Genomic DNA, 124,178 nt, shown 5'->3' on the forward strand with positions numbered 1-124,178 from the left:
CTTATATACCTTCACAGTATCTAAGCAATGGGCATATGATTCCTTTGATTAAGGTTTCCCAGGACTCAAGAAGAGGGGAGGGGAAGTTTCGGTGGAGTTAGTGTGGGGGAAGAGGTTTCCAGATCACTGGTCATAGCTACATACAGATCTTGCTTTTCTTGCTTTGTGTTGCAAGCGGCTCTAAGCTACCACTTAGAGAACTATGGGATGTAGTTAATGTATAATTGGCTGACTCAGTTATCCATGCTGGCTCCTTTCCCTTGTGTTCTGGTTTTTCCCCTCTCAAAGGAGAAGGGAGGCTTGCTCCCTCATCATCCCCCTCCCTTTGAGACTCTAGAAATTCCTTTTATGCTAGAATCTCACATTCTTAGTACATATATACTTTTTATCTATCCTGTAGCTTCTCTCTTAGTCAAGGAACCTGGACTTCCTTTCTGTATGACTCATAGCAGCACATGTATTAACCCTTAGGGTGATTTGTTCTGGGCTTCCTTTGATCCTAGTTTGAGCTAGCTATGGTTGGTTTGTCTTTCTAACCCTAGACTACTCCCTTTTCTATTTTTTACCTCAAACACTACTTCAGAAATAAGGTCTGTGGGGTCATAACAAATATAAGGTTGGTTATTTCTGGGGTCAGATACTGAATATTAAGTCTGATTATAGGTGCAGGTCCCTTTCTGAGTTCTCTTACACTTATAGATGCTATAGAAAAGGAAGGTGATGGAGACCTTTTGACCTTCCTTGGTGATATAGATACATAGTTCACAGTCCTCTGCCCTAGTTCACCTCCCTCCCCAGAGTCCAATGATAAGGAGCCCATGGCAAGGTTTCTCAGGCTTCATGAGTGTGTGGACCAGCCAGCCTCTGGTTTGTGGCTGGAGCAGGGCATATTGTCTTTCTCAGGGTCAACTTACAGGGGTTGGTGGGTTCTGTCTCTGCTGTCCATGAGGGCATCTCTGCAGGGGCTGTGGGCTTCAGCTGGCTGTGGTGAATCCAGGTAGGTATGCCTTCTACCTTGGCAGCAGTAGGAGTGGTCAGGATCACAGTGTAGGGTCCTTTTCACCTGGGTCAGAAGGGAGCTGGATTCCAACCCTTGACCCATACCTGGTCTCCTGGGGAAAAAGAAGGGACAGGGGCAAACTGATCAGAGCCCTATCTAGCACCCACTTGGATATAGTACAGGCTACTTTGCCTAAAGCTTCTAATTGCCTGCATAGTTCTGTTTCTCCTCGTTCTTGGGGATCTCTGGAAGACTAGATAATATTGGGGGAGGCCTATTGTATAATATCTCATAAAGTGAGTACCCAGAGTTGTTGGATGGAATATTCCAAATTTTGAACAGAATTAAAGGTAAAGCTTGCACCTATTTAAGACCTGTTTCCTGACATAACTTGCTAAGCCCTAACTTTAAAGTTCTATTTATGCATTCCATCTTTCCCAAACTTTGAGGTCTGTATGCTGTGTAAGGTTTCCATGTGATGTTAAGGGCTTGAGCAGTCTCTTGCACTACTTTAGCCACAAATGCAGAACTGTTGTCAGAGCCTATCTGAAGTCGCAATCCAAATCTTGGAATAACTTCTGTGAGCAATGTCCTAGTTACTTCCCTAGCCTTTTTGGTCCAAGTGGGATAGGTTTCTACTCATACTGAGTAGGTGCATACTAACACCAGCAGGTACTGGTAGCCTTGGCTTTTGGGCATCTCGGTGAAGTCTACTTGTACATCCTCAAAGGGGGCTGCCCTGTATGACTGGATTCTGGGGGGGGGGGGCACTGAAGGTCATTGTTTTATGTTGTTCTGATGGCAGGTTGGGCAGTGCAGGCTGACTTTGGCTAAGGTTGCTAGGAGAGGAATGTAGAAATACCTCCCTAGAAATTTTTCTGTCTTTCTTGTCCCAGATAGGTGGCAATATGTAAAGCCTGGACTACTGCCCATTTCAATAGGTGGGGATGACAACTCTACCATCTGGCAGCTGCATCCAGCTGTCCTTCACTTCTTTTGTCCCTTCCTTTTCCATCATCTGTTTTCTCCCTCAGAATATTTGGGTGCAAGATCCAGGGCCCATGGATGAGAGGAATTATAAAAGCAAGGTGGTAGGGCAGAGTAGAAGTCCTCTTTGCCTCTGCATCTGCTCTGGCATTTCCCTGGGCTTCTACTGTTCCTCCCTTCTGGTGTCCTCAGCAGTGGATCACTGCTACTTGTTTTGGCTTCTAGACTGCTTCTAGAAGCTGCAGAATTTCTCCTGGCTATTTAAGATCTTTGCTCCCAGCAATTAAGAGTCCTCTCTCTTTTCAAATTGCCCCCATGTACTTGGAGAGTGAGAAAAGCAAAACAGGAATTGTAAAGATATTTACTCTTTTTCTTTTACTGAGCTCCAAGGTTCAAGTCAAGGCAATCAACTCTGCCCGCTGAGCAGAGAGAGGTGCCTTGGGGTAGAGGCCGCACCTCTACAGTCTCTGTCAGAGTCACTACTGCGTTCCCTGCCTGCCTTTCTCCCCTTTGGTTGTGGGAGCTGCTTCTGTTTACATACAGCTCCCAGTTAGGCTCTCTTAGGGGTTGATCTAAGTGCAGCCGACTGGAGTACACTGAATCAGGCACTTCTAAGCAATTATGCTGCGGCTTTCCCTCCTTCACTGGGAGCAGTGTGCTGGATTTAGAGTGGAACACACCTCTATTACCAGTCTTGGGTTTTCACATAATAAACTCTGGTACTTAGTAAGGTGGGAATTAGTGAGCCAGTGATGTCCTTCAGCATTTATCAGGTTGCTACAACATGTGGCACCCACATCTTTAGGTCTTGTCCCAAAGTTAATTTTTCTGCCTCTTGGACCAGCACGGCAGTGGCTTCTAGGGCTCTCAAGCATGGTGCCCAGCCCTTTGCAACCCTGTCTAGTTGTTTGGAGAAGTAGGCTACTGGTCTAGGCTATGACCCCAAGTTCTGGCTTAATACACCCACAGCTGTCTTGCTCCTCTCTGAGATGTACAGCTCAAAAGGTTTTGCTAGGTTAGGAAGACCTAGTGCTGGGAAACTTGTAATTCCCTTTTAAGAGTCTGAAAGGCACAGTCTTTTTCCAGCTCCCACTCCATGGGCTCTTTTTCTCCCCACTTTGTAACTTCATAGAGGGGTTTGGCCAGTACTGAAAAGTTGGGGATCCATAAATGGCAGAATCCTGCTGCACCCAGGAACTCTCTAACTTGTCACCTCATGGTGGGGGTTGGGATGTTCTGAATAACCTGTTTCCATTCCACTCCTAGCCTCCTCTCCCCCTGCTGTAGAATGAATCTCAAGCATTTTACTTGCCTTTAGCAGATCTGGGCCTTCTTTTTCGAGATCTTGCATCCATTCTTCTCTAGATGTCATAGAAGCTCGTCTGTTCCTTGAGCACATCCTTGGAGAGTCTCATGACTCAGCAACAGATACTGAAGGAGGACACATCCAATGTCCTGTGCAGAAAATCGCTAGAGGTCCTGAGCGAGGGCCTCCCCAAAGATGGTGGGAGAGTTCTTGAACACTTGTGGGAGCCTAGTCTAGGTGTACTGTTCCTTTGCCCCTGTAGCCAAGTCCTCTCATTGGAAGGCAAACAGCTCCCAACTCTCAGGAGCTAGTCTAATACTAAAGAAGGCATCTTTCAAGTCCAAGCAAGTGAACCAGGAGACTCAGGCAGGGAGGAGGCTTAGGAGAGTGTAGGGGTTTGGTACTGTCGGGTGCAGTAACTGCTGCTTCATTAATGACTCTCAAGTCCTGTACTAGCCGATAATCATTGGTTCCTGGTTTTCTGACAGGGAGCAAAGGCGTATTCCAGGGTGACTGGCATGGAATAATAATGCCATGCTTCATGAGCCTCTGTAAATCACCTGGGTTCCTTCCAAGACTTCCCTAGGAATCTGGTATTGTTTCTGGCTAACAGGCAGTACCCCAGGTTTTAACTCTATCTGCACTGGCAGTTGGTTTATTGTCTGCCCAGTGGGGGTTTCTTCAGCCCTGACTCCGGGCCATTTCTGAGTCAGTCTCTGGCTGGGCGGCTTCCCAGACTTGGTAGCAAAAAAGTAAAAATCCTCTACTCCTCCTCTCTGGAGACAGTTAAAGTTAGAATAAGCCTAGGCTTAGGCACCTGCAAGTCTAGCCAGCCATTGTCAACAAAAGATATAGTAGCTTTTAATTTGCTTAGCAGATTGCATCTTAACAAGGGCACTGGACAGCCAGGCATGTACAAAAACTGATTCATAACTTCAGGACCTCCTAGAGCAAGGGTCGGGAACCTATGGCTCATGAGCCAGATGTGGCCTTTTGATGGCTGCATCTGGCTCACAGACAAATCTTTAATTAAAAAAATAATAACGTTAAAAATATAAAACATTCTCATGTATTACAATCCATTCATTTCCTACCGCTCATGTTCATGGTTGCGGGTGGCTGGAGCCAATCACAGCTGTCCTCCAGGACAACACCAAATTTTTATTGGATAACGCGTAATGTACACAGGTCATTGTATGGCTCTCATGGAATTACATTTTAAAATATGTGGTGTTCATGGCTCTCTCAGCCAAAAGGGTTCCTGACCCCTGTCCTGTAGTATATTTACGGGGCAGGCAGAATGGCTGTTCTGCCTGTTTTCCTGTGGCTCCTACAATGTCCACCCTGCAGGTGGAGAGAGGCACTACTGGCTGGGTCACCACTGAGTCTTCAGCCCCTGTCTCAATAAGGAAGTCCATCTGTTGGCCCCCTACAATTATATAGACCATAGACTCATCAGGGGCCCCTGAATCCGGTCACCCTCAGTCCAAGAGGGATTCCCTAGCTATGTTGAACAGTGTGTTTTCCCCTTGGGAGGCAGATGGCAAGCACACCTCCCCTTTGTCCCAGTTGGGACATTCATTTTTCCAATGACCGGTTCCCTGGCAGATGGCACACTGATCACACCACAAAAGGGTCCTGCCTGCCTGTCTTTTCTTTGCCTTGCCTGCCTTATTTCCATTTTCAAACAGGGGAGGCTTTCCTTTGCTCTTGTGCTGAAGGGCAGCAGCTATGAGCTCAGCCTTCTTCTTTATTTGGCGCTCATCCTCCCACCTGCTTGCAACCTCTATGTTGACACAGACGTTATTGGCTACTTCCAGGAGTTGGGAAATGTTCATCCTGGCAAAGAGTTCTAATTTCTGGAGCTTCCTTTTTGTATCTCCTGCACTCTGGCTGACAAAGGCCATATTGACCATTCTCTGGTTTCCTGGACTTTCTGGATCAAAGGGAGTATAGATCCTATGGGCCTCACATATCCTCTCATAAAAGTCACCTGGACTTTCATCCTTCCTTTGCAAAGTCTCTGGCACTTTAGTGGCCTTCTGGATTCCCTTTCAGAGGCCTTAGAGGAGGGCCTCTCTGTATCTCCTGAACCATCTCAGGCCCTCCTCTACATTCAGGGCCCACATAGGATACTCTCCTGGTATCTGGACCCTTACATATTCTTGGGGATTCTGGCATTCCTCAAGAGTATTCTTCTCTAGCCATTTAGTTACCACATTATTCGGCATCTTTCCTCCGTGTTGAACAGAGAGAGGAGTAGTTGATGGCAATCTGCTCACATGGGATTGTGGGTCTAGAATATGAATTGCATGAGATCTATTAAGGCCTGAGGCTTTTCTGTATACGAGGGAGTGTGGTGCTTCCAATTGAGGGGTCAGTGGTGGTGAAAGGTTGGTACACCAGCACCTGCCATTCCACCATGTGCCCCTGTTCATTCATCACTGTTCCTCACTTCTCTCAGAGGCATCTGCACTCTGGGCACTGCCTTTGAGTGCAACCTCCCATCTAGGGAAGGAGAGCCTGGACCTGGTTCCAGCGGGGCAGTGGGAGGCACCTCTGGCTCGGGTGAGCTTATGCTGGGACTTAATAGATCTGGCGATGATGGGCCTGAGTCAGTAGCAGTCTCTGGGGTAGACAGGCAGCCAGGTGTGGAGGGGTAAAGCCTTGCCAGTATGTAAGGTGGGGAGCCAAAGTTTTTGCTTCTTCTAGTTCACTAGGGGTTAAGATTTCTGGCACTGGTAGTGGCAGTGGCTCTCCAGGTTTGGTGAAATGCTTCCCTGCCTTTGTTACCAACACAGTGTAAACCTGACCTCTAAGCTAAGGGAGAGAGTGCAATACCAGTGCGAGCCAGCTGTCTATGTAGGGAAACTGGTTGGAGTGGCCTGGATTTCAGTAACTACCTGCCACACCTTCTGCACAAGGGACCTATCCAGGTTTCCTTATGCTGGCCACCCACCCCAAAAGTGGGCCATTCTATTTCACACAACATCCTCTATTTCCCTGAGGACATAGTAACTCTGTAATCCCCTGAGAACCCTTTCTTAAAATTTTTAATCATTGTCACCAGGGGAATAGGTTTTCCCTGTGAACCTCCCATGTGGCAGACAAACACCAGTCATGCCACAAGAAGGGATTAGGGGTAAGGTAGGGGAAACTTGGAGGGGATGCCACTCACCTTGTCCGTCACTGGCTGCTCCCCTCATGGAGATAGCAGACCCTCTTGGCTTATGGCAGGCTGATATAAACCCTCAGCACACAATTCTGCCTCTTAGCCATACAAGATACCCTATAAAACAGTGGTTCAGGACTCAACACTCACTTCAGCCCTGTGGGAGAGAGTCAGAACCCTCTCCCAATGTGCATCTTGTTCACTCCTCACTCACTCTCTTTCATTCAACCTCCCAGAAACGTGGAGAGTGACGAGTCACCACTCCTAACCTGTGGAGGGTGACGAGTCACCACTCCTAATCTGTCCTGTGGAGAGTGATTAGTCACCACTCCTAACCTGTGGAGGGCTGTCATGAACCAGTGCGACTCATAATTTTGTAGGTCTTGGGTGGGAACAGTAGAGGATTAGAAAATAAACACAGAGAGAAAAACGATGGGATTGGGAAGACCCATTGCCAAGCTGATGGCTTGCAAAAGTGAGTCTCCACTCCCAAAACATTTTATTTATAGGGCAGAGCAAATCCATTAGCAAAACAAAGAGAGCTCAGATACAAAGTCATATTTCTGAGGCAAACCAAGAATTCTCCCAAGTGCCCAAAAAACCCTTCACCAAGCATAACATCTTAACTTCACAAAACAAAGGGTAAAAAGAAAACTGCCTCCAGTCTCTTTGAGGGACATGAAGGATGGGAGGAGTAGAAACCATCAACATTATAGCTAACACAGAGGTGTGGGGAAGGGCATGTAAATTGCCTTTACCAACTTAATTAATCAGAGGTTTTGGGGAAGAGCTTAGCCTTTAGCAACTTAATCAGGTAAGTGAGGTGGGGGGATGTGCTAGCCCCCCACACCTCTGTCCCCTACAAATCTAAAATGCAAGGACCCTGTCAGCTTGCAGTCTCCCACAGAGGGCAATCAGTCACTACTCCAGAGGGTGATCAGACCTCCCTTCTGCCCAGTGGGGCAGGACCTTAGCTAGCTACCCTGTGCCCAGTATGCCTTACCGTGGCTCTAACGTGCCCTCATTTTCTCATTCCTCCATTGTCTGATCCTTGCTGGGACTGGCAGATGGGGTTTTTCCTTCCATATTGTGACGCATCCACATGGGGAAATCTCTAGTGTGCACTCAGTGGGCATGTCTACAGAGCAGTTTGGGGGTCCCCCCAGTGGGGTACCCAAAGTCTGCCAAATGCAGGTGTCATTCTTCCTTACTTCCTGACCAATGCACCAGAAATCTGTTGCAGGAAAAGGAACTCAATGGAGGAGTCACTCAAACAACTTAATTAATGAAGGAAGGAGAATTTATTAGTAGCCAGTAGAGCACGTGAGGATAGTAGCACCAAAGTATAAGCTCCCCAAATTAGATTTTTTTTTACAGGTTATATACCTTTATAGTATCTAAGCCAGAGGTCCCCAAACTTTTTACACAGGGGGCCAGTTCACTGTTCCTCAGACCATTGGAGGGCCGGACTATAAAAGAAAAACTATGAATGACGGAAGACAATTGGACTTTGGGTGATGAGAATGCAGCATAAACAAATGTCAAAATAACTTAGAGATGTTTTTTCTGAACATATGTACCCTGATTTATCAATGTCACCCCATTAAAATTAATTTTTAAAAAAGTAAAAAAAATAAATAAATAAAATTAATTAATTTAAAAAAAACTATGAACAAATCCCTATGCACACTGCACATATCTTATTTTAAAGTAAAAAAACAAAACAGGAACAAATACAATGTTTAAAATAAAGAACAAGTAAATTTAAATCAACAAACTGACCAGTATTTCAATGGGAACTATGGGCCTGCTTTTGGCTAGTGAGATGGTCAATGTCCGGTTCCATATTTGTCACTGCTAGCCATAACAAGCTAGCCATAACAAGTGATATGAGGCACTTCCCGAGCCCTGATGCGTGCGTCCCGCGTCACCGGAAGTAGTACTGTACGTGAGCGCTTTGTGCCGCCATATACAGTACTCTAGAAAGAGGTGCCCCTTCCGGAAGTGCGGCAGGGGCCAGATAAATGGCCTCAGAGGGCCGCATGCGGCCTGTGGGTCGTAGTTTGGGGACCCCTGATCTAAGCAATAGCCATGTGACTCCTTTGTTTAAGGTTTCCCAGAATTCAAGGAGAGAAGAAGGGGAGTTGTGGTGGGGGTAGTATGGGGGAAGGGTTTTCCAGATGACTGGTCATAGCTACATACAGATCCTGCTTTTCTTGCTTTGTGTTGAAAGTTGCTCTAAGCAACCATTTAGAGAACTATGGGATGTAGTTAATTTATAATTGGCTGACTCAGTTATCTCTGCTGGCTCCTTTCCCTTGTATTCTTCTGGTTTCTTTCCTCTCAAGGGAGAAGGGAGGCTTGCTCTTTCCTCAAGTTATTTACTTCCTATACCTGAGGTGTGCCACCAGTGTCCTCATTCATATTCACCATTCTCTTTAGAAAGAAGCTCACATACAGATTGACTTCCAGATGCAATCACTGTTAATTTGGTGACTACCCTTCCATGTCTCAAAATTTTGAGAGTGACTGCTATCTTTTTACAGTATTTTCTAGCCTACTTATTACATGTTTTTTCCCATTATTCTACCCCCCCCCAAAAAAAAACTTTCTTGAAGTATCATTGACAAGATTGGATAGAATAGTTAAGGTATACAACATGATGGTTTGATTTATTTACACATTGTGAAATGATTACCACAATTAAGCTAATTAATTTGTCCATCACCTCATATAGTTACCATTGTAGAGTGTGTGTATGTGGTGAGAACACTGCAGATTTTAAGTATATAATACATTATTACTAACTATAGTTAGCATGCTGTACCATACATGTTCAGAACTTACTCATATCTGAAAGTTTGTACCCTTTGATCAGTATCTCCCCTTTATCCACCCCCAGCCTGTTGGAAACTACCCTTCTCTACTTTCTGCTACTGAGTTCAACTGTTTTGTATGTGAAGATTACACATGTGAGATTATGTGACATTTGTATTTGTGTGTCTGGCTTATTTCACTTAACATAATGTCCTCTGGACTCATCCATTTGTTGAAAATTGCAGCATTTCCTCTTTTTTAAGGCTGAATAATATTCCACTGTTGTGTGTGCAATTTTCTTAATCCACCTGTTTATAAACAGGTTGTTTTATTTCCTTCGGATATATGCTCAGAAGTGGGATTGCTGGGTTATGTGCCAGTTCTGTTTTTAACTTTTTAAGGAGCCTGTCTCTATACTATTTTTCATAGTGGATCTACCAATTTACATGTGCACAAACAGTGTACAAAGGTTTCCTTTTCTTCACATCCTCTTTGTTGCTTGTTATCTTTTGACTTAAAAAAAAAAAAAAAAAGCAACAACCATCGTAAAAGGTGTGAGGTAATACCTTTTATCGCTCTCTGTGGTTTTGATTTGCATTTTCCTGATAATTAATGATGTGGAGCATCTTTCCACATGCTTGTCAGCCATTTGCGTATCTTTTGTAAAATGTCTATTCAGGTCCTTTGCCCATTTTAAATTAGGGTGGTTTTTTTTTTGTTTGTTATTGAGTTGTATTAGTTTCTTACATATTTTGAATAGAAGGCCCTCGTTAGATGTATGACTTTCAAATATTTTCTCCCACTTTTATCAGTTGCTGTTTTATTTTGTTATTTTAATTTCTTTGCTGTACAGCAGCTTTTTAGTTTAACGTAGTCCTAATTGTTTATTTTTGCTTTTGATGCATTTTTGGTGTCAAATTCAAATAATTATTATTAATATCAATGTCAGGTAACAGCTTCTCCATGGTTTCTCATAGGGGTTTCATGGTTTCAGGACTTACCTTTAAGTATTTAATACACTTTTCATTATTTTCCATGTAAGATAAGGGACTAATTTTATTCTTTTGCATGTGGATATCCAGTTTTTCCAGCACCATTTATTGAAAAGACTTTCCTTTCACCATTATCCATTCTTGACACTTTTGTCAAAAATAAGTTGACTGAATATGTGGAAATTGATCCATCATCATTTACTCTTAACATTTACAAGACACCGTTTTTTATGCACTATGATTTATCAATTTCCTGTTGTTTCTAACCTAAATGTCTAGAGTTCTTATGGAGCAATTACTAGCCTTTAAGAAGTAGGTTTTCTTAGATGTTAAAGGGAGATAATTCTACTTTGTCATAAAACTGTTACATGAATATATCATAACACATGTGAAATGCCTAGCAGTCTTAATGGTTGCTATTGTTATTTTATAAAATGTATGGAATAAGGGAAAGGAAATGAGAAGGCAAGTAATATAAGGCCATTACAATATAAATGAGGTATAGACTGAAATTTACTTAAGATAGGTATGTAGCATATAGGAGCAAAGATACACTATAACTCTAGGTTTAAAACTATATGCCTATATCAACTTAGTCATTATTGTTATAATCAATATCAAGCACAATTTTTATTTTTGAGTGTGTTTAATAGTAGTTTCAGTGCCTTATAATATTTAAGTAAATAAACACTGATTTTTAAATACTTTAGTCATAGGTCCCTGGAATCTGGAATAACCACTGTAACTAAAATTTTATGCTCATAAATAGTTTTGAAGTAGGCTTTATTCATGAGGCTGCCAGGTGTTAAATGAAATATACTGCATAGATTTTAGACTGACAAGTGGATACAAAAGAGAGATTTTATAAATGTAAACTTGTCAGTACCTAAGGCAATTCTCTCTTCAGGTACCTGTATTCCTACTGAATAAAAAATATATTAAATCACAAATTATCAGAGATAAGTTAAATTAACTCTAAGATCTTGCCTTTTTTTTTGTCTGGAGACTTTGCAATTTTTGATGGTTTTTTCAGCTGTAGTGAATTAACTACAGTGTGTCCATAAAGTCATGGTGCACTTTTGACCGGTCACAGGAAAGCAACAAAAGACGATAGAAATGTGAAATCTGCACCAAATAAAAGGAAAACCCTCCCAGTTTCTGTAGGATGATGTGGCAGCATGTGCGCATGCGCAGATGATAATATAACACCGTGTATACAGCGGAGCAGCCCACGGCCATGCCAGTCGAGATGTGGATGGTACAGAGGAAAGTTCAGTGTGTTCTGTGGCTCGCTAAATTTGAATCTGTGACAAAAGTGCAACGTGAATATCGGCGCATTTATAACGAAGTGCCACCACATAGGAATAACATTACTCGGAGGGATAAGCAGTTGAAGGAAACCGGCAGTTTGGTGGAGAAACCCCGTTCTGGTAGGCCATCAGTCAGTGATGAGTCTGTAGAGGCTATACGGGATAGCTACCTAAGGAGCCCTAAAAAATCTGTGCGTGAGCCTACATCAAACTGCACTGAATAGGTATGAAACTGGGAGAGTTTTCCTTTTATTTGGTGCAGATTTCACATTTCTATCGTCTTTTGTTGCTTTCCTGTGACTGGTCAAAAGTGCACCATGACTTTATGGACACACTGTATATAAGCACTGACTAATAGAAGTGTGATGAGCCACATAGGTAACTAAGGATTTTATAGTTGAAATAGTAAAAAAGTAAAAATAAATAAACTTAATTTTTAATTATTTAGCTATACCTAAAATATTTCAACATGTGGTCAATATAAAAACACTAAAACATTTTACATTCCTTAATTCAGACTAGCCATTTTTCACATGTTGCCAATATTTACCATGTTGAACATCTAGAGCTAGACCTTACTAAAAATAACAATTTTTTTCTAAAAATTGTGTAAGACAAGAGGACCAGCTGGAACAAATAGTACCCAATAAAGTGGAATTTTTCAAAAGCTTCAATTATATTCTTTTTTCTATTAATGATTTTTTATTAATTTTAATTTATTGTGTGAACATGGATTCAAGTGTCCCACTGAATATAACACTTTCACCCCCCAACCATGTGTCCCCCAATAAAGCCTCATTTTCCCCTCCCATAACTCCCTTCCCCCTTCTCTCTTGGATATGCTGTCCTGTTATCTGTATCTAAGTGTTATGTATATATAATTTCACTAATCCTTCACCTTCTCTGAACCCATCTCCTCATCCCTCTTACTTCTGACAGCTGTCCCTCTGCTCCCTGTGACCCAGCCTCTGCCTCTATTCCGTTCCTCAATTCACTTTCTTCATTAGATTCCCTATATAAGTGAAATCATCTGATATTTGTCTTACTCTGCCTGGCTTACTTCACTTAGCATAATAAGCTCCAGGCCCATCCATGCCATGACAAAAGGTAAGATTTCCTTCTTTTTCACAGTCATGTAGTATTCCATTATGTATCTGTATCATAGCTTTTTAATCCACTTGTCCACTGACAGACTCTTGGGTTGTGTCCAGATTTGGCTATTGTAAACAATGCTGCAATCAACATGGGGGTGCATATCTTCTTTTGGATCAGTGATCTGGTATTCTTAGGACATATTCCTAATAGTGGGATAGCTGGGTCTAAAGGCAGTTTTATTTTTAATTTTTTGAGGAAATGCCATACTCTTTTCCACAGTGACTGCATAAGTCTGCATTCCCACCAGCAGTGAAGGAGGGTTCCCTTTTCTCCACACACTCAACAACACTTGTGTGTTGTTTTGTTAATGAGAGCCATTCTGACAGGTGTGAGGTGGTAGCTCATTGTGGTTTTAATTTGCATTTCCCTGATGATTGGAGACATTCAACATTTTTTCATATGCCTATTGGCCATCTGTATGTCCTCTTTGGAGAAGTGTCTATTTAGTTCCTTTGCCCATTTTAAAATTAGGTTGATTACCTTCCTGGTGTTGAGTTTTAGAAGTTCTTTATAACTTTTGGTTATTAACCCCTTATCAGACAGACGTATTGGTGAATATGTTTTTTCATTGTGTGGATTGTCTTTTTATTTTGTTAATGGTGTCTTTTGCTATACAAAAGCTATTTAGTTTAATATAGTCCCATTTGTTTATTTTGTCCTTTATTTTACCTCCCGAGTGGAGATAAATCAGAAAAAAAATATTGCTGCAAGACATATAGGAGAGTTTACTGCCTATGTTTTCTTCCAAGATGTTTATGGTTTTGCAACTTACATTTAAGTCTTTAATCCATTTTAAGTTTATTTTTGTAAATGGTGTAAATTGGTGGTCTAATTTCATTTTTTTTACATGTACCTCTCCAACTTTCCCAACACCACTTATTAAAGAGACTATCTTTAATCTGTATGCTCTTACCTTCTTTGTCAAATATTAATTGACCATAAAGGCATAGGTTTATTTCTGAGTTCTCTCTTCTGTTCCATTGATCAGTATCAAGCTGTAATGATTACAATGGCCTTGTAGTATAACTTGATATCAGGAAGTGTGATACTTCCCATTTTATTCTTCATTTTCAAGATAGCTGCAGTTATTTATGTTCTTTTTTGATTCCATATAAATTTTTGGAATATTTGTTCTATATCTTTGAAGTATGCCATTGGTATTTTAATAGGAATTGCATTAAATTTATAGATTGCTTTGAGTAGTATAGACATTTTAATAATGTTTATTCTTCCTATCTATGAATACAGTATATGCTTCCACTTGTCTGTATCTTCCTTAGTTTCTTTTTTTCAATGTCTTATAATTTTCTGAGCACAAGTCTTTTACCTCCTTGGTTAAATTTATCCCTAGGTACTTTTTGTTGTTGTTGTTGCAATAGTGAAGGGGATCATTTTCTTAATTTCCCTTTCTGACCATTCATTGTTGGTGTATAAAAATGCCTCTGATTTCTGAGTATTAATTTTATATCCTGCCACCATGCTGAATTCATTTATCAGGTCCAGTAGTTTTTTGACTGAGACTTTAGGGTTTTCTATATACAATATTATATCATCTGCACATAATGATAGTTTTACTTCTTCTTTTCCAATATGGTTGCCTTTTATTTTTCTTCTTGTCTGATTGCTGCAGCTAGGACTTCCAGAACTATGTTAATAAGAGTGGTGAAAGGGGGCACCCCCACCTTGTTCTTGATCTTAAGGGGATTGCTTTTCATTTTTGCCCATTGAGTATTATGTTGGCTGTGAGTTTGTCATTGATGGCCTTTATCATGTTGAGGTATGTTCCCTGTATTCCCACTTTGCTGAGAGTTTTGATCATGAACAGGTGCTGGATTTTATCAAATGCCTTTTATGCATCTATTGAAATTATCATGTGATTTTTCTCCTTCCTTTTGTTTATGTGATGAATCACATTGATTTATTTACAATTATTGTACTAGCCTTGCCTCCCCAGAATAAATCTCACTTGATCATAGTGTATGATTTTTTTCATATATTGCTAAATCTGGTTGGCTAATATTTTGTTGAGGATTTTAGCATCTAGATTCATCAGGGATATTGGCCTATAATTTTCTTTTTTGGTGTTGTCTTTGCCTGATTTTGGAATCAGAATTATGCTCGCCTCATAAAAGGAGCTTGGAAGTCTTCCTTCCTCTTGAATTTTTTGAATAGTTTGAGAAGGATAGGAGTTAGTTCTTCTTAGAATATTTGGTAGAATTCACTTGTGAAGACATCAGGCCCCAGGCTTTTGTTTTTTGGGAGTTGTTTGATAACTGTTTTAATCTCATTTGTTGTATTCGGTCTGTTTAGGTTTTCTGATTCTTCCAGATTGATTTTTAAACTATTATATGTTTCAAGGAATTTGTCCATTTCATCTGGGTTGTCTAATATTTTGGCATACAGTTCTTCATAGTATTTTCTTACAATCCTTTGTATTTCTGTTGTGTCAGTTGTTATTTCTTCACTCTCATTTCTAATTTTATTTATTTGATTCCTCTCTCTTTTTTTTTTCTTGGTGAGTTTGGTTAGAGGTTCATCGATCTTGCTTACCTTTTCAAAGAACCAGCTCCTAGTTTCATTGATCCTCTGTATTGTTTCTTTAGCCTCTATGTCATTTATTTCCACTCCGATCTTTATTATTTCCTTCCTTCTACTAGCTCTGGGCTTTACTTGCTGTTCTTTTTCTAGTTCTCTTATATGCATGGTCAAGTTGTTTATTTGAGCTTTTTCTATCTTCTGAAGGTATGCCTGTAATGCTATGAACTTCCCTCTCAGAACTGCTTTTGCTGTGTCCCATAAATTTTGAGTTGATGTATGCTCATTATCATTTGTTTCTCAAAATTTTTTATTTCTTCTTTGATCTCATTGTTAACCCACTCATTATTTAATAACATGCTATTTAGTTTTCAAGTATTTGAGTATTTTTCAGTTTTTCTGTTGTGGTTGATTTCTAGTTTCATGCCATTGTGATCAGAGAAAATGCTTGATATGATTTCAATCTTCTTAAATTTGTTGAGACCACTTTTGTGCCCTAACATGTGGTCTATCCTAGAGAAAGTACCATGAGCACTTGAAAAGAATGTATATTCTGCTGCTTTAGGGTGAAAGGTTCTGAAGATGTCTATTAAATCGAGTTGATCTAGTGTGTCCTTTAAGACTGCTGTTCCTTTGTTAATTTTCTTTCTTGAGGATCTATCTAGTGATATTAGTGGGTATTGAAATCCCCTACTATTATAGTATTGCTGTTGATCTCGCCCTTTAAATCCATCAAAGTCTGCTTTATATATTTAGGGGCTCCTATATTAGGTGCACAGATATTTATATATAACGGTTATATCTTCCTGTTGGATTGCTCCTTTTATCATTATGTAGTGACCTTCTTTATCTCTTACTATAGCTTTTGTTTTAAAGTCCATTTTGTCTGATATAAGTATTGCTACCCCAGCTTTTTTTCATTTCCATTTGCATGAAATATTATTTTCTATTCTTTTACCTTCAGTCTGTGTGCATCTTTTGTTTTAAGGTGTGTCTCCTGTAGACAGCATATGTATGGGTCCTGTTTTCTTATCCAGGCAGCTACCTATGTCTTTTGATTGGATCACTTAATCCATTTACATTTAAGGTTATTATTTATATGTAGTTGTTTATTGCCATTTTATTCTTTAAAGCTGTATTCCTCTTTTGCTATATCTTTTTCCCCTTTGATCTGTTTACAACAGGCCCCTTAACATTTCTTGCAGCATTGGTTTGGTTTTAGTGAATTCCTTGTGTGTTTTGTTTTTTGTGTTTTTTTTTGTTGTTGTTGTTGTTGTTTTTGGTCTGGGAAGCTTTTTATTTCTCCTTCAATTTTAAATGATAGCCTTGCTAGATAAAGTAGTCTTGGTTGTAGGTTCTTGTTCTGCATTACTTTGAATATTTCTTGCCATTCCCTTCCAGCCTCAAGTGTTTCTGTTGAGAAGTCAGATGTCATCCTTATGGGGGCTCCTTTGTAGGTGATAGTCTATTTTTCTCTAACAACTTTTAATATTTTCTCTTTATCACTTAGCTTTGGTATTTTAATTATGATGTGTCTTGGTGTAAGTTCTTTGGGTTTCTCTTTAATACAGTTCTCTGTACTTCTTAAACTTGTGAGATTTTTTCCTGCATCAATTTAGGGAAGTTTTCAGTTATGATTTAATTGAACAAAGTCTCTATGCCTTGTCCTTTTTCTTCTTCTTCAGGAACCGCTATGATGTGGATGCTATTTCTCTTCATGTTGTCACAGAGCTCTCTTACAGTTTTCTCAGACTTTTTGAGTCTATTTTTTCTGCTCTGCTTCCATGCCTTCCTTTATCTTGTCCTCTAACTCACTGATTCAATCCTCAGCTTCATCCATCCTGCTTTTAATTCCTTCCATTTAATTCCTTCATTTCTGATATTATATTTGTCATTTCTGATTTTTTTATTATTTCAATGTTCATTTTTATATTTGCTATCTCTTAATTTAGGTGTTTGTAATGACCATCTATTGTTGCTCTAAGCTCTTTGAGCATCCTTACAATTATTATTTTAAACTCTGCATCCAGTAATTTTGTTATATTTGACTCATTCAGGTCCTTTTCTGGGGATTTAACTTGTTTCATTTGGGTTGCATTTCTCTCCCTTCCCATTATGTCTGTGTATAAGGTTTTGGCCACTGGAGTCCAATGGGTGTGGCCTCTGTGTTCCCTAGGTGTGTTCTGTCTGCAGGCCCACAACCCTTTGCTGCTGCCTAGGACACTTGGGTATGAGCATTGCCTGCACTGGCTGGCTGTGGCTGTCGCTGCGGTTTCTGCTTCTCCTCCACAGGAGAAGCTGTGTTCACGTGCTTGGGTCTACAAGCCTCAGCTGGCCTCGGCCCTCACCCCGCCCCCGCTGTTGAGGTTATGCATTGCGCCCGGGCCTGCAAGTCTAGGCTCTGCGGGCCAGGCGGGGCTGTCACCTGCTCTCAGTTGCGAGTCTCAGCCTGTTTCCGAGCTTCCGCCCCGCCCCTGTTGGAGGAGTCAGCTTGCACTTTGGGCCACAAGCTTCAGCTCCACTGGCTGGGCGAGGCTGCGCACCAGTGCACCCTTGCTCAGCAGCGGGTCTCCACCCATTCCCAGGCTCCCGCCCTTACCCCGCAGGCGTGATTGCAGGCGGGCCCACAACTTCTGGACCACTATTGTGCATTCCCTCCGCCACCACCCGGCAAGGCTAAGCTCAAACCTGGGCCTGTCTTGGTCGGCCAGCTTCCACATCTCGCCACAGCCCGCCCTCCAGCAATCCCTCAGCCATGTGGGTGGGGGTGCTGCAGCTCAGACCCTAACACTTAATACTGTAGTCCTGAAATCTCCCTCCTTCTAAGCAACTCTGCTTTGAGTGCCAGGTGAGAGCTTGTTTGGCTGGTGTCCTGTTTCCCTTTGCTGGTATTGCTGGTTCCAGGGGAAATATTCACTTCAGATTTGGGGAGTGACTCAGCCCCGGGGTTAGGATGGCTGTCCCTCAAAGTGTTTCTCCCTGTGCATCTTAGATTATACTGTCTTCCTGCTGCTCCGGTCCTCTCCTCTCTACCCGTCCCCCATAGCCACAGGTGAGTGGTTGTGAAAGAGGTCTTCTGTGCAGTCCCTTTAAGAAGAATCCTGGGTCTGAGAAATTTGTCTCTTTCTCACAAACAGTATTCTGACTTGTTTTGCAGCAAAGACTGTTTATACGCTTCTAGGCTCTGGTGCTGCAGGTTGGGGCTTTGTTCTTGGGGCTCAGGACCCTCCCCTCTCCACTAAACTCACTTCCTACTATGCAAGTCTCTCCAGGCTGCTGTTTGCTTTGGGGAGCTGGGCAGCCCTCTCCATGTTTCTGCTTTTCCTACCAGTCTCAGTGTGGCTTCTTCAGTGTTCCTTGGTTGAAGAGTCCTCTTAGTTTAGTCCAGAGTTGGTTTTTCCAGATGATATTTCTTAAAATTAAGTTGTAACCCACTTTGGTTCTGGGAGGTGGAAGATGGTACATCTGCCTACTCCATTGCCATCTTGCCATCTAAGCATTTTCTTCTTTACAGTGAATATGATGCTAATTTTTTCAATAGGTTTTTCTTACTGGCCCTGGTGTGGTGTTTTGCATTTTCTTCTTCCTCCTTGTCTAGTGGTGTGGGTATTTAACAATATTCAGTGGTACTCTGTGCCAACCATGTATCTCGGCAACTATGCAGCCCAGCCCAACTATCTTTCAACATAGACAATGTGAACTGCAGTACTTGGGCTATAGTGGCCTCTGACTCCTTCTAGGAACCTACCCACCAGCTGTGGCTTACCTGTGCCCTGGTGGTTTCCCATGACCTTGTCAATGCAGATACTGTGTTCTTCAAGCCTTGCACCTGCACTTCAACTGTACCAGATGCAACTAAATTGTCTCCCAAAGGTTTGTTTTCTGCTTGCTAAATGACTGTAGACTGGCTCTGGCCCAGGCAACACACCAAAATTCTTCATCATTTGTGGGGTTGAAATTACATCTATGAAGCCTGACTGAGTTAGAGATGGGCCCACCTTAAAAATGTATCCTTCCTTGGATACTCTCCCTTAGCTTTTGGGTACTCCTCAGTGTTCTTTTATATCTTATAGTTACTCTTCTAATAGCAACTTAAATATTTACATTAATTCTATACTCTTACAGAAATTAGTTTTTTAGCAAATGAAAGAAATTGTGTATCACTTCTGATGTTTTACTTAGTCACAGGATCAGTGAACATTTGGTCCTGTCCATGCTTAGGAAACATCCCATTAACATTTATTAATACTTTTGGTTTACAGAATACATAAAAATATTATTTTTATTGGTCCAATAATTTAATTGTGGCTGTATTGCTAAAATATGACCAAATATCAAGGACCTTTTTGCATGTATCAAATGTCCAGCAAGGAGTCACAGACCCACACCTGGCAAAGGAGAATAAAAAATTTGCTACCCAGCTGGGTAGTCAGGTGTTCAGAGAAAAATGAGAATTCTGGAAGACAAAATTATAGTATATAAAGAAAAATATTATATATTTATAGGAATAATATACCACCATAAGACTAAGGAAACTTTATGTATGAGTTTCTCTGGGACAGAATGTATTTTCAAAAAAATACCCCAAATACATCCCATCTCACATACTCTACTTATAATGTAAAACTCTCCCAAGATGCTACCTGCCTAAACCAATAAGGCAGGACTGAGGTCGTGTGACTTCAAGGCTAAATATGAAAGCATCTTTATGGCACACTGTATTTTACAAAGATAGCCATAATATATCCCACCCTACAAGCTCTTCTTAAAAAGTGGACACTTCTTTCATCGAGCTGTGACTGCCTTAACCAATGAAGTGCAACACAAGTGATAAGTGATTTCTGAGATTAAATCATAAAAAGGACCTGCACTCTCACCTTGTTCTTTGAGACACACTAGAGCCACATGAAAATATCACATGTAGATATTTTGTTTAATGGTCCTGTATGAGATTCAGTTGACAGCCAGATTCAATTGCCAGACAAGCGAGTCTTCAGATTATTCCAGTCTTTAGCTATCAAGTAACCATTAGCTTCCAAATCACTCCATCTGATGCTGTATGAATCAGGGATGAGATACTGCTGCCAAGCCCTGTCAATATTTTTGTAGATACATGAGCTAAATATGTCACTGAATCTTTAGTCAAGTTTGTTATGTAGTAATAGAAACTGGACATACTTCCAAAATATGTTAATGAAAAAGCAAGGCATACTTTAAAAAAAACAACAGAATATACAATTTATATATGTGTGTATTTTTTTAATGGAAAGACATTCTAAATATGTATATATACTTTTTTTTCTTTTAGTGATAGGAGACAGAGAGACTCCTGCATGCATCCCTACCGGGATCCACCCAGCAAGCCCACTAGGGGGCAATAATCTGACCATCTGGGGCATTGTTCCATTGTTCAGCAAACAAGCTCTTCTTAGCACCTAAGGTGAAGGCCATGGAGCCCAGGCTTCAATGCCCAGGGCCAACTCATTCCAATTGAGCCATGCAGGAGGGGAGGAGAAGAGAAAGAGAGAGGGAGAGAAAAAGAAGAGGGGTAGGGAAGGAAAAGCAAATGGGCACATCTCCTGTGTGCCCTGACTGGGAATTGAATCTGGGACATCCACATGCCCAACCAATGCTCTACCAATGAACCAACCAGCCAGGGCCTAGTTATACCTTTATAACATATATTGTTCCATATATATATTGGGGGAAATAACATAAATAGGGTCATTTCCTGATGAATTTGTACCACAGCATGAGAACTGTTTGGGGAACTTGAGTCATATAGGCTGCTGCAGGGTGTCATTAGTAGTACATTTCCCTGAAAAAATCAAAAGGCTGTCCAACTATTTGCTGTTAAATTACAATGCCAAAGACATTTTATAAATATAGTCTTAAGCCTGATTCATTCCTTTTGATTACCTAGCACCATTGCTTTTATTTCTGTAGCCCTGTTTCCAGGCAGTCATACTGTGCATCCCTAGATGATTACCTTGTTCACTTTAATGACCATTTCATCTTTTCTTTTAATCCCCAAACCTCTCAACTCCATAATTTTCATCTCTCTTTGCTTACTGAAAGGTCGGGGACTTGGCAGAAGTTGCATCAACCACAGAGGCCAAAGTGTGGAAAATAGGATTTATTGCAAACATCTGGGCACAAGTGGACTGAGTCTGATAACGGAATCAGTGCTGGGCAGGGTTGAGAGGGTTAGTTTTATACTCTACTGCCTCCTTCTGGCAGTTTCTGTTGATGCTGGTTACCAGACCTCTGACCTGGGCCTGTGGTATTCTTCCGTTTCAGTTCTTGCCTCCATTGGTAACAGGTTCCTTCTGCAGTTTCACCTCCTGCCTCCATTGGTAACGGGCTCCTGTTTGGTCAACTTAAAGGATAAGTACAGTTCATCATGTACTGACTGAGGAAAGGTTGAGAGGGGGCAGTTTTGAGCCCTGAGGACACATTTTACCCTAACACTTACCACTTCATGAAAGCACTGAAGAAATCAGAGGAACACTTAAGATATTTTCCACCTCATGTACCACTTCCCAGCATCTGCACTCCGTGTCATCCTATTACCAGGAATAAACTTTCCATATCATTTAAAGCTAATTCTTCGTCCAGAAAATCTTGCCTATAAAAGCTTACACTGTTCCAGTGATTCTTCCTTGTCTGGAATCATTCCCCCCCCACACACACACATTGGATTATTTCAATCAGCATGCAGAATTGCTATTACTTCTCCTATCCTTAAAACACTCCTATTCCTATTGCCCTTAATTATTAAACTATTTCTCTGCTTCCTTTAGCAGCATGCCTATCAGTTTTTGTCTTTATTTTAATGGTCCCGTTTTCAGCCTCTTACCTGGCTTTACTTCTACCAGTCCAAAACAAACAAACAAATGCACAAAAACCTTTGCTCTTCTCAAGGTCAACAGCATCAATTATTGCTAAATCCAATAACCAGTTCACAAGCCTCCTACTACATAATCTACCATGGTATATCTGATACCATTGATCATCCTTCCTTTGATTCACTTTCATTTTGGTTTCTGTGATACTACACTGTTGGTTTTTCTTCCATCTCATTGATCCTCCTCTGTTGATCTTTCACCCTGGAACTCTTAAGGTGGACCAGGACTTGTTCTCCTTTCTCAGGTCCTTAGTGATCTTATTCTGCCTCATGATTTTAAATAAGTACAATATGGTAGTGACTACCAAATTAATAATCTCTAAAATACTACAAGCTAGAACACCCAAGGGCTTACTCAATATTGTCATTTTGTATCTAAAAGATATGTCAAACAATATGTTCAGAATTGAACTTCCCATCTTCCACCACAAACCAGATGGAACTGCACATTTTCGAATCTCGGCTAGTGAGAACATCTTTCCAGATAGTTGAGACCAAAACTTTTGGGTCAGAGTCACCCTGGACATTTTTCTCTCACACCTGACATCTAATCCCTAAGAAAATCTCACTTGCTCCATTATATCAATATTTACCATATATTTTGACTCCGACTACTTCTCATCATTGCTACCACTCAAATAATGAGGCACTACCATTATTTATCTGGATTAATGCCATAGCCTTTTACTCAGAGCCACATAGGTTTTTGTTTTTAAATGCAATGGCAACATGTCAGATCATGTCCTCTGCTCAAAACTCTCCGGTAGCTGCAAATTTACCTCAATAAAATCCAAAATACTTACGACTTATAAGGTCTTACAAGATACAGCCATTACCTCTCTGACCTGCTTTATCAATCACCAACTAGTAAAAACCTTTACAACAGCTTCACTGACATTCCTCAAATTCTGTTATAAAGCCATTGCTCTTTTTCCTCTGCTTGGAATGCCCTTCCCTTAGGTAACCACTCTTGACTCAAATTGTACCAGAAAAACAACCTACAGACCCAACTGCCTGTCACCATGAAAACCAATTACATGACAGGTGCTGATGAGAAGGAAAATTTATTCAGGTGCCGGTTACCTGAGAAAATGGGGCAAGTCCTGTTCTCAAAAACCATCTTACTCTTTTGGTGCAAGCAAGGGTTTTTGTAAAGAGGGAGAAAGAGAGGGGAATTAACAAAAAATATAACAAAGGAATAAAAAAGAAGGGTTGAGAGTTCTTTGCAAGCCAGCCAGTTTGTTCAGGTAACAGATTAAAGGCCAGTACACCTTCCAGAGCTGGCATATCTGAAAGTCGGGGTCTGTTCACTTAGTTGTTACAGAAATAGAAGCTAGTAAATAACTTGTAAATTAGGGTTTTTGTTCTATGTAACAGCTTTCTACATATTCCCACAATTAGGCTACCCTCTTGGCCTTCAGCAAGAATCAGAATTGCAAGCCTCAGCATGGTGGGAGTGGGTGGAGGGTGAGGTGTAGTTTTCACTTAAGTTTCTTCTTCTTGCTCAGATGTTAACCCTGATGCACATCAACTGGAAGGGAATAGGCTTTTTTAACTGTAGCAAGAACTTGGCCAGAGATAAAAGCACAGGATAGTGTGTGTATACACACACACACATTGACTTGTTTCAGAATACATAACTTTGATCACTAAATTGCTGATACTGAATCATATTTATAAGAGCAATACACTGGATATAACATTTTACAGGAATTCTTTTATAAGTTTACTTTGTAGTACATTCTTATTTACCTATTTTATGATCAGTAATAGCATATTTATTCCTGGTTACAAAATATTTTCTCCTCCATGGTCTACCCTGATGATTCTATTTCATATAGCAACCTAAACTGTCATATCCTCTTCAACTCCTTTTGAACCTCTCCCATAACATGTATGTTCTAATATACTCTACAATGTATTATCTCCTCTTACTAGAATTGCTCATTCATATATCCCAAATACCTAAGAGAATGGCTGAAATATAGTAAGCACTTAATACATAAAAACAATAGTTTTCTGGAAAGCATTTTAAACTTTTTCTTTTTTTTTTTTTTCTAATAAGACTCACTGCCTTTCCAAGGATGAGCAATGTATCACTTCTTGTTTAGGCTGCCACTTTATATCACTGCAAGTGGGTTCATTTAAAGATAGTTTGGTCCAAAGAGGACATACATATGGCCAATAGGCATATGAAAAAATGCTCAACATCACTAATCCTTAGAGAAATACAAATTAAAACCACAATGAGATATCACCTCACACAGTCAGAATGGTTTTCATCAACAAAACAACACAGAATAAGTGCTGGCGAGGATGTGGAGAAAAGGGAACCCTCCTGCACTGTTGGTGGGAATGCAGACTGGTGCAGCCACTGTGGAAAACAGTATGGAAATTCCTCAAAAAATTAAAAATAGAACTGCCTTTTGACCCAGCTATCCCACTTTTAGGAATATACCCCAAGAACACTACAGCACTGTTTGAAAAGGAGAAATGCACACCCATGTTTATGGCAGCATTGTTCACAATAGCGAAGATCTGGAAACAGCCCAAGTGTCTGTCAGAGGACGAGTGGATTAAAAAGCTGTGGTACAGGCCCTGGCCGGTTGGCTCAGTGGTAGAGCGTCGGCCTGGAGTGCAGAAGTCCCGGGTTCGATTCCTGGCCAGGGCACATAGGAGAAGCGCCCATTTGCTTCTCCACCCCCACCCCCTCCTTCCTCTCTGTCTCTCTCTTCCCCTCCCACAGCCAAGGCTCCATTGGAGCAAAAATGGCCCGGGCGCTGGGGATGGCTCCTTGGCCTCTGCCCCAGGCGCTAGAGTGGCTCTGGTCGCGGCAGAGCGACGCCCCGGAGGGGCAGAGCATCGCCCCCTGGTGGGCAGAGCATCGCCCCTGGTGGGCGTGCCGGGTGGATCCTGGTCGGGCGCATGCGGGAGTCTGTCTGTCTCTCCCCGTTTCCAGCTTCAGAAAAAATACAAAAAAATAAAAATAAAAAAAACTGTGGTACATATACACAATGGAATACTATCGGGCCATGAAAAAGAAGGAAATCTTACCTTTTGCAACAACATGGATGGACATGGAAACTATTATGTTAAGTGAAATAAGCCAGGCAGAAAAAGAAAAATATCATATGACCTCACTCATTTGAGGAATCCAATGAACAATGTGAACTGAAGAACAAAATTGAGACAGAGGAGGGATCAAAGGGATCAGAGGAAAAGAGGACAGAGGGAAAGGGGATGATAGGATGGGATAAACCTGAAGGGAAGGGGGAGGGCGCTATGGGGAGGGGGACAAGGGAGATGTTGAGGGGAATACAGGGGAGGGGGATGCATTCGTGGCAACACTAGAATCTATGTAAACACAATAAATTAAAATCAATTAAAAAAGAACGTTTGGCATTTTGAATGCCACAAGAATTGAAGTTCTGAATTTTATCACCAACTTGGATTGAGCACCTGTATTTCTCAACAAACAATATTGCTTTCAATCTCTGCTAGCAACCTCTGTAGCTACTGCTACAATAAATTTCTTTCAGAGTATACATTACCACACATTACCAAATGCAGCAGAAGCATCCAATATATACATTATAAACCACTCCTATCATGTCCCCTAACATCACAGTCTTGATTGGCACAAGATATGCCTTGTGAAATAAAGTGAGAGTCTGACCAGATGTCTTGTGTATTAAAACAACCTTCAGTTTTCTAGTCTAAGATGGGTACATCCTCATTCTCCATAGCCTGAAGGCAATGCCACATTTGAGATTTCATTACCCACAGCACTCCACATCCAGATGGAACATTTTATATCCTTAATACTTTTGTCAATAAGAAAATGACAACAGCATCAACAAATAAGTTTATTTTCATTTTTCGATAAAAAAAATACAGAAAGCAGGAAGACCAGAATCGTATGGCTGTCCCATAAAATTAGCATAGGTGTGTATTCTGTATTTTTGCTCCACCATCCTAAATACCCATTCTCAAAGTTTGCATAAAACTGCCAGAGCTACAGATTAAATGCCCAGGTTGTAGGCAGAGGGAAAAAATGGAGAAAAAATATTTTTTTAGGTGAGAGGAGAGATAGTGAGGCAGACTCCTACATACACCCCAACTGGAATCCACCCAGAAACCCCATCTGGGGAGAATGCTCAAGTACCAAGCTACTTTTAGTGCCTGAGGCTAATGTGCTCTAATGAAGCTATCCTCCGTGACTGGGGCCACACTTGAACCAATGGAGCCACTGGATGTGGGAGGGGAAAAGGGACAGAAAGGGGAGAGGGAAAGGGGGAGAAGTAGATGGTCACTTCTCCTGTGTGCCCTGACTGGGCATCGAACTCGGGACATCCATATACTAGGCTGACACTATCCACTGAGTCACTGGCCAGGGTTAAAAAAAAAATCTTAAATGTTGTACTCATACAAATACCACCTCTACCTTGTTGATCTGCAAGGGAAGCTGACATAGGTTTTCAACCAAAAATTCTGTTATTAAAGAAGGGAAGTGAATATTGGGCAGTCTTTGACACAGACTCTCATTTTTCCATTGCAAATGTTCTGTAGTGTCAGTTTTCACTTTTAGTTTAATCAAAAGCTGTAAACTCTTAAAAGTTCCTAGTAGAAAGATTTATTTTGGCTATTTTTTTTTTCATTTCTAAATAATATTCTTGAATTGTGGTCAGAGATAGAAGAAAACTGAATTTTGGACTTTGTTACAATTCACTTAACACCTCTTCAACTGGTTAACTCTACAGTGGGTTTTTTTTCTTTTTGGTAGAATATGAATTATCTCTTATAGCATCTAGGATGAAATCTGAATGAAAGCTTTCTCACATTTATTATATAGTATATGGTACTCCCACACAAATAATTGGGGTTAAATGTTAAATGAAATATTTCTCAGTATTTGTTATACTCATAAGTGTCCTCCTCTCATGCAAATTACCTAACACTATAATGACAGCTAATATTTGTGACATGCTATGTTCAAGGCACTGTTCTAAAAGCTTCATATGTAATAACTCACATAATACTTTCAAAAATCTGATAAGAAAGGTATTATTAGGCTTTCTTACAAATGATTAAAAGTAGAGGTTATCATGACAAATGTCACAAAGGAAAGCAACTTATAGAGTTAAGATAATGTTGAAAAAGACATGCTATGGCTAAAGGCCTTCGTATATTTACTACATTCACAAATTACCATCTATTAAAATTTGCTAAAGTTTAATCAGTTTCTGGTAATGATAGGTTTTTTTCTACATGGGTTACATTATTGTTATCTTTTCCCCACATAAATTCACTAATGCTGAGCTTTATGAGGCAAGTGTGCTCCCATATTCGTATTTTAAGAATTCTTTGTTGATAATGGATTAATGACCACAGAAGGCTCTCTATATTGACTACAAAGAATCAAATAATTCATACATAAACTTGTGACCCATGAGTAAAGTCTATCCCACATTCCTTATATTTAAAAGATTTCTCACTGATATGAATTCTCTGATGTTGAGTTAACTGTGACCCACGAGTAAAGGTCTTCCCACATTCCTTACAATGATATGGTTTCTCACCAGTATGAATTCTCTGATGTCGAGAAAGGTGTGAGCTCTGAGTAAAGGCTTTTCTACATTCTTTGCATTCATAGGGCTTCTCACCAGTATGGATTCTTTGATGAAGGGTAAGTTGAGAACCATGACTAAAGGCTTTCCCACATTCCTTGCATTCATAGGGTTTTTCTCCAGTGTGAATTCGTTGATGTTGAGTAAGTTGTGAACCACGAATAAAGGCCTTCCCACATTCCTTACACTGATAAGGTTTCTCACCTGTATGAATTCGCTGATGTTGTATAAGGAGTAAGCCACGAGCAAAGGCCTTCCCACATTCACTACATACATAGGGTTTCTCACCTGTATGAAGTCTCTGATGTTGAGAAAGATGTGAACTCTGAGTAAAGGCCATTCTACATTCTTTACATTCATAAGGTTTCTCACCAGTATGAATTCTCTGATGTTGAGTAAGCTGTGAGCCACGAATAAAAGTCTTTCCACATTCTTTACATTCATAGGGTTTCTCACCAGTGTGAATTCTCTCATGTTGAGTAAGTTCTGAGCCACGACTAAAGGTCTTTCCACATTCTTTGCATTCATAGGGTTTCTCACCAGTATGAATCCTCTGATGCCGAGTAAGGAGTGAGCCTCTATTAAAGGCTTTTCCACATTCCTTACATTGATAGGGTTTCTCACCAGTATGAATTCTCTGATGTTGAGTAAGTTGTGAACCATGACCAAAAGTCTTTCCACATTCCTTACACTCATAAGGCTTCTCATTGGTATGAATTCTCTGGTGTTGAGTAAGTTGTGAGCCACGGATAAAGGCCTTCCCACACTGTTCACATTTATAGGGTTTTTCACCAGTATGAATCCTCTGATGTTGCATAAGCAATGAGCCACGAATAAAGGCCTTCCCACATTCTTTACATTCATATGGCTTTTCCCCATTATGAATTTTCTGATGCTGAGAAAGCTGTGAGCCACAAATAAAAGCTTTCCCACATTCTTTACATTCATAGGGTTTTTCACCAGTATGAATTCTCTTATGCAGAATAAGTTGTGAAAGCTGAGTAAAGACCTTTCTACATTCTTTACATTCATAGAGTTTTTCACCAGTATGAAGTCTCTGATGCAGAGTAAGTTGTGAGTTCTGAGTGAAGGCCTTCCCACATTCTTTACATTCATAAGGTTTCTCTCCAGTATGGACTTTTTGATGTCGAGTTAGTTGTGAACTACGAATAAAGGCTTTCCCACATTGTTCACACTTATATGGTTTTTCACCAGTATGAATTCTATAATGTAAAATAAGTTGCGAACTCTGAGTAAAAGCCTTCCCACATTCCTTGCATGCATAGGGTTTCTCACCAGTATGAAGTCTCTGATGAAGACTGAGCTGTGAATCACGACTAAAGGCCTTCCCACACTGCTTACATTCATAGGGTTTTTCACCAGTATGAATACTTTGATGTTGAGTTAGGTGGGAGGCCCGTCTAAAAGCCTTGCCACATTCCTTACATTTATAGGGTTTCTCAAAATGACATGTGGGATATTGAGTTAAATACGTACGCTCATTGAAAATGGACATTTTTTCATATATAATCATTCCTTGCCTGAAATATTCCTTCTGATCTTCCAATGTGCCTCTGACTTCCAAATAATCTCTAGAACTGGACTCCTTAAGATCAAAGTTTTCAAGCTTGTCACCCATTTCCCATTGAGATAATTCTGTTTTATAAGTGTCCTTTTTTGGAGGTAAGTACTTATTTGCACACCTTGAAGGCAATTCTGAAAGATAAAAAAAAAAACAATCAAAAATTTCAGTTGTCATTTCAGAAGCAGAACTTCCATTGTAAAAAAGACTATATAGGAAATTATATAGAGAGAAATTATACCCACAAGAAATAACTAGCTTATATCAGTGTTTTTTAAATGTTTACTATGGTATGGCCTATAGTAATACCTACTTACCTTTCATGTCAAAATCTGCTACAATTATAGTTTCGTAAAACAATTATCTACCCTGTTTTCTATTCTAGTTTTCTCTCTTTCTCTCACACACAGATACATACTCAATACCCACTAATTTCATGTTGTAGTAATGCACTGCTACCTAGAATTTGAAAAAATATTAGCTCAGAATGACCTCATATACTAATATGTAAAAAGGGCACATAAGAGATCAAAGAATAATGAAGAATGTACTGAGAAGATAAGGAAAGAGGTTAAGAAAACTTTTTAAGTCAGTGAGAAATTGGTTAAAGATGCCCAGAGAACATGACATCAGAGTAATGTCAGTGTGAGAGATACCCTTGACTTCTCACCTTGAAATTTCAACAAACTGAACAGTTATAACTCAGTGAAGAAACCCCAACTCAGCTTGCAGGCATACCTGAAAGATATGCACACCCAACTAACTAAAGAAAACAAAATACCATGACTACCCAAGAGACAGATAGGGTTCAGGGGAAAAAATGAAAACTCTCCAGAAAGCAATCTCCATCACATGGAAACCTTGGAGTTAAATAACAGAGAATTCAAAACTGAATTTCTGAGAATACTCAATGAAATATGAGAAAACACTGACAGGCAACTTAATGAGCTCAGAAAACAAAATTAATGCCTCACCAAGGAAACTGAAACTTTAAAAACAAAGATGAAGAACTCAGTACATGAACTGAAAACTGAGTTAGCAAGTTTAGTGAATAGAACAGGCTAGATATCGGAGAGAATCAGTGACAACAAGGACAGGCAACTAGAGATGATAAAAAGGGAAGAAACAAGAGACTCAAGAATAAAAAAAAATAGAGAGCTCTACGAGAATTGTTTGACTTCATCAGAAAGAGTAATATAAGAATAATGGGTATTTCAAAAGAAGAACAGAGGGAGAAGGGAATGGAGAGTCTATTCAAACAAATAATTGATGAGAACTTTCTAAACCTAAGAGATACCTCAACCCAAACAGACCATCTCAAAGGAACATAGTAATAAAAATGTCAATAAATCAATGACAAGAAAGAATCCTCATGGTAACTGGGTAAAAGAAAAACTTAACACATAAAGAAAGGCTGCTCAGGTTATCATCAGACTTCTCAGCAGAAACTCTACAAGACAGAAGAAAGTGGACCTAAACTTTCAAAATACTGGAAGAGGAATTACCAGCAAATAATACTATATCCAGCAAAGTTGTCCTTCACATATGAAGGAGAAATAAACATTTCTAGACATACAGAAGCCGAGGGAATTTATCACCAAAAAACACCCACTGCAAGAAATATTCAAGGAGGTTATCCTCTGAGATACAAAGAAAAAAAACCATAAAAGCTTCAACAAGGTTACAATATAAATAAGAATAATCTGTGAAAAAGAAAACATAATAGGGGAGAGGATGAAGGTCTAAAGTAGCAAAAGAGGATGGAGTGCAGAGGGACTTATAGGACAATGAACTCTCATATATATGAAATTTTTCTCAATAACCAAACAGTAACCACACATGAAAAACCTGAGACTGAAATACAGTTGTCCCTAACCATATCACGGTTCACTTTTCGCAGCCTCACTGTAACACAAATTTTTAAATTGTATATATCTAATTTTTTATTGCAGACTTTTTTGCTATATCATGGGATTCTGCAGTATATAGGTATTTTTATATATTTATTATTTTAATTATTTTTGTGGTAAAATAAGCATTTTATAGCCTAAAAAATTAAAAACAATAAAAAAAGTATGGGAAAGGTTAATAAGAGTGTGGGGAGGGTTTATAAAGCCTTAAAATATATATAAATAATAAAGTAAAGATAAGATTGCTATTTCACCGATTTTCGCCTATTGTGGAGGGTGCTGGAACCTAACCCCCATGACAGATGAGGGACCACTGTATACAGTTTTAAAAAAAGAAATAGATGAAAGAGGTATGGAATACCACCAAACAAAAACTGACAAAAACACAATCAGAGACACAGACCAACCAGAAAAAAAAAAAAGGCTACAGAAAATCCTCATATGTCAATAATTACTCTAACTATAAATGGACTAAACTCATTAATAAAGAGTCACAGAGTAGCAGACTGGATCAAAAAGCAAAACTCAACCATATGCTGCCTTCAGGAGACACATTTAAGCTACAGGGACAAAAGTAACTCAAGTGAAAGGTGGAAAAATGATTCTCCAAGTAAATAATACCCCCAATAAAGCCGGTGTAGCCATACTTATATCTGATAATACATACTTTAAAACAACAAAGGTAACAAGAGACAAAGATTTACATTTCATAATAATAAAGGGGACACTATATCAAAAAGATGTTAACACTTCTTAATATATATGAACTAAATCAGGAAGCACCAAAATATATATGGCACCTTCTAATAGATCTAAAAACAGAAACAGACAAAAATGCAATCATACTTGGAGATCTTAACACATCACTGATGGCTTTAGACAGATCATTCAAATAGAAATTATAAAAGAAAATCAGCCTTAAATGACACACTAGACCAAATGGACATTAAATAAACATTTACAGGACATTTCATCCCAAAACATCAGATTATATATTCTTTCCCAGTGTGTATAAAACATTCTCAAGGATAGACCATATGTGGGGCCACAAAACTAGGCTCAACAAATTTAAAAAGATTGAAATGATACAGGCATATATCTGATAATAAGGCTTTAAAATCAGAATTTAACTATAAAAAAGAAGTATAAAACCCCACAGAAATGTGGAAATTAAACAACATACTTCTGAAAAATGGCTGGGTCAAAGAAATAAAAGCAGAAACCAAAAGATATATATAAACAAATGAGAATGAAAACACAACATATCAAAATTTCTGGGATACAGCAAAAGCCATACTAAGAGGGAAGTTTAAATCACTACAGGCTTATATCAAGAAACAAGGGAGATTTTAAGTAAACAATCTAACATCACATCTGAAAGAACTAGAAAAGGAAAAAGGCAATCCAAAGTCAGTAGAAAAAAAGAAATAGTAAAAATTAGAGCAGAACTAAATGAAATAGAAAGCAAAAAAACTATAGAAAAAATTAATCCAACAAAGAGCTGGTTCTTTGAATAGATCAATAAAATTTAAAAACCCCTGGCTAGACTCACCAAGGAAAAAAAATAGATGACTCATATAAACAAAATCCAAAATAAAAGAGGAGAAATTACCACAGATATCATAGATATACAAAGGATCATAGTAGAATACTATAAAAGATTATATGCCACAAAATTCAACAACCTAGAGAAAATAAATTCCTAGAACTATACAATTTTCTTAGACTGAGTCATGAATAAGTGGAAAACCTAAATAGACATATATACAAGGAGGAAATAAAAATAACAGTAAAAATAACTATCAAAAACCTTCCCAAAAACAAAAGTCCAGGACCAGATGGCTACACTAGTGAGTTCTACCAAACATTAAAAAAAATATGGTACCTATCTTTCTCAAAGTCTTCCAAACAATAATAATAATAAAAAGCAGTACTCCCTAACATATTTTGAGGGCAACATAACCCTCTTACCAAAACCTGGCAAGGACAACACAAAAAAACTACAGATCAATAACTCTAATGAATACAGATGCAAAAATCCTAAACAAAATACTAGCAAATTAAATACAACAATGCATTTTAAAAGATAATACATCATGATCAAATGAGATTCATTTCAGAAGCACAAGGATGGTTCAACATACAAAAATCAATTAACGTATATACCACATCAACAAAACAAAGAAAAACCATATGATCTTATCAATAGATGCAGAAAAGGCATCTCTTCGATAAGATTTAATATCCCTTTATGTTTAAAACACTCAATAAAATAAAATCGGAATAGAAGGAAAATACCTCAACATAATAAAGGCCATATATGACAAACCAGCAGCTAATATCATACTAAATAATGAAAAAATGAAAGCTTTTCCTGTAACATCAGGAACAAGACAAGACAGCCCCCTCTCTCTAGTCTTATTCAACATAGTTCTGGAAGTTTTAGCCAGAGCAATCAGGCAAGAGAAAGAAATAAAAGGCATCCATATTTGGAAAGAAGAAGTAAAGGTATCACTTTTTACAGATAACAGAATCCTGTATATCAGCGGTTCTCAACCTGTGGGTCGCGACCCTACATATTTTATTTTATTTTATTTAAATAAAATACATATTTTATTTTATTTAAAAATGTATTGTATAATAAATATGTATTTTCCGATGGCTTTAGGCGACCCCTGTGTTTTGGTCGTTTGACCCCCGCCGGGGTCACGACCCACAGGTTGAGAACCGCTGCTGTATATAGAAAACCCCAAAGACTCCACCAAAAAACTATTAGAAACAATAAACAGTAAAGTCACAGGATACAAAACCAATATCCAAAAGTCTTGCTTCCCTATATGCCAACGATGAAACTTCAAAAAATGAACTAAAAGACGACCAATTCCTTTTACAATTGCAACAACAACAAAATGAAATACCTAGGAATAAACAAAGAATGTGAAGGACCTATATACTGAAAACTAAAAAAAAATTATTGAATGAAAATGAAAAAACACAATGAAATGAAAGAATATTCCATGTTCATGGATTGAGAGAATAAACATAGTTAAAATGGCCACATTATCCAAAGCAATATACAAGTTTAATGCAATCCCTATCAAATCCTAATGTCATTTTTTAAAGAAACAGAACAAAAAAAAATTACCACGTTTGCAGAAAATCATAAAAAAACCCTGAATAGCCCTAGCCGGTTGGCTCAGCGGTAGAGCGTCGGCCTGGCATGCGGGGGACCCAGGTTTGATTCCCGGCCAGGGCACATAAGAGAAGCGCCCATTTGCTTCTCCACCCCCCCTCCTTCCTCTCTGTCTCTTTCTTCCCCTCCCGCAGCCAAGGCTCCATTGGAGCAAAGATGGCCCGGGCGCTGGGGATGGCTCCTTGGCCTCTGCCCCAGGCGCTAGAGTGGCTCTGGTCGCAGCAGAGCGACGCCCCGGAGGGGCAGAGCATCGCCCTGGGTGGGCGTGCCGGGTGGATCCCAGTCGGGCGCATGCGGGAGTCTGTCTGTCTCTCCTCGTTTCCAGCTTCAGAAAAATACAAAAAAAAACAAAAAACAAACCCTGAATAGCCAAAGTAATCCTGAGGAAAAAGAATAAAGCCAGAAGTATCACACTACCTGACTTCAAATTATACTATAGAACCATGATAATCAAAACAGCATGGTATTGGCAGAAAAAGACATGCAGAGCAATGCAACAGAATTGAGAGCCCAGAAATAAACACACACACACACACACACACACACAACACACACACACACATGTGTGTGTGTGTGTATGTGTATATATATATATATATATATATATATATATATATATATATATAGACAAATAATCTTTGATAAAGGAACCAAAAACACAGAATGGAGAAAAGAAAGTCCCTTCAATAAATGGTGCTGGGAAATTTGGAAAGCCACATGCAAATGAATGTAACTTGACTACACCTTGTCCCCCTGCATACTAATTAATTCAAAATAGATCAAAGACCTAAATCTAAGAGCTGAAGAAAACATTAGGTACTAAACTGATGGGCCCTTGGTTGCAGAGAACAATTTATGAATCTGACTCCAAAGGCAAGGGAAGTAAAGGCAAAAATAAATGGGATTATATAAAACTAAAAAGCTTTTGCACAGCCAAAGAAACTGATAACAAAACAAATAGGCAGCCAACTAAATAGGGAGATGATATTTGCAAATAACAGCTCCAATAAGGGGTCAATATCTAAAATATTTATATATAAAGAACTCACAAAACCCAGCAACAAACAAGCAGACAATCACATTAAAAAATGGGGAGAGGACCTGAACAGACACTTCTCCTATGAAGACATACAAATGGCTAACAGATATATGAAAAGATGCTCATCCTCACTAGCTATTCGAGAAATGTAAATCAAAACTACAATTAGATACCAGTTAGACTGGCTATGAACAACAAAACAGGTAATAAGTGTTGGAGAGGCTGTGGAAAAAAAGGAACCCTCAATCACTACTGGGGGGGGATGCAAACTAGTACAACTATTATGGAAGAAAATATGGTGGTTTATCGAGAAATTAAGAATAGAATTACCATATGACCCAGCAATCCCTCTACTGGGTATCTACCCCGCAAATGCAACAACATTGGTACGTAAGGACACATGCACCCCCAGGTTCATCACAGCATTATTCACGGTAGCCAAGACATGGAAACAACCACAGTGTCCCTTGATAGAGGACTGGATAAAGAAGATGTGGTACATATATACAATGGAATACTACTCAGCCATAAGAAATGATGAGATATTGCCATTTATGACAACATGGATGAACCTTGAGAACATTATACTGAGTGAAATAAGTAAATAAGAAAAATCTAGGCCCTGGCCGGTTGGCTCAAGTGGTAGAGCATCAGCCTGGCATGCAGGAGTCCCGGGTTCGATTCCCAGCCAGGGCACACAGGAGAAGCGCCCATCTGCTTCTCCATCCCTCCCCCTCTCCTTCCTCTCTGTCTCTCTCTTCCCCTCCTGCAGCCAAGGCTCCATTGGAGCAAAGTTGGCCCGGACACTGAGGATGGCTCTATGGCCTCTGCCTCAGGCACTAGAATGGCTCTGGTTGCAACAGAGCAATGTCCCAGATGGGAAGAGCATCGCCCTCTGGTGGGCATGCCGGGTGGATCCTGGTCAGGCGCATGCGGGAGTCTGTCTGACTGCCTCCCTGTTTCCAACTTCAGAAAAATACAAAAAAAAAAAAGCTAAAGAACTGTATGATTTCACACATAGTTGGGATATAAAACTGAGACTCATGAACATAGATAAAAGTGAAGTGGTTACCAGGGGAGGGAGATTTAGGGAAAAGGGATGGGGGAAGGAGGTAGGGGGAATGGTGTATGGAGGGACAAATCTAGGTGACGGAAAATAATCTAACTTTGGGTGATGGGTATGCAACATAATCAACAGTTCAAATGCTATAGAAATATTTACCTGAAACCTATGTACTCTTAATGATCAATGTCACCCTGTTAAATATAATTTTCTATATAAAATTTTATAAAAATGAAAAAAAAAATTAAAACATCACTATAAAGAAAAAAAAAGAAATCCAAGAGACATGGCTTAGATCAACAATAAATCAGGGATTAGAACAAACTTCACAAAATTGGATCCATCCAACAAGGCCTACAGTTCACATGAATGAAAAAAAAAATTATCTGACCTCAAAGGAAAATGATAAAAGTCACAGTCTTGGCCATTTTAAGAAATTTGACTTTTACTCTGAGAGGCCATAGGAAGGCTGTAAGAAGCAGCATGAGAAAATCTGACTTTTGTTCAAAAACGAATTATTCTAGTTTTCTTTAAAATTAAAAAATAATAGTTAGAGGGGAAAGTAGAAAAGCTGAGTGGATAGAAGTTAGGAGGCTATCACAATAACCCACATGGCTCAGACAAGATGATTATGGAGAAAGGGTGGAGAAAGTGAGATACCACTGCATTCTGATATACTTTGGAGGTATAATGAAGAGAATTTTATGATGAACTGAACATGTAATATGACAAAGAGAAGTCAAGGAAAATAAGTATTTTACCTGAGCATCTGGAGCAATGAAAGTGCCATTTACTGAGAACTTCTTATTGTAGTAGGAGCAGGTTTGTGAGAGAATATCAAGAGTTTGGTTTTGAACTATCTGATATCATAAAGATGTTGAATAGACAGGTATATGCGCAAATATAATATATAGTTCTGAGAAGATATTTGGATTAGATATAGAATTTTGGAGTCATCGACAAATAGATGATATTTAAAGCTATGGTACTTGATGAGGTTAAGGGAGAATCTTTGGATACAGAATAAAAAGAAGAGAAGGGAAGAAAAGGGGAGTTTGAGGATCGAGTCCTGAGGCATTTCATCATTTAAGGTCAGGTTGATGAGAAAAAAAAATAGCAAAGAAGGACCAGACAATGAGGAAGAAATCCCAGAAGCCAAGTAAAGAATATTTTGGTTTTGAGGAATAATCAAATAGTGAGAGAGGAAGTAAAATGTGATTTCTAATTTAACAAAGGTTCTAACAAGATGGAGGTTACTAGTGATCTTCATAAGATAGTTTTGGTGGAGTAATGGGGTCAAGTTCTGATTTAAGCAGACTTAAGAGGGCATGGAAAATGCTTTTGAGAAGTTCTGTTGTAAAAAGTAGCAAAAAGGAGTGATATTAGCATCATGGCTGAGTGAGCAGACTCCTAGTTACTCCCCTTAAATTTACAAGTCGGACAACTGTAATTTAACAAAGGGTCCCCTTCTCAGCAAAAAAGCACGCTTGAAAGATCCACAAATCTGTACCTTTGAAGGTGGGTGTATTAGAATGAGCAGTGGAGGTGGAATGGGAGGAAGAACAGGGACAGTGACCACAGATGCACTTTGGCACCCACCACAGCTCCAGTGAATATGGAAGAAGCGGAGAAGTTGGATTGCAGTCCCCATGCTATGGCCTGTAACATAAGAGAGACAAAAGCAGTGTCCCTCAGGAGAAAGACATCCGTCCCCCCATCACTGCAGAGCCCAGTAGAGGTGGCTTAGAATTTTAAACAGCACAGTGGTGCCAACAGCCATTACTGACAAAGCGGTGGAGCCAGAAAATCATGAATATGCCTTCTTTGCCCCACCCATCATGGCTGAACCTGGTAGAGAAAGCTGATACATCCCAAAGAATACAGTTGGCACCACTGGTAGGGGGAAGAGCCCTGATTCGTAAACTTGCCTCCCTTGTTCAACCCATCCTGGCAGAGCCCAGTACAGACAGGGGAGATGCATCCAAAAACACAGCAGGAGCAGTGGCCATTATTAAAAATGAGGTAGTGCTTTGCGCTCATAAAACTAGTTCTCTACCTTCTCTACTATCCACCATATTCCTCTACCACAGTGGTGCCCTGTAACTGAGATGAGCCAATCAAAGAGGGGACACCCACCATCCTAGTGGGTATGTGGTATTTTCCTTAACTAAAGAAATGTCACTCCACCATAATCCCAGAGATGCATATATTGCAGGTGATAGAAAATAAAAAGTCTGTGCTTATGATACCACCTTATGATATATCCTACGTATCAACCTGCTTAAATGTACAAAGTAAAAGAATATCTGAACAACAAAAGAGTTCACTTCCTCAAATGTGCAGGCAGAGAATCCACTAAGTATCATGAACAATCAAGGTAACATGAGAGCACTGAAAATAAAATGAAAAGTCTTCACAAATCAAACTCAAAGTCATGGAATACTGTGATTTAAGTGACAGAATTCAAGACTGCAGCTATGGAGAAACTTGATGAGATACCAGAAAATTCAGAAAGTAAGTTCAATAAGCTCAATAAAATTAATGAACAAAAAAAGTATCAATACTTTATCAAAGACACTGAAACTATAAAAAAGAACCAAACAGAAGTTCTGGAGCTGAGGAATAAATAAGAAGAATGTATTAGCACTAGAAATAGAACAAAGAAGACAGAAGTGAGAATTAGTGAGCTCAAAGATAGAAACCTAGAGTCTGACCTATGGTGGTGCAGTGGATCAAGTGTTGACCTGGAATGCTGAGGTCGCCAGTTTAAAACCCCAGGCTTGCCCAGTCAAGGCACATACAAGAAGCAACAACTATGAGTTGATGTCTCCTGCTCCTCCCCACCCTTTCTTTCTCTCTACTCTCTAAAATCAATAAATAAAATCTTAAAAAAAAAGAGACAGAAACCTAGAAATGGCCAAGAGAGAGATAGGAGTAAAAAAAGGGGGGTGGGGAAAGAGGGAGAAAGGAAGAGAGAGAAAGAAAAGAAAAACTCTAAGAGAACTATCTGACTACATTAAAAAGATCAATAGAAGGATAATGGGTATAATAAAAAAGAGAGGAAAAAAGAAACAGCCTACTCAAAGAAAGGACTGATGAGAAATTCTCAATCTATGGACAGAACTGGATTTAGACTAGAGGGACATTTTATTCAAACTGTCAAAAATTAAAGACAAAAAATCCTCCAAGTATCCAGGGTAAAAGGACTGTAACCTACAAGAGAAAGTCCATTACAGGATCATCAGATTTTTCAGTACTAACATTGAAAGCCAGGAGAGAATGAAAGGAAATATTCAAAAAAAGAAACTATCAGCCAAGGATATCCAACAGCTATCCTGTAGATATGAAAGAAAAATAAAGGCTTTCCCAGACAAACAAAAGCTGAGAGAATTTACCAATACAAAACCTGCACTACAGGACAAGTTAAAAGGATCTCTTCTACAAAAAGACAAAATGTTAAATAAGACAACTAACACAGAGAAGCAGGAAATTGCAACTCTACTTCAGAATAGAATATTGAACATTTAATTATAGTATAAAGGTTAAAGGGGAAAGGGGGCATTAAACATAACTATAATTACAGTTTGGTAGTGAACGCACAACATAAAAATGGATAATTTGACAAAATCATAAAATAAGGAATGTGTACAGGTCAATGCAGATAATTGCATAATACAATTTACACAAACCTAATGGTAAACACAAAATAACCTAAAGCTGAGACCAGAAACACAAAAAAAGAGAAAACAGAAAAATATCATAAAAAGCAGCCCTGGCCGGTTTGCTCAGTGGTAGAGCGTCAGCCTGGAGTGCAGAAGTCCCGGGTTCGATTCCGGCCAGGGCACACAGGAGAAGCGCCCATCTGCTTCTCCACCCCTCCCCCTCTCCTTCCTCTCTGTCTCTCTCTTCCCCTCCTGCAGCCGAGGCTCCATTGGAGCAAAGATAGCCCGGGCACTGGGGATGGCTCCTTGGCCTCTGCCCCAGGCGCTAGAGTGGCTCTGGTTGCAACAGAGCGACGCCCCGGAGGGGCAGAGCATCGCCCCCTGGTGGGCAGAGCCTAGCCCCTGGTGGGTGTGCCGGGCGGATCCCTGTCGGGCGCATGCGGGAGTCTGTCTGACTGTCTCTCCCCGTTTCCAGCTTCGGGAAAAAAAAAAAAAAAAAAAAGCTACAAACTAAAATAGCAGACATAATCATAAGCGAAAAGGAAGGATATACAGACAAACAAGAAATAAAAAGATAAAATGGCTAGAGTAAGTCCTCATATATCAATAGTCACCCTAACTGTAGATACTGTAGATGGACTCGAGTCACCATTAAAAATAATAATAATAGTAACAACAGAGTACTGGTATTACTGTAAACAGTCAGGGAGTTTCCCCCATTGACCAAGATGGCTTCAGGTTCTTATACCTTGCATGCCAAAAGCTAGAAACATAAATGGACAGGGTCTCAGCTTGCCAAAAGCTAGAAACATGAATGGACAAAGCGAGAGAGGGACAAAAGCTAGAAATGTATGTACGGATAAGTCCCAAGCATGACAAAAAATGGAAACATGAATGGACAGGGCCTGAGTGCACTGAATGCCAGCAAGATGATTGGGTAGGAAAAAATCTCTCCCTCTATATCCCCGTAAGAATCATGGGTTTGAGCAAGGAAGAGGACAGGATCTTAAAGACAGGAGTCCACCCTTCTCCCAGGTTGTGGCACCTGAATAAGCAAGCCTCTTTCCTTTTGCACCAGCACCTGTCACAATGTTGTTGTTGCAGCAAGCAGCTGAAGCTGCATTTCTGTTTTTCAGTTATAGTTTCTGGTGACTCCATCAGGACAGCATGGACCTTGGAAATTCTGGGAGGGCCCAGGATAGGGACCCAACTGCTTGTTGCATGCCAACCCCAGGAATGGAACAGTGGGACTTCCCAGCAGCTGCCAAGAGCTTTTCTTGGGGAATTGCCCTGCACTCCTTCTCAAGCAGTCAGCTGCCTGGGACACTTGGCTGGTTAAAGAAACCAGGTTTCTGGGGAGCAGATGAACTTCAAGACTGGATAAGTTGAACTGGTGTACACACCAAAGGTCCTCTATCCCTGCTTTGTGCCACTTGGACTTTACACCACTAGAGCTTTGTGCCATGTAGGTCCAGTTAGGACCATTTGTGGGGCTGGTTGGCAGGCTATCTCTGCTGTTTCAGCTCTCCAGGCCATTTGGGTCCAGCTAGGACTGCTTGAGGTATAGTTGACAGGAGGTAAGATGCTAGGACTTGTTCGTTCGTGAGCATGCATTTGGAATAATGGAATTATAGATCCAAGTATTGTTCATGTTTCCACTTCGTCTCTCTATGGTTATGGTTTGGGGTTTGTACTTTTGTGCCATCAAGGGTTGTTCAGTTTTGACTCCTGAACAGAGCTCACTAGATCAAATTTTAAAGATTGGTCCATGTACAGCTATAATCAAAGGAATCAGTTTTATATTATAACATTGATTGGCCTAGATCAGGGGTCTCAAACTCGCGGCCCGTGGGCCGCCGAACAATTTTGTGCGGCCCACAGACTAATCCACAAAGTTCAAAATATTTTGGATAAAATTAAGTAAGCCTAGGGGCCTACTTGTATTTTTCATTTCTCTAGCATCCTAGCTAGATATTAGCTTAGTTAACAGCAGTTGTGATGCGAACTACAGTTTCTGGTCGTTTTGTGACACTGAGTAAACTGCATGTACGATTGTGCTTGTTGTACTGATTTTTTTTTGTTTTCAACTGCAGTGAGAAAAGTGTTGCGTAACAGTTGCCTTTTGTAGACCTAGTGCGGCCCACCGAATGGCTGTGATCTTGCTCTGCGGCCCACATGCTGAGTTGAGTTTGAGACCCCTGGCCTAGATGGACCTTGATAACATTATACTGAGTGAAATAAATAAATCAGAAAAAAACTAAGAATTGTATAATTCCATACACAGATGGGACACAAAATTGATACTCATGGACATGGACAAGAGTGTGGTGGTTACCAGTGGAAGGGGAAGGGAGGAGAAGGAGGGGTGGGGAGGAGAGGGGCACAATGAAAACCAAATAGAAGGTGATGGAAGACAATTTGACTTTGAGTGATGGGTATACAACATAATTAAATGTCAGAATGATCTGGAGATGTTTTCTCAGAATCTATGTACTCTAATTGATCAATGTCACTTCGTTAAAAGTATCTAAATAAAATTTGTAAAAAAGAATTCAACTGCAAAGGCAAAGTGAAGAAACCCACAAAAATGTGGAAATTATACAACATGGTACCTTGAGATACAAACAGACCAACATACAAATTTTTTTAAGATACGAGCTACGACTCGGTCCATATTTTTGTTCGAGATCCGAGCAAAATTTCAAGATACAAGTTGTAATTCAGGAAGCTGCTGCTAGTTGGCACGTTGGCGCATGGGTCCAGTATCAGCAGTGTGATATACGAGTTGACTGACTTACAAGCTCAGTTATAGAACGAATTAAATTTGTACCACTGTAACTGTGGTACAAATTAAATCAAGGTACCACTGTACTAAAAAATTACTGGGTCAAATAAGAAATAAAAGCAGAGATCAAAAGATATATACAGATATACAAACGAGAATGACAACACAACATATCAAAACTTCTAGGATGCAGCAAAAGCAGTAAAAAGAGGGAATTTTATATCATCACAGACGTATATTAAGAAACAAGGGAGAGATGACGTCAGAATAATGGCAGCATGTGAGATCTATCTCCTTAAAATTTCAACAAATTGGACTACTATAACACAGTGTAGGAACCCCAGCTGGGCTCACAGGCGTGCCTGAAAGATCCGCACACCCAATCTACTAAAGAGGGGAAGGGTTTGAAAAGGGGGTAGAAGATAAAATGTACTTGCAGTCGGCTCCTGAGAAGCCTGGAGTGACTGTTGTTTGTTTGTTTTTTCTCTGCTGGACTACAGGGATGAGCGAAGCTTGGACTGTCTCAGTATTGTCTACTGGGATGCAAAAGGGAAGCTCAGAGTGACAGGGTGTCCTTCAGCCAGGAGAAATGAAGACATCGAGGGACAGAGAGGGTGATACCAAACCAAAGTGGTGGCAGAATGGGGGGTCATGACCAGTGCTCCTGCAGTCTGCCCACAGCCCACACTCAGCGCAAAGACAGAGAAAACCGAAGTGTAGCCTCCCAGATCCCGCCTCCCTCATCTTGCAGGTACAGAGATCAGCAAAGACAGACCCCACAGCTAACACTCCAGTACCACTCTCTCCCTTGAAGAACAGTGCCCCACATCTGGCCCCTGATCTGTTGAGACATGGGGAGGAGCATCCAGAAGTCTAAGATCACCATTGCTAAAGCCATAAAGCCTTCACAACATGCCCCACCGCCCAACACAACTGCAGCCCCACCTACATCATTGCAACAGCAACATCTCAGTGGAGAACAGCCCAGGAATTTCACAGAGCTAAAACCTGTAATACAGTGACACCTACTGGAAGAAAACAGTAACCTCTCAAAATCTTAAATTTTTTTCCTTTTCTTTTTTTCTCTTTTGAATTTCATTTTATTTAATTTTTATTTTTATGTATTTGTGGTGTTTTGTTAGTGTTTGATAGGCAGAACATCAGCCCCAGAGAGGGGTTGTAGGGTGGATCCCAGTCAGGATTCATGAGTCTGTCTATCTACCCTCCTCTCACTTGGGAAAGAAGAAATAAAAAAGATAATCACTGAAAGTACATAAATAGTGTATGTCTTTCAAACTAACCGAGGAAAAAATGGAATAAAAAGAACAAGAATAAAAGGACTGTGTTCATCTTAAGAGATTTTAAAAGCAAATAGGAATATTAAAAGAGTAATCAAAAAGTGTAACAGAGGAGACATAAATCCAATCATACTGGCATTAACAATTAAATGAAGTGAACCTACAAATTAAAAAAAAATTATTCTCAGCCTGACCAGGCAGCACAATAAATCGTCAGACTGGGATGCAGAGGACCCAGGTTCAAAACCCCAAGGTTGCCAACTTGAGCACTGACTCATCCAGTTTAAGTGCAGGCTCACCAGCTTGAGTGAGGGGTCTCTGGCTTGAACGTGGGATCACAGACATGACCCCAAGGTCTCTGGCTTGAGCCCAAGGTCACTGGCTTGAGCAAGGGTCATTCGCTCTGCTGTAGTGGCCCCCCACCTGGCCCTGGTCGAGGCACATATGAGAAAGCAATCAATGAACAACTAAGGAGCCGCAACAAAGAATTGATGCTTATCTCTCTCCCTTCCTGTCTGTCTGTTCCTATCTGTCCCTCTCTCTCTGTCACTAAATAAATAAAAATAAATAAATAAATAAATAAACTCAAATAAGGCCCTGGCTAGTTGGCTCAGTGGTAGAGCGTCGGCTTGGCGTGCAGGAGTCTCGGGTTCAATTCCTGGTCAGGGCACACAGGAGAAGTGCCCATCTGCTTCTCCACCCCACCCTCTCTCCTTCCTCTCTGTCTCTCTCTTCCCCTCCCGCAGCCGAGGCTCCATTGGAGCAAAGTTGGCCCGGGCGCTGAGGATGGCTCTGTGGCCTCTGCCTCAGGTGCTAGAATGGCTCTGGTTGCAACAGAGCAACACCCCAGATGGACAGAGCATTGCCCCCTGGTGGGCATGCCGGGTGGATCCCAGTCGGGTGCATGCAGGAGTCTGACTGCCTCCCCGTTTCCAACTTCAGAAAAATACAAAAAAAAAATCTCAAATAATATTATTGCAATGATTACCAAATATGTCTGAACATACGAACAACATAAGGACCTTCAAAAAACAATTTCTGTGTCCCATGCCCAGAGAGATTGTGTTTTAACTGGTCCAGGGTATGGCCTGTGATCTGGAATTTTTAGAAGAACCTCAGCTACTTCCAAATTGCATAGAAATTTGGAAATCATTTTCATACCTTTTTTCCAAAGTGATTATGACAAATGACACTGCCATCAGTATGGTAAAGAACAGTTAAAATATACTGTATATATATAATTCACACACCTACAGTTCATTCATTTAAGGTGTACATTCAATGATTTTTAGTACAGTCAGAGTCATGCAACAATCACCACAATCTAATTTTATAACACGTTCATCACCTCAGAAAGAAACCCCTGCCTATGAGCAGTCATTTTCTTTTTTTTTTTTAATTGAGAGGAAGAAAAGCAGAGAGACAGACTCCCCCATGTGCCCCATCGGGGATCCACCCAGCAAGCACCCTACCAGGGGGAAGCGCTGCCCATCTGGGGTCGCTGTTCTGTTGCTGAGCAACCAAGCTATTTTAGCGCCTGAGGCAAGGCCATCCTCAGCGCCCAGGGCCAACCTGCTCAAACCATTTGAACCATTAGAACCATGGCTGAGAGAGGGAAAAAGAGAGAAAAGGGGGAAGGAGAGGGGTGGAGAAGCAGATGGTCACTTCTCCTGGGTGCTCTGACTAGGAATCAAACCTAGGACTTCCACATGCTAGTACAACGCTCTACTAACTGAGCCAACTGGCCAGGACCAGCAGTCATTTTTGATGTCCCCACTCTTATTCTCTAATTCACCCCACCTCTCAGTGCTGGACAACTACTAATCTATTTTCTTTTTTTTTTTTTTTTTTTGTATTTTTCTGAAGCTGGAAACGGGGAGAGACAGTCAGACAGACTCCCGCATGCGCCCAATCGGGATCCACCCGGCACGCCCACCAGGGGCAACGCTCTGCCCACCAGGGGGCGATGCTCTGCCCCTCCGGGGTGTCGCTCTGCCGCAACCAGAGCCACTCTAGCGCCTGGGGCAGAGGCCAAGGAGCCATCCCCAGCGCCCGGGCCATCTTTGCTCCAATGGAGCCTTGGCTGTGGGAGGGGAAGAGAGAGACAGAGAGGAAGGAGGGGGTGGGGGTGGAGAAGCAAATGGGCGCTTCTCCTATGTGCCCTGGCCGGGAATCGAACCTGGGTCCCCCACACGCCAGGCCGACGCTCTACCGCTGAGCCAACCGGCCAGGGCCTAATCTATTTTCTGTCTCTATAGGTTTGCCTGTTGAGGACATTTCATATAAATGGAATCATACAGTATGTAGTCTTTGTGTCTGGCCTCTTTCCCAGAGCATGTTCTCAAGGTTTCTCCATACTGTGTCATGTATCAGAACTTCATTCCTTTTTGTTGATGTATAATATTCTATTGTAACGATATACCAAATTTTTTTTTTTCATTTTTCTGAAGCTGGAAACGGGGAGGCAGTCAGACAGACTCCCGCATGTGCCGGACCGGATCCGCCCAACCGGGATCCACCCGGCATGCCCACCAGGGGGCGATGTTCTGCCCCTCCGGGGCGTCGCTCTGTTGCATCCAGAGCCATTCTAGCGCCTGAGGCAGAGGCCACAGAGCCATCCCCAGCGCCCGGGCCATCTTTGCTCCAATGGAGCCTTGGCTGGCTGCGGGAGGGGAAGAGAGAGACAGAGAGGAAGGAGAGGGGGAGGGGTGGAGAAGCAGATGGGCGCTTCTCCTGTGTGCCCTGGCCGGGAATCGAACCTGGGACTCCTGCACGCCAGGCCGACACTCTACCGCTGAGCCAACTGGCTAGGGCCGATATACCAAACTTTATTCATTCATTCATTCATTTGCTGATGGACATTTGAGTGGTTTCCACTTTTGGCTATTGTGAATAATGAAGTATACAACACTTCTGCCTCCCAAAGTTGTGAAGACTAAGTACTGTCAGACTTCTTTATAATTTTGCCAATCTAGGGTATGTGAAATAATTATCTCACTATGGTTTTAATTTGCATTTTCTGATTGCTAATGAGATAGAAAACTTTTTCATGTTTATTGACTATTTGTATTCCCTTTTCCTTGAACTGTCTATAAATGTCTTTTACCCAATTTTTCAAAAAGGTTACTTAATTTTCCTAATCAATTATAGAAGCTTTTTATATTCTAGATATTAATTTCATTGTTGTCAGTATGCATGGCAAATATCTTCACCCAATTCCTGGCCTATCTTTTATTTTCTTTCTGTCTTTTAATAAAGAGAATAACTTCATGCAGTCACAATTATCAATCTTTTAATGATTATTTTTAAAGAGAACTAAACAGAATCTTTAGAAATGTTCTATCTGGTTCTCTTTCAAATCTGTTCCTTTATGAAATCTCTATTGCTTGTCGTTTTGTGATTTAATTTCTTCAAACATTTCACCAATAGTTTATGTTTATAGCTAATAATTCTAACGCGAAATCTTTTGCCATGTATCTGTTGTTTCTATAGATTATCTATCATTCACCTACAACCCACTTCCGTGTGGGTATAATGATCATTGTAAGCTCATTTTCTGTTCATCTTAATTTGTGCGAATTCTAAAACCCTCTTATTTTCCCCCAGAGAGAAATGCATTTGTTTGGGCCAGGAGTCAGAGGCACCACCTTAGAGAATAAAATTTCAACTCCTTTTTTTTTTGATTGCCCATCTTATTACTTTACCATTCACTCCTTTTCAGATATTATGTTTTTATGTTACTCCTATAAAGTTAATGCCCATCCTAACCCCTTTACACTTACCACTTTGTCTGCCTGGAATACTATTCTTCCACATACTGGTCTGACTCTTTGTTCAAATATTACCTCATTAGAGAGGCTTTTCTAAAACCTACTTATCTAAAATAGCCCACTCCTACTCCTCATTTAGTTCTTTATCTGCCTACGCTATCATTCTTTAGTTTATCACTACCTGTGATTGTTATATTTATTAAATGAATAAATGTACATAGGTACATATATATGGACACTTGTACATATATATATTTGCTTCCTAATTATTTTGTATTTCTCCTAAAAAAATGTAAGTTTCAGCAGAACAAAAACCTTGTCTAGATCATTACTTCTACAATGTCAACTACAGTCCTTGGCACAGAATAGGCTGTCAATATATACATTTTGAGTGAACGAACACATTTTAAAGAATGGAGATAACAAATAAGTCTAAATACCAAATATATCTGAAAAGGAATTGACCATCAAGTTTATATCAAAGGGTTGTCACTGGGGAAAAGGAAGTGTCCCTCCATGCTTTTCTTCTAAAGTTGGAGGCATTTTTTTTCACAAGACTTGGGCCCTGCAGGAGGATATATCAACCAGTAACTTAATAATGCCTTTAGAGGAAAGAGGACTGAGGGGGCAAGAGACAGTTTATTCCAGTGACTTGAAGAGTCTAAAGAATAGAATTATCATTTAGGTGGGAAAATCACTTATTAAAGTTTTAATTTATATAGACTCTTTTAATAAACTTTATCTTAGACAATCACAGGTACTTCTTGAGTTACTTTCTAATAAAATGTGGTTGTGGCATATTCATTCAGTGTAAAACAAAGTTTGTAAAATGTAATATTCACCTACAAAACACAAATAAGAGAATGTATTTTTGGCATTGGACTCTGTTCACTTGAATTGTTATGAAAGATGATGTTTCATCCTATTACTATATAAATAGCTCTTCTGTTGTTACAAAAACCATACATTTCTGCATCTATTTAAAAATATATATATTTAAGCTCCTTTAGCAGATTTAAATTGTAACAATGCACAACCTGTCCGTTGATCATCGAGGAAGATAGGAAGGAAGGCAAAAGGAAGATAGGTAATTATATTTAAAGGATCTACAAGATAACGTGTCCTATGAACTATGTCTACTTCCAGTAATTTAAAACTGTTCACTTGAGAAGAAGAAATTCAGGTAATTACTTAAAATCAATCTTGAAACAATATCAGAGAAGGCAGCCATTCCAAAGGTAGATCCTAAAATACTACAGGTACATATCCTTACCTAGTGACACCAAGTTACTATAGTTCTCCAACATCACATCTCTGTATAAATCTCTCTGAGCAAAGTCCAGGCATTCCCACTCTTCTTGAGAGAAGTCAATGGCAACATCCCTGAACATCACCAATCTCTGAAACAACAAACATAATACTAGTAGTGGAAATAAAGAAATGTACTTTCAATAGAGCGGGAGATGATGGGAAGCTCTTTACCATGGAGGTAACAGAGCAAACATGCTAAGAAGCCTCTCATATGGATAAAGCACTACAAAAATTGGTGCTTCTGAAGTGACAACACATTCCTTTTCATTCCTGTTGCTGTGGACATTTCCTGAATATAGAACGTCTCATTAAACACAATCTTAGTTCAAACAAAGTTAATTAAGTAAAATTTATTTAAAAATGCAATGTCCCAAATAAAAGAAATAGCATATAGAAGCACTCTGTAAAAGATGTATCTTGTACATCATATTCTCAATAAATGAAAGTTTTAGCCTTGGCTGGTGGCTCAGTGGATAGAGCATTAGCCCGGCATATGGACATCCTGGGTTTGATTTCCAGTCAGGGCACACAAGAGAAGCAACCATCTGCTCCTCTCCCCTTCCCCCTCCCCAACTCTCAATCTTCCCCTCCCACAGCCAGTGGCTTGATTGGTTCAAGCCCGGACACTGAGGATAGCTTGGTTGGGCCAAGCACGTCTGCCTCAGGCGCTACAAATAGCTGGGTTGATTTGAGCATAAGTCCTAGATGGAGGCTGTCAGGTTATCCTAGTCAGGACACATGTGGGAGTCTGTCTCACTATCTCTCATCCTCTCACTTAAAAAAATAAATAAAAGTAAATTAAAGTTTCCCTTTCTTATTCTTTAAGAAATAAGAGTACCTGAGACTCTGCCCCACCCAACCTGCAGGGCCACCCAAATCACTTCCAGGTTTTTCCAAACAATCGATGTCTTGGCTCATGTTGTGGTCTTTCTTAAATTCTCTCAAAGGTTCACAACTCCAAACAAGCAGCATTTGGCCTCGGCATGCCATGTACCCCTTGATAAGTGGTCCCAGACCAGGCACTAGCAGCAGCTGGCCTCAGTTCACACCTTGGTTTCTCCCGGGCACCTCCAAGCCCAGCACAAGCAGCAGCCATCTGCAGATCACTTTATAGCTCAAGATGGGTGGCCCCAGGTAAGGCACAAGTAGCAGCTGACCTTGGGAGCCCCAGAGCCAGCACACCCAGTGGCCAGCTTCAGACTACACTGGAATACCACTCAAACACCTCCATAAGTGACAAACTAAAAGAGAAGAATTGAGTGGGCAGCAGAGCCCTGCTGAAGCAAGTTCTACTCCACAGGGTCAGCCTCTGCATTGCAGTTCCTTTGCTGTAACTGGGGCTAGTCAATCCCTCCCATGGATGTATCAACAGCAACCAAGGCTCAACTAGAACAAGAGGGTGCCACACACAGGGCGTGCATGGAGTACCCAGCTCAGGTGACAAGAAAAGCTACCCCATTGAGCCCTACAGAACACCTATTACATAAAGCCATCATACCAAGACTGGGAGACACAGCAAACACAGAGAGGCAGCCAAAATGGGGAGATAAGAAACATGTCCCCATTGAAAGAACAGGAGACAGCTCAAGAAAAAGAACTAAATGAAATAAAGAAAATCAAATTACCAGATATGGAATTCAAAACAATGGTTATAAAATGCTCAAGAAACTTAGTGAGAACTTTAAGAACATAAAAAAGGGCATAGAAACCATAAAAAAAGAGCCAGTGAGAAAAGAGTAACATAATAACTGACATGAGAAATACACTAGAAGAAATCAAAGATTAGATGAAGCAGAGGATTAAATCAGTGATTTGGAAGACAAGGTAGAGAAAATACCCAATTAGAGTAGAAAAAAAAAGAATACAAAAAAATGAGGATAGTTTAAGGGACCTCTGGGACAAGATCAAGCATACCAACATGCATATCATAGAAGTATCAGAAGGTGAAGAGGGAGAGCAAGGGATTAAAAACCTCCTTGAAGAAATAATGACTGAAAACTTCCCTAACCCGATGAAGGAAAAAGACACACAAGTCCGGGAAGCACAGAATCCCAAACCCTTGTTCGGATTCCAAGAGGCCCACATCACGACACTTCATAATTAAAATTCCAATGTTAAAAACAAAGAGAGAATCTCTTTTTCTTTTTTTTTAGAGAATTTTATATGAGTTTATATGAGCCAAACTGATGACAATTGCTGAGAAGCAGGATCTCAAATGTTCTCCAAAGAGAGAAACTTAAAAGCAGCAAGAGAAAAGCAGTTAGTTACCTAAAAGGGAGCTCCAGTAAGACTGTCAGCTGATCTCTCAACAGAAACTGTGCAGGCCAGAAGAATGGCATAAAATAGTTAAAGTGATGAAAAGCAAGAACCTATAACCAAGATTACTCTACCCAGCAAAGACATCATTTAGAATTGGAGGATAAAGAACTTCCCAGACAGGCCCTGGCCCGTTGGCTCAGCGGTAGAGCATCGGCCTGGCGTGCGGGTGACCCGGGTTTGATTCCCGGCCAGGGCACATAGGAGAAGCGCCCATTTGCTTCTCCACCCCCCCCTCCTTCCTCTCTGTCTCTCTCTTCCCCTCCCACAGCCAAGGCTCCATTGGAGTAAAGACGGCCCGGGCGCTGGGGATGGCTCCTTGGCCTCTACCCCAGGTGCTAGAGTGGCTCTGGTCGCAGCAGAGCGACGCCCCAGAGGGGCAGAGCATCGCCCCCTGGTGGGCAGAGCGTCGCCCCTGGTGGGCGTGCCGGGTGGATCCCGGTTGGGCGCATGCGGGAGTCTGTCTGACTGTCTCTCCCCATTTCCAGCTTCAGAAAAATACAAAAAAAAAAAAAAAAAAAAAGAACTTCCCAGACAAGAAAATGCTAGAGTTCATCACTACCAAACCAGTATTACAAGAAATATTAAAGGGTTTTTTTAAGAAGAAGAAAAAAAGACAAAATATATAAATAATAAAATACCAATAAGTATATATCTATTAACAATTACTTTAAATGCAAATTGATTAAATGCTCCAATCAAAAGACATAGGATGGCTAAATGTATAATAAACAAGACCCTTGCATATGCTGTCCACAAAAGACTCAGGTCAGATTGAAAGACACACACAGACTAAAAGTAAAGGGCTGGAAGATATTTCATGAAAATGGAAACAACAAAAAAGCTGGGGTAGCAATACTTATAGCAGACTAAACAGACTTTCAAACAAAGGCTATAATAAGAGACAAAGAAGCACCCAGCAATTCCACTTCTGGGTATTTATCCACAGAAACCCGAAACACATACATCTATATGCTCAATGCAGCATTATTTACAACAGCCAGGATATGGAAGCAGCCTAAGTGTCCATCAATAGGTGAACTGATAAAGAAGAAATGGTGCATCTACACAATGGAATATGACTCAGCCATAAAAAAGAATGAAATTTTGCAACCTGCGACAACATGGATGAATCAAAGGGTACTGTGCTGAGTGAAATAAGTCAGACAGAGAAGAAAATGTCATAAGATTTCTAAAAAACAAAATACATGAACAAGCAGAATAGAAACAGACTCATTGATATAGAGGACATTTTGATGGTTGCCAAATAGGAGGGGCTTAAGATGCTGGGTGAAAAAGGTAAAAGAATAGAGAAGTACAAATTGACAGTTATAGAATAGTCATGGGGATGTAAAGTACAGCATAGGAAGTATTGTAATAACTATGTATGATATCAACTAGTTTTATTGGGGTGATCGCTTCATACAAATGTCTAAAAAAGTATGTTGTACACCTGAAACAAACATAATATTACCTATCAACTATAATTGAAAAATGAAAAAATTATTTAAAAAATAAGAAAAATTGGGTAAATATTTCTGTAAAATCTTATAAAATCTCTATCATATAAATTGAAGAATTTATTGAAACTTCAGGTTTGTTACATCAAAATATTATATTATAAGCATTTTCCTTGTTACCAATAATTTAGTGAATATTTTTAATAGGCTGCAGAATTGCTCCATATAATGAATATATCTTGACTTAATAAGTGTGCATATTTGAACATTTTAGGCTATATAAAAATCTTATAAGCATTTCTTGCTTTGGGGAGTATATAATTCTCAACAGCTACTGTATGTAAATGATATTTCTTGTTATTATTACCCATTTAGTAATATAACTGTTTCTTGTTTTAAGCAACAGAAAGGTAGAAAAACTAATCCAACTTACACATTCATGATTAGCACATAATATTGAATCTCAAAATCATCCAAATTATTGACATCAATTATGGATTCCCAGGGAATATCCCCGAATCCCTCTGTATTTATTTACTCCTTAGTCATATTTCTAATCTTAAACTCACAAAGCATGGGCTTTGCCATTTATGGAGACTGAGCACAGTCAAGACCAATTCCTTTCTTGTCTAACTAGGAAATTTGGTCTGAAGAGAAGATCAAAGTTTTCTTATGTGTGGTGCCACTTAATATCCTTCTCTATCTTACAAAATCAGGAAATTTGCTTTTATCAGTCAGTGCTCCTAGTCAAGATGCTCAATGGATTTTTGAATAAGTTTGTGAATATAAGTTAAATTGGAAAGACAAACTTAGAGAAGGCGCTATCACTATAAGAATGGAATAAACTTGGGAGCACATTTCTGAGTACGGTCAGTTAGGAAGAAAGTTTCCGGAATAAGGAATAAGACATGTGCATAGTCTGTAAAAAAGTGACTAAAGAGAACAGGAGAAAATACCAATTTACCTGAGCCATGTTTTTATAGCTGTTACAAACAATTAATCCTCTACTGGGTTCCTATTTTGGAGAAGTACAGTGTCTGGAAAAGGCAGTGCTAGAGAGGAGAGAACAGAACCATGAGACCATGCTTTTCATACAGCTTCTACTGAGTTGTCAGAATTAATTCTGTTGCTTCCCTCTTCCTGTCTGTTGCTACTATTCCCAAAATAGACACTAAGCAGATTTCTTACTCCTGTTAAACTCAAGTGCTCTCTATAGTCAAAATATATATATTTATAAAAACTTCTCTATTTCTGAAATGAAATTTATAGATGATACATTTACACATTATGCCAAAAATAGAGAAAATGACTGTTTTATTTCAATACATTAATGATCATACATAACCACAGTTGAAGGCACAAATAATTAAATGTTCATAACTATGTACTTATCTAAAATGAACAAATTTAGATTTATAAGATGATAATATTCAACCAAGTATTGCTGACATATTTTTATTCATATTTGACATTTTGCAATAAAGGCTGTATATGTATATGTACATATGTGTGTATATAAATACAGTACACTGCTCCAAAAATTAGGAGATATTCCAAAATAAATATGAAGCGTTAAAATATCCCCTAATTTTTGTGAGCAGAATTAGGGGATATTTCAAAATTAATATGAAGCAATAAAATATCCTCTAATTTTTATGAGCAGTTTATGTGTGCACAATAAATGAAATTCATTATCTATAAATGGAGGCTTCTACAAGTATGTGATATTCAAACGTCAAATGTCACAAGCAGTGTGTCCATTTGTGTCAAGACTTTTTAAAGTTGTTTTAAAAGACATCTCAGGCCTGACCTGTGGTGGCGCAGTGGATAAAGTGTCGACCTGGAAATGCTGAGGTTGCCGGTTCGAAACCCTGGGCTTGCCTGGTCAAGGCACATATGGGAGTTGATGCTTCCTGCTCCTCCCCCCTTCTCTCTCTCTGTCTCTCTCTCCTCTCTCTCCCTCTCTGTCTCTCTCCTCTCTAAAAATGAATAAATAAAATTTAAAAAAAATTAAAAAAAAAAAAAAAGACATCTCAGTAAATTTCTGAATAAAGCGAAGTCCAGTATTTCTCGAGCAAACTAGCATTCCTGGAAGATTTAGCTAGTAATAAAACCATGCAATACTGATATAGATAAATTCAGCAATTTGAAAAAGTCCTGCAAAAATGCTTTATTGTAAGAGGTTCTAGAGCAACATATTTATTAACACATTTTTTTCCCTCAGCTATGATCCTTATTTTGTAGGTCACAGAACAATTCTTTGTTGTGCACTGCAGGACATTTAGATTAGAAGTTGGCAAACTACTGCCCACCAACTCTTTTTGTAAATAAAGCTTTATTGGAACACACCTACACTCATTTTTTTATATATTGTCTTTGGCTACTTTCACACTACAGTAACAGAGTTGAATAGTTGCAAATTAGCCTGGCCTGTGATAATGCAGTGGCTAGAGCTTTGACCTAGAATGCTGAGCTCATGGGTTCAAAACCCTGGGCTTGCCTAGTAAAGGTACATACGACAAGCAATCAATGAACTAAAGTGAAGCAACTATGAGTTGATACTTCTCATTCCACCCCCCTTCTCCTCTCTCTGTAAAAACAATAAATAAAATCATTTTTTAAATGGCCTAAATTATTTACTATTACTTTATAGAGAAGCTGTCTAACCTGTGATCTAGATCCATGACTTGATTTAGTCCTTCAAAAGCCAGAAGCCTTCACCCTCAACCCAGTTATTTTAACATTCAAAAGCATCCAGATACATTTCTAAAACATCCCCTGGGAAGAGTCACTTCTCCTACAGAGAATCACTGATATAGGTGCTCAACAGATATATAATTAAAAATTCTACTTCTTCCAGATACTGGAAAGGTGCAATAGATCATTGTACCCACTCTAACAACCAAAAATAATTCAGGTAAGCTAAAAAATCATAATTCCTTTTAAATTCATCAGAGATGAAAACACAAAACATTTAAATGAACTAAACTCTAAAAAGTGCCAAGCTCTTCTTAGGAGACATATATGGATGCTCTATTCCTGCCACTGCTTAAACTATGTTGCAATTAATTATCTTAAAGATAAATAGTCCAACCATTCCAATAAAGAGACAATGTCAAAACAAGGTAAGAAAGCAAGTTCCATCTGTATGTTCTTTACAAGAAACAGACCTTAAATATAAAAACACTGACAGGTTGAAAGTAAGATGGTGAAGAAAGATACACCACACAATAACTAAGCATAAGAAGCTGTGTACCTGTATTAAATAAGACAAAACAGACTTATACTGTATGTCAAGTGTTAATTGAAAAATCTTTTAAACTTATTTTACAAAAATAAAAAATAAATAAAAGGGGCCTAGGCCCTCAGTACCACAACCAACCAAAAAGTTGCACAAACATCCTTCCCAGCCCAGCATCAACTACTCTTCAGCAGGGCCTGCTATGCATCACCCAGAGGTTCTCTCATGCCTCCTGCCAGCAGCCTGGGTAAAGCCAGGCAAGTGACAGCCCAGTTGCCCCAGGCCAGGCCTTGGAACCTGAAGGGAAAAAAAAAAAAAAAGAATATTTAACAATAAAAACTCTAAGATTTTTTTTTTCTATTATAATATCGAGTAATGGAGAAAAAGTTAGGACAGGGGGAGGGGGAATGAGGAAATGCACCAATTTTATTATTACTTCGAGTTGTGATTTAAGTAGGATTTATGTCAAAAGCATTAAAATAAACTAAAAGTAGTCTATTTCTAGAAATTTGTCCCAGAGAGAAACCTCATGAAATAGAAACATTATGTAATGGCAAAATACTGAGATAAAATCCAAATGCCCACTCATAAGAGACTGGCTGAATAAACTATAACACCCACACAAAATATAACTAGAAAAAAGAATGTGGGATATTTCTATAGGCTGCAATGGAATGATCTCTGGGATACATTAAATGTGTGAGGGGAAAAAAAAGGAAGGTAAAGAACAGTGTACATAAAATCCTCCCTTTTAATTAAGAATAAAGACAATAAAAACATATATATATACAAACATATAAACATATGTATAATTTAAAAGAAAAATAGAAGAATAAACCAAAGATAATTATAAGTAGTTATCTATAGGGAGAAGGAAACAGGGTGGAGGGAATCGGAATGGACACCAAAATTCTCTGAATTCACTTTGTTCTGTAATTTAGATTTTGGAAATATGTAAATATTTTAAGTAATTTTAAAATAAAATTCAATGGGGGAAGGGTACAATTTCTAAAAGTAGAAGCAAGATAAAACAAATGAGCCTAAATTTGTCTCTCAAGTTGGTGGTTTACCTGTATGAGGGTGCTATATTAGGTGACTTTAAAAATCAAAGTAATTTGATTATAGATTCCCTAGTGCAGCGGTTCTCAACCTGTAGGTCGCGACCCCGGCGGGGGTCGAACGACCAAAACACAGGGGTCGCCTAAAGCAATGAGAATACATAATGCATATCAGGTATTTACATTCCGAATCATAGAAGTAGCCACCAAAATTATTTTTTGGTTTGGGGTCACCGCAACATGAGAAACTGTATTGCGGGGTCACGGCATTAGAAAGGTTGAGAACCACTGCCCTAGTGGATTATATCCTATTGAACTTCTGAAAGTCTTGATTGTTTTTCTGTATTTATGCGGTTAATAAAAATATTAGTATTGTTATTTTGAAACTCTCTCTCAATCCAAAAGTCAGAAAAGAAGGAAAAGAGAATAAAGAACAGATGGGGACAAATATAAAACGAATGTCAGGCCCCAGCCGGTTGGCTCAGTGATAGAGCATCAGCCTGGCTTGTGAATGTCCCAGGTTCAATTCCTGGTCAGGGCACATAAGAGAAGTGACCATCTGCTCTTCTACCCTTCCCCTTCCCTTTCTCACTCTTTCTCTTTCTCTCTCTCTCTCTCTCTTCCCCTCCTACAGCCATGGCTTGATTGGTTCAAGCACATTGGCCCAGGGTGCTGAAGATGGCTTTGTGGAGCCTCCACCTCAGGCACTAAAAAATAGCTCAATTGTAAGCATGGCCCCAGATAAGCAGAGCATCAGCCCCAGACGAGGGTTCCAGGTGGATCCCCATTCAGGCACATACAGAAATCTGCCTCTCTATTTCCCCTCCTCTCACTTGGAAAAGAAGAAAAAAAATATTGTGTAAATAAGACAAATGTCAAGATGATGGATTTGACTCAAATCATATCAATAATCACACTAAATATAAATAGTATAAATACTCCAATTAAAAGATAGCTATTGTCAAACTGGATAAAAACACAACATCCAACTAAATGCTGCCAACAAGAAATGCAACTTTAGGCCCTGGCCGGTTGGCTCAGTGGTAGAGCGTCGGCCTGGCATGCAGAGGTCCCAGGTTCGATTCCCGGCCAGGGCACACAGGAGAAGCGCCCGTTTGCTTCTCCACCCCTCCCCCTCTTCCTCTCTGTCTCTCTCTTCCCCTCCCACAGCCGAGGCTCCATTGGAGCAAAGATGGCCCAGACGCTGGGGATGGCTCCTTGGCCTCTGCCCCAGGCGACAGAGCGACGCCCCAGAGGGGCAGAGCATCGCCCCCTGGTGGGCAGAGCGTCGCCCCCTGGTGGGCGTGCCGGGTGGATCCCGGTCGGGCACATGCGGGAATCTGACTGTCTCTCCCCGTTTCAAGCTTCAGAAAAATACCAAAAAAAAATAAAAATAAAAATAAAAAGAAATGCACTTTAACTATCAGAACAAAAGTAGGTTAAAAATAAAAGGAAAGAAAAAGATATACCATGTTAACTCTAATGAAGAAAAACAGGAGTGGAGTGGCTACATTAATTATCACACAAAGTAGATATTCAGAGCAAAGAATATTACTGAATAAAGGATACTATTTCATAATTAAAGAGGTCAATCTATCATTAGGACATATAGTCTAAAACATTCATATAGCTAATAACAGAGCTTCAAAATATATGCAGCAGAAATTGACAGAAACTATAAAGAGAAGGAGAAATCCAACAGATAATCAGTAAAGGTAGAGAACACTATAAACCCACATGAGCTAGCTGACATTTATAGAACTCAAAACAACAGTAGTCATTTCAAGTGTGTACTAAATATATACTTAGACCACACATTCTCAGTCATAAAACAAATCTTAATAAATTTAAAAGAATTCAAGTAATACAAAGTATATTCTCTGACTGCAATTGAAAGAAATTAGAAATCAGCAATAGAAAGATTTCTGGAAGCTCTTCAAATTATCTGAAAGCCAACATATTTCTAATAATCCATAAATCAAACAAGAATTCAAAGGCAATTTAGAACAGATTTGGAACTGAAAGCAGAATAAATGAAATAAGATTGGCAAGTGATCATTCTTAGCAAGCCACATATAGTGGTTCCTTATACTTTTATGTGCATTTGAAAATTTTTAAGTTTTAAAAACAGAATGCTGCTATGCCAGAAATCCATTTAACCACAGCTGGGAAGCATCTATCACAATTAACTGCACATGTTCCGTGCTACCAATCTACAGAAAACTGCCTTGCCATTCTGTTATTTGAAAAGGCTTTGCTAGGAAATTTCAAAGAGGAAACAAAAATTCCTATGTCCTGAAACAAGCAAAGGCAGTTCAGGAAACAAAGAGAAAAGAAACATCCACTCACCTTGAACTTTGTGTTTGAATGCATAACAGCCATTTTCTTCCTCCTCTGGGCTCTACTCTCAGGAAAAGAAAATGGAATTATGAGATACTAGCCCTTTCCTAGGGTATATTTCTAAATTAGAACATACCGTCTTCTGTCTCCCACACCCAAATCTAACCCTCATTTAACATAGAGGGAGGTCAGAAGGCGACCAGAACAGTTATCCACCTTCTGTTTCAGAAAAAAGATCACAGCTGTCTTGGGCTAGAATTTATTTCTGGACTCAAAGTTGTCCACTGGAGACGGACTCCTACAGAGGAGTGTTACAGGTTCATAAGTGTGTGGCTTGCCTTCTACAGCACACTCTGAAAGCTTTCCTATTCTGGAACACCATTATATTTACAAGTGGCCTTTCTTTAAGGTGCTATTAGCTCCAAAATTCTCATCTCAAGACCAGGTCTGTAGATTAGAAATAAATCATGTATTCTTCACTCATAGGCTCAAATTTCTGACTTCCTTTCGGTCACCTCTTGCATAGGCTATAAGGTGAGAGGGCACCAGAAAGCAGTAGGGAATCTACAAGTACAATTCCAGGGTGAACTAAGGAAGGATACAGAAACAAAGCAATCAATACAGGCCATGTGTGAATGACAGAAAGGAGAGATGTCACTGTGGCCAGAAGAGAAAGCAGTCAAGTGGCCAAAGGCAAGACAAAGCCAAATGGGACTCAGGATCCATACGAAGAGTCTACCCCAGAAATACTGGAACACAATTTTAACTCTGGCCCCCACTAAACTCTCAAATAGACGGACTATAAAATATACAAACGAAGACACAAAAGGACATAATCACATTTCCACAGTCACACAGCCAGACTCACATTCACCACATTAATGCTACATTTTCAGACTATCTTAAAAAAAATCGAGTTGTAAAGAAAATCCAATCATACACAAAGCATACACAGAAATACACTCAAGCACATCCAGGCACCCTGTCCGGGGCACACAACGGCCAAAAACATCTTTTCACAGCACCCCTTTTACTCGCTTTACAGTCACAAAAAAAACGGCACAGACACACCCAGTCCCACAACATAGCACAGTCAGAATGACAGTCAGAAAAACACTACCGAGTACCAGGTCAAGGAAACAACTAGTCACAAACACTGTGTCATAACAACACTTGTAACACCTCAAAGTCGCAGGCAAAACCCCGTAATACCCACGATTCAGTTCACATACACAAAGTCAAAATGACAAAAGAACAGCTAAACACCATGTCGCAACGGCACCGTCGCACTCCTCAGGCACAAAGCAACCCCAGTCAGAGCAGTACTATCAAACCCTCAGTCACAAATAACTCACACTCACACAAACACAAAACCACAGTCGCGCACGCCCATCAACACTCGTCAGGCTAGTCTCACAATACAAATGCGCAGGAGACGCGGCCACACGTGCAACTCCAGCGCCGCTGCCTCCGAGCATTTCCGCCACTTAAACAGCAGGGTCCAGGGTCTGGCGCTCGGGGTCCTGGGCGAGCTCGGCTTCGCGGGCGCCACCAGGGCCGGCCCCCGGTCTTCCGCAGATACCACTCTCTCCCCACGCGAGGCTCCCAGATCACGCACACAAACGGAAATGAAGCGGCGTTCGGAACCCGGTGGCTTTGGGAAATGTAGTCCAACACCGGGAAGGCTGTGGCCGGCGGGCCAGGACGGCAGGAGACACCACACTGTTCACCTAGCGGGGCTCCCGGAGCCTGCTGCCAGAAGCGGCGTGCGCCACGGGCCTCGGCCGAGATCTCCGGCAGCGCCCGCCGCGCTCGGGACGCTGGCGTCTGGTGCCCCCGGCCGCGGCTGCGGCTGCGGCGGCTGAGGCCGGAGACCCGCGCCTGGTAGCCCCAGAGTCTTACCCGGTCAGGAGAAGGTGGGACTGGCTGACCCGGCAGGTGCAGGGGCGGGGCTGGAGCTGGGCGGGGACCGGCCGCAGCCTCGGACTAGCAATGAGACCCTTTGCACGCCTCACCAGGCCCTTTGGTGTAGGAGTGTGTGTGTGTGAAACAACGCGAGATGTCAGGTGACCTGACTCCCTCTGTGGCCAGCTGCGTTTCTACCTGTGTGTGATTCTATTGATACGTGCTGTTGGCTGTGCAGTGATCCGTACTTGAAGCCGCGTGGTAATGACATTTTTATAACTGTGGGATTGCCTGACACAATAGAAAGGACCTCTGCTATTGTGGTTTGTTTTGTGTCCATAATTGAGTGTGGCTGCACGACTGGTGATTTGTTTACCTAAATGTGCTTTTCTAGTGCCTGTATTTCCTCGTGTCTGTAGGAGTTCGACTAGCAAAAGAGCATTGTGTGATTGAAAAAAAAAACAAAGGATGCTAAGTTATTTATTCTTTTAACGTTAATTTTACCTGGAAAAGGTTATCAGTTTATCTGGAAAATAAATGATTTTTTTGTTGGAAGACTACAAAATAAACTTTTTTAAAAAAGAAAGATGAGGGGTATGCAATATAATCAAATGTCAAAATAACCTGGAGATGTTTTCTCTGAACATATGTACCCTGATTTATCAATGTCACCCTATTAAAATTAATAAAAACAAAAATATATAAAAATAAATTAAATAAAAAGAAAGAAAGATGATTTCAAAATCAGTTCTAGGGAAACTGCTTTTTCCTCTGCCACAGCCCCCTAAAGTAGGCATCCATTCTTTTCCGCTATTGGGACATTGTTGGGTAAGGTCAAGAGGCCATCGATTTATTAAATAATAATATGTTTATACATAAGAAGAGTGAATTTTAGCAGAGTCAGCATTAGTCAGATTTTCTAAATTTCAGGTCAAACCCTTGTCCCCATTTTCTGATGAGAAAACCTTGGCTCACAAAGAGAAAAGAACTTAAGGATGTATGATTGGTTTGCAAGCCTAAACTTGTCTTCACTTTAAGACCTCATGGCCATTTAAAAAAGTATAAATAATCACAGACTTTTTGAAATTCTGGCACAGAGAAGAGTTATAATTCCATAAATCCTCTAGGGGGGAAAATTAATAAAACCTGCTCTGACTTGCAGGACCCTATACCAAATACTTTGATCTCCTAGTAATGTGACTGGAATGGCAAGTTTGATGACCAGGACTGTTGAATGAATCAACTTGTGTGCATGATTCAGTATACCTATGTGAAATAAAGATGGTCAGATTGCACTGTCTTAGTGTCAAACTGGAACAAGACTTTTGTTAGAGTATTCATGAGAGATTTAGATTTGGGCTTTTTTAGAGGTAACACATCTAGTTTCAAATCAGACAGCAAGCATTGATCTGAAGCCACATCTACTTGATTCTGGGTTATCTCTTGGATTTTGAATTGTTGTGATGACTACTTGCAAGAAAAAAAAGAGGCTATTGTTTAAAAGGGAAAAACAGAAATTGTTAACCTGAGGCGAATAGATTCCATAGGGATGGGCTTCTTATTGTATATTAAACTTGTGACATTTTATATGTGTAGATAATGTGATTTTTTTTTTTTAGAGAAAGTATAGGCAGTTTTATCAGATTCACAAAGAGATACTTTGACCCAAAAAGGTTAAGACCATTAGAAATACAGACTGCAGGAGCCGAGAAAGACTTTTTTTAGCATACTGTGTGATATATTTAATATAAAAATATAATAATATCTTTTATGAAGGGATACACATCAAACTCCTGTCAATGATAGCCTTTGGGGAGAGAAGAGAGGAGGGAAAAGTGACAAAGGGGACTTTAAGCTTTGCTGATAATCTCTTTTTCTTTCTTCACTAGGAAAACATTATTCATTTATTTAAACTTAAATTTTAAAATTCAAAAGAAAATGGAGACTTTGAAGATTCTGGAGCAAGAAAGTGAGCCAAGGAACCTAAACTGTGTAGACTGTGTAGAAGCAGACAGAATCAAGGAAAACATGCCCCTTACAAAGACTGCACAGAGCAAGGAATACTCTAAGGCAGGGGTTCTCAAAGTGTGCACCAGGGTGTACTGGTGCACCCTAGAAGATTTCCAGGTGCGCCCTATGGTATTCCAGAGAAATATGTGTCTGTTGGGGACCAAAAAACCAACAGGGTTTTTGGAGTTTAGATTTTTGGGGGACAGAGGTGTGGGGAATTGGCTGTAAGCGGACAGTCTGCCCAACCCCCCCCCCACCTCACTTGCCTGATTAGGTTGCAAAAGGCTGTTAAGCTGTGGTGCTGAATTGTTTACACTACTCCCCCCCATGTTTCCCAGAAAGACTGGAGGCAAGTTTCTTCTATCCTTTGTTTGGTGTAAAGTTAAGATGATATATATGGTGGGGGTTTTGGATTGATGATTAAACAAAAGGAATTGTCTCTTGAAGCCTTTTGGATTTCTATAAAGGAAGAATATGTGGCAATATCTTTAAAAAGCTTTGAATATTTTACTACAATTTTCAACATTCTATTTATGTGAATTAGGGTTTTCTACCCTCAATACAATTAAGAGTAAAAAGAGAGGAGTTCTTCAATGTATTGACAAGGAAATGAGGGTTTGCCTTTCAAATATATGCCCAAACATTGAAGAAATCACTAGGACACATCAGGCTCATGTTTCTCATAAACACAAGAATGAAAAAACTTAACACATTCATGCTAGGACCTGCCAAATTTACTATTTCTTACTAAGAATGTATCTATATATATGTAAAGATAACTTTTTTGTTGTTTTTTTATTTTTTAACCCCTCTTTTATTATGAATTCTAAAAAGCATAACTCAAAAAATGTAACATAAAAATGTTTTTTAACATCAGAATAAATTAATTTTTCATATTTATTTTGTTTAATTACCATAAAATCACACTTGGACTTTATTTTTTTCTTTAATATTTGGCTTAATTATTATAACATATTTCTCAGAAATTTGTATATAGTGCACCTACAATTATTTGTAGGATTTTAAATGTGCCCCGACTTCAAAAGTTTGAGAACCACTGCTCTAAGGTGATAATTATTCCTAGGCCTCAGGTACCTTACAGTTTCAAATGTATGTCCTTATGACACATGTTGACCTTGCAGATCCAGCAGCTGGATTCAGCCCTGTGCTAGTGGCTGCCTGGGAACGGCATCAGTAAGGATGTTCTCTTTCCTGGCACTGAAGCATTTTCTTTGAGTCTTTGTCAATACTGGAAAATGATTTTGACTTTGTTCCAGAAGATTGGATTTATACCAGTACATATGAATCAGGCATCCAATTAGTGATTTGGGAAAGTATTTGAGGCACTCTTGTATTTTTATAATTTTTTTTTCTTTTTTTTTTCTTTTTTTTTTTATTTTTTTATTTTTTCTGAAGCTGGAAACGGAGAGAGACAGTCAGACAGACTCCCACATGCGCCTGACCGGGATCCACCCAGCACGCCCACCAGGGGGCGACACTCTGCCCACCAGGGGGCAATGCTCTGCCCCTCCAGGGCGTCGCTCTGTTGCGACCAGAGCCACTCCAGCGCCTGGGGCAGAGGCCAAGGAGCCATCCCCAGCGCCCGGGCCATCTTTGCTCCAGTGGAGCCTCGCTGAGGGAGGGGAAGAGAGAGACAGAGAGGAAGGAGAGGGGGAGGGGTGAAGCAGATGGGCGCTTCTCCTGTGTGCCCTGGCCGGGAATCGAACCCGGGACTTCCGCACGCCAGGCCGACGCTCTACCACTGAGCAAACCGGCCAGGGCTTTTTTTCTAATTAAATAAATTTTTATTTTAATGGGTTGACATCAATAAATCAGGGTACATATATTCAAAGAAAACATGTCCAGGTTATCTTGTCATTCAATTCTGTTGCATACCCATCACCCAAAGAGAGATTGTCCTCTGTCACCTTCTATCTAGTTTTCTTTGTACCCCTCTATAATTATTTTTCTTAAAGTTTTTATTTTGAAAAATTTAAAGTGACAAGAAAACTAAAAGAACAGTATAGTGGTGTACACTGTATATCCCTCATTTAGATTCACCAGTTTTTAACATTTTACACCATTTGTTTAATCTGTCTACAACTATTTACATATTTTGTTTTTTGCTCAACATTTATGAATAAGCTGCAGACATCAAATACTTCACCGCTAAATATTTATATTTTCACTTGCATCTCTAAGAGCAAGGTTGTTCTCCTGTATAACTTCAATACCATGAATACACATAAGAAATTTAACATTGAGTTGTAATGTCATGTTATGTAATCCATATTTAAATAGTCCCAGTTGTTCCTCAAAAGTCCTATATATGTCCATTTAAAAAATTGATACACAATTCAAATCATACTCATACATTGCATTGGATGGATTTATCTTTAGGGAAAAAAAGCAAACATTTATTTTTTGCAGTTCTAAAGGCTGGGAAGTCTAATATTGATTTGGTTCCAAGATTGAGCTGATACATGCAGATTTGGTTCTTGATGAAAGCCCCTTTCTGGTTTACAGATGGCCACCATCTCACTGTTTAATGTAAAGCAATGTTCCCCTGACCTGTTTTTCTGTTTCATAATGACATTTTTAAAGAGTGGAAGAGTCTAGAAGATTTATCTTGTAAAATGTCTTAACATTCTGGATTTGTTTCTTTCGTTTTGTCGTGACTAGGTTAAGTTTAAAAATATTTGTCAAGAATACTATTGTATCACATTAAAAAGCACATAATTTAAATTTGATCCATTATTGATGATACCAGATTTGTTCACTTTGGTTTGTGTAGTGTGTATACCTGATTTCTTCATGATAAAGGTTATTTTTTTCTTTGTTAGTCAAGAAGTAACCTGATGGTGATATTATAAGACCATTTTACATACAGTAAAACCTTTTTCCTAATCGTTTGAGCATCCATTAAGTAGCTTATTAAATTAGGGGTTGCAACGGTGATATTTTAAAATGATTTTATTTATTGATTTTAGAGAGAAGAGAGAAAGAAAAGGGTAGGGAGGAGCAGGAAGCATTAATTCATTGTTGCTTTCCATATGGGCCTTCACTAAGCAAGCCCAGGGTTCCAGGTTGATGATTTATGCACTACACTACCACAGGTCAGGTGCAATGGTGATTTTTAATTTTATCATTCTTTCTTTATTATAAAAGAACTTTGCCTTCCACCCCTTTTCCTATCTTCCTCTGCTTTTTCTCTTTTGAGTTATCACAAACTAATAGACTATTTTTTTCCAGGCAGAATATTTTAATACAAGGAATGAAGTGTTATAGTCCATTTTACATCATCATTTTTGTGTTACTCAAATTGTCTCAAATTTGGCCTATCAAGCTGGCTCCTATATTCCCGTTTGTCTTCAAATACTTCCTTACTTTTTGACACAGATATTCCAGACACGTTGTTTATTTCCCTGTTCCAGACCTGGAATGAGCCACTTTCTAAGAATTTTTGATGATATTTTCAAATATATATCCTGAACAAAGATATAATTAAATAATTTGTGGTACATGTGCAATGAATGTTATGCATCAAACTTGGGTTCATTAAAACTATAAATTTTAATCAACTGGGATTTATTCCTGGGAGGCAAGGCTGGTATAATATCTGCAAATCAACAAACGTGATACATCACATAAACAAAATGAAGGACAAAAAGCACATGATCATATCAGTAGATGCAGAAAAAGCATTTGATAAAATCACCCATTTATGATCAAAACTCTCAGCAAAGTAGGAATACAGGGAACGTACCTAAACATAACAAAGGCTATATATGACAAACTGACAGCCAACATCCTACACAGTGGACTAAAATTAAAAGCAGTCTCCTTAAGATGAGGAACAAGACAACAGTGTCCTCTTTTACCATTCTTATTCAATATAGTACTGGAATTTCTAGCCACAGCAATCAGACATGAAGAAGAAATAAAAGGCATCCAAATGGAAAAGATGTAAAACTGTCATTATTTGCCGATGACATGATATGTACGTAGAAAACTCTAAAATCCAGCTGTAAAATTGCTAGACCTGATAAATGAATTCAGCTAGGTCTCAGGATATAAAAGTAATATTCAAAAATTAGTGACATTTTTATACACCAGTAATGAACTATCAGGAAGAAAAATTAAGGAAATAATCCCCTTTACTATTGCAACAACAACAACAAAAATAAAGTACCTAGGAATTCATTTAACAAAGAGGGTAAAAGACTTATAAAATTGTAAGACACTAAAAAAGAAATTGCCCTGGCCAGTTGGCTCAACAGTAGAGTGTTGGCCCAGTGTGCGGAAGTCCCAGGGTGATTCCCGATAAGGGCACACAGAAGTGATTATATGCTTCTCCACCCTCCCCCCCATCTCTCTCTCTCTCTCTCTCTCTCTCTCTCTCTCTCTTCGTCCTGCAGCCATGGCTCTGTTAGAGCAAGTTGGCCCAGGGTGCCATGGCCTCGCCTCAGGCACTAAAGTAACTTGGTTGCCCAGCAACAGAGCAGCAGCTCAGATAGGCAGAGCATTGCTTGGCACGAGGCTTGCCAGGTGGATTTGGGTTGAGGTACATGCAGGAGTCTGTCTCTGTCTCCTTGCCTCTCACTTCATAAAAAGAAAAAGAACAACAAATTGAAGAAGATGCAAGTGGAAGCATATAGCATGTTCATGGATAGGAAAATTAACATCATTAAAATGTCCATACTTCCCAAAGCAATCTATAGATTCAATGCAATTCCTATTAAAATACCAATGGCATACTTTACAGACCTAGAACAAATTTCCTAGAACAAAATTTTATATGGAACCAAAAAGAACCTAAATAGCCTCAGCAATCTTGAAAATGAAGAATAAAGTGGGAAGTATCACACACCTGATATCAAACTATACTACAAGGCCATTTGAATCAAAATAGCCTAGTACTGGCATAAGAACAGACGTACAGATCACTGGAACAGAACAGAGAACCCAGAAATTAACTCATGCCTTTGTGGTCAATTAATATTTGACAAAGGAAGCAAGAGTACACAATGGAATAAAGACAGTCTCTTTAATAAATGGTGTTGGAAAATTGAACAGGTACATGCAAAAAAACTGAAACGACTACCAACTTATACCACTCACAAAAATAAACTCAAAATGGATAAAAGAGTTAAACGTAAGTCATGAAACCAAAAATATTCTGAGAAGTAAACACAGGCAGTAGACTTTCAGACATCTCTTGTAGCAATATTTTTGCCAATCTTCGTGGGCAAGTGAAATAAAGGACAAAATAAACAAATGGACTATATCAAACTAAAAATGTTTTGCACAGCAAAAGACATCATTAACAAAATAAAAAGACAACCCACTCAATGGAAGAACGTATTGACTGATAACGTCTGATAAGGGGTTAATAACCAAAATTTATAAAGAACTTATAAAACTTAACACTAGAAAGGTAAACAATCCAATTAAAAAATGGGCAAAGAACCTGAATGGACACTTCTCCAAAGAGGATATACAGATGACCAATAGGCATATGAAAAAATGTTCAAAGTCACTAATTAAGTGCAAATTAAAACCACAATGAGATACCACCTCACACCTGCCAGAATGACTTTCATTAGCAAATCAAACAAGGGCTGGCGAGGGTGTGGAGAAAAGGGAGCTCTCCTGCACTGCTGGTGGGAATGCAGACTGGTGCAGCAATTCTCTCTGAGAGGCATTAGCCTGCAGAAAAGCAACTGCCCCAGCCTTGGAAGTCCCTCCTGATCCACCCATGGAGACTGGGTCATTCTAAGAAGCCAGGAAGCAGGGAGCCTATCAGTGACTGTTTTCTGGCTTTGAGGCCAGAGCTTCCCCTTCATGCTCTTGAGTCTATGACTGGTGCTTCTGCCTCACGGAAGACTCAATAGAAGCTTTCCAGACTGCAGGAAGACCACATCTCTGGGTCTCCGAGACCACACCCACTGGACTCCTGAGGTCACACCCTACTGAGGGCTGTGAAAAGAGTCTAGACAGACTGATAACTGGAGTTTAAGGGATGGGAACCACACCCACTACCCTTTCTAATCCCTGAATTGTCCCAGGCTCTGGACTCTACTCAGGTTTTTTCAGTGGCGGAATCCAACAAGCATCCAGTAGACAGAGGCTGCAGGAGGCAGGACTCAGGGAATCTTGGCCTTTTAAGCGGTCATTCCCCCAGGCCCAGTGTGAGTAAAACTAGTCTAGGTGTGCAGCTTGGTATTTCCATGTTCACCTGGGCCTAGCAAAGGCAGCCACACACTCTGGATTGCTTATAGCTCCAAGAATTGCTGAGGACCAGTCACAGGCAGTGTCTTCCACTGGTCTGTGCTGGGTTCCCTCCAGGGAGACCCAGAGCTGGCATATCCAGTGGCCGGCTGCAGAGAGCATCGGTTCAGGACCTAACAACCCTTGCTAGTGGGGATATCCTAAGGAATAGCTTCTCACACCTGGCCCATCTGAGGCAAGTTCTGCTTTCCATGATCAGCAACTGCACAGCAGCTCATGTGCATTGGATAGGCTGAAGCATCACAGTCAGCCAGCCTGGGTGTTAGATATTCAGCCCGGCTGGGCAAGATTCCACAGGGAGAAGGGAGAGAGGCTTGGAGCATAGACATTGAAGGTATGGATTCCCACGAGCCTATTGTTGGGTCTGGTCCAGGGGCTTAGCCACTTTCTGGGTTGGGGGGGCACAGTCAGCCCCAGGAGAGGACTCTCTCAGTGTCCCTCCCTGAGACTAGGGCCTCACCAGCTGTAAGAACATCAGCAGAGTAGACTATTGGCCCCATTTGATCTGAACCTGCTGCTCACGTTGCTGGGGAGAAATAAAATTTGAGTATCCAGCAGTGACTAAGGGATTAGGCTCTGGAGTAGGTGCCACTTTCCCCATACTGAGCTCTTGAACAAGACACCCCTGAAGTAGGGGGTTCCATTAACATTTTATTCCCAACCTAAGCTGGTCTAACCCCCAAGCTTATAACCTACAGAGCAGTTGGTGGAGGTGGGGGAGGCCAATCTGAGCCCACAATACAGTCTTCCTACAGAAGACTCTGTGGGACGACCAGGCGGCTACAGGAGGAGGTGGAGCAGCTGAAAAATGGAGAAAAATCATATGGAGTTTGGGGCTTTTAGGGAGCTACTGTCATCTCTACACAAGAGAAAGCTGATCCTTATACACAGGTTGGACCTTCCCACACTACCCAGCACAGGAAATGCAACACAAATAGCGAACAGAGCAGTAGCTCCAGACAGGTAGCCACAGCAGGTTACAAACAACAGCTAACACCAACCCAAGAATACCTAGAATGGGTGGTACTCAGCACCAACCCTAGACGCAGTTATCTACACTGAGCATGCCAAAAGGAGAAGTCTAGCAGGCACCAGACACTGTGGAGAATAAATACGTTCAATAGGACAGACATTGCACAGTGTGTAATACACATAATCAAGGTTGACTTTTAGAGCCAGCCAACCTGAAGGAATAACCATACCCACAAAAGGACCAACTGCTTTCAATACTCACATACAATAGGAAAAAAAATAGTACCCTCAAGAAGCATTCCTAGAGCAAGGAACTCAGGTGGCCTGGAAGTCAGTACTACTGAACCCATCTTCCTCATAAAGACACCACAAAAATTTCAAAGTCAGACAGAGCTACCTAATACAAAGACAAAATGGGCAGACCAAGAAATGCAACCCAAATGAGTCAACAAGAGAAATCCCCAGAAAAAGAACTAAATGAAATGGAAGTAACCAAATTACTAGATGCAGTTTAAAATAATAATTTTTAGGATACTCAAAGATCTTAGAGCAACAATGATGATCACAATGAGAACTTAAATGACAAGCTAGCAAGCATCAAAAAGGACATTGATATAATAAAAAAGAACTACTTAGAAATGACAAAATATCAGAAATGAAGATTGCACTAGAAGTAATCAACAGCAGGCTGGATGAAGCAGAGGACTGAATCAGCAATTTAGAGAACAAGATAAACATAAGCACAGAAGTAGAGCAGCAAAATGAAAAGAGGCACAAAATATCTGAGGAAACTCTAAGAGAGCTCTGTGACAACATGAAGAAAAACAACATCTGCATCATAGGAGTCCCTGAAGGAGAAGAGAATGAACAAGGGATAGAGAACCTGTTTGAAGAAATCATAGCTGAAAATATTTCTAAATTTATAAAGGAAAAACTCATACAAGTTCAAGAAGCACAGAGAGTCCATTAAAGAGAAACACAAGGAGGCCTACACCAAGACACATCATAATTAAAATGCCAAAGTTAAAAGACAAAAAAAGAATACTGGCCCTGGCCGGTTGGCTCAGTGGTAGAGCGTCGGCCTGGCGTGCATAAGTCCCGGGTTCAATTCCCGGCCAGGGCACACAGGAGAAGCGCCCATCTGCTTCTCCACCCCTCCCCCTCTTCTTCCTCTCTGTCTCTCTCTTCCCCTCCCACAGCCAAGGCTCCATTGGAGCAAAGATGGCCCGGGTGCTGGGGATGGCTCCTTGGCCTCTGCCCCAGGCGCTAGAGTGGCTCTGGTCGCAGCAGAGCAACGCCCGGAGGGGCAGAGCATCACCCCCTGGTGGGCAGAGCTTCGCCCCTGGTGGGCGTGCTGGGTGGATCCCGGTCGGGCGCATGCGGGAGTCTGTCTGACTGTCTCTCCCCATTTCCAGCTTCAGAAAAATAAAAAAATAAATAAAATAAAATAATACATGGCAATGAGAATGGCTCATCTAAAACTACAGTCAGAAATATATATGAATCCCTAAGGAATGCTGAGCAAAAGAGACCAGACACAAAAGACTATATAACATATAATTGCAATTACATGTTTTGACAGCACAAATTAGGAAACTATGCTCTAAGAAATTAGGATAGTGATTTCCTTCAAAGGCAGTGTGACTGGAGGAGATCATGAAATGGAATTTTGAGGGTGTTAGTATAAGGTTATTCTTAATTTATGTGCTGGTAACAAAAGATTTAGCTTAGGAAAATTCATTGCTCTCTTCCCTTACACGTGCCTTTTGGGGAGGAGAATCTGCCATGAGCCCTTAGCACTTCTGCCCATTGTTGCTAAGTATTATGGGCTAAATCGTGCTACCTCTGCCGCCTCCAAAAAAAATTCATGTTGATGTCCTAATCTCCTGTACCTCAGAATATGAACTGAGTTTTTAAATAGGGCCTTTAAAGAACTGATTATATTAAAATAAGGTCCTTAGGGTGGGGACTAATCCAATCTGGTTAGTGTCCTTATAAGATTTAGACCAGACAAGACACCAGACATGTGCGTGCAGAGACATAGCAATGTGAACATACAATGAGAAGATGGCCATCTGTAAACCAGGGAGCCTCAGAAATCAAACAGGTCAACAGCTTGATCTTGGAATTCTATTTTACAGAACTTGAGAAAGTAAATTCCTGTTGTGTAAGTCACCTATTCTGTGTGATTTTGTTGTGACAGTGCTAACCAATACACAGGTATACCACACAAGTCCCCAACTACTCTTTTCTTTTCTTTTCTTTTCTTTTTTTTAAGATTTTATTTATTCATTTTAGAAGAGGAGGAAGAGAGGGGGAGAGAGATAAGGGGGAAGGAGCAGGAAGCATCAACTCCCATATGTGCTTTGACCAGGCAAGTCCAGGGTTTCAAACCAGTGACTTCAGCATTTCCAGGTCAAAGCTCTATCCACTGCACCACCACAGGTCAACCCTGACTACTCTTTTCATCTAGGATATTTCTTAAAGTTGTACTTGCAACCAGAAAATTTGAGAGATGAAGTAATTTCTCACCCTAGACAAAGAGAAGTCTTGTTCTCACAGATTGCTATAAAGTAGCAGGCTCCCCAGACTTGGAGTTCCCTTCCTGTAACATTGCCAGCTGTCGATTTAGGCTTACCCACTTCATGACCCTGGGAATTGGGAGGCACGAAAACTGACATAAACATAAAGTTCAAGCTGCTTGGTGTACCATGAGTAAAGTCTTTTTGTTTTTGACCAGAAATTTTTGTCTTTTGCTGGCTTCCATGAAGCAATAGGCTAGCTCAATAAATTGCAGATAGGGTGAAATCTCAGCCCCTTGAGAAACCTTGACAGTGTATACTATAAGCAGTTTTTTACTCTTAGGACCATGAGAAAATAGACTTCTATCTCCCAAAATGATTTACTGAAAAAGCTTCTGAGAAAGCTCCTCTGCAATCCCAACACGTTGAGCAGGGGTCCCCACACTTTTTACACAGGGGGCCAGTTCACTGTCCCTCAGACCACTGGAGGGCCAGACTATAAAAAAAACTATGAACAAATCCCTATGCACACTGCACATATCTTATTTTAAAGTAAAAAAACAAAACGGGAACAAATATAACATTTAAAATAAAGAACAAGTAAATTTAAATCAACAAACTGACCAGTATTTTAATGGGAACTATGCTCCTCTCACTGACCACCAATGAAAGAGGTGCCCCTTCCGGAAGTGCGGTGGGGGCAGGATAAATGGCCTCAGGGGGCCGCATGTGGCCCGAGGGCCGTAGTTTGGGGACTCCTGATGTTGAGCAAATGTGAACAACCACTCCTTCCTTTAGCACCAAGGATTCTAGGTGAAGGATTTCTGGAGCAGAGGCAGAAATCAGCCATGTTTTCTCCTCGTGCACGTGCTATATTTACTCTCCCTAAGAGTTTTACAGAGGAAGCTCACAGCTTCCCTTGTAACAGGGAAAGATTCTGGGAGTCCAAGTCAGGACCAGGAAGTTTTTTATCTTCTCTGATTAGAGGATAGTCTGACTGAACAAAAGACTGGATATATCTCGTTGGTATTTCAAGTTGAATTATTTTTGCCCTTACCTCTCTCTAGATAATGGCATTCTTTCATGGACCCAAAGAGGAAAAAAATATCAACTTACATTTTCTCTTTTTTTTTCATTTTTAGTGAGGAGGGGAGATAGTGAGACAGACTCCTGCATGTGCCCTGATTAGCATACATGGGCAACAACACAATCAACCTAGCTATTTTTAGCATCTGAGGCTGTTTAGGGCTCTGCCCAAATGAGCCATCCTCAGGGCCTGGGGCTGACACTCGAAGCTATTGCGCCACTGGCTGCTGGAGAGGAAGGAGAGAAGGGGAAGAGAGACGGGGAGAGAAGTAGATGGTCGCTTCTCCTGTGTGCCCTAACTGGGAATCAAATCGGGACATCCACGCAATGGGCCAATGCTCTTTTCACTGAGCCAAGTGGCCAGGGCCCCACTTGTGTTTTCTACCAGCTTTGTTAACCATTCATTTCCCAATACTTTCAGGTCATGTTTTCCTTGGGTTTTTTTTGTTTTTGTTTTAGTCAATCCCTCTCATACTTAGTTTACAAGCTTCCATTTCCCTCCAATTTTGTGCTGTGTGAAACCAATCTTCCCCCTTCTCTCTGCTTTTGCTGATTTCCCCTCTCCTCTGCATTTAGGAACAAAGCTAATAAATGCCTTCAAGAAACTGTAAGTAGATGGTGACTAAAAGCATGTGAAAAGGAAGGTTGGACAAGTTGGTATTAAACCTAGTATTAAGGAATATGTAGATCTCTCTTAAAGATCAATGGAGCAGACTAGATAAGCTGAGAGAATCGTCCCTCATAAAACATATATTAGTAATGAACACAGCGTAGGAACCATCCTTTTAAGTGCATGGCTGAGTTAAAAAAATCCTAATGGAAAGCCTAAGAAACAGGAAAAAAAAGATAAATCAGTAGGAGCATATGCTGTGATGAACCTAGGAGGTCTTCAGATAATAGGAATTGTGGTAGGCACCCCCTAAATTAACCCTTAATGAGTCATTTTCTTGTATAATCCTCTCCCCTTGAATATAGACAGGACTTGTGACTTGTTTCTAGTCAATGGAATATGGCAAAGGTGATGAGACAGCCCCATTTCTGCATTACTTTATAAAAGACTACATCCTAGCAGGCTGGAGTGATAAAATCTGCTGCTGGCCTTGAAAAAATAAGTTGCTAGCACTGGCTGGTTGGCTCAATGAATAGACTGTTGGCCTGGCATGTGGACATCCTAGGTGTGATCCTTGGTCAGGGCATACATGAGAAGTGACCATCTGCTTCTCTTCCCCCCTCTCCCCTTCTCTCTCTCTTTCCCTCTTGCAGCAAGTGGCTTAATTGGTCCCAGCATCATCCTCAGGCACTGAAGATAGCCAAGTTGATGCAAATGTGGGCCTCAGGTGCTAAAAATAGCTCTGTTGATCCAAGCATGGGCCCTAGACAGGGGTTCCCTGGTGGATCCCAGTTGGGGCACATGTGGGAGTTGGTCTTACTATCTCTCCTCCTCTCACTTAAAAAAGAAAAAAGAAAAGAAGAAAGAGAGGAAGGAAGTGGAGGGAGAGGGGGGGGGGAGGAAGGGAGGGAGGGAGGGAGGGAGGGAGGGAGGAGGGAAAGAAAGAAGGGAAGAAGGAAGGAAAGTAAGGGACGGAGGGAGGGAGGGAGGGAGGGAAAGTTGCCATGTTGTAAAGGAACCTGGGAGAGGTCCACATGGAAAGGAGCTATGGGCATACTTTAGGAGCTGCGAACAGTCCCCAAGTGACAACCAGCAAAGAAACAGGGCCTTCAATCCTATAAGCATAAGGATATAATTCTTCCAACAAGAGCTTGAAAGTGGACCCTGAACTCCAGAAAGTCACACAGCACAGCTAGTACCCTGACTGTAGCCTTGCAAAAACCTTGAGCAGAGAACCCTGCTAAGCCATGTACAGACTTCTGACCCATGAAAACTGTGACATTACCTGCTCATTTTGTGGTAATTTGTTATGTAGTAAAAAATAACCAAAACAGAAATAAAAGACTTTACATTTTAATATCTGTAACATGAGATGTTATGAGTCTTAGGAATGAGAGATTCAGAGAATTGGAATTCAGAGATTCAGAGTCCTGCCTAAAGATATGTGCTAAGATGGAAAGAACTTATTTCTCCAGTTTCTACAAATTATGAGTCTTCCTTCGTTGGGCTTTAGGTGAGTTTATTTTAGCTCCAAGGTATGGGAATATCAAACCAGGAATAAACAAGTAAAACTACCCAATTTATAGAAGCCTTGAGATATAAGGCTGGGGGCAGGGGGAGCATCACTTCAGGTTAAGCTATTTCTCTTGAGATTTTCCACAGGGCAAACCTCACTGATCATGCACTTGATCCAAATTAGAAAACACTCAATAAACTGTTTGCTATGAATACATTTCAGTGAACACAATGAAGAGTAGAATTCACACTCCTTCTTGCTCTCAGAAACTATAAATACTTAGAGATTTTATTGGAACTATTGTTAAAATAGTAACCAATAATAGATATTTAAAAACGTGTGGAAAAAAAATACTGTTAAATACACTGGACACGTCTGAGAAAGACTAGATAGATTACACAAAGCAGTTACCTAGCTTGGCATAGCTGAAAAGATAATGGCTAATAATTAGATTAGAGGAAATTAAAGAGAATGTAACTTAGACAGATAGAGATAGGAACTACGAGAGGTCAAGAGGCAATGATGTTGAATGAGAAGTGTCATCCCACATATAAGCAAATTTCTAGAAGAAATCAATAGAGTGAATAAGGAAGAAGAAATAAGCAAAATGTTAACATTTGAGAATTTTCCAGTATTAAAGATATGAATCCTCAGATCACACACACACATACAAATTGCCAAACATTTAAAGAACTAATGCCACTTGACTTGTGGTGGCGCAGTGGGTAACAAGCTGACCTGGAATACTGAGGTCACTGGTTTGAAACCCCAGGCTTTCCCAGTCAAGGCACATACAGAAAACAATTACAAGTTGATGTTTCCCACTCCTATCTCCCTTTTCTCTCCTCTCTAAAAAAATGAATAAAATAAAATATAATAAAATAAAATAAAAAACTAATGCCAGTCCTCAAACTCTTCCAGAAAGGAGAAGAAAAGGAAACACATCCAAACTCATTTTATGAGACCAGCATTGCTCTGATACCAAAACTAAACAAGGACACTACAAAAAAATTACAGGCCAATATCCCTGATGATTATAAATGCAAAAGTCCCCAACAAAATATTAGCAAACCAAATACAATAATAGATTAAAAGGATCATACACCATGATCAAGTGGGATTATTCACATATGGTTCAACATTTGCAAATCAATTTGATACACCACATTAACAAAATGAATTACAATCATATTATCATCTCAACAGTTGCAGAAAAAGCCTTTGACAAAATTCAACATCCATTCATGATTAAAAATTCAAAAAAGTGGATATAATGGGAAAGTACCTCAACCTAAAGACCATATATGACAAGCCCAAAGCTAACATCATACTCAATGATGAAAGACTGGAAGCTTTTCCACTAAGATTAGGAACAGGACAAGGATGCCCACTCCTGTCACTCTTATTCAACATAGTACTGGGGGTATAACTAGAATAATTAGGCAAGAATAAATGAAAGAGACATCAAAAAGATGAAAGAAAGCTGTCTATTTGCAGATGATAGTATATATAGAAAACCATAAAGGCTGCACCAAAAAAACTGTTAGAAAAACTGTTAGAACTGAAACAAAGTCAGTAAAGTTGCAGGATATAAAATAAATATACAAAAATCTTTTGGGCTCCAAGTCTTTTCTCTTGAGATCAAATTTCTGCTTCAGGGTTTCCTTCCCAATACTCCCAAGTTTCTGATCTCCTGGGCTCCCAAATTTTAGAGTCTGTCACCTCCCTCAGTACTCTTTTTTTTTTTAATTGATTGATTCTAGAGAGACAGGGAGGGGGGAGAGTGAGAGACATTCATTTTTTGTTGTTGTTCCACTTAGCTGTGTGTTCATTGGTCACTTTCTGTATCTGCACAGACTAGGGGTCAAACCCACAACTTGGTTGTTTTGGGATGATTCTCTAACCAACTGACCTACCTGGCCAGGGTTCCTTCAGGACTCTTGACTTTTGCTCAAGATGTTCCATTGGACTTGCAAACACCTTCTTGTTCTAGCTCCTCCTTGACTGCTGCAGTCTCTCTCCTTGAGTTATGTCCCCTCTCCCAAGGTATCCTCAAACTCCCTTGAGGTCTCAGGCTCCTTCTCTAGCTTTCAGCTCCTCTCTTATGTTCCCAGAACCCTAACATGGGTATAACCAGAATCTCATCTGAGCCCATGAGCCCCATTTTGCACATAATAAAACAAGTGTAGAGGGATGAAATCACTGACTCAAGATTACTTGTTAAATTGAAAAAGGGACTTGGATTCTGTTTGAATCTAGAATCCACATTCCATTCACACACTATCTCCCATGAAAATTACTATTCATTTGAGAGAAAACTATGTTCAGAAACTGTTAAGCATTTCACTAAAGCAAGCATTATTAACACCATTTTACTTTGAGGAACCCAAAAACTAAGATTAAAGAACTAGTAAGTAGCAGAAGGCCTGGAATTAGAATTCTGAATTCAAAGTTGGCACTCCATATCCTGTTATGTCGGTGAGCACACTAAGGCATAGAGATGTTCAGGAACTTAAATCTAGTACAAAGTTTATAAAGGGGCAAAATTGTATGTCTTCTTTCTCTCATAATAATGCAAAATACATAAATGCCCGCCTGTGCCAGATCCTTTGAAGGAAAAAAAATAGCCAAAAATTTTGAGTACTAGGGCAGACTTTTCTAGGAAATGATGACCAAATACTCTCCAAAGGATGTAGCCCACTGACTGAAGAAATTGCCTCCTCCCCTTAGGACAAAAGTTATCTGTTTTCTCTGGCTACTTCTAGTCTTGAAGAGGAAAAGAAATGTCAGAATATTTGTTACAAAGGATGAATGTCATTTTATTCATTACATAGCGATAGGTTTCTGGGGCTGAATGAAGACAAGCTCCTGTCCAGCCTCCCACCTTGAATTAGGGAATAGGTAAGGAGGCTTAAAAATCTGTGGCCACATTTCATTTCCCACTATGACCCCAAAGTACTAATATTAGGACAACTCAGAGAGTGGGAGTAGTGATGTTGGGCAGCCTCTCAATAAGGTAAGGGTTGACCTGCGGCAGGCTTTTCCAGGCAAGTTCTAGGAACCCATACTGAGCGATGCCCACAGGTTGGATAGTGTGTACTTTGTTCTTCCCAGGTAGGGGTACAACATCCTGGAACTTGAGGGACCCTGCAGGAGCATGGGAACTACCACAAAACAGGCCATAGAATAACCGTTCACCAAGTACCAACTCCTTGGTTTCCAGGGCCTTTTTGTAAATGGTCTCTTGGGGTTGGAGTTGCTTTCTCTGCAGCAACTCTAGTAGAAGCCTCTGGATTCTAGGGGACTTAAGTTGGTACAGGTCCATGAGCTGATAGAACTGTTCCATCCAAGTAGCGCTATCTTCTGCATATCGCTCCTGCAACATCCGCAAAACATGATACAATGCCACAAATGTATCCCATAGAGGAACCTCTTCCTTTTTTTTAGAGTTGGGCTTTGCCTTCTTTAACTGGGGCAACTTAGGGAGCCTGCCTTTATCCTGAAAAGCCCTGAGGTCCTTCTGAAACAGCAGTGCTAGGGTTTGTTTGTCCACAGAGGCATGGGCACCTGTGAAAATGTCTCTTGAGACAGGATAAAAGTGTTGTATTTCCATCTCTTTGAGAGCACTGAATAATTCCCGTACCCGCACACTCCTGTAAGGCTCTCCTAGAAGATGCCAATTTATAGCCATCGGGATTTGAATTCTCTTGGTGATTGATGGTAACCCTGGTGCAGGAATGGGCAGTGGTTTCTTTTTTGTCATGTGAAATTTGGGGGAGTAACCCTTCCCCCTCATGGCCCAGGAGTCCTTCTGGGATATCAAGGCCAGGGATTTTTCATCCTTTCTGGTTGGTTGAATGTGCTTTATCTCCTGGACAGCAGTGGATAACTGTTCTGCCTGCTTTTTCCTGTAGGACTCAGCTAGGGGGTGCCAATTCAGAGATTGTGGGGCTTGAGTTCTGGTAGCTGATGGTAACACCGGTTCAGGGATAAGGAATGGCTCTAGCCAGTTATCTTTTTCTTTTCTTCTAATTGGAGGGATCACTTTTAAGTGCAGTGGCCTCAAAATATCCTTACAGGGTTGTAGTGTAGCTGTGTGACTCATCTCTAGGTTCTGCCTGAAGTGTTTAGCAATGGCTTTAAGATTGGACAGATGCATCCATTTCAAGTATCCCTTTGAAGTGAAGTCTCTGAGGAGTTGGCTCAGTTTATGAAAACTGTCCCTGGAAAGTGGTTCTCCTGCTTCCAGCCTTATTAAGGCATTATTAACCCAGTCCTCATCTGAGAAGCTTGCTTCTGAGTAGTATGGCCTTTCAGCTGGCATAGAAGCAAGCGATGGGGCTGGGGCTGGGGCTGCAACTGGGGTTGGGGCTGGGGCCTGACCCTCAGTTCTCCCCACTGAGGAATCTCGATACTTCAAGGACCACTTCCACCTGCCACCTTTGGGCCTACGTTCAGGTTTCTGTGGTTTTATGATAATAGGGAAGTGGGACACAGGCCCATGAAGGCCTTTTGGGCTATGGGTCTCTAAGCCTGTTTCTATGGCTTGTAAAAGCATGTCCCTGGATTTCTCCAAGTGTACATCCTCTTGTCTTCCCCGTGAACTTGTCATGGGGTATGCTCCAAGTTGACTTTCCTGTCCTTCCAAGTCCAACTGATCCCCTAATATTTTCAGGGCCATGCCCTCTTTTTTTTCTAGGGCTGCTGGAACTAGTGTTTTGAAGGGGCTCTTCAGAACAGTTGGCCAAATAGGTTCATCCATAAATGTGGGATCTCTCTTTCCATGAAGCCATCTTTCTTTCTTAAAAGGCACTTCCCTTCTAGCTGTACCCTCCCTTTCCTCCTCAAGAATCTCATTTTCTTTCACCAGCTTCAAGTAGCTCACTCCTTCCACTGAGAGCTCTGTTTTCAATACTTGGTCCTCTCTTGAGAGCTCTGTCTCCTTAAATATGCCCTCCTTTTCCTTCTCTTTATTCAAGCTTGCTTCATCCTTCTGCTTTTCCTCCTTTGCCTTTTCCTCCTCCTCCTCCTCCTCCTCCTCCTCCTCCTCTTTTTTGATCTTGTCCATTTCTTCATCTTCTACCTCCTTTTCACCTGAGCTTTCCTCTTTCCCCTTCCTAGTTGGCTCCTCCTCTATTTCCTTCTCAGTCAAGCTCTCAGAAAAGCTCTCAAACAGTATATCTCTGATATTCTCTAATAGCCACTTTACTGGGGTCTCTTCTGCTTTATTCTCAATTCTCTTTAGAAGTTTCTTTAGCTGCATCTTTCCTAACAGATTTTCCTCCTGAATCTCCTTTAATATACTCTCTACTTGGATCTTATCTAATATTGTGTCCTGGACCTTCTCTAATAATCTTCGGTCCTCCTCCAAGCTCTCCTCATCAGTCAGTCTTCCCTCTTCTACTTTTCTCTCTTTCTGATCCAGCTCCTCCTTGGTTATTTCCTTCTGTTTCTTAAAAATTTCCCGCTTCTGGCCATCAATTTCACTTCTTTCCATAATAGATGATCTCTCTTCCTCTACTATTTTTATTTCTTCCAATGGCACCATACTAATTCTTCTCATTGTTTTAGCCAGGATCCTCAACAAGTGCCTCACTTTCTTCCTTAAATCCTTTTCCCTGAAACCAGCACCTTGTTCTCCGGAACGAATCCCCCTTCCCATGTCCAATTTCCTCATTGCCTGTATTCTCTCCCCTCCGGTTCTTTCCTTCTTCCTCTCGGCAACACCCATCTCTGTGGTCCTGTCATACGTCAGTTGCCTCTCTTCCTGGAACAATTTACCTTCTTTTTTCATCATTTCTTTCTCTTCTTCAGTTACATCTTTCCTTCTCTTATCTATGCCAACCCCCTCCCTAGCCATTTCCTTTTCTTTCTTCGAAATACGCCTCTCTTCCTTAGCCACTTGACTGTCTTTCTTGGTCAGTCTTTCCTCCAATGCTCTTTCCTCTTTTTCCTGGTATTTTTTCTTCATTTCACTAGTTTGTTCCTTCTCTTCTAGGGACAATTTTTCTTTTTCCCAAGCCCACTGTTCTTTTTGCTTGCTGTCTTTCTCCCCTTTCTGGCCCCATGTTCTCTCCTTCAGGGCCTGTTTCCCCTCTTGTAGAGCTAGTTGCCCTCTTTCCCTGGTCCCGTGTTCTTTTTCCTCAGTGGCTTTCTTACCTCTCCCAACCCATTTCTCCTCTTTTTTAGCTTCTACCTCTTTTTTCATGACTTGTTTCTCTTCTTTTGAGGACACTTTTCCAATTTCCTTTATCTTTTTCTCTTCTGGGACCAGTTTCATTTTTTCTGTGGTCCATCGTTTGTTTTCCTCAGGCTCTTTTTCCACTTTTCCAGCCAATGTCTCCTCTCTCTGATCCTGTCTCTTTTTTCCCCATGCCTGTTCCTTTTCTTTCTGTGACCATTTTCCCATTTCCCCAGCCTGTTCCTCCTCTCTTAGGTCCCCTTTCTTTTTACCCCAGGACTGTTGGCTCTTTTTCTTGGTTGTTATCTCCTGTTTCTGGGCCTTTCTCTCTTTTTCCCAAGCTTTTTCCGCTTTTGGGGCGGCCTGTTTATCTTCTTGTGACAATATCTTCACTTCCCCAAACTTTTCCTCTCCGAGGCCCAGTTTCTTTCTTTCACTGACTAATTGTTTGCCCTTGGCCTCTTTCTCATCTTTCTTGGCCTGCCTCTCTTTCTGGTCTTCTTTCTCCTGCTTCCCAACTTGTCTTTTCCTTTCTTGGATTTGTTTCTTTTTATCAGCCTCTTTTTTCTCCTTTTCTAACCGTTTCTTCCTTTCTTGTGTCAATTTAATCACTCGCTGTACCAAAATGCTCCCTTTTAATGCCCATTCCCCCGCTTCCCCAGAAAGTCCTTCCTGTTTTCTAAATAAATGTTCCTTTTTCTGGGCCAATTTCCCCCTCTCCCAGGCCTCTTCCTCAACATGTTTCTCCATACCCAGAACGTGTTTCTTCTTTTCATAGGGCTTTCTCTCCCTTTCTCGGTTCTCTATGTCCAGGACTAGTTCCTCCTCATCCCAGGCCAACTCCTCCTCTTCCTCACCCAGCTCCTCCTCCTCTTCTTCATGCAACTTCTCTTCCTCTCCCTTACCCAGTTCCTCCTCCTCTCCTTCACTCAGTTCCTCCTCCTCTCCTTCATGCAACTTCTCTTCCTCTCCCTTACCCAGTTCCTCCTCCTCTCCTTCACTCAGTTCCTCCTCCTCTCCTTCATGCAACTTCTCTTCCTCTCCCTTACCCAGTTCCTCCTCCTCTCCTTCATACAACTTCTCTTCCTCTCCTTTACCCAGTTCCTCCTCCTCTCCTTCACTCAGTTCCTCCTCCTCTCCTTCACCCTGCTTCTCCCCCTCACCCAGCTCCTCTTCCCTACCTGCCTTCTCCTCTGCCTGGGACAGCTTTCTGTCTTTCCAGATAGGAAACCCCTCTTCCTGGGTCCACATGCCTTCTTCCTGGGCCAGCAGAGTCTCTTCCCAGTCCCACTTCCTCCTTCCTGGTATTGCTTTCTTCTCTTTCCAGATCACTCCCTTTCTTTCCCCCAGTGGTTTCCCCTCTTTTCCAGGCCGTTTCTTTTCTCCTAGGACTAACTTCTGCTCTCCTCTAGTTAATTTCTTTTGTGAAGAAGCCAGTATTTCTCCTTCCCAAGCTGTTTTTTCTGTTTGATGGGTCAGCTTATCTTTGGTCAATTTCTCCTTTTCCTGAATTAATTTCTTCTTTGGCTTACTCAGTTTTTCTTCTTCCTCAGCTATTTTCCCTTCTTGTCTGGCCAGTTTCCTTACCTCATTTTTAAATTTATTTTTCTCTAAGACTCGGTGACTTTCTAAAAAAGGAATTTTCTTTTTCTTGACTTGAGAAAATGCCTTGCCCTTCTTTAATACTTTACGCCCTTGTTTTCTCAATCCTACTGTTTCTTCTTCCTTGAAATCCTCTTCTTTCATTTTTTCTGTTATAACAAGTGGTTCTTCCACCACTTCGTGATACAATTCTGATGAGCCCTTTAAAAGCGGACATATCTCTTGGAAGATATCCCAGCTGGGATGTCGGGGAGTAAGCACCGCCTGAGCCAAGTCCACCAATTCTTGACCTAGATCCCTGATCATTTCTGGATGGAAACTTGCTATCCTTGAGGTGACAAGAGAGCAGATGTCATTTCGCCAATTCCTGATGTCTGCTCTACCTATGCGTCCAGGGGTCCCAGCCAAACCATGGCCGCTCTTTTCCAGTTTCTTTTCTGTATCAGTTCTTTGCTCAGTGATCATTATGACTTCTTCCATGGGTTCTTCTGCAGTTGTCTTGGAAATATCCTTCATATCTTTTTTCTCTTTCAATTTAACATTTACTTTTTCTCGGGTTTTCTTCATTGCCCCTTTCCAAAGCTTTATGTACTTAAGTATTTCCAGCGTAGGGATCACCTTTTCATAGTCTTTCATGCCATATTGATCTATGGCCTTCATAAACTTTGTGACCTCCACTGCCTCTGTGACATCCAGGGCTTCTGTGGCATCCAGCATGGTCTCCTTAGATTCAGCACCCTCTTGGTATTCAGCTGGGCTGAGAGTTCTCAGTGGCCACTCTGGCTCTAAGGTAACATCCTGTATATCAATTTGCTCTGATATCCTGGCCTCTCTTTGTTCACCTTCATCTTTTGAAGGCATCAAAACAGAGCTAAAATCTACAAATTCTGTCTGTTCCTCCATCTTGGAAACTCTCAGGTCCTTTTTAACTGCAGAAATATTGGGAGGAAAATAGTTAAGAAAACCACAGAGGTCCTGAGTGAGATCCCTTGTAATACCTAGTTCAATGAATGACCATAATGGTACACAGGCAAAGGGACTAAGGCTTTACAGTACAGAAGCATGTGCTGTTTTATCTCAGCTTCCATATCCTAAAGAAATAAGACCTTGGGATTTGTTGTGCGGTAGACCTTCCCCAGGAAGGCTACTTGCCTAACTCTGTTCCCACTGGTATCTTTTTATATACTTTGTTCTCATGACCCTGCCTTTTGGTGCCCTGATATGAAACCCAAATATGCCCTTTACATTACCCCATACATACTAATCTTTCTGCTTTTTGCTTGAACATATGTCATTCTTTTCTTCACTTCAGTGATCTTTCCAGGTTTTGACAGGGGTGTGTGTGACAACATCAGGTTTTCATTCAGCTGCTGCTCCACCTGTCTCAGTAAGTACTGCAAATCATTAGCCCGAATCCCCAGAAGCTGGTCCAGAGAGGTATCTCCAATAAATTCCTCCCTACAGAAGTCAAGGGAAAATAAAGATGATACTGAGCCAGTAAAAAAAAAAAAAAAAAGGAGGAAGAGGAAGGAGAGAGGGAGGGTAAAAGATAGAAAAGAGGGAGAGGGGGGAAGGAAAGAGGGAGGGTAAAAGATAGAAAGGAGGGAGAGGGAAGGAGGGAGGGGTGAAGGGTGAAGGAAGAAGAGGGAGAGGAGGAGAAACTACAATGTAAGAGGCAGGGATAAAGTAGATATTTAAGACAGAGTGGTCTTAAGTAAAGGATGGATAAATAAGAATCAAGGATAGCAAGGAATAGAGTAGTCAGAGTGATACAACATGATTCTTTGCTTGTGAGATTTGTGCCTTACTGTCTTGAGGAATCTTCAGGAAGTGAGGAAAAGATGGAAGGGTAGGCTAGTCAATGATCAGGGCAAAAAAAGGTACATGCATTAGGGAGAAAAAAGCAAATAGAAACAAAGAAAATAGTGAGAAGAAAAGAATAGGGGGAAAAGTTGTGGAAAAGATGAAGAAATCAGATTCTGGAGATTCGTAGTGAGAAGGAACGGAATGGGGGAAGATCGCTGCCCAACTTACTGCATGTTCTGGAAGGTTTCTTGTTTCTTCAGCAGGCTTACCAGCATGGTCTTAGTTTGGATGCCCGTGACTCTTAACATAAGATATAAAGCCTTAGCCCGCACATTTTTATCTTTGTCCATCAATCCTACAGCCAGTGGTATAGCAAAGAGAGGACTCATGAAATTTAGCCTCTCTAGTCCCTCCCAGGCCAGCTTACGGATCTGTGGGTCAGAATGTGTCGTATCTTCCAGGAGGCGACAAGCAGTCTCAGAGCATAAACTTGAAGATACTTGACAAGTGGCAAAAACTTGTGCCAGGGCACTAACGTATATCTTGTATTGCTCTACAGAACAGTAAACTGTGAGGTTGAGAATGGCCTCAATTAAATTATGTATAAGTCTTTCATCCAGTTTTCTTCCTATCCAATTTAAGTTTGTCAAGTGCGCAAGAATATCAAATAAAGTTTGTTTCCACTCCCTGGATTTATCCTCTTTACTCTTTGAGATTTGCTCTTTTACTGGAGACATAGGTGACAGTGCCTGGTATCTGAAGAGGTGAGTCTCGTCCCAGTCCTTATCTCGGTAGGGTGGGTACAGATCACGGAGTAGGAAGATTGGGGTGCCCTCAGGCCAAAGTCGGGCACGAACCACTGAATTGGGGATGTAGCCATCAGGAGCAAAGGGCCACTGCTGTCCATGACCAAAGAAGCACCGTAATATATGGTAGGGGTTCAATCCATCCCAGCCAGCCAGCCGTAACTGAGCAGGAATCAAGTGTGAGGGACGATTATGCTTGGGGTCCAGAGTAGAAGAATAAATATCCTTATCCTCCAAAAAATGGAGTTTGGGTTCTTTTTCAGTCACAGAGGAAATATGTCTCTCTTCCTCTACAACATGGGGCACAGTATTGTCAAAGGCAATGACTCGTTTGTTAACAAGAGCCTCTAGCCCTTGTAATTCCTGCAGCCCTTGTCCAAGGTAGACAAATTTGGGTACAAATACTATTTCAAATGAAAAGAAGAAGCTAGGCAGAAAGGGTCTTGGGACTTCATGTATTTCATCAGCATTGTTAAGGATAGCTAGGTGAATCAGCTGAGCTAGAGGGAGCAATTTTAAACAGGATACCAGGTAAAGACTCTGGTTGAAAGTCAAAAGCAGGTCACCCCGATTATTGGCAAAGCAGAGTGGGCCAAAATGCAGTGATGAATCCAACTCAGTTATGAGTCTACCATGGAAGGTCCAGATCCGGACTGAGCCATCAGTGCCCCTTGTGACAAAAAGTTTCAGGGAAAGGCAGACATCAAATGAAGTGATGGCACAGTGATGCAAGCATTTTGTCTCTTTAAACTTAGAACTTTGTTTTGATTTTGAAGATGTTGGAAAATCTTGGTAGTGCCAGAGACGCCAGCAGTGGTTCTCAGTGATGGCACCTACAGAACCTGGCAAGAGTATTACATGTTTTAGGACGCAACTACAGAAAATTTTGCTGACAGGCTGTAGAATTACCTTGTTTTCCTGAAGCACAGCTTCTGTCAGCTGTACAATGTTATCGATGCCATAAGAACAAAGCAAGGAATTTTCCTGGGGACCTTCCAGGGTAGACAATGCTAATACTGCCCCCAAGTGAACAGTCTTCTCTGTTCGGGCACAAGTATAATGGGAGAGGATTCTCACAATGCCACTTTCATGCCCACAGAACATCAATCCTACTAGGCCCTTACCCAGATGGGACTGCCCATAGGCCAGGCATCTTACTCTATCCTCAGGGTTTACTGAAGTGCACACAAGATACTTGGCTGTGCAAGGAGAGCGTGTTGTATCAAACACCAGAACTTCTGAGCTTTTTGTTGCCACAAAGAGCTCCTCTCTGTCTGAGTCATAGGCCCAAGTCACAGCCTTATCCACGACTAGCAGAGGCCAGGTGATAACAAGGAGATCTCCTGTAACTGGAGACAAGAAGCGCAACAAACCATCTTTAGTGGCACACAGGATCCGAGTCCAATTACGGCCACAGCAGACCCGCTGCACCTGCTGGGGAGCTGAGCCGCAGACATTGAAGAGAGTATAAAAGTAGGGCAGACTGTACAATGAGAAAGTGTGGGTAGTCTGGCAGAAAAAAGTGGTGTTATCAATAAACTGCAGTTGCTGCAGCTCTTCATCAATATCCAGCTGTCTTAGCAAGTTCCCAAAAGCAAGATTCCATTCCCTCACTACACCTTCACTGCCAGCTGTTAGTAAGGTATAGGTCTCTGGCCGGCTATGGATACATATCACTGAGGAGGAATGGGCCTGGAATCTGTGGAGGAAATTACCCCGGGCTAGACCCCAAGCATGGACCTCTCCGTCCCTGTTTCCAGCATACAAATACCCCTGAGAGACACAAGTGAAGGAGCAGGTAATGGGGGAGCCACTGGCTATGGGAGTGAACTTCTTTACCTCTATCAGCTGGCCCTCGCCCTGGAGTGTGAAGACTCTCACCGTATTCTCAGAAAGAGCTAGCAAGGAGTCCTGGGGGCCATTGAGGGAAAAGCCTTGTACAAGCTCATGACCAGGCATGGACACTGTTTGTGCCATCTGAAGACCCCTGCCATTTGGTAAGATAAACCAGGTAACCACAGCCCCCAAGGCACCAGAAAGTAGAATCTCAGTTTTTGGGTCGTAGCAGAGGCAGCTGATGGAGAAATGACAGTGCACTGTACCCAGAAATGTGAATGCTTGATGGTGGTCTCCAAAGAGCCACAGGTGCATGTCACCACAGTAAGCAATTAACATGTGGTAGGAACCTGTGTGGACCATTGCTTTGATGGGTGGCACTTGATCTGTTAGGTGAAACTTCATCTTCTCTATCATTCCTTTCATTTCTGTATCTTTTTTCTGTATCCAAAGTATTGCCTAGAAGAGGATGAGAGATGAAAGACTGACCATGAAAGCAAATATCTCCCAAAAGTGAGGGATAGGAAAAAGTTGAATTTTTAGATCATTCCAAATGAAATGAATATAGACTTTGGGAGTATCCTGGTACTAGGAGTCAGGTATGTAATAGAAACTTAAGGCTCTTTCCTTGGCCTTTAGTCTACTCTATGCGAAAAATGAATTCTATGGACCTGAGGTACTAGAGGTAAGCAAGGATCACTATATCCAGATCGAATTGGGATATGGAGACGGGTATTAAAATCAGCTAACTCAGAATCAACTTCATCATTCTGAGATCAGGGCAGTTTAAGCATGATGCATGTAAAGTAGATTAAGAAGGGGGGGGGGGAAGATGAGATAGACTTACCTGCATTTGTTTTGAATATGGTTCCATCCAGTTTAAGGAGACAAAATAGTTGACATTGGTTGAGTAGAAGCAAATGAAAGGCTTGTTCTTGGGATGATAAGGCTCTTGGTACAGAGTCTCAGGCCAGTCACTCAGTATAACCACATCATTCCTTGGTTTTCCAACAACCTGAGAGAGAAGAGTAGCCTGAGCTAAGAGGCCTGAGTCCCCACTCATTCATTTAATAAATATTTTCTGAGGGATTAATGGAAATTTGTTTTCTTTTAACTAACAAACATTTATTCATCCTACTTCTGAAAAGCTTTACTTCAGAAGTCATCCCTCGCTCACCTTCAGAATATACCCTAATTAATCAAAGGACTTCCAGCCTCTCTCAGCCAAGGTTCCATAAGAGAAGTAAGCCTTAATGTCCTACAGTATTCATTCTACATAATGAATTAATTTCTTCCCTATGCATCTAGACTGCTCTTAGTCATGTGCCATCCTCAAGAGAACTGAGAAAAGACCCTCTCAAATCATTATCTGTGTTCCATGGTTCTATGAAGAATCACATTTGAGAAAGGCTGGTATGTTCTATCACAGACATGGGATACAATACTAAGCAAAAGACACACGGCCTTAGCTCTCAAAAGTCAAGAATCCAGTGGGGAAAGGGTGGGGGGACATAGGTTACAGAAACAACCAACAAATGATTATACCAAACAATTAAGGAATACAATCATATATAAGTATGACAAAGAAATCCAACTTTGGCAAATACCTTTACCATTCATATTTAAAATAATTCTTCAAAGTTCATACTGACACCCAAAGGACCACTTCTGTCACAATCACTAAACCGTCTATGGGAAAATCATACTTCATGGACATAGTATGTCCACCATATATAACAGCTAGACCCCGTGGCTTGCCTCCCCTTCACTATTCTTATGTGCATACAAGGGAAACATTTACTATTCACAACATGGAATTAGCTGTGCTTCAGCTCTAACATTCTGTATCCTATCCAGTGGGGTATGTGTGTGTGTGCGTCTATCAAGGGAGATAGATACCTCTTAATATGTTATACAGTAGGACATATACAATACACACTACCTTCCAGTGATGTTGCATACACTTATGATATAAATATGTGAACTCCTCATTCCGATCAGCGAAAACTGAGGCTCATAAAGTTTAATTTTGAGGTCTCTCTTCTTAGCAGATACTTGTACTATACCTGAGTCTTGCAATGCTCCATGAATTTAACTCTCCAAGGTATATCCTCTGTATCAAAATCTGTATAATGACTACATAAGATGTAAAGTAAAATACCATGTGAAACTGAAGTATTAATATTTTTTTATTTAAAATGTCCATAGTGCCTGCTTCCTGCATACAAAAAGGACTTGAAATTATATGGAGGCCAATATCTACAACTCAGAATCTATCATCTCCTTACACTTCTCATTTTCAGATCTTTCTGTATTTGGAGAGAATACAGAATACGGAGAGTTGGAGAGCTTCTAGCACCCACTGTCATTGCTGATTCAGTAATTGCAGCAGAGTTGAGAGAAAACACCCTGGTATCTGAGCTCCTGATCCCCCATCCCTCTTCATTAATTAAGAAAGTTTATTTATATACTCCATATTCCATTAGTTAATGACCATTCTTTTTCTCCTTTCCAGACTTATGTATAAATATTCATTCATTCATTCAATAATATCAATGCTTTTTCTACATAGACAAAGAATGTCTTAAACCCAAGCAATGTATCTGTGGCTGACACTACTGTTGCCTACTACATACCAATGTCTCTTCCTTCCTCTTACCCCTTCTTCCATCCCAACCAAACCCTGATCTTGCTTAGCATGATCATGGACCCAAAGTTCCTGGCAACACAGAGGGACACTATGGTCTTCCAAAGCTGGCATAGACTTGTGCTCTCTGGCCTTTCTCCTACCTACTTGCAATTTAAAGTTAATATCTGGAAGTGCAGCAACAATCTTGTAACCTTAGAATAAAAGCTAAAATACTAACAATAGTGGAAAAGACAGAATAATAACTTGGGTCCTAAGACAAAGATGCTTCCTGCTTGTTTAATCCATGTAAGCCTGTTTTCTATATTTCATAGCAGAACGTTATAACTAATGTTATCATCATAATCTAGGAGGAGGAGTTGTTTAGGGGTATGGGAGGGCCCTTCCAAAGCTGCTCACATGTTTCCTGTGCCACAGTGGGCCTTGGCAGCAATAGATAATTAGTCCAAGCCCACCAGGGGCATCTCTCTCATACCTTTACATCCTTCAACACATTATTTATGAGGATTTTCAAGTCCTTCCACTCAGGGATAAGTCTGGGTGAGGCTGACATCCTTGTGATATTCCAGCTCTTTACAGACATGTGGGATTACAGAACCTGTGGAAGGTAAGAGTGACAATCACAGCATCTGACATTACACTGGAAATTAAAGAAATTGAGAAAGAAAAGAACAACAGGGAAAGTTAGTAAAGGAGAGAAGCAAAATCAAGGTCCTGTCTAGGTAGTTCACTTGATTAAAGCATCCTCCCAATGTGCCAAGGTTGCAGATTAAATCCTCAGGGCATATACAAGAATCAATCAATGAGCCCTGGCTGGTTTATTCAGTGGATAGAGCATCAGCTCAGCGTGCAGAAGTTCTCGGTTTAGTCCCCAGTCAGGGCACACATGAGAAGCAACCATCTGCTTCTCTTCCCTCCCTTTCCCCTTCCACTATCTCTTCCCCTCTTGCAGCCAGTGGTTTGATCAATTTGAGCATTAGCTCCAGACGGGGGTTGCTGAGTGGGTCCCAGTTAGGGTGTATGCAGGAGTCTGTCTCTCTATCTCCTCTTCTCACACTTAAAAAAAAAGGAATCAACCAATAAATACATTAAAAAGTGAAACAACAAATTGATATTGCTGTCTTTCTCTCTCAAAATCAATAAATAATTAAAATAAAATAAAATAAAATAAAGTTGCCAAATGAACAACTAAGGTGCTGCAATGAAGAATTGATGTTTCTCATCTCTCTCCCTTCCTGTCTGTCTGTCCCTATCTGTCCCTCTCTCTGACTCTGTGTGTCTGTCACAAAAAATAAAAAATAAGGCCCTGGCTGGTTGGCTCAGCGGTAGAGTGTTGGCCCAGCATATGGAAGTCCTGGGTTCAATTCCCAGCCAGGGCACATAGAAGAAGCGTTCATCTGCTTCTCCACCCTTCCCTCTCTCCTTTCTCTATGTCTCTCTCTTCCCCTCCTGCAGCTAAGTTGGCCCGGGTGGTGAGGATGGCTCCATGGCTTCCGCCTCAGGTGCTAGAATGGCTCCGGCTGCAACAGAGCAATGCCCCAGATGGTAGAGCATCACCCCCTAGAGGCATGCCAGGTGTATCCTGGTTGGGCACATGCAGGAGTCTGTCGGACAGCCTCCTCACTTCTAACTCCAGGGGAAAAAAAATGAGAAGAAGCTATATCAAGACTGGTAGGAGAGGCAGAGACCTGGACAGGTTGGTCTCACACCCACATGTGGCAGTTAAAATCAGGACAGATATCTCAGCTACACAGGTCCCTCACTGTGCAGGGGTCCTAGCCTTACACCAGGCTCCCCATCCCAGGGTTCCAGTTCCAGGAAGAAAAGTCTTCATAATGTCTGGCTGTGAAAGTGGAGACTGTGGCTGAGTGAGACAGGGATCTGCCAGATCCCAGGCATTCCTCTTAATGGGTCCACACATGGACATAATTTGCTGATGGACTCACTCACTCTGAGCTCCAGCACTGAAGCAGCAGCTCAAAAGTCACCAGACGGCCCTGGCCAGTTGGCTCAGCGGTAGAGCGTCGGCCTGGTGTGCGGGGTACCCGGGTTCGATTCCCGGCCAGGGCACATAGGAGAGGTGCCCATTTGCTTCTCCACCCCCCCTCCTTCCTCTCTGTCTCTCTCTTCCCCTCCCGCAGCCGGGGCTCCATTGGAGCAAGGATGGCCCGGGCGCTGGGGATGGCTCCTTGGCCTCTGCCCCAGGCGCTAGAGTGGCTCTGGTCATGGCGGAGCGACGCCCCGGAGGGGCAGAGCATCGCCCCCTGGTGGGCAGAGCGTCGCCCCTGGTGGGCGAGCCGGGTGGATCCCAGTCGGGCGCATTAGGGAGTCTGTCTGGCTGTCTCTCCCCGCTTCCAGCATTCAGAGAAATGCAAAAAAAAAAGGCACCAGACACATTTGGGAAAATACTGAATTGTCTGGCTTTGTGGTGAGTGCTGAAGGGGCAGCCTTCTCCCAGATTGAAATGATGGCAGAAGCCATCATTCCTTTGCTGAGTCCTCCCCTTACAGACACAGGTGGACACCATATTTGAGTCTCCATCAACCTGACTAAAACTGTTCACCTAGCCCTGGTGACTCTCTGAGACCCTGCCCCACCCAACCTGTGGGCCCACCCAAGCCAATCCCAGTGGCTTTTTTATATGAATGGCCTGTCTTAGCTCATTCTGAAGACTTTCCTAAAGTCTTTCAAAGGTTCACAAACCCCAAACAAGCAGCATCTGGCTTAAGCATGTCATGTACCTCAGGCCCAGTACTAGTTTATAGCAACTCAGTTCACAGCGTGGCCTCTCCCAGGCACCTCCAAACCCAGTACAAGTAGCAGCCATCTACAGATCACTTTGTAGCTCATGCTGGGTGGCCCTGGGAAGGGCACAGGTGGCAGTTGAACTGGGGTGTACCTTTTGAGAGGTCCCAGAGCAACCATGCCTGGTGACCAGCCTTAGACCACACTAAAGTGCCACCCAATCACCTCCATGAGTAATGTAATCAATGGGTAGACTCTATGGGCAACAGAGCCTCACTGAAGTGAGTTCTGCTCCATGGGGGGTGGGAGGGCTGCACAGCAGTTCTTCCACTGTAGCCATGGCCAGTCTTTGTAGATAATCAGTCAGAAGGTAAATCTCTCCCAGTGACATGCCAGCAGTAATCAAGGCTCAACAACAGGAGGGTGCACAGAGCATGCATGGGTGGTATGCCTGGACACCCCAGCTTGGGTGACTAAGGAGGCTGCACCATTGGGCCCTACAGGGCAACTATTAAATAAGGCCCACCATACCAAGACTAGGAGACATAGCAGATACCTAATACACAGAAATGAACAGAGAGAGGTAGCCAAAATGGGGAGACAAAGAAACATGTCCCAAATGAAAGAACAGGACTAAAAGAAAAAAAAAGGTAAATAAATGAAATGGAGGTAAGCAAACTACCAGATATGAAGTTCAAAACAATAGTTATAAGGATGCTTAAGGATCTTAATGAGCATACACTTCAACAGCATAAAAAAGGACACAGAGAACATAAAAAGAACTCATTCAAAAACGAAGAATACAATAACTGAAATGCAGAATATACAGAATAGAACTCACAGTATATTAATAAAGGAGAGGATTGAATCAGCAATTTGGAAGACAATGTAGCAGAAAATACCTAATTGGAGTGGAAAAAAAAAAAGAGGATTTAAATAAAGAGCATAGTTTACGGGAACTCTGGGACAGCACCAAGTATAGTAACATCCACATCACAAGGGTACCAGAAGAAGGAAAGAGCAAGGAATTGAGAATCTATTTAAGAAATAATGATGACTCAAAAGTTCCCTAACCTGGTGAAAGAAAGAGACACACAATTCCAAGAAGCATAGAGAGTCCCAGAAATATGAACCTAAAGACAACTACACCAAGACTCATCATAATTTAAATGGCAACAGTTAAAGACAGAGATCTTAAAAGCATCAAGAGAAAAGCAGTTAGTTACCTACAAATAACCTCCCATAAGACTGTCAGCTGCTTTCTCAACAGAAATTTCGCAGGTCAGAGGGAGTGGCAAGCAATATTCAAAGTAATGAAAAGCAAAGAGCTATAATCAAGATTATTGTACCTTGCAAAGCTATCATTTAGAACTGAAGGACAGATAAAGAGCTTCTCAAACAAGAAAAAGCTGAAGGAGTTCATCAGCACCAAACCAGTAGTACAGTAAATTTTAAAGGGTCTTTCTTAAAAAGAAAAAAAAGAACTAAAAATATGAATAAAATGATAATAAATACATATTTATCAACAATTACTTTACAAATGAATTAAATGCTCCAATCAAAAGACATAAGGTGGCTGAATGGATAACAAAACAAGACCCTTACATATGCTGTCTATAAGAGATTCACTTCAGATCTAAATAAACAAACAGACTGAATAGTAAAGGGATGGGAAAAGACATTTCCTGAAAGTGAAAATGAAAAAAAAAGCTGGGTTAACAATACTCATACAAGACAAAATAGACTTTAAAATAAGGGCTACAAAAAGATACAAAGAAGGACCCAGCACTTCCGCTTCTGGTTGTTTACCCAAAGAAACCTAAAACACTAAATCAAAAGAACATATGCATCCATATGTTCATTGCAGCATTATTTACAATAGCCACAATATGAAAGCAACTTAATTGTCCATCAATAAATGAATGGATAATGAAGTGGTGCATAGATACAATGGAACATTACTCAGCCATAAAGGGAATGAAATCTTGCTATCTACAACAATATGGATAGAACTAGAGGGTATTGTGCTGAGTGAAGTCAGAAAGATAAAGACAAATGTCATATGATTCACTTACATGTGAAATCTAAAAATAATAATAATAAACGAACAAGCAGAATGAAACAGACTCAGGTACAGAGAACATTCTGACAGTGCCGTATTGGAGGGGGTTGGGGGATGAGTGAAAAAGGTGAGGGATTAAGAAGTACAAATTGAGGTCAGAGTAATGGCAGAGTGAGAGATACCCTTGATCTCTCCCTTTGAAATTTCAACAAATTGAACAGCTATAACTCAGCAAAGGAACATCAGCTGGGGTCGCAGGCTTGCCTGAAAGATCAACTAAAGGTGGGATGGGTAAAGATGGAAGGCAAAAGATAAGAAGTACTCAGAATAGGGAGAGGCCTGGACTGTCTGGATTTTCATCTGCTAGGGCTCCAGAGAGGGGAGAAACCCAGAGTGTCTGGTTTTCTTCTGCTGGGAGGAGCAGAGAGATTGGGGGGCAATGAGAGAGATACTGAACCAAAGTGGCAGCTGAGTGTGGGGTCACTGCCAGTGCTCCCACAGTCTGCTAGGTGTTTTCTGTTTGATTTCTTAACAATACTGCTCTCAAGTGACATGTAGGCAGAAAAAACTAGTATCATGGGTAACCAAGAAAGAGATGCAGTTCAGAAAGAAAATGAAAATTTTCCAGAAAGCAATCTCAATCACATAGAAAGTTTGGAGTTAAATGATAGGGGGTTCAAAATTTAAGCTCTGAAAATACTCAATGAGATGTGAGAAAACACTGATAGGCAATTTAATGTGCTCAGAAAACAAATTAATGAACGAAACAAGTACTTCACCAAAGAGATTGAAACTAAAAAAGAACCAAACAGCCTGACCAGGAGGTGGCAAAGAGGATAGAGTGTCAGACAGGGATGCAGAGAACCCAAGTTTGAAACCTCAAGATCGCAGATTTGAGTATGGGCTCATCTGGCTTGAGTGTGGGCTCACCAGATTGAGCACAGTCACTGGCTTGAGTGTGGGATCATAGACATGACCTCATGGTCGCTGGCTTGAGCCCAAAGGTCACTGGCTTGAGCAAGGGGTCACTCACTTGGCTATAGCCCCCCAATCAAGGCACATGTAAGAAAGCAATCAATGAACAACTAAGATGCCACAATAAAGAATTGGCACTTCTCATCTCTCTACCTTCCTGTCTGTTTGTCCCTCTCTCTCTCACTAAAAAGAAAAAAAAAGAACCAAACAGAGATGAATAACTCAATACACTGAATTGAAAAATGAACTAGCAAGTTTAGACCATCAAACAGGCCAGATCAAAGAGAGAATTAGTGACATTGAAGACTGGCAATGAGATGATACAAGAATTGTCTGACTCCATTAAAAAGAGCAATGTAAGAATAATAGGTATATCAGAAGAAGAAGACAGGGAGATGGGAATGGAGTGCCTATTTAATCAAATAATTGCTGAGAACTTCCCAAGATTATGGAAAAATATACTCGAATCCAAGAAGCAAACAGAATGCCTAGTAACCTCAACCCAAACAGGCCTTTTCCTAGGCACACTGTATAAACTGTCAAAAATCAATGATAAAGAGAGAATCCTCAAGACATTCAGGGAAAAGAAGAACACAATAGCCTGGCCTGTGGCAGTGCAGTGGCTAGAGCATTGACCTGGGACACTAAGGTCACTGGTTCAATACCCTGGGCTTGCCCACTTGAGGCATATACAGTACAACAAGCAAGCAAGCAACAACTAAAGTGAAGCAACTATGAGTCGATACTTCTTGCTTCTACCCTGTCTCTTCTCTCTCTTTAAAATTGATAAAAATCTTTCAAAAAGAAGAAGAGCATAATATATAAAGGAAAGCCTATCAGGTCATCATCAGACTTCTTAGCAGAAACTCTACAAGCCAGAAGAGAGTGGACCTAAACATTCAAAGTACTGAAAGAGGAATTACCAGCCAAGAATACTATATCCATCAAAGTTATCCTTCAAATATGAAGGAGAAATAAAAACTTTTGCAGACATACAGAAGCTGAGAAAAGTTATCACCAGAAAACTCCCACTGCAGGAAATGCTCAAGGGGCTTATTCTACCTGCTACAAAGAACAAAACAACACAAAACTACAAATAAAAGCTCCGACAAGTTTCCAATATAAATAAAAATAACCTGTGACAACAAAAACACAAAAGGGGAGAGAATAAATATCTGAAGTAGAAAAGGAAGATCAAGGGCAGAAGTACTCATAAAACAAAGGACACTTGTATATATTAAAATTTTTTCTCAATAACTTACTGGTAACCACCCACAAAAAAATTATAAAATCTGAAATACATAGCTTAGAAAAAGAGGAAAACCTGACTGGGTGGTGGCACAGTGGATAGAGTGTCTGACTGGGACGCAGAAGACCCAGGTTCGAGACTCTGAGGTCACCAGCTTGAGCGCGGATTGATCTGGTTTGAGCAAAGCTCACCAGCTTGAACCCAAGGTCGCTGGCTCAAGCAATGGGTTACTCGGTCTGCTGTAGCGCCACAGTCACATATGAGAAAGCAATCAATGAACAACTAAGGTGCCACAATGAAAAATTGATGCTTCTTATCTCTCTCTCTCCGTTCCTGTCTGTCTGTCCCTATCTGTCTCTCTCTCTGTCTCTGTCAAAAAAAAAAAAAAAAAGAAAAGAAAAAGAAAAGAAAAAGAGGAAAGAAGTATGGAATGCCACCAAACAAAAATAACTGACAGAAATACAAAGGGAAAGAACCAAAGGAGATACAGAGCTATCATAAAACAAAACATAAAATAACTATAGAAAATCCATAAGCATTAATAATTACCCTAAACGAAAATGGACTGAACTTACCAATAAAGAGACATAGTGTAGTAGATTGGATCAAAAAAGAAAATTCAACCATATACTGACTTCAGGAGACACATCTAAGCTGCAAGAACAAGTCAACTCAAAAAGAAAGGTTGGAAAATGATTCTCCAAGCAAATAATACCCAAAGAAAAGCAGGTTTAGCCATGCACTAGACCTGACAATACTGATTTTAAGACAACAAAGGTGACAAAGGACAAAGATGGACATTTCACAATGATAAAGGAGACACTATATCAAGAAAACATAACACTTCTCAATATATATGCACTGCCTGACCTGTGGTGGCACAGTAGATAGAGCCTCAGCCTGAATGCCAAGGTTGCCAATTCAAAACCCAGGGCTCACCCGGTCAAGGCACCTATGAGAAGCAACTGCTATGAGTTGATGTTTCCTGTGCCTCTCCTGCCTATCTCTCCATCCTCTCTCTAAAATCAATAAATAAAAAATTTTAAAATATATATGCACTAGATCAGGGAGCACTCTATTATGTTCCCACAATGATAATATCACCTAATGATCCATTTTGTTAAGTGGTCCATGACTGTAAGCTAAGGATTTGAAAAGACATTTCTCCAAAGACATACAAATGGCCGACATCTACACGAAAATATGCTCAGCATCATTAGTCATTGGCAATGAAAATAAAAACCACAGTGAAATACCACTTCACATCCACTAAAATGGCTATAATTTAAAAAAATAAAAAATAAATGTGGAGGCCCTAGCCGGTTGGCTCAGTGGTAGAGCGTGGGCCTGGCGTGCGGGGAACCCAGGTTCGATTCCCAGCCAGGGCACATAGGAGAAGCGCCCATTTGCTTCTCCACACACACACACACACACACACACACACACACACACACACACACACCCGCTCCTTCCTCTCTGTCTCTCTCTTCCCCTCCCACAGCCAAGGCTCCATTGGAGCAAAAGATGGCCCAGGCACTGGGGATGGCTCCTTGGCCTCTGCCCCAGGCGCTAGAGTGGCTCTGGTCGCGGCAGAGCGACGCCCCAGAGGGGCAGAGCATCGCCCCCTGGTGGGCAGAGCGTCGCCCCTGGTGGGCGTGCCGGGTGGATCCCGGTCGGGCGCATGCGGGAGTCTGTCTGACTGTCTCTCCCCATTTCCAGCTTCAAAAAAATAAAAAATAAAATAAAATAAATGTTGAATAGGATGTGGAGAAATTGGAAACAAATTGTCAAAACTCAGAAGTAACCGAGATGGCCTTCAGTAGGTGAATGGACACATAAACTGCAATACATGGGATATTATTCAAGGGTGGAAAAAGAATGAGCTGCTAACTCATGAAAAGACATAGAGGAAACTTAGATGCATATTACTAAGTGAAACACACCAAGTTGAAAGGCTACTATATGACATTCTCAAAAAGGCAAAACTATGGAGACAATAAAAAGATCAGTTATCAGATTTGGAGAAAGATGACTAGAGAGAACACAGAAGATTTTTAGGGCAGTAATAATATTCTATATAAGCCCAGGCCAGTTGGTTCAGTGGACAGAACATCAGCCCAGTGTGCGGACATCCCAGCTTTGATCCCCAGTCAGGGCACACATGAGAAATGACCATCAGCTTCTCTTCCTCTCCCTCTCCCCCTTTCCTCTCTTCCCCTCTCACAGGCAGTGGCTCAATTGGCTCAGCCGTTGACCCTGGGTGCTGAGGGATAGCTCAATTGCTCTGAGCGTCAGCCTCAGGCACTGAAGATAGCTCAGTTGATTCAAACATTGGTCCCCAGGGTTGCCAGGTGGATCCTGATTGGGGTGCATGTGGGAGTCTGTTTCTCTATCTCCTCTCCTCTCATTTGAAAAATACATATTCTATATAATATTATAATGATGTATATATGTTATTATACATTTGTCCAAACCCATAGAATGTACACCAAAAATGAACCCTAATGTAAACTACAGGCAGGGTCATTATGATGTCATACAATCAATGTAAGGCCATCCTTGGTAAAACTGTACCATTCTGCTGAGTGATGAAAATGAGAGAGGTAGGCATGAGTGGAGGCAGGTAGTATATGGCAAATCTCTATACCTTCCTCTCAATTTTGTTATAAACCTACAAGTCCTTTAAAAAGAAGTAAAGTCTTAAAAATAACAAAACTTCACTCAAAAACTTGTAGGTAAATATTCACAGTAGCATTATTTATAATAGTCTAAAAGTAGAAACAATTTAAATGCCCATTAACTGATGGGGTAAACAAAATTTTATATATCTATATATACCCATATATTTATAAAACTTCATACAATAATATATTTATATATGTGTATTCCATTCCACAATGGAATATGACTCAGCCATAAAAATGAATGAGGTAAATGTTACAATGTGAATAAACATTATAAATATTAGGCTAAGATAAAACATCCAGACACTGGATAATTGCACATAAAAATAACTACAATGAATTTCAAATGTGAATTCTGAGTTGTAGGCACATGAGTATTTGCTCTATTATTCTTTATACTTTTCTGCAGCTTCTTTATTTTTTAATTAATTATTTATTTATTTTAGAGAGGAGAGAGAGAGAAGAGAGGAGGAGCAGGAAGCATCAACTCCCATATGTGCCTTGACCAGGCAGGTCCAGGGTTTTGAACTGGTGACCTCAGTGTTTCCAGGTCGACGCTTTTATCCACTGTGCCACCACAGATCAGGCAGCTTCTTTAAATTAAAAACAAATTACAGCTGTATTAAATGTTGAGGATACTATATAGTAAGGATATGTAACAATGGGACCTATTCCACTGCTCTGGAGAGGGAGATATGTGCTTCATACACTGAGATAGGAACCTTCAGAGGGCAAGTAGCTTTCCTGTAACATGAGTGTTTTTCTTTTTTTCACAAGGAGGACCCTTTATAAGGCAGATACATGTGATGTGATTAGAAGGGGTTGGCTGAAAGTTCTGGGGTGAAAAAACATTTCTCCAGACATAAGGGGAGCCAACATATACTAAGCATCTACCACATGGAAAGTGTTACACATACATCTCTATCTATATTTATCTATCTGTCTTCATTTAATACTTAAAACCATCTATGAGATGGCATTGTGGTAGGCAAAATGGCCCCACAAAAATGTCTATGACCCAATCCCTGGAATCTGTAAATATATTAAATTATATGACAAAAGGACTTTACAGATATACAGTGGTCCCTTGTCTATTGCGGAGGTTAGGTTCCAGAACCTCCCCACAATAGGCAAAAATCTGCAAAGTAGCAACCCTATATTTATTATATTATTTATATTTGTAAGTCTTTTAAAGCTTTATAAACCCTCCCCACACTCTTATAAACCTTTCTCACACTGTTATTAACCTTTTCCACACTTATTTTGCTTATATTACCACAAAAAATAATTAAAATAATAAGTATATAAAAATACTTATATACCACAAAATCCCGTGATATAACAAATAATACGCGATACAAAATTAGATATATACAATTTTAAAATCCGTGATACAGTGAGACCGTGAAAGGCAAACCACGATATGGCGAGGAAAGACTGTAACTAAGGTTACAGACCTTTAAATAAAATTATACTGGATTAAGAGGGGATGGCAATCTTATTACATGATGTCCTTAAAAGCAGAAAACTTTTCACAGTTGGAATCAGAGAGCTGTGACACAGGAGGGAGCAGAAAATGTGACAGAAGGATGAGTCAGAGAGATTCCAAGGGTAGGAAGGATTTAATGTTTCATTGCTGGCTCTGAAATGTAGGGGCCCAAGTTCAAGGACTGGAGAGAAGCCTCTGGGAGCTAACATCAGCTAAAAGTCAGCAAGGAAACAGAGGCCTCAGTCCTACAGTCACATGAAACTGATTTTTATCAATAACCTGAATAAGCTCAGAAGCAGATTCTTTCCAGAGCCTTTAGATATGAACCCAGCAAGCAGACTCCTTGATTTCAGCTTTGTGAAACTCAGCACAGAGAAACTAGTCAAAGCTACCCAGATTTCTAACCTACCAAACTATGTGAAAATGAATTTATGTTGTTTAAAACAGCTAAGTATGGTGACTTGTTATAGCTGCAATAGAGAATCAATACAGGCACTAAAGTTTTTTGAAAATTTACTTAAACGGGAAGTACTTTCTGTATATTACCTCCTTTAATACCAACAACCTTCTGAAGTCCTAGATAGCTTTATTTGCATTCTTCAAAAGAAGTTAATAAGCTTACCTACAGGTACACAGCTAGTAAGTAGCCTAGTCAGGAGTCAAATCTAGGAAGCATGACTATAGAGTGCATCTTTTGAACTACTGATCTACACAGCCTTCTAGAATCAAGGGAGCTCAGAGGGCTTATATTAAGTGTGTCCAAGGTGAAATAGCACCTAATTAGCTAAGCTCAAATGTGAGCCAGGTTTATCTAGTTTCAAAAATGCTAATGCCAAAACATTAAAAAAAAATTGTTGAGACTCTACTTGGTAACATGTATTCTACTATCCACTAGGCAGCCTAACATCAAAATTAATCACTGTCTTCAAGGAACTTCAATTGTTAAAACTTGGTAATTGCTGCAATGAAGCACCTGAAGCTGCATGGGACACCACAGAAGACTCTAGGGAGGAAATGCTGGCACTTAGTATAAGAGAAACAGCACAAGAAGGTTACCAGGAAAATAAGGCTTCCTAAGGCATTCAAGGAGGAGAGAATGTCTGAGACAATTAAAGAGTGATTTGTGCAAGAACTACATGAAAGTTAAATATCCTTACAGCACAAGTTCAAGAGGGTGGTAGAATAAAAATGGCTAACTAGGTGGAAGTCAATATGAAGTGCTATACTAAAGAGTTGAGTTTTTATCTTCAGTAAGTGTTAGAGAAATACTGAAGAAAATTTTAGCAGGAGAATGAGGTCAAGTTAATCTTTTAGAATGTTCATTCACCTAGCCTGAAGCTGTGTTGGGTATCAGGTAAGACAACCAGCAAGAAGGCTATTGCAATAATAGAGATGAAAGATAATTATAGATTGGACATCAGAGTAATGGTGGCATGAGAGACACCCTTGATCTCTCCTCTTGAAATTTCAACAAATTGAACAGCTACAACTCAGTGAAGGAACCCCTTGCCTGAAAGATCCATGCACCCAATCAACTAAAGGGGGGAAGGGTGAAAAATCGATTGAGGGGGCAAGAAACACTGGCAGTCAGGCTCCAGAGAGAGAAAAAATCAGAAGTGACTGGGTCTCCTTCTGTTGGAAGGCATGGAGAGATTGGGGAGAACTTGATGTGATACTGAAATAAAGTGGCACTCTCTCCACTCTTATTTAACGTGGTGCTAGAAGTTCTGGCCAGAGCAATCAGAAAAGACAAAGAAATAAAAGGCATCCATATTGGAAAAGAAGAAGTAAAGTTATCACTTTTTGCTGATGATATGATCCTATACATCGAAAACCCGAAGGACTCCACAAAAAGATTATTAGAAACAATAAACCAATACAGTAAGGTCGCAGGATACAAAATTAACATACAGAAGTCCATAGCCTTTCTCTATGCCAACAATGAAATATTAGAAAACGAACTCAAAAAAATAATCCCCTTCACAATTGCAACAAAAAAAATAAAATACCTAGGAATAAACATAACAAAGAATGTAAAGGACCTATATAATGAAAATTACAAAGCATTGTTAAGGGAAATCGAAAAAGATACAATGAGATGGAAAAATATTCCTTGTTCTTGGATAGGAAGAATAAATATAATCAAAATGGCCATATTACCCAAAGCAATATACAAATTTAATGCAATTCCCATCAAAATCCCTATGAGATTTTTTAAAGAAATGGAACAAAAAATCATCAGATTTATATGGAACTATAAAAAACCCCGAATAGCCAAAACAATCCTAAGGAAAAAGAATGAAGCTGGGGGCATTACAATACCTGACTTTAAACTATATTATAGGGCCACAATAATCAAAACAGCATGGTATTGGCAGAAAAATAGACACTCAGACCAATGGAACAGAATAGAAAGCCCAGAAATAAAACCACATATATATGGTCAAATAATCTTTGATAAAGGGGCCAACAACACACAATGGAGAAAAGAAAGCCTCTTCAACAAATGGTATTGGGAAAACTGGAAAGCCACATGCAAAAGAATGAAACTCGACTACAGCCTGTCCCCGTGTACTAAAATTAATTCAAAATGGATCAAAGACCTAAATATAAGACCTGAAACAATAAAGTACATAGAAGAAGACATAGGTACTAAACTCATGGACCTGGGTTTTAAAGAACATTTTATGAACTTGACTCCAATGGCAAGAGAAGTGAAGGCAAAGATAAATGAATGGGACTACATCAGAATAAAAAGTTTTTGCTCAGCAAGAGAAACTGATATAAAAATAAACAGACAGCCAACTAAATGGGAAATGATATTTTCAAACAACAGCTCAGATAAGGGCCTAATTTCCAAAATTTACAAAGAACTCATAAAACTCAACAACAAACAAACAAACAATCCAATAAAAAAATGGGAAGAAGACATGAATAGACACTTCTCCCAGGAAGAGATACAAATGGCCAACAGATATATGAAAAGATGCTCAGCTTCATTAGTTATTAGGGAAATGCAAATCAAAACTACAATGAGATACCACCTCACCCCTGTTAGATTAGCTATTATCAACAAGACGGGTAATAGCAAATGTTGGAGAGGCTGTGGAGAAAAAGGAACCCTCATTCACTGTTGGTGGGACTGTAAAGTAGTACAACCATTATGGAGGAAAGTATGGTGGTTCCTCAAAAAACTGCAAATAGAACTACCTTATGACCCAGCAATCCCTCTACTGGGTATATACCCCAAAACCTCAGAAACATTGATACGTGAAGACACATGTAGCCCCATGTTCATTGCAGCACTGTTCACAGTGGCCAAGACATGGAAACAACCAAAAAGCCCTTCAATAGAAGACTGGATAAAGAAGATGTGGCACATATACACTATGGAATACTACTCAGCCATAAGAAATGATGACATCAGATCATTTACAGCAAAATGGTGGGATCTTGATAACATTATAAGGAGTGAAATAAGTAAATCAGAAAAAAACAAGAAATACATGATTCCATACATTGGTGGAACATAAAAATGAGACTAAGAGACATGGACAAGTGTGTGGTGGTTACCAGGGGTGGGGGGAGGGAGGACAGGGGGAGAGTTAGGGGGAGGGGGAGGGGCACAGAGAACTAGATAGAGGGTGGCGAAGGACAATCTGACTTTGGGCGAGGGGTATGCAACATAATTTAATGACAAGGTAACCTAGACATGTTTTCTTTGAATATATGTACCCTGATTTATTAATGTCATCCCATTACCATTAATAAAAATTTATTTAAAAAAAATTAAAAAAAAAAGAAATAAAGTGGCAGAGCTTGGGGTCACCACCAGAGTTCCCAAGGACTAACTACAGCATGCACTTGGACAGATACATAAAAATACAAAGTGCAAACCCCACCTCCAAAATACTGCCTCCCACCCCTTGTGAATACTGAAAGTGGCAGTGACATACCCTACAGCTGAAGAACAGAGGTGCTATGTGTCTGGTTAATAACCTAACAGTAACCACCCATGAAAAAACAAAACCGAAATACATAGCTTAAAAAAATAAATGGGAAGGAAAGTACAGATTACCAACAAATAAAAACAACTGATAGGAACACAAAGGAAAAGAATCAAGTGACACAAAGCTACCAGAAAACAAAACATAAAATAGCTATAAAAAATTTTATTCCAGAACACCAGATTATACATTCTTTTCCAGTGTGCATGGAATATTGTCAAGAACAGACTACAAAACTAGCCTCAACAATTTAAGAAGACTGAAAGTATGTGAAGCATATTCTCTTACCATAAAGCTTTGAAATTATAATTCAACTGCAAAGAAGAAGTAAAGAAAACCACAAAAATATGGACAGTAAACAACATACTTCTAAAAAATGACTGAGGCCTGACCTGTGGTGGCACAGTGGATAAAGGGTTGACCTGGAATGCTGAGGTCGCCGGTTCAAAACCCTGGGCTTGCCTAGTCAAGGCACATATGGGAGTTGATGCTTCCTGCTCCTCCCTCCCCCTTCTCTCTCACCCTCTCTCTCTCTCTCTCTCTCTCTCTGTCATTCTCTCTCCTCTCTAAAAATTAATAAAAGTTAAAAAAATTTTTAAATAAATAAATAAGTAAAAAATGACTGAGTCAAGAAATAAAGGCAGAGAACAAAAGAGATATACAGACAAATGAAAATGACAACACAACATATCAAAACTTCTGGCATGCAGCAAAAGCAATAATAAGAGGGAAGTTTGTATCATTACAGGCATATATCAAGAAACAAGAGAGATCTCAAGTAAACAACTTAATATCACATCTGAAAGAATTAGAAAAAGAAGAATAAAAGCATCCCAAATTCAGCAGAAGAAAGGAAATACTAAAAATGAGAACAAAACTAAATGAAATAGAGAACAAAAACTATAAAAAAAATAATGCAACAAAGAGCTAGTTCTTTGAAAAGATCATTAAAATTGGCAAACCTATGGCTAAGCTCACCAAGTAAAAAAGAGTAAGGGCTCATATAAACAAAATCCTAAATAAAAGAGGAGAAATTACCACAGACATTATAGATATAAAAGGATGTCACTAGAATGCTATGAAAGATTATATGCCATCAAATTCAACAATCTAGAAGAAATGAATAAGTTCCCAGAACTATACAATCTTCATAGATTGAGTTACTAAGAAGTGGAAAACCTAAATAGACCCATAAGCAGAGAAGAAATAGAAACAACGATTAAAAACCTCCCCCAAAATAAAAGTCCAGGACCAGATAGCTACACTAGTGAATTCTACCAAACATTCAAAGAAGATGTGGTACCTACTCTTCTCAAAGTATTCCAAAAAATAGAAGAGGAAGCAATACTCCCTAACACATTTTATGAGGCCAACTCGACCCTCATACCAAAACCTGGTAAGGACAACACAAAATAGAAAACTACACACCAATATCTTTAATAAATACAGATGCAGAAGTCCTCAGCAAAATACTAGCAAATCAAGTACAATAGCACCCTAAAAAAATAACACATCATGATCATGTATGATTCCAGGAACACAAGGATGGTTCAACATACACAAATTGATCAATGTAATACACCACATCAACAAAACAAAGAACAAAAATCTTATGATTCTCTCAACAGATGCAGAAAAAGCATTTGATAGGATGCAACATCTATTTACATTTAAAACAATAAAATGGATATAGAAGAAAACTACCTCAACATAATAAAGGCCACATATGACAAACCATCAGCCAATATCATACTAAATAGTGAAAAACTAAAAGCTCTTCCTCAAAATTAGGAACAGGACAAGGCTGCCCTATCTTTCCACTCTTATTCAACATAATTCTGGAAGTTTTAGCCAGAACAATCGGGCAAGAGAAAGAAATAAAAGGTATCCATATCAAGAAAGAAGAAGTAAAGGTATCACCTTTTGCAGATGACATGATCCTGTATATAGAAAACCCCAAAGACTCCACAGAAAGATGATTAGAAACAATAAACCAATACAATGAAGTCACAGAATACAAAATCAATATACAAAAGTCTATTGCTTTCATATACACCAATAATAAAACTTCAGAAAACAAACTTTTTCAAACAAACAATTCCTTTCACAATTGCAAGAAAAAAATAATAAATTACCTAAGAATAAACTCAACAAAGGATGTGAAGAATATATTATATATACTAAAAACTACAAAGATTTATTGAAAGAAATTGAAAAAGACACAATGAAATGGGAAAATATGCCATGTTCATGGATTGGAAGAATCAACATAGTTAAAATGGCCATATTACCCAAAGCAATATATAAATTCAAGGTAATCCCCATCAAAATCCCAATCTCATTGTTTAAAGAAATAGAACAAAAAATCACCAGATTTTTATGCCATCATAAAAGACTTTAAATAGCCAAAACAATCCTGAGAAAAAAGAATGGAGCTGGAGGTATCACACCACCTACTTCAAATTATACTATAGAGCCATGATAATCAAAGCAGCATGGTATTGGCAAAAACAAAACAAAACAAAACAAACAGACATACACAGGCCCTAGCTGGTTGGCTCAGCAGTAGAGCATCGGCCTGGCATGTGGAGTCCCGGGTTCCATTCCTGGCCAGGGCACACAGGAGATGCACCCATCTGCTTTTTCAACTTTCCCCCTTTCCTTTCTCTCTATCTCTCTCTTCCCCTCCTACAGCCAAGGCTCCACTGGAGCAAAGTTGGCCCAGGCACTGAGGATGGCTCCATGGCCTCTGCCTCAGGCGCTAGAATGGCTCTGGTTGCAGTGGAGCAACACCCCAGAGAGGCTGAGCATCGCCCCCTGGTGGGTGGGCATGCCAGGTGGAATCCAGTTAGGCACATGCAGGAGTCTGTCTGTCTGTCTGCCTCCCCTCACTTCTCACTTCGGAAAAATACAAAAAAATACCAAAAATAAATTAAGAAACAAAAAAAATAGACATACAGACCAATGAAAAAGAATTAAGAGCCCAGAAATAAAACCACATATATGTGGACATATAATCTTTGACAAAGGAGCAAAAAACACACAATGGAGTGAAGAAAGCCTCTTCAATAAATGGTGCAGGGAAAATTAGAAAGCCACATGCAAAAGAATGAAACTTGACTACAGTTTTTACCCCTGCACAAATATTAATTCAAAATGGATCAAAGACCTAAATATAAGATCTGAAACAATAAATTACATAGAAGAAAACATAGGTACTAAACTCTTGGACCTTGGCCACAGAGAACAATTTATGAATTTGACCCCAAAGGCAAGGGAAGTTAAAGCAAAAATAAATGAATGGGACTACATCAAACTAAAAAGCTTTTGCACAGCAAAAGAAAAACAAAAAGGCAGCCAACCAAATGGAAGATGATATTTGCAAACAACAGCTCCAATAAGGAGTTAATATCCAAAATATGTAAAGAACTCACAAAGCTCAGCAATAGACAAGTAAACAATCCAATTAAAAAATGGGGAGAGGACCTGAACAGACACTTCTCCCATGAAGACATACAAATGACCAACAGACATATGAAAAGATGCTCATTTTCACTACCTATTCGAGAAATGCACATCAAAACTACAATGAGATACCACCTCACACCTGTTAGATTGGCTATTATCAACAAGACAGGTAATAACAAGTGTTGGAGAGGCTGTTGAGAAAAAAGAACCCTCTTTCACTGCTGGTGGGAATGTAAACTGGTACAGCCATTGTGGAAGAAAGTATCATGGTTCCTCAAAAACTTAGAACAGAACTACCATATGACCCAGCAATCCCTCTACTAGGTATCTACCCAAAAAACTTGAAAACATTGGTACATAAAGACACATGCACCCCCAGGTTCATCGCAGCAGTATTCACAGTGGCCAGGACATGGAAACAACCAAAGTGTCCCTCGATAGAGGATTGGCTAAAGAAGATGTGGTACATACCGTATATACCAGGGGTCCCCAAACTACGGCCCGCGGGCCACATGCGGCCCCCTGAGGCCATTTATCTGGCCCCCGCTGCACTTCCGGAAGGGGCACCTCTTTCATTGGTGGTCAGTGAGAGGAGCATAGTTCCCATTGAAATACTGGTCAGTTTGTTGATTTAAATTTACTTGTTCTTTATTTTAAATATTGTATTTGTTCCCATTTTGTTTTTGTACTTTAAAATAAGATATGTGCAGTGTGCATAGGGATTTGTTTATAGTTGTTTTTTTTATAGTCCGGCCCTCCAACGGTCTGAGGGACAGTGAACTGGCCCCCTGTGTAAAAAGTTTGGGGACCCCTGGTATATACAATGGAATACTACTCAGCCATAAGGAATGATGATATATTGCCATTCACGACAACATGGATGGATCTTGAGAACGTTATACGAAATGAAATAAGTAAATCAGAAAAAGGTAAGAACTATATGATTTCACACACAGGTGGGTTATGAAACTGATATGTACATAGATAAAAGTTAAGTGGTTACCAGGGGGAGGTGGTAAGGGATGAGGAGAACAAAGAGGGACAAATATATATCCCATATAGGTTGGATATAAAACTGAGAGTCATGGACATAGATAAAAGTGAAATGGTTACCTGGAGGAGGGGGTGGGGGAAAGGGAGTAAAATGAGACAAACATCTGGTGACAGAAAATTATTTGACTTTGCATGATGTGCACTTAACGCAATCAACATTTCAAATGGAGATGTTCACCTGAAACTTATGTACTCATATCGATCCATGTCACCCATTAAATTTAATTTCAAACTAAAAAAATTAAAAAGTTTTAAAAAGAAAGATAATTATATATTCTGATTTGGAGCAGTGGTTAAAAAATATAAAAGCAAATAATGAGAGCAATATAAAATATTTAATGGGTAGAAGCTATGGGTCTTGAAGATTAACTGGGCGTGGAAAGTCAGAAAAAGAACTCTAGGCCTGAGCTGTGGTGGCACAGTGGATTAAACATCCACCTGGAACGCTGAGATCAGGCTTGCCCAGTCAAGGCACATATAAGAAGTAGCTATGAGTTGATGCTTCCTGTTCCCACAACCCTTCTGCCTTTCACTCTCTCCTCTCTCTAAAATCAATAAATAAAAATTTTAAAAATATAATAAAATAATTCTAGAATGGTTCTCGAGTTTCTAAGCTCAGTTCTGAATGAAATCTGATGTATTCAAGTGGACGGAAGAAGAGTAAAAGTGGTTATAGAGAAGAGAAGATCAGTTAAATCCTGGATTTGTTGAGGTAGTTATAGAATACCTTAATGAAGACAACTGGATATGTAGGTAATGAGATCAGGAAAAAGGTCTAAACTGGAAACAAACGTATGAAAAGGTATTTGGAGTACGCCCAAAGGAGTATACAGCATAAAAAGACTTGATAACTAGATAATTGAGGGGAAGCACAATGAGAAGGAGCAACTATAGAGATGTTGTTCTTTCAGAAACCAGAGGAGGAGAATTTCATGAAGGCAGATCAACTGTAACAGAGAGGTCAGATAAGACCAACCAAAGAACAGATTTGGCAAATGGTATCATTGGTTCCTTAATGAGAACAACATTAACAGAGTAGTAGTTCCTGAAATCAGATTAGAGAGAGCTGAGGAGTAAATTAAAAGAAACTCAAGACCGCTTTCACAAAAGCTTTTCAAAAGCTTGAGGATGAAGGGAGAAGGGGAGAAGGGGAGAAAGCAAGAGAGAAGGAGAAAAGTAGAAGGGTACACAGGGTGAAGTAGATATTTTTTAACTGCATATTTTTCATTATTAAGTTCAACAGATATAATTACTCTGTCAAATTGCTAAATACTTACTCTGAATGCTTATCTTTTTGAAGACCAGGGCTCTCAGACCAATAGCTCTCAGATGGCACCAGAGTACTATGGAGGACTACCCTGGGGATTCCTGTGTCCAGCTGAACAATTTCAAGCATTTCTCTTCCACCTAGCAACAGTTACTACCTCACTTCAATTTCCACAACGAGCCTGACCAGGTGGTGGCGCAGTGGATAGAGCGTTGGACTGGGATGCAGAGGACCCAGGTTCGAGACCCCGAGCTCGCCAGCTTGAGCGCAGGCTCATCTGGTTTGAGCAAAAGCTCACCAGCTTGAGCCCAAAGTCACTGGCTCGAGCAAGGGGTTCCTCAGTCTGCTGAAGGCCCGTGGTCAAGGCACATATGAGAAAGCAATCAATGAACAACTAAGGTGTTGCAACGCGCAATGAAAAACTAATGATTGATGCTTCTCATCTCTCTTCGTTCCTATCTGTCTGTCCCTGTCTATCCCTCTCTCTGACTCTCTGTCTCTAGAAAAAAAAAAAAAAATCAATTTCCACAATGAGTCAAGTTTAAACTCTCCAGAATCCTGCATAAGAGTCCCGAGTACATACATGGGAAAACCAAATGATTGGCTCCTGAGAGGACTTTTTAAAAAATGAGATAATTAAATATGTTTAAGTGTCAGGGGGGGAAAAAAAGCAATTAAGGAGAGTGAAAATCAAAAACACACACACACACACATACACACACTCACAAACAGGCTACTACACCAACCTGATGTGAAAAGAGGGTTAGATCTCACAATCTCTGACTCCCAAAAGTTTTCTCTGGTAGTTTAGGATGAAGAACTCTGGCTGGGAAAATGGAAAATGTCTGACACTGTCTAAATCCTGGGCTAACACTCCATTCCAACAGGTTTGCAGTGAGAAGCAGGCATCTCACTTTAACCCTTCTTGTCCTAAGAAGAATGTCCATCTATGTTTCCCTATGAAAGCCTTTACAAAATTGAGATATTGAAATTCAAAAGGCTTTATAATGAAAAAGTAGCGTATAAATGTAGGGTGCTATTATTGTGAGGAAAGTGAAGGGCATGCTAAGATTGAAGGGAGACAGCAGAGAGGATGAAAGAAACTTTAGAGTCTAACAGACTTATATTTATAGTCCTGGGTTCTGCCACTTCAATGTTTTCCTTTTTCTTTCAGACTTCTTACACTAAACACAGAGTTGTCTCACACGTGGTAGATTTCTTAATGAACTCCACGGGACTGATGCCACTCAATATACATTCTCAAAGCTGTAAAACCTGTTATTAACATCATACAACATCACAGAATTCCTCGTGCTCTCTCCATTCCCTCTTTACAAATCTAGATCCTCCACAGAAGACAACACGCCCCTAGTTCCAGAAGAGAGAGACTCTAGTCCAGGGGTCCCCAAACTTTTTTCATAGGGGGCCAGTTCACTGTGCCTCAGACCGTTGGAGGGCCGGACTATAAAAAAAACTATGAACAAATCCCTATGCACACTGCACATATCTTATTTTAAAGTAAAAATTCAAAACTGAAATAAATACAATATTTAAAATAAAGAACAAGTAAATTTCAATCAACAAACTGACCAGTATTTCAATGGGAACTATGCTCCTCTCACTGACCACCAATGAAAGAGGTGCCCCTTCCAGAAGTGCGGGGGGGGGTCGGATAAATGGCCTCAGGGGGCCGCATGCGGCCCGCGGGCCATAGTTTGGGGACCCCTGCTCTAGTCACACAGACAATGTCTCTGGCTCCAATATCATAATGATTCAGACCCCCCCCCCCCAACATTCTTGTCTAGTAACTCAGCCCCAACCTGACTAAAAATCTGAAAATCCACATATGAATGTGCCAAGTGTTGGGAGGACAGGGAGAATGTCTCTTTAATAGGAGAGCAGAGTCACTATAGTGCAGGAGGGTGGAAAGGGCATTTAAACTGACCTTATATGACAGCATAGTTTTCTAAGGAGTAGCCATTTCAGACAGTACAGCCATTTGACTAGAGATACTAATGTGTTGGGGGAGGGGGTGGGAGGAGTTTGGCCTTTTTATATAAACTTCATCGCATCAGGCACTGATAAATGACTGTTCATGCGTTGTCTCATATAATGCCTTAAATCAGAGTTGCCAAATAAAATGAAATTAAATTTGATTCCCCGTTAAATTGGAATTCCAATAAACAGTGTCTGGCCTAAGATACTTATGCTAAAAAAAATAATTACCTATTTAACTGAAATTCAAACTTACTTGGTGTCCCGCATTTTTATTTGCTGAACGTACGGCCCCACTTAAAGGTACAATCGGACCCTTTCCAAGCCACACAGCTAGAACGTGGCAGGACCAAGTCAGACTCCAGGCCCGTTCTTAGCTATTACGCCATTATCACCTGACCTGCGGGGATGTGAGCCAGAGGCGCTGGCCTTTATGACAGAGGCCCTGCATCAGCGGCCCTCGAATTCAGGTGGCACTTGTCATTATAAAGCGTCTCCTTGCGTCCTGTATGATAAAAGCCCCCGAGTCCCACGGAGTCTGAAGCCCCAAAGCCTCCTCGGGCTCGAGGACTGCCTTCCTGGATCTCTCCCGCGCTCTCTGGCCTTCCTTTCCGGGTCTCGAGGCTCCAGCCCTTCCAGTTCAGAGACCGACACAGGAAGGGAGAGGCCGGGAGAACAGAACGGCACGAAGTGGCTGGGCGGGAGGAGCCTGGGATCTCCAGGGGGCAGGAGAGTTTGTCCTCCGTGGAAGGGGCTTGGGAACAACGCTCATCATAGCAAGTAGACTACAACTCCCATTTGGGGCGGTAAGACGGGACTACATTTCCCAGCGTCCATGTGATGCGGCCCCCGGGCCACGCCGTTCCTCCACCTCTCCAGGGAACGGGGGAGTGGATTTTGCTGCATGTTCTGCGTTGGGAAAACTGCGGTTGCCAGTACTATTTCTTCCCAAGTTCCGTGAGTTTCGCCTTTACCTTCAGCCCCCGTTCCCCTGGCGACAGAAGGGAAATGACAGGGAACTCCAGCCCCAATGTGCCTCGTTGTGTAGACAACGATTTCCGGTATGCTTGCGGCCACGTTCCTTGGGCTTTACTTCCGGGTCAGGCCAACTTGTTACCGAACTTAAGGTGGTCGCTGCTTGGGGTGTTATATTCAAGAACAAGATGTGGTTGTTGTTAGGTAGTTTTATTTACTTGCAGCAAGTAAAGACGGACTCACATCCAAAACCTCATCTCCGGGAAAGAGGCTTAGCCATTTCTATAGGTACTATTTGGTTAATTACACCGTTGATTTCTTATTTTCCTTTCCCTTCCTTTCCTTTCCTTTTGTTAAGCCAGTAGCCAGGGCCACCATCACAGCCGCCTGGTCCATGGAAGTTTGCATTAGATTTGGACAGATGGTAATGAAATAACGGAGCCAACAACTGGTGGGCCATTAGCTTTAATCCTAGCTTGTACCAGCCGGGCAAGTAAAAACACACACTGGGCTCCAAAACCCACACATTCAGTGCTCACAAAGCTACTGACTTATCTGAGTTTCCTAGAATCAAAGGTTTCTCACCAGACTTATTCACCTCTGTTCCCCATCTCCTTCCTTCTCCCTGCACAAACTCTGCACAAACTGGCTTCTTACTCAGCATTCCACCATCTTGGCTGCTTCTCCTGGCCTCTTCGAGGAGGCCTTTCTCTGCTCTCCTCTCTAATGCTAATCTCAGGAACCAAGAGAGAGCAAGCTCCCAGTCTGCCCCACTTTATAGTGTAGATTCAAAACCTTTAATCCAATGTACAAACAAGAAAGTCTCTGATTCAAAGTCACTTATCTTTACATTTGGCCTCTAAATCCCTCAGTAACTGACTTACAATGAGAATATGGTCTGAATCCCAAGAGATCACCTCAGATCTCTTATCTCAAAGTCACTTATCTGATATAGGGTGGTGCCTCATAAGAGTGCACCACCCTATATCAAAAAGGGTAGTAAAGGCTTAGTCTTAAAATTAAACCTTGGGGCCCTGGCTGGTTGGCTCAGTGGTAGAGCGTCAGCCTGGCGTGCAGAGGTCCCGGGTTCGATTCCTGGCCAGGGCACACAGGAGAAGCGCCCATCTGCTTCTCCACCCCTCCCCCTCTCCTTCCTCTCTGTCTCTCTCTTCCCCTCCCGCAGCCGCAGCCCAGGCTCCATTGGAGCAAAGATGGCCCAGTCGCTGGGGATAGCTCTTTGGCCTCTGCCCCAGGCGCTAGAGTGGCTCTGGTCGCAACAGAGCGACGCCCCGGAGGAGCAGAGCGTCGCCCCCTGGTGGGCGTGCCGGGTGGATCCCGGTCGGGCGCATGCGGGAGTCTGTCTGACTGTCTCTCCCCGTTTCTAGCTTCGGAAAAATACAAAAAAAAAAAATTAAACCTTGGGCTATAATGACTCTTCCTGCTTACAGCCTGTCCCCTCCACACATTAATATAATTACGCCCATCCCAAGCAAGAAGGGCAACTAATATCACCTGGGAGATGGGCTTCCACATGGGCAGCACCATCTTTAACAAAGTGAGCATAATGTATTTTATCTGCCCAACACCTTCCCTTCTTTTTAAATAGTTGTCTACATTTTCCCCCCTTGAGTTCTTGTCAAGCGTGTCCTATACAGCTGGTGTACAAAATAATGTACTACATTTTAACATTTAAGAAGAATAACATTTAGTAAGAACCTCCCAGACCTTGAGACCGTGGTCCTAACTAACAGCACAGGGGTGCTCCCTCCTGCCCAGGGATATCTGCCATGCATGTATACAAATGAAACCTAAGCCTCAGTTCCCCTTTAAGCTATTGAAATGTTGGTGTTTATTTGTTACAGTAGCTAGATCCAGATCTGCCTAATACTCTTCACTTCTACTACTTCTTTCTCCCTGGTTCAAACCCACCATCCTCTTTCCTATGAATTATTATAGGAGCCTCCTCATTCATCTCCCTACTTTCATTCCCTAATACAGGTTAGTTTTAATAATATACCCATTTTACAGGTGCATAAACTTGCCCTCAGTGGTAGAGCTGGGATTTGAATCCAAGAAATCTGACTCCAGACGTCATACTGCTTTTCCTTAGTACTACGGACTATAGCTGTTTCTTTCCAACTGCATTTTACTGACGACTACCCAGGATATCAGCCAAACACTATTATCTTTACATTTGGCCTCTAAAATCCCTCAGTAACTGACTTACAATGAGAATATGGTCTGAATCCCAAGAGATCACAGGATTCTTTTATGAGATGATCAGTCAGGTGCAGCCAGAAGAGGAGACAGAGGAGATGCTCAGGAAATCAACTTGTTATACTCACAGGTCCTAGAAACAGGACCAGCACAGACACTGGGATGGTTAGTAGTCAGAAGACAGGAACGAGGGGAAGGCTTTAGTCATGACCTTTACTGGGGTTTCTCTGGAAAAGGCAGGACAGGGTGAGCACTTTAAGATTGGCTAGTTTAAATCATTTCAACAAGTTTCATACTACAAGGGTAGTCCCTAAGTTGCCTGGCACTGTTATAAAATAGTGTAGTCCATGGGTTACATAGAGACACCAATGCAAGTTACAGAAGAAATTTTAGGAGGAGATTTATTAATAAGCCGGCTACATATGACTGATATAGGGTATAGCTAACCCAACTCGTGCAGCCTAGATCATAGTGCTGAGGCTGGTTATATAGACATGATCACATACTGGTTGGGGAAAAGGAGAGGGAGCATGATACAAAAGTCATTTACTGATAAGCTTACAACATTTATCTATAGGATCTATTAAAAGGAAAACATTCCTATACATCAAGACCACAAGATAACACAGAAGTGATAAATGCTTTACATTCCCAACACAGTAGAGGTAAATATTGTTTTACATTTCAACACAGTAGTGATGAATGTTTTACATATCAAAGATATTCCCAAATCTTCTAGGGTCTACCACCTACCCCTGTCCCCACAACAGTGGGAAATGAAATGTTTAACTTAGGATAAGGAGAGAAGCTAAATGAAATTACCTTTACTAAAAGTGTTGGGCTAACTTATTAGGAAACTTAATAAGCTAATCCTTGCTTGCTTAGCTTACAAATTTTATACATATAAAGAATTTCAAAAGGGATGATTATTAAAAAGCATAGAAAATGTTACAGAATGCAGGTTTTCCAAGCAAGGGGAGTGGGCTCATGATCCCTTTGTCTAGAGGTATATATCACTCTCATGACTCCAGGAGGAGAGGAAGAGTTATAGAAATTTTTAATTAAGATATGTAAACATTATCTCCTAAAGGCTCTTAAGGAAGGGGAAGAGGAAGTTTTCAGATAAGTTCTACCTTCTTTGCTCTGTCTAGCAAGTAGTGGCCTTAGTCCTTCCAGAGAACTATAGTTAAACTATGATTAACTAGTAACTTTTGCTCCTTTAATCTCTTTCTCTTGGGTTTTTGTTTCTCCTCAGAAGGGAGGGGTCAGGGGGGGCCTGGCTCTTCTCATGAAATACCAGTATCAACAGTTTTGCAGTTCCTTGACGCCTTATCACAGCACCTGACCCTGGGATCATTAAGCCAGAGCAATATTGCCTCCTGTTCTTTTGTTTATACTTTCCATACCTATTCTTCAACTGTGTCAAGGACTCCAATTATTGGTCTTTCTCCCTATTGATTAGCTTCTTGATGACTTTATTTCCTTCTCTATCTAGCCTAAATACCATTTAGTTTGATTTATCTATTCCTCTGCCAACATACTTAATCTTCATTGCCTATTTTTCCCCATACTTAGCAAAATCTCCCACGGTAGATCAATCCAGCTATCCACATTGACCAAATGTTCACAGTTGCCCATATTTTTACCCTCTGCCTTGGCTTGACCAAACATTAGTCAGGCTTCTGTCTTCCCAGCAAGCCCCTGAAATTTTGCTGACCTCAAGTTTGAGCAAGCACTAAAAGCAGAACATCCTCCCTTAACAGTTCTTTCTGAGAATCGGCTATTGGCTGAACACAAAGAGAAACGTTCCCTGTCAGATGAACCTGACCATCCTGTCCGCTTACCTCCTTACTTGCTTATTTTCTCCTTAAAAGTTTCTGTTAGTCCCCTCCCTTTAAAAAAAAAAAAAAGCCTTTGTTAGATGTTGAGACTGACAGAACCTGAAGTTGCAGCATTCTCTCTGAATAGTCTCTCTGAATCTCTCCTTACCCACGTCTGAATATGTGTTTGACAACATTCGGTGCTCTTGCACCCGAGGATCTAAGCACTGTTGGAGAAATTGTGCATCTTTAGAGATTGCCCTACAAACCCAAGTCTTTTTTCACTCTCTGCACACTCCCAGAAAATAACTGTTTTACTTTACGCAAAAGAGAGAATGTATTAGGCCCTGGCCGGTTGGTTCAGCGGTAGAGCGTCGGCCTGGCGTGCGGGGGACCCGGGCTCGATTCCTGGCCAGGGCACATAGGAGAAGCGCCCATTTGCTTCTCCACCCCGCCCCCCTCCTTCCTCTCTGTCTCTCTCTTCCCCTCCCGCAGCCAAGGCTCCATTGGAGCAAAGATGGCCCGGGCGCTGGAGATGGCTGGCTCCTTGGCCTCTGCCCCAGGCGCTGGAGTGACTCTGGTCGTGGCAGAGCGACGCCCCGGAGGGGCAGAGCATCGCCCCCTGGTGGGCGTGCCGGGTGGATCCCGGTCGGGCGCATGCGGGAGTCTGTCTGACTGTCTCTCCCCGTTTCCAGCTTCAGAAAAATACAAAAAAAAAAAAAAACCTTATAAAAGAGAGAATGTATTAGATGGGACAGGCCCCTGAACCTTCTCTTAGGCCCATCTGTGCACTTCCTTGTAAAATCCAGTTTGGCCAAGAGCCTCCAACCAATCCAATCATATGGATATGATCACCCTTCATATCTAGTCAGGTTCACTATCCTCCACTACCCCACGTGATGCCTGGTCACCCTAGCCTACCTTCAGCAAGAATCCCATTAGGCTAGTTTAGCCGAACTCCCCCCTTACCCATCTTTCCTCTTAGTAATTTTTTACCCACTAACCCCTACCCTGCTCCTTGGCTATAAATTTCTACTTGCCCATGCTATATTCAAAGTCAAACCCAATATTTTTCCCCACTGAAGAATTCCATCACAGTAGTCCCTATATCTACCAAAATAGTCTTCCCCCTTGAATGAAATCTTCCCTATCAGGCTTTAACAAGTGTTATTGAGTACTTTTTTTTCCTTAACAATTCTCTTCTTGTCACACCTACAATCTCATCTATCTTTTCTTATTCCTCTTACTATGGTGGAAAAATACACCCATCCACATACCTTCTACCTGGGTCTAAAGCTAATTCGTCTAGTTGGGTCCTTGACCTCTGTAAAGCCAGTATCCACGGCCAGGGCCACCATCACAGCCGCCCGGCCCATGCAGGTTCGCATTAGATTCGGACAGTCGGTAAAGAAACAGTGGAGCCAAAAACTGATGGGCCATAGTCTTTAATTCTAGCTTGCACCCGGCGGGCAAGTAAAAATACACACTGGGCTCCAAAACCCACTCACATTCAGTGCTCACAAAGCTACTGACTTATCCGAGTTTCCTAGAATCAAAGGTTTCTAGCTCACCAGCCTTATTCTCCTCAGTTCCCCATCTCCTTCCTTCTCCAGCGTCAAACTGCACAAACTGGCCTTTCACTCAACACTCCGCCATTTTGGCTGCTTCTCCTGGCCTCCTCCACGTGGCCTCCTTCTGCTCTCTGCTCTGCTCTCTCCTCTAATGATAATCTCAGGAACCAAGAGCGCAAGCTCCCGCTCCGTCCCCATTTTATAGTGTAGAAATCCAAACCCTTAATCCAATATACAAAATAGGGAAGTCTCTAATACAAAGTCACCCTCTGAGGCATGATAGGATTGTACCAACCCACATCAAAAATGGGTGGGAAAGGCTTAATCCCAAAACCAAGCCCCAGGCTACAAGGATTCTCAACACACATTAATATCACCTGAGCAACGTCCTCTTTAACAAAGTGAGCATAATACATTTTATCTGCCCAACAACCTCATTCTCTCTTGTTTTCTCCAAGGACCTTACACAAGTATCCCCAAATTCCACTTTTCTTTTATATCTTCAAGACGACCATCTCCACTGATTTGGCCCCAACAGCCTATCAAATATATATGGGTTTCTCCTATATAAAAATCTTCTGACCCTGGTCAGTTGACTCAGTGGATAGAGCATGTGTCCAGCATGCCAATGTCCTGGGTTTGATCCCCAGTCAGGGCACACATGAGGAGCCACCATCTGCTTCTCTTCTCCCTCCCCCCCCCCCTTCTGCCTCTCCTCTCTTCTCTGCAGCCACTGGCTCAATTGGTTTGAGTGTTGGCCCTGGGTGCTGAGGATAGCTCAGTTGATTTGAGTATCGGCCTCTGGTGAATCCTGGTCAGGCGCATGCATGAGTCTGTCTATCTCCCCTCCTCTCACTTAAAAAACAAACCTTCCCACCCTACCTTCTGATGGGATACTGCTTTATCTCCTCCCCTACTTCAGTGTCAATCCTATTGAGTTTACCTTTTCTTTTCTTCTTACCATCCATTAACTCCTCAACCCATTGCAGTCTAGCTTCAACCCCCATCACTCCTCTGCATCTGCTGTAGTCAAGGTCAACACAGCTGTCTTTCTTCTTCTTCTTTTCCAAGTGAGAGGAGGAGAGTGTGCTGTGCAGGAGGTGCAGTACATGTAAGGTTTAGGTTCAGGGTGCCTTTAAAATTAGGCCTCTTTAATAAATAAATAAATAAATAAATAAATAAATAAATAAAAATAAGATTAGGCCTCTTTAAAACTCAAATTCAGTTCATTGGCTTACTATTCTCTCAATGGCTTCCTGACCTTCATTTTGAAATGTAGCAAAAAGTTTATCTTTACAGAAATGTCAGGGGAAGCTTACATTGGAAAGGGATCTAAGAATTAGGGGAGTTTAAATCACAGTAGTTGTTTGTAAAAGCCTATCCCCAGGCCCAGAGATGTTGTAAACCCATGGGAGGAGGGGAAACTGGCTTGCTGAAGCCCAGGCCAGCCTAGAGCTTTGAACCAGCACAGGCCTCCTTTAGACAGTCAAGCCAGGAGATAAACAATTTGGAAAAGCTGTGGTACCACTCCAGTCCACGGACAAAAAAATTACTTTGTACCTATAGGGGCAGTGACGTCAGCCACTTTTTCCAAGACCCCTGACTAAACTATAAAAACCCTACTCCAACTCCCCTCGACACTGACATGGCTTTGGTCTGTCTCAGCACACTTGCACCCAGGCGTATTAAATAAATTTTTCTCTTGGAACACACCAGCCTTGTGTTTTCAGTTCAGCTCTCCTAGTTCCCACCCATAGACCCGGGTAGGGGTTTAGCCTGTCAGCTATCTCATATGGGATAAGGCAGTCCGCTGGAGTTCTCTCCAAGTTTGACCTAGTCAGGGGTTTATACCAACCTGCCAGTTGCCAAGGTAGAGTGACAATAGACTTTCCTCTTCCCCAGTGCACTGGCCACCCAGCTTCAACCTTTCAGTAGAGTTGCAATTACTCACGGATGGATTTTAGGGGGGAAATTTATTATGATTAATAACAATTAAAACTAATCAAGGCAAAATCAAAAGGGTTTTGAACTTATGTAACCTAAAGTAGAATAAAGAAAAAGAATCACCACAACAATAAACTACACAATATCACCAGACAAAGAAACAAACAAAAAATTTCCCATCCTTTATTTGATCTAATCATTGCAAAACTATGGCCTCAGTATTTCCTTGGATTAAGATATCATCTGTGTAATGACTCACTCACCTAGGTGTTGGCTACTTGTCGATGACATACTGTAGGTCTATGCAGATACCCTTGGGGCAGCCAGGTAAAGGCATATTGTCTCCCATCCCAAGTAAAGGCTAATTGATCCCATACCATAGGGCAAGGGTCGGGACCCTATGGCTCGCGAGCCAGATATGGCTCTTTTGATGGCTGCATCTGGCTTGCAGACAAATCTTTAATAATAAAAATATAAAACATTCTCATGTATTACAATCCATTCATTTCCTACTGCTCATGTTCATGGTTGTGGGTGGCTGGAGCCAATCACAGCTGTCCTCCGGGACAACACCAAATTTTTATTGGATAATGCGTAAGGTACACGGGTCGTTGTATGGCTCTCATGGAATTACATTTTACAATATGTGGCGTTCATGGCTCTCTCAGCCAAAAAGGTTCCCAACCCCTGCCATAGGGGATAAAGGTATGGTAATGGTGTTGGCCAGATCAGTTACTGCATATCAAGTGCCTGAATGCTGTTGAACCTGTTCTATGATAGTTACAACATCAGGGACAGCAGCAGTGAGTGGTGGAGTAACTTTATTTAATGTCCTGTAATCCACCATCATTTGCCAACTTCCATCAGATTTTCTGACAGGCCAAATCGGATTATTCCATAGGCTTATATCAAGAAACAAGAGAAATTTCAAGTAAACACACATCTAACATCACATCTGAAAAAACCAGAAAAAAAAGAATAAAAGCAACCCTTAGTCCGTAGAGGAAAGGAAATAGTAAAATTTAGAGCAA

At 40.8% G+C, this 124,178-nt stretch overlaps 2 protein-coding genes across 18 annotated transcripts; both read right to left on the minus strand.

Moving 5' to 3' along the window:
• Window positions 1-26,034: 26,034 nt before the first annotated feature.
• On the minus strand, window positions 26,035-61,863 carry LOC136380494 (zinc finger protein 420). 17 transcript variants are annotated; one of them, XM_066348344.1, is made up of 6 exons: window positions 61,739-61,863; window positions 59,846-59,897; window positions 56,580-56,735; window positions 54,162-54,249; window positions 49,384-49,510; window positions 26,035-29,524 (listed from the first exon to the last, which is right to left on the minus strand). In XM_066348344.1, the coding sequence occupies exons 4-6, from the start codon at window positions 54,168-54,170 to the stop codon at window positions 27,609-27,611; spliced, it is 2,052 nt and encodes a 683-aa protein (XP_066204441.1). In that variant the 5' UTR covers window positions 54,171-54,249; window positions 56,580-56,735; window positions 59,846-59,897; window positions 61,739-61,863; the 3' UTR covers window positions 26,035-27,608. The 17 variants fall into 17 exon arrangements, with proteins under 17 accessions (XP_066204441.1, XP_066204440.1, XP_066204438.1 ...); XM_066348343.1 differs by lacking the exon at window positions 61,739-61,863 and adding an exon at window positions 61,254-61,454 and having other exon boundaries at window positions 56,570-56,735; XM_066348341.1 differs by lacking the exon at window positions 61,739-61,863 and adding an exon at window positions 61,254-61,453.
• Window positions 61,864-79,722: 17,859 nt separating this feature from the next.
• LOC136381488 (WD repeat-containing protein 87-like) lies at window positions 79,723-92,179 on the minus strand. Its single transcript, XM_066350220.1, has 6 exons — window positions 92,102-92,179; window positions 89,827-89,994; window positions 86,566-89,438; window positions 85,793-85,989; window positions 84,027-85,460; window positions 79,723-83,801 (listed from the first exon to the last, which is right to left on the minus strand). Exons 1-6 carry the CDS (start codon window positions 92,177-92,179, stop codon window positions 79,723-79,725), a joined length of 8,829 nt encoding a protein of 2,942 aa, XP_066206317.1.
• Between the last annotated feature and the right edge of the window lie 31,999 nt (window positions 92,180-124,178).

The sequence above is a fragment of the Saccopteryx leptura genome, chromosome 9, assembly GCF_036850995.1.
Source record: "Saccopteryx leptura isolate mSacLep1 chromosome 9, mSacLep1_pri_phased_curated, whole genome shotgun sequence".
Lineage (NCBI taxonomy): Eukaryota > Metazoa > Chordata > Mammalia > Chiroptera > Emballonuridae > Saccopteryx > Saccopteryx leptura.

What these genes read in the sequence shown, in the direction of transcription:
- LOC136380494 (XM_066348344.1), bottom strand. An exon ending in TAGTAACTTGGTGTCACTAG is followed by an intron (nt 29,525 to 49,383) that starts GTAAGGATATGT and finishes TTTATCTTTCAG; the next exon opens with AATTGCCTTCAAGGTGTGCA.
- LOC136381488 (XM_066350220.1), bottom strand. Translation starts at nt 92,179, where the DNA reads ATGTCAGCCTCACCCAGACTTATCCCTGAGTGGAAGGACTTGAAAATC. An exon ending in ATGTGTTGAAGGATGTAAAG is followed by an intron (nt 89,995 to 92,101) that starts GTATGAGAGAGA and finishes CTTCTCTCTCAG; the next exon opens with GTTGTTGGAAAACCAAGGAA. An exon ending in GAAACCTTCCAGAACATGCA is followed by an intron (nt 85,990 to 86,565) that starts GTAAGTTGGGCA and finishes TGACTTCTGTAG; the next exon opens with GGAGGAATTTATTGGAGATA.